Below are 131,781 nucleotides of genomic sequence, written 5' to 3' on the forward strand. Positions count from 1 at the left end.
ATGGAGCATCAAAGTCCCTAAATTTCTTTCGATTTGCACGAAATTTGGCAATGTACTGAATTAAGTGTAGAATGATGTGTGTTAAGTTTCGTGAAAATCGGTTCAGATTTAGATATAGCTCCTATATATAGTTTCGTCCGATTTTATGTAAATGGAGCATCAAAGTCCCTAAATTTCTTTCTATTTGCACGAAATTTGGCATATCGTACTGAATTAAGTGTACAATAATTGGCCTGTTCCCGTACTGCAAGAACGTACTGCGGAAACAGACTAAATGTGTGTTAAGTTTCGTGAAAATCGGTTCATATATAGTCAACGCCCGGCATAACGAATGATAGATATATTGTCAAGACCATTCGTTATAGCGAAAAATTCGTTATATAACGAATTTTTTTATTTTGAAATTTTATTTAAAAACAAAAAATTGTAATCCACTTTTCAATGGATTTCTAACAAAAATATATATTAATTAACGTAATAACAGTAATAATAACGTGTTTAAATATTTTTTTATAAGGCTAGACCATTAATTTTTGCGCCATTCGTTATGCCCAGAATATAAATTTTGAAAACGTTCGTTATATGCGATAGTCAACTATTTTGCTCATTTTTAATATCCCGAATTCGTTCGACTGAGTATTCGTTATACCGGACGTCGACTGTATATTTTTGTCCGATTTTATGTTAATGCAGCACAAAACAAAAGCCCTATTTTCGGATTTGAGCGAAATATGGCGTAGCGTACCTCATTAAGTTCTGAATGACGTGTGTTTAACTTCGTGGAAATCCATCCGAATGAAATTTAGCGTAGGTTGCCGAATGGCATATGTATGGATTGATGTTAGTCGGTTCACATATAGATAACGACCATATATTTAAGTTCGTTCAATTTCATGTCAATGTTGCTTCGAAAAGGCGAAAAATTGGAGGGTATTATATAGTTGGCCCAGTCCGACTTTACTACGTTCCTTACTAGTTTCTAATTGGAATCTATTTATTAATTAACATGATAATTTCAAACATAACCCCTTCAGGCCCAATGTCAATTCTAATTTTTCCGTAGTATTTGTAATAACTAATTTCATTATCCGTTTATTTATAATTTCCTTGTTTAAAGGGATAACAAAGCTATACTAAACCAATAAGAAGTAAGTAACAGACCCATACACTTGTTAATGCTAACTTCTATTAAAAATTGTCACAACTCATGACGTTGGGTCTGAAAAGGTTAATATACGGACACTTAATATGTTTTCCCTGTATTTTCCAAGACAGTTTTATTCTAAAGAGTGTCAAATTACTATTATTAGTTTCCAAATTGTAACTTAAAATTCAGCAAGAAAAATAATTGTACAATATTTACTTATTTATTTTTGTATATTATTTACTTATTTAATAAATAAAAAAGAAAATTATTTTGTTTTTGATAAATAATTCAGTTACTTTGCAGCATGACACGAACTATTATAGATTGAGCTATTAAAATCCCCTCTTAATTTCATTTCTCATGAGAGATGACAAATTATTGCAATATATGTAATACAGAAATTACTTTCCAGCAATTCACACTGGATCACTAGTGAGACTTATTCTGTAGAACACATTTGCTTAATGAATTCCATTCACCCGGCAGGTTCCCTTCAAAATTTCTCCGCCGATAGATAGGTGATAGCTATTAAAACAAATTACAGATGTTGTAGACATTACGGAAGCCTTTCCACGTAACTCAACTACTTTTATGACTAATATTTTTTTTATTTATTTTTTAACATTATTGTGACATCAACGAAAAAAGTCGGTTGCAAATGAAAGTAAACAAGCTGGAAATGTGGCGGAGAGGGAAGGGTGGGAGGTTCGTTGTATTCCATTTGAAATGTGTAGGATTATCCGCTAATTTATTCTATTGCATTTGTAATAACTACTTTACAAAATACTATAAAATAGATCATTTGAATAAATTAAATAAAAATAATAGTGAAATGAAAGTTAAGCAAGGAAGAGAGGCGTATTAGTCGAACTATTTAATACCCTTCACTAATAAGAAAACATAAACGTATAAACCCCACAGAGATCTTATGAATTAATACACCTTTCGGCCTAATCCTTTGAGACCAAAATTCCATGACTATTGTGTATGCTTTGTCGTAGTGTACATTGGCTGTTATTGTTTTTTTATTTATTAAACCAGTAAGGAAAGTAAGGAAAGAAGTCGGACAGGGCCGACTATATGGTACCCTTCACCACTTTGGGTTATGTGATCTTTATTTATATGAAAACCGACTAACATCAATCCCTACACATGCCATTCTGCAACCTATGCTAATTTTGTTAATATGAATAGGTCGAAATAATATATGGAACCTATGTTATATCTATATCTGAACCAATTTCAAGGTAACTTGCCCGAGATTAATTTATATTTATGTCAGTACGTTGTGTCAACCGGCCTAGCTATGGGTCTTTATTGCACCATTTACTTAAAATCGGATGAAAATATATATGGGAGTTATGTGTAAATCTGAATTGATTTCACACGTCATTCTAGACCTAAGTCAGTACGCACACATCATTTAAGACTTAATTCAGTACTCTATACCAAATTTCGTGCAAATCGAAAGATATATAGGGATTTTGGTGCACCATTTACATTAAATCAGACGAAAATATATATCGACGCCTCCGAACTATAGTATGCTAAGTCTGAAAAGTGAGTTTTTCAGTAGAAGCTTTCAAAGTATGGAAGTTTCTTTAATCGTAAGTGCCATGCTAAGTACATTTTTGCTTATAACTTTGGTTTGGATTGGCCGATGATTACCAAAATTTCAGTGAATTTAAATTAAGGACCGTAGTATCTAAAAACATAAAGAACTTTAAAACATGCTAAGTCGGCTTAGCATACTATGGTTCGGAAGCGTCGATATAGGAGCTATATCTAAATCTGAAACGATTTTGAACAATTTCATTAGGGTTCGTCATTGGGCCAAATAAATGAGCTGTACCAAATTTCATCCAAGTCAGATTATAAATGCGACGTGTACTTTGTTTACAATTTAACATCAACAGACAGTCGGACATACATAAATCGACTCAGAAAGTTATTCTATGCATATTCACAAAAGGAACCATGGGTCTATCTCGATTCCTTTTGCCTGTTACAACCATATGCAAAAAGACATAATAAAGAAAATAAAATGTACCACAGTGTGGTGAAGGGTATAAAAATAGTAATTTTCTTTGAATATTAAAACAACATATGAAAACCCATACTTTAATTCTAACATTAGGGTTATACTAGCATTCACACTACTCCGCAAATTTTTACATTACACCCAAGCTTAACCAACTCATTGTAAAAAAACTGCTTAAATTTCTTGATCCAGAACCGGATTCGCAGAAGAAAAGCAACAGATATATAACAACTGTCGTTCGGCAAACAGTGGTTGTTAATCATTTTAGTTTTACATTATTCAGCTGATTGGTGTATGTTCAGGTGTAATGTGGTTGCTGGCATTTTTGTTGTATTGCTAATAGTTTTATTCTATTTTATAATTATTTAGACTGTATTTTAATTTTGCGAAATATTTGCAAATAACTTCCTCGAGTGGAGTCGAACTGAATTTGAACAAAACTTCGTTCGGAACCCATATACATAAGTTTTAATATCCGACATTGTCTTTGCTTGTAAATGTACGTTTTCATATACAATGCCCAGAGATGATATAAAATATACAAGTATGTACAAATCGCTCACCTGCTGCAAAACCAACATAAATAAAAAACAAGCCGAACTTTGGATAACCTCCACCATAGAAATACTGACAAATTTTACCAATCGATTGTTGTAAACCAAATAGAAATTTCAGCAACTTCAATGGGGGTTTTCCCTAAAATCTGAAAATTCCAAACTGTTGACATATATTATTAACGCATGGTAGGGTGAAAAATGTGTATAAAATCCCCAAAATACTCCAATTTAAAGGGCAAATTTATATGAGACATACTAAAGCGGAACCAATATTAACATAGTGTAGAAATTAGCGAATACTTGGTGTTTTCATTATATAAGGGGTTATGCCTAATTAAGGGACGATATAGCTCAAGTTCCAAGCTAATATTTTAGTTTTGAATCCCAATACCGTGCATCACGCTAAATATTAAATATGTAGGATGTTTTATATAGGGCCTGGGCCTAAATGTTCAGTTCATAGTTCATTCTTAAACCTCACGTTACAACATATGGCTAAATCGACTAAATCGTTTTAGAATTCCATACTATGCAGGGTATGAACTGAAAATTTCGTCTACAGAATATCCCCCAATCTATGGTGGAATACAGCTATATGGGGATAACCCCAACACACGGAACAAATTAGCTAACTATTTTAATATAAACGGAACAAATTAGCAAACTATTTTAATATAAACAAAACTAATATACCCTCCATACTATGGTGGAGGGTATAAAAAGGGGGTTATATGAGGACTATCCCTATAATGGGGTGAATATTAATAATTTTGGTAGGGAGATTTATTCCCATATACGACTACAAAATACCAAATTACAGCAAATTCGAACCCCAAAATACCAATAATTAGGGTGACCCTTAAAAGGCTATAAGAAAAAGGTGACCGATGTTTCTAATTTTTAGTTTAGATATTTGGCAGCAAAAAAGAACCCAATGTACCAAAAAATGAAAAACCAATAATTAGGGTGTATATAATAATCCGAAAAAATGGAACTATATTTTAATTTTTATTGGGGAGATTTGCTGTCCAATAAGAACTCAAAGTACCAAATTTCAGCGAATTCGGTTGAAATACGCACTTAAAAAATTCAAAATACCGAAAATTTGAGGTTACCCTTATATGGGGGCTATCAAAAAAGTGGATCTATGTTTATAATTTTTGTGTAGATATTTGGCACTAAATATGAACCCAATGTACCAAATTTCAGCGAATTCGGTTGAAAACCGCTCTCAAGACCCCCAAAATACCGAAAATTGGGGGGTACGCTTATATGGGGGCTATCCAAAAGAATGAACCTATATTTATAATTTTTGGTGGGGAGATTTGCTACCCAATAAGAACTCAAATGATTTTGCAGAAAAAAAGATTTAAAGTAACTATAAGGAACAGAGGAGCTTGTACAGATTCTCATCCGAATTTTTTACACAATATGATGTCTGAGATATCGAGCAATTCTGCATCATTAACTCTGAAATAATAAATATAATCACATATAGTAAACAAGCCATAACCAGTAAGGAAAGTTCAAAAGCCGGACGGGATGGACTATATGATACCCTTCACCACTTCATATGTACAATATCCTGTAGATAGAATAGACATAGCACCGTTGGGGGACCATTGAAATGGAATTGGATGTAATTAACCTGTTCGAAGTACATTGAGTTTTGAACTGAATTAAAACAACATATACACCATGGTATAATTATACAAGGTAGTCTCATGCAGTCATATGTTTCCAATTTTTGCATAAATTTGCCTTTGACAGTATTCAGCTATCAAAATTTAAATCAAAATAACTTCTTTCGAAATGTACGCATATTACGTGGCAAAATTTGCTAAATAATTTATATTTATAAACATTTTTCAGTTCCCTGCCTCTAAAACTTATAAGATGTAACAACCATGGTTAAATCTTGAGAGCTATGTTCAGCTTCAGAAAATATATTTTGTTTCATTTATTGAAAATATGCCAATCGACATACATACAATTTTCTGAAATTTATTTTTCATATTATTTAAAATTGATAGATGAATTCCGAATTAAAAAGGTTTGCCATCATCAAATTCTCAAATGAGACTACCTTCTGTAATTATGCCATGCCTATGCACATACCATTCGGAAATTTATGAAAAATTGAATGTCAATCATGTGTATGAAATCGAGCAAAATATGTATGGAGCAAAATATGTATGGAGCAAAATATGTATGCTGCAGCACAGTGCGCTATCCAAAATGTAGCTCGACGCAAAACCCAATACACGTTAATTTAGGTTCCATTTGGTACGTTGTGCACTTATTTGTCCTAATCGGACAAACTTTAGTTATTTGATACAACATTTAGATGAAATCGGATGAAAATATATATGGAAGCTATATCTAAATCTGAACCGATTTCAACAAAACTTCAATCTGGACCTAAGTCAGTACCCTGTGCAAAATTTTGTCTCAATCGGACGAATATTGACAGTATGGTGCTCCATTTACATAAAATCGGACGAATTTATATATGGGAGTTATATATCTATCTGGACCTCATTTAGTACTCTGTGCAAAATTTTGTTTCAATCGGACCAATATTGGAAGTTTGGTGTACCATTTACATAAAATAAGACGAAACTGTATATGGGAGTTATATCTAAATCTAATCCGATTTTCTCCAATTTTCCAATAGGGTTCGTCCTTGAGCCAAATAAGTGACCTGTGCCAAATTTCATGAAAATCGGATCATAAATGCTAGCTGTACTTTGTCTCAGAAAGTGATTCTATGCACATTCTCAAAAGGTATCGATTCCTTTTGGCTGTTACAAACATATGCACAAAAACATAACACCCAGCACCACAGTATGGTGAAAATAAATACTATAAAACGCATATACATTAGAACTTTTTACCGGGTTAACCTACTTTATGAGGATTTATTTGACATATATGCAAAGGAATTGACAATTGAAACCAACTGGGTTAACGAAATCTGGTTAAATGTAAACGTTCTATAACCTCTAAAACAGTTAAATCCAAAACTGTATTAGAATGTATAAAAACCATAAATAATTTCCCGTTGCATGGTCTCCTACGAATTATATGGGTACCGAGTCACATATCGAGTCCTTTTGGCTGTTACAAACATATGCACAAAAACATAACACCCTGTACCACAGTATGGTGAAGGGTATAAATACTATAAAACGGCATATACATTAGAACTGTTTACCGGGTTAACCTACTTTATGAGGATTTATTTGACATATATGCAAAGGAATTGACAATTGAAACCCACTGGGTTATGGGCAATGTAAACCCACAAAATTCTTTGGAATAGCGAGGGGCTGGGATGAAGACAAACATTTTATGGGTAGACCCAAACAAAGACAAAGGAAACAAAGCAAATCTTAACACTAAACAAAAGGGAAATCTGCAGACTGACCGGTATTCTCACAGGAGATAACAGCGGTCCACTTTCAAAAGATTGGATGCAAGGGAAAAACCGGTGTAGAGTATGTAAATAGGGCAGCGAATTTTTCTGCGTCACTGCCCAGCTTTCTCAAGCTTCCTAACCCAATTCTTAGGAAAAAATACCATTCGTGAAATAACCGGCTTAAAAAAAACTGAAGATCTTCACTAACAAAACAGATGTTTACAACAATCATTTTAGACACCTGGTTTACAACATTCACTTTCCTTTAGAAAAATCATGTGTATAGGTCTACTTTTTGGTATATCCCTTATTATTCATTACATTAGAAGTGGCGACAGTATAACATAGTCACTCGTGGGATGGGAAAATTTCAATAAATGTCAATACCCTATGAAATTTGTCATCAAGATGTCATTGGAAAATATTGATGGTATTGGTCCACTTTTTTTGTAATATATATAAATATAGCGCCCGTTTTTTGCTTATGTTCGTTTTATCCACACTTTACGATTATACTACTAAACACACTCGATTTCAATTTACTATCGTATACGTCACCTTAATTCTGTTGCCAAATCCAGTGAATTATAATTGACGTATACGCTATGGAATTGACATTTGAGATCAAGTGGGTTTCGTAAATCTAAACGTATGTCATGGACAGTCTGGATGTTGAGTGGGTAGGTCTTTTGTGTAATATTATTAAAATAACATAATAGTTCCGCCCAGAACCTAAAACAATCTATTTATTTTACAATTTTTGCAACTTTTTACTCGATAACCGTTCCCTAACCCACAAAACTGTAAAACATTGAACCAAATTTAAGAGAACACAAAACAAAATGGCGTTCTCTTTGTAAACATTTTACTCGAAAAAATTGTCGAGTAAAAAGGGCTGTTATGTTGATTTTGAAGTATTGCCACCTAATTTTGACATATTTACTAGAATTGCGTTCCAGAACTTTTCAAATGATTTTTTTACCCTCCACCATAGTATGGAGGGTATATTAGTTTTGTTTTTCCGTTTGTAACGCATCGAAATATTCATTTCCGACCCTATAAAGTGTATATATTCTTGATCAGCGTAAAATTCTATGACGATTTATGCATGTCCGTCTGTCCGTCTGTTGTAATCACTCTAGCGTCTAAACGAATTGAGATAGATCGCCGAAATTTTGCATAGAGTCGTCTTTTGTCTGCAGGCAGGTCAAGTTCGAAGATGGGATATATCGGTCCACGTTTAGGCATAGCTCCCATATAAGGGTACCCCCCAATTTTCGGTATTTTGAGGTTCTTGATCTCGTTTTACAACCGAATTCGCTGAAATTTGGTACTTTGAGTTCTTATTGGGTAGCAAATGTCCCCACCAAAAATTTTAAATATAGGTTAATTTTTTCGGATAGCCCCCATATAAGGGTACCCCCAATTTTCGGTATTTTGGGGATCTTTGGGGCATCTTTCAACCGAATTCGCTGAAATTTGGTAGATTTGGTTTTTATTTAGTACCAAATATCTACGCAAAAAATTATAAACATAGGTCCACTTTTTCTGGTAGCCCCCATATAAGGGTACCCCCAAATTTTCGGTATTTTGAAGTTCTTGAGTGCGTTTTTCCACCGAATTCTCTGAAATTTGTTACTTTGAGTTCTTAATGGGTAGCAAATGTTCCCACCAAAAATTATAAATATAGGTTCATTTTTCCGGATATCCCCCATATAAGGGTACCCCCAATTTTCGGTATTTTGGGGATCTTGAGCGCGTTTTTCATCCGAATTCGCTGAATTTTGGTACATTTGGTTCTTATTTAGTACCAAATATCTACACAAAAAATTATAAACATAGGTCCACTTTTTCTGATAGCCATATAAGGGTACACCCAATTTTCGGTATTTTGGGGATCTTGAGCGCGTTTTTCAACCGAATTCGCTGAAATTTGGTACATTGGGTTCTTATTTGGTGCCAAATATCTAAACTAAAAATTATAAACATCGGCCCACTTTTTCTGATAGCCCCCATATAAGGGTACCCCCAATTTTCGGTATTTTGGGGTTTTTGAGCACGGTTTTCAACCGAATTCGCTGTAATTTGGTATTTTGTAGTCGTATATGGTAAAAAATCTCCCTACCAAAAAATATTAATATTCACCCCCTTTCAAAGGTAGTCCCCATATAACCCCCTTTTTTATTTTAAAATAGTTAGCTTATTTATTCCGTGTATTGGGGTTATCCCATATAGCTGTATTCCACCATAGTAGGGGGGATATTCGGTAGACGAAATTTTCATTTCATACCCCTCATAGTATGGAATTCTAAAACAATTTAGTCGATATAGCCATATGTTGTAATAATTTTTCTCTCGGAGGATATCGACATAAAATCTAAAACGTGAGGTTTGAGAATGAACTGTATCGACCCGCATTTAGGACCAGGTCCTATATAAAACATCCTACCTATTTAATATTTAGCGTGAATGACGTTATTGGGATTCAAAACTAAAATATTAGCTTGGAACTTGAGCTACATCGGCCCTTAATTAGGTCTAACCCCTTATATAATGAAAACACCAAGTAGTTGCTAATTCCTACATAATGTTGTCAATATTGGTCTCGCTTTAGTATGCCTCATATATAATATTGCCCTCTAAATTGGAGTTTTTTCAGCATTTTATACACATGTTTCACCGTACCATGCGTTAATAATAGGTTCGTTCGTTTACTTTCCCAGTTATATTTACTCAGTAAGAATTTGCAGAGAGTAAATACGAATTTTTCCTTCTCAAGAGAGAAAACTGCAAAAAGTAAACGAACAACATCCAGTAAAAAGATTGTTTCGACACAGCTGATTAAAACAACAAACAAATTGTTTGGATTTGGAACCTAAAAAATCGTTCGCCAATTACTCTTGTATTACCTTATTTTTAAATACTTGCGTTTTCTTCATCCATTTTGATATTTAATGATACAAAATCAAAATAAAATTCACAAAACAATCAATTTTCTTGAGAACAATTTTTTGTTTGTTTACAAAACATAACAAAACAGCTGATTAAATATCAGCTGATGGTACTAGAAAATTCTTACTGAGTAAATTTTCCTTGTAAGAATTTGCAAATACTCAGTAACACAACTGTCAAATCTGCTCTCTCAATTCACTCTCTTTTACTGGACTTTTGGGTAAACGAACAACATTTTGTAATAATTTGTACAAATTCGTACAAATTATTGAGTAAACGAACGAACCTAATATATGTCAACATGTTAGGGTTTTAAGATTTTAGGAAAACCCCCATTGAAATTGCTGAATTTTCTATTTGGTTTACAACAATCGATTGGAAGAATTGTAGTTATATGTATTTTCCCTATGTTTTCATTTCAAAAATTTGTCAATATTTCTATGGTGGAGGGTATCCAAAGTTCGGCCCGGCCGAACTTAACGCTTTTTCACTTGTTTACTCTGAGAGCGATTTTGAAATGTTTCCCTTTTACTAGCTTTACTATTAAAAAAGTACTGGAACAGACCAAATGTTTTTTGAATTAATAAACAAAGATAGACTATTTTAAGACACAAAACAAATAACTCATTTTTAATGTTCTTTTGCACGGAGCTTCGACGGACTTGTACAGACTCGCTTCCAACATCAACCAAAGAAAAAAGGGTAAGGAATCTAGAAATACCACGCCGTGTGTGACACGTATTTTTATTCTCTGTAGTAGAGTTCCACGTGGTGTTGGAAGCTTTATTACATATATGCCTATGGTGGGGGGTATCGGAAGTTCAGCCCGACTTGTCGTACTTAAAGTGCCTTTAGAAGATACTTACGATGTAAAATACACTTTTATTAAAATATGTTTAATGTGAACACAGTCATTATATCAATTACCAAACATGTTTAATCTAAAAGTTTTGAGATATGTGATTTTTGTGAAATATTAACTAGATTTCTTTTGAAAATGTATATAACCATTAACATAAAAATTCATTCTTAGAAGAATAAAAACTAAGTGATTTTTAAATAGAAATATTTATGAGGTGGTTTCTTGCTTTAACAAAAATCCCCCAAATGTAACCAATTCCCATAAAGAGTGCAACAATGAAACGTGCATTTCATTTCACAATTTTAAGTTTGTTAAATCTTTACTGTTGTTGGGGAGTTTTTACAAGCCATAAACGATTTACTTACTTGCAAAAAATAAAAAATGCAAATGTTCCATGACACCAGAAATTTCAAAGTTCCATACAATAACAAAAAAATGATTTCATTCTTTCGAAAGCATTTCATATCATCTGATGTTAACCGTCTTTCTTCACTTTGTCGCAGAAAGAGGACGGAGGCGGCGTATAAACCCAGACCTAATGACTCGTTTAATGGTGTTTACATTTATTTTTGGACTCCAACCAATATAAAATGCAAAATCAATATTTACAAATGTATGCCGACCCAAAATGACTTATCATAAATGTCAATAATTAAAAAAAAGAACCAACAAAAACCAATAAAATTATTTTTACAAGTACTTGTGACATGCAAAAAGAACAAATTAATTATTCATTAAAAAATAATAATACAAAAATAATACTTTACACAAATAATACTTTCATACACACTTAATTATGTTAATATGTTTTACAGAATGTGACAGAATTTAATACAAGGTCACAAACTGGTTTGCAGAGCATTAAGAATGAGGCTAAAAAGCTAAATTCCCTGTGGCAATATGTAAGGAATATTGAAAGAGAGTATAACACACAGCCATTATTACTTATTGACTCTATAATATTTAGTCCTGATTTATATTAGGCAAGTTTACTTGCGGCAATTATTATCGTTCCCTTTTGAACTTGCTCCATGCGTCTATACAAGGCAATTCGGTTTCGAAAATATTTCTTTTTTCATTTGATGTCAATAGTTTTAATACAAGGTCACAAACTGGTTTGCAGAGCATTAAGAATGAGGCTAAAAAGCTAAATTCCCTGTGGCAATATGTAAGGAATATTGAAAGAGAGTATAACACACAGCCATTATTACTTATTGACTCTATAATATTTAGTCCTGATTTATATTAGGCAAGTTTACTTGCGGCAATTATTATCGTTCCCTTTTGAACTTGCTCCATGCGTCTATACAAGGCAATTCGGTTTCGAAAATATTTCTTTTTTCATTTGATGTCAATAGTTTTTTCACATTTAAATAAATATAAAATGTCAACAAATACGAAATACACAAAACGAATTGCCAGAAAATTGTCGATACAAGCAATTTTTTCCATTTCTATTCCCTTTGCCCCTCTCTCCTACAGACAAAGAGTTGCCGCAAGTAAACTCGCCTAATATAAATTGGGACTTAGCAATATACAGGGTGAGATGAAAAAACTGCAACCATCTTCAGATTGCTGTCATTTCTAAGACACTCGTCCGACAGCTGTTAAATTGTTCCATGTAGCATAGCATTTTGGTGAGAATTTTCCACAAAAAAGTTATTCGTGATGGAATTCAAGCGTGATAGTCTGATTTCTTTATATTTGGCTGGAAAACCACAAGTGGCTGTTGTTAGAGCAATCCAGGGGACTAACCCCCCCCCCCCCCCCATTCTCGGTGTCAAAAATGTAATTTAGCTTTTCAAAACTACACTAATTCAAGAATGTTCCTACAGAATTTCAAGTGAAAATCTCAAAAACTCTTGAAGGTATAGCCGATTTATTGTGTCAGCAAGAGTGATTCTCAAACTTTAAACGCATTTTTCTCGAAGCAGTGTTTTTACGAATGGCGGACACGATAACTCAAAAACTAATAATCCAATCGGTTCCAAATTTTTACACGTTTCTCTGGGAGTGTGTAGCTCTCGTATGAACAAGGTGAAGAACTTCCTTATTTTTTTAACTTAGTTTGTGGTCAAAAATAGGCGAATTTAAAAAAAAAATTTTTTCGAAGGTCCAAAATTTTTTTTAATTTTTGATCCAAGTCAATAATCCGGATTCCGATGTTCCAAAAAGGAGTTATCATGCCCGCCATCAAAAATAAGGACTTTTCTTTAGTCACTAAAAACAACAACATAACAGCAACAACCAAATTATATATGTGTAAAGTTACAAACCTTAACATGCATTGGTGTTCATTTACCAGCCCAATGAAAATCTTGAAAATTTAAAATCGAGAATGGGAGAGGTCCCCTTAAATGTGAATAAATCTTTTGTGTCTCGTACCATCCTTCATTACAGTGATACTGGCAGCGTAGCCCGACTTCAAGAAAGTGAAAGAAAACAGCAACATCAGCAGAAATGGTTCAAAAAGTAAAGAAGCGATTTGATCGAAACCCGCGTCGCAGTGGCTGGAACATGATCGTGTTTACTTGCCAAAGAGGTTAGCTGAAAATGTGAACCTTCGGTTGGCCACCAGAATTCAAGCGCCGGCCATGGTGATGGCGGGGACCGCCATAACAGCCGATGGTCGCTCTCCACTCATATTAATTAACCGTGGCATCACCCTGTTTTCCATTTTTACTAGAGAATTGTTTCCTTACGCCGAAAATCAGCAAACATTTCAGAACAATTTTAGAGAGTCAAAACAAACACTTTCTTCAGGGCATTAACTATGCACCGAAGCTGTTAAAACATGGGTGTCCATTGAAAAATTTCTGAAAATATAATTTTTCACCTTCCGGACTAAAAGCTTCAAAATACAAAAAATAGGACGGAACCGTTTTGTGTGTATGTTATTCAATCAGTCAAGACCTTGACAATACTGTCTCTTTCAGTGATGCTTATTCCTTTTCCATTGGTGCACCACAGAACGTTGATGCCGCACGCGAGCACATCCAATTTGAAAGACCATTTTCCGCTATGTTGTCCTCTACTTGATCCTTCCATTGGATTCGTGGCCTTCCCCTTCTGCGTGAATCACCACTTGGCTCACTTTTATAAGCCTTTTGAGCTGGGGCATCTTCATCCATTCTCACAAGATGGCCTAGCCAACGTAGTCGCTGCAGGTCGAAATCGTTCACTACTTCGAAGCTGTAGTTTTCAAGTTTCACAGTTAGTCCGAGTCTACCGAGCGTTTTGCGCTTTGATACCATCAGTTTGGTCTTTTCTCCATATACTGCCAGTACCATTTTGGCAGACTCCTTTTAAATTCTTTCAATGGTGGCTGTTACCGCACGCAATGTTCGATCCAGTATGTTGATGTCGTCGGTGTGCTGTTTGGTGTACAGAGTGTCATTTCTGTTCACATTTGCATCTCGTATGACCTTCTCCAGCAGGATGTTGAACAGGTCACACGACAAAGTGTCACCTTGTTTGAGTCCTCGTTCGGTATTGAAGGGCTCCGAGAGGTCCATTCCTACTTTAACTGCTGACATTGCACCTGTTAAAGTTATCCTGCATAGCTGTATTAATTTTGCAGGAATGCCGAACGCAGACATGGCTTTAAACGCCTCTGAACGGATAGGGCTGTCGAATGCGGCTTTATAGTCAACGAATAGGTGGATTGTGTCGATGTGTTTTTCGTGCGTTTTTCCAGGATCTGGCGAAGAGTGAAAATCTGGTCAATGGTAGATTTGCCAAGCCTGAAGTCTGTAGTTGCGAATCAAATAAGAAGGAAGCGGCGTTTCTGCAGCGAGTTTCGGACAAAATGACTGTGTGCTTATGATTCTAAGATCATTGAGGCAACATTTTGGGCCGTTAATAACTACATTTCAGGACTCAGATCAGTTCCCATTTAAAGTGACCTGACACAAGTATCACCTCAATTTAATGGATAAAATTGGGGTTTTCGTCTTAGTCGAGGGAGTATCCCGAGAAGTAGAACGACGGTCTCCGAATAAGTGGGTGGAGATTTCCCATGACACAATAAATAGGTAGTCCATTTAGCGTAGCTGTCGATTCGATTAACTGTCAAAGTGTGTAGTTTCATGAATTAATATGAATTCGATGTACAATGTTGCCAACCACGTGAAATATTACTCGGAAAAAAATCGGTACCATGACAAAATAATAAGGTCGTCCGATAAGGCCAGATGATTTTATCCCAGCTGTAAATAGCTTTCAATTTTTACTTAAACGTGATTTTCTACCAAAATTGCCGATAATATTCGCTTCTTACATGTAGGTAGTCCATTTTGCGCAGCTGACGATTCGATTAACTGCCAAAGTGTGTAGTTTCTACTTAAATTCGAAATGCAGTGTTGCCAACCATGTGAAATATTACTAGAAAAAAATGTGACAGGTGGTCGGGACAAAAACAAAGGTTTTTGCTTTTATACATCACTTTATTATTGCATCATGATACCGGTCATGGCACAATAAATAGGTAGGTCATTTAACGCAGTTGATGTCTCGATTTACTGTCAAAGTGGGTAATTTCTTCTTGAATTCGATGAGTAGCGTTGCCAACCATGTGAAATATTATTAGAATAAAATTTGACAGATGACCGGGACCATGTCACAATAAATAGATAGTCCATTTAGCGCAGCTGATGACTCGATTAACTGTCAAAGTACCGGATTTTTTTTCAACCAGATATTGATATGCCCTTTTCTTTTCTAATAAAATTTACTACTTCCATATCCTTGCAGCTCTCAAACAACAACAATATTGACAGTAAAAATGGAAAGACTGAAAATACCGCCAGCGATGAAGATGAACGACCGAACTGGTCAAATGGTGTTGAATTTCTAATGTCCTGTATATCAATGTCTGTGGGTTTGGGTAATATTTGGCGTTTCCCATTTACAGCATATGAAAATGGAGGTGGAGCATTTTTAATTCCATATTTGGTGGTATTGTTTTTAATTGGTAAGAAGAATTGATTTTATGAAACAACTTAATTTGAAAATAATTGCGATTTTAACTTTCTTTTCCTCTATTTCAAAGGCAAACCGATGTACTATTTGGAAATGATTATGGGACAATTTACTAGTAAAGGTTCTGTGAAAATTTGGTCCATATGCCCATCATTTTTGGGTAAGAATACAAACACAGATAGAGAAATAAAAATTAAAAAATAATATGTATCTAAATATAAGAAGCAAAAACGTAGATTTTATCTATCATTACTATTTTTTATTCGTCGAAAGTTTGAAATAGAATTGGCGTAAATTGAATTGTTGTATGAAGAAAAAAGCAAAGCATACTTTAAGGCGTTAAACATTTAGCACATCTCCAGATAATTAAAATCACTTCCTCTTTTATTTACTTTGTAGGAGTTGGTTATGGTCAAGCTTTCGGAACAATATGTATCGTTACATATTATTCATCATTGATCGCATTGACTTTATACTATATGGTCGTATCGTGTCAAGCCGTTCTACCATGGACCTATTGCCGGGAAGGTTGGGAAAATTGTGTAGATTCTATGCCCAAAGAGGATAGCATAATACCAAACAACTCATCCTATAAATTGACCAGTAGTTCCGAGTTATATTTTACGTATGTTTTGAAAAGTTAAAACTTTGTCGATTTTTTCAATATTTATTTTTTTCTTTCCACAGTGAAATAGTAACCAAAGAAAAAAGTCAAATTGCCGATGGTATTGGTTGGCCAGATTTATATTTGACGGCGACACTATTTGTTTCCTGGATTGTTATATTCCTCGTTATACGCAAAGGTGTTAAAAGTTCCGGTAAGGCAGCATACTTTTTGGCGCTATTTCCATATGTCGTACTGGTGGCATTGCTAGCTCGTGCCGTTACATTGGAGGGTGCTGTCGATGGTATTCTGTTCTTTTTGGAACCGGATTGGGAGCAGCTGTTGAATTTAAAGGTAACGGAGATTGTAGGGTCAATGAATATATAAAAAAGTGAAAGTGGATATTTTTGAGAATTATCAGATGTATTCGCTTGGATTTTCTATTAAGACAAATTTTGAAAAGACTTTCGGAGATAAAAGTTTGGATTTTTAAAATAATGTTATCGGAAGGACTGACCGTGGAATATAATTGACTGTAAGAACCCTAGTGTGGATGTTTTAAATAATATATTTGAGACACCATCAGAACCCTAGACGTGGATTATTTAAAAAAATATTTGAAAGACTGTCAGAACAATAAGCGTGGATTATTTAAAAAAATATTTGAAAGACTGTCAGAATGCTAAGCGTGGATTTTTTAAAGAAAATATTTGAAAGACTGTCAGAACAATAAGCGTGGATTTTTTAAAGAAAGAATTTGAAAGGCTGTGTCCGTCTGTTGAAATCAGAGATCGCAGTATTTAAGATAGTGTTCTGAAAATTTGCAGAGACATTGCTGATACTCCTACGATGTTTGGTATTGCAAATGTCATATATCGGTCCACGTTTTGCTGTAACCCCCATATAACGGTACCTCCCAATATTTGATATTTTGGAGATTTTGATCACGTTTTTTCAACCGAACTGGCTGTTTTTCGGTATTTTGGGTTCTAATCGAGTAATACATATCCGTACCAAAATTTATTAATATTGACCCAAGTTTCAGAGTAGCCCATATAACGGTACCCCTTAATATCCGGTATTTTGGAGATTCCAGACACGTCTTTCAGCTGTTATTTGGTATTTGGGTTCTCATGGTATAGCACATCTCCGTAACAGAAATTATTAATATTGTCCTAAGTTTCAGGGTAGCCACCATATAACGGTACCCCCTAATATTAGGTATTTTGGGGATTTCGGACACGTTTTGCAACCGAATTGGCTGTAATTTGGTATTTTGGGTCCTCATTGGATAACACACATGACCCAAGAATCAGGGTAGCCACCATATCCACCATAAAATATAAATAATGATATCCTTTTTATTATAGCCCCATATATTATAGCCCCACCTTTACATATTTTGAGAATTTCAATCATATTTTTCGAACGTATTTTTTCGGGATGTGCAATGCCCTGTCATAAAATGAGTTTTCTACTAGGAGGCCTTCATTAATTTTAGATATTTTGATTGCCGTTCTCATGGTGGAGGATATAAAACATCGTTTGTATTTGTTTAAAAATGTTTTGAAAGACTATGTTTTTAAAGACTATCAAAAACAGACTATGTCAAATTTGGCGATTTATTTTTAATCATTTTCTGAAGCCCTTCAGAGCCATAATTGTGGTCTTAGGCGTTTATTTGATAAAAATATATTTTTCAGGGGCTATTGGAGTCGTTAATATTGGATTTTAAAGAATATCATTTCAAAGACTATCATCGACATAGTCGTGTATTTTTTGTATGATTATTAGGAAAACTGTCCAATGTATTAGCTTGGGATTAAAAATGTATTTTCGGAATGCCTTCGATATTCATAAACAATGATTTTTTTGGTTTTCTGGTGAAACCTAAGGTTTTTCGAGAAAGGTCTATCTTTTCTTCTTTGACATCCTAATAGAGAAAGTTTATTTTTCCAACATAAACATCCCTAGTTTTTTTTTATTTCAGGTTTGGAAGGAAGCTGTAGTCCAATGTTTCTTTTCCCTGGCAGTTGGTGTTGGACCGATTATAATGTTTTCATCCTATAATCGTTTCGATCACCCAATATATAGGTGAGTGTAAATTTGTTCTCTATAACTTCTGCCGATATTATAATTTATTTTGTTCCCATTTCAGAGATGCCATGATTGTAACCAGCTTGGATACAGTGACCAGCCTACTGGCTGGCATTACCATATTCGGCATCCTAGGCAATTTAGCACATAATCTAAATATTTCCGATATTAAAGAAGTTGTACAAAGTGGCACAGCTTTAGCGTTTATATCCTATCCAGATGCTATTGCTAAGTTTCAGGCGGTACCCCAGCTATTTGCTGTTCTATTCTTTTTTATGCTTTTCGTATTGGGCGTTGGGTCAATTGTGGCCCTACAGAGTACAATTGTGACCATAATATGCGATCAATTTAAATCATTTAAATATTGGGCTGTCGCCCTGATTACATCGATATGTGGATTTATATTGGGTTTGGTGTATGTGACACCGGTAAGTAGAGACAAATTTGTTGAGGAGTTTATAATTTATATTTGATGATTTTGAATAATCTATTTATTAGGGAGGCCAATGGATTTTGAATTTAGTTGATTTCTTTGGTGGAACTTATGTCATATTTGCCTTGGCAATTTTGGAAATTGTTGGTATTATTTGGATTTATGGTTAGTGTCAATTCTGTGGATTTTTTATAGTTTGTTTTAATATTCAGATGTTTAAATTCCTCACAGGCCTACAAAACTTCTGTGACGATGTCGAATTCATGACCCATCGAAAAGTTTCAATCTATTGGCGTTTATGTTGGTCTTTCCTGACACCGGTTATGATGTTGATCATATTTATCTATTCCATGGTAACCATTGAGCCGCTGACCTATAAGAAAATAGAATATCCCACGTCTGCCAATGGTAACTATCAATGACATGCATACATACATAAATACGACATAGTCAATAATAAAACATGTTCTTTGCAGCTGCTGGTTGGGCAATATTTGTAATTGGTGTCATACAATTCCCCCTTTGGGGATGGTGGTATATAAAGACCCATTACAAGGATGCATTTTGTAATGTAAGTAATGGAGAATTTCTTGCAAAATTTTCAAAATAATTAATTAATTTTTAATTATTGTTTTTTTTTAGACTTTCAAAACATCATTGAAATGTTCCGACGCATGGGGACCTAAAAATCCTGAAGTACGTGCCAAATGGTGGGCCTATAAGGAAGCACTTGCCGAAGAGCGACGAAAGAAACAGACGAGCAGTAAATTGGGTTTCTTTAAACAAAAAGTCTATAATCTAACAAGTTCGCCCAATTGAACATTTTGAATGAACATTTTTGAATTTGTTATATTGAGTATTATTAACTAAGTATTAGTGTGTGTATATATTTAACTAGAAATAAGTTAAAAATATTTTTGAATTTATATAAATAAAATGTTAATTATTTTATCTGAAAGATTCTCGGAATATTAGACGGCATTTAGATTAGAATTTTTTATCAGGTTAACCTACATCATGAGTATTTATTTGACATATATACAATGGAATTGACAATTTAAACCCTCTGTGTTAAAGAAATCCGGCACAATGTAAACGTACTATTATAAATACTAGTCCAATGTTTCTTTTCCCTGGCAGTTGGTGTAGGACCGATTATAATGTTTTCATCCTACAATCGTTTCGATCATCCAATATATAGGTGAGTGTAAATTTATTTTCTATAACCTCTGCCGATATTAAAATGTATTTTGTTTCCATTTCAGAGATGCCATGATAGTAACCAGCTTGGATACAGTGACCAGCCTACTGGCTGGTATTACCATATTCGGCATCCTAGGCAATTTAGCACATAATCTAAATATTTCCGATATTAAAGAAGTGGTACAAAGTGGCACAGCTTTAGCGTTTATATCCTATCCGGATGCTATTGCTAAATTTCAGGCGGTACCCCAGCTATTTGCTGTTCTATTCTTTTTCGTATTGGGCGTTGGGTCAATTGTGGCCCTACAGAGTACAATTGTGACCATAATATGCGATCAATTTAAATCATTTAAATATTGGGCTGTCGCCCTGATTACATCGATATGTGGATTTATATTGGGTTTGGTGTATGTGACACCGGTAAGCAGAGACAAATTTGTTGAGGAGTTTATAATTTATATTTGATGATTTTGAATAATCTATTTATTAGGGAGGCCAATGGATTTTGAATTTAGTTGATTTCTTTGGCGGAACTTATGTTATATTTGCCTTGGCAATTTTGGAAATTGTTGGTATTATTTGGATTTATGGTTAGTGTCAAATCTGTAGATTTTTTATAGTTTGTTTTAATATTTACATGTTTAAATTCCTCACAGGCCTACAAAACTTCTGTGACGATGTCGAATTCATGACCCATCGAAAAGTTTCAATCTATTGGCGTTTATGTTGGTCTTTCTTGACACCGGTTATGATGTTGATCATATTTATCTATTCCATGGTAACCATTGAGCCGCTGACCTATAAGAAAATAGAATATCCCACGTCTGCCAATGGTAACTATCAATGGCATACATACATACATAAATATGACATGGTCAATAATAAAACATGTTCTTTGCAGCTGCTGGTTGAGCAATATTTGTAATTGGTGTCATACAATTCCCCCTTTGGGGATGGTGGTATATCAAGACCCATTACAAGGATGCATTTTGTAATGTAAGTAATGGAGAATTTCTTGCAAAATTTTCAAAATAATTAATTAATTTTTAATTATTGTTTTTTTAGACTTTCAAAACATCATTGAAATGTTCCGACGCATGGGGACCCAAAAATCCTGAAGTACGTGCCAAATGGTGGGCCTATAAGGAAGCACTTGCCGAAGAGCGACGAAAGAAACAGACGAGCAGTAAATTGGGTTTCTTTAAACAAAAAGTCTATAATCTAACAAGTTCGCCCAATTGAACATTTTGAATGAACATTTTTGAATTTGTTATATTGAGTATTATTAACTAAGTATTAGTGTGTGTATATATTTAACTAGAAATAAGTTAAAAATATTTTTGAATTTATATAAATAAAATGTTAATTATTTTATCTGAAAGATTCTCGGAATATTAGACGGCATTTAGATTAGAATTTTTTATCAGGTTAACCTACATCATGAGTATTTATGGAATTTATGGAATTGACAATATAAACCCTCTGTGTTAACGAAATCCGGCACAATGTAAACGTACTATTATAAATACTATTTTTTAGAGCTATAGCATGATGCAATAATAAGGTGATGTATCAAAACAAAAACCTTTGTTTTTGTCTCGACCATCTGTCAATTTTTTTTTCCATACAATATTTCGCATGGTTGGCAACACTGCACATAGAATTCAAGTAGAAATTACCCACTTTGACAGTTAATCAAGATATCAGCTGCGCTAAATGGACTACCTATTCATTGTGCCATGAGCTATGGAGTGTATGTTGTTTAATGATCTCTTTCAAGGACAATCATATCAATAAACTTTTGAAGAATTTTTAATAATGTTTATATTTTGTAGGGGCTATCTTAAACGTCATGTACTTTCGAACTTATAACCGGGTTAACATTAGTCATATTTTGGCACATTAGTTATATTAGGATTTCAATAGACGCCATGAATTATGACATTCGGTCCTATGTTATGACCAGAGGGACTAGGGATAAGTAAATCGATTTTCTACTAATCGAATTTTTGTATTGAAAGGTCTTAAAGTCGAAATCGACTGTTGATCTTTGAGTAAATCGCAAAGTCGACTTTTCAAAATCAACTTTCGATTTTCTTCATAAATACTTGGTTTATTATCATGAAACCCAATTTGCTTTAAAATTACACATTTCAGACAACAATTCATATAAAAAATTAACTTTCTAGTTGATTTTTGATATTGTCGGAAAAGATGAAAATCGATTTTGAACAAATTTGACAAAATCGAAATATGGAAAAGTCGACTTTTAAGTCAAAGGCAAAATAGAAAAGTCTATAAAAGGACTATTTGGTCAGAGGCAAAAATCGAGTCTATAAGTCGAATTTTTCGCTGGACTACGCATCCCTAAGATGCTGGCCGAGCAACTATACAGCTCAACGTTTTGCATAGTGAAATAGGACATACCCAACTGGATAAGGGGAGCCGGACAGAGCTCACTGGACATTTCCATCGTGTCTCCAGGTCTGACGAACAACGTGGAATAGCAACCCGTCATTTCATTGTGGTCAGATCACCTCCATCATATCCATCAACATACCACCCGACTGCTAAACTGCCCAATCCTTCACATTCTCGGGTAGCAGAAAGCAATTTCCGGGTCGTACCCCCCAATTGAGACCTAACCCAGCAGTGGCAATGGAATTAGCAAATAAGCGTGATAAACTTCATCGTACTAAGCGTACTAACCCCAAAATCAGAGTACTGACCATGAAAGTGAACAGGTAAGTCGCACAAGCGGAAAAGTGATAAGAACGTCTTAAGTGTTGTAACATCAGTACCGGAGTGAGTAAATTGTGGGCAACGGTTAAGTCGCTCTCAAACCCAGGAAGGATGGATGAAATAAGATGAAGTGAAAGATCCGAAGTAGTGTGTGAGTTATTTTAACAGCCTTGAAAATTGGCAGATTGGCTCCGCTACTTAAGCCAGACAATGATGCCAGCAAATGTGAATCTAAAAGCCTGAACAACTATCTCGCGATTATATCAGATTTTTCCAGACTACGAATATGGAAATATTCGTCACTATATCAACGGCCACAATTCCCAAGGTTCTAAGTAGGGATACGTAGTCGAGCGCAAAAGTCGAATTTTAGACTTCTCGATTCGACGACTTTTGCGCTTTTCGATTCGACTCTGCGATTTTGTCAAACTTGTTCAAAATCGATTTTCGACTTTTACCAACTAAAGAAAATCGACTAAAAATTTAATTTTTTTTAAAAGAATTGTTGTGTAATTTTGGACAATTTCGGCTTTGTGATAATAAACCAAGAGAAGAAAATCGAAAGTCGATCTTGAAAAGTCGACTTTGCGGTTTTCTCAAAGGTCAAAAGTCAACTTCGACTTTTAGACTTTTCAATACAAAAAGTCGATTAATCGAAAGTCGACTTACTTATTCCTAGTTCTAAGGGTCATATTCGAATGCATTTGTAAGTCGTACTCGCATGCCACAGCTTTGCGATAAGATCATAAGCAAGAACAAGGTTCCCAAGTCACTAGAGTGCAGAACTGATTATGAAACCTTGTGGCAATAAACCGGTCACTGGTAGACTATGTGGATCCAGTATGGTCTTTCAAAGTTAGGGAAACGCAATGGAGAAACATTCAATCCTGCCGCTCTGAGGAGTGCAAAAGATTGTCAACACAACATCTGTTGGGGGGTTACAAAATCAGTCATCCATCTCATATGGATAGCCATTCACAACCACGATAAGACACGGTAATTACCTGTAGAGAGAGGCCCAGAGGTACAAAAGAGAGCATTTAGATAAACAGGTCTATCGTGCAGAATTTAATAATATTCACACTGATACATATTAGGAATATTAGGCACGAATTGATGGTACGGTTGACAATATTTGCTCGGCATTTGGTAATGATCCATATGACACGCTACAACTCAACAGTCCAGTGAAATCCACTATTTTAAATAAAAACCAGTAAGGAAAGTAGTATAGTCTGACGAGGTCGACTATATGATACCCTTCACCACTTTTGGTATATTTTACATAGTCTCCTAACACACGTCGCCTTTTCGAAAGAACGCTGAGATGAAATTGAAGGACATATATATATATATATATATATATATTTAATGTAAATGGTTCACCATTTACATTAAATCGGACGAACATATATATGAATCTAAACCGATTTTCACGAAACGTCATTATAAACTGAATTCAGTACGCTATGCTAAATTTCGTGCATATCGAAATATAATTGGGGACTTTGGCGCACCATATACCTTAAATCGGACGAAATTATATATGTGGAGCTATATCTAAATCTGAACCGATTTTCCCCAATCTCAATGGGGTTCGCCCCTGGGCCAAATAAATGAGCTTTGCCAAATTTCATCCAAATCGGATGATAAATGCGACCTGTACTTTGTTTACAATTTAACATCAACAGACGGACGCACATGCATAAATCGGCTCAGAAAGTGATTCTATGCATATTCTCAAAAGGAACCATGTGTCTATCTCGTTTCCTTTTGCCTGTTACAAACATATGCACAAAAACATAATACCCTGTATTTGTAAAACTGTTACGCAAAAAATTGGACATGAAAAAATTGAAAAAAACAACGACGCCTAAAATTCGTCTTAGAAATATTTGTAAAACTTCCCCGCATATCGAATATTAAAAAATATTTTTTGAAAAATCCATATCAAAAATTTACTTGAAAAACTTAATATAAATTCTCACCTAACGAAGTATTGAAAAAATATTTAAATAAAAAATCCGTGCCCACCAAGAACACGGAAATATAGTCACATTGATTGAAAAATTAATTTGGTGCCATTGATATACCTATTAGAGCTCCTGCACCTATATATACTCAAAGATAGGTAGATATTTAATTTTTTTGATACAGAGGTTCCTTTAAAAAATACCTTTATTTGTTACTTATAGGTGGTCTATCTATTAAAGAAACCCCTGAGTTGTACTGTTACCACCTGCTAGCGCCATAAATCATAAAGCACTGCGCACGCCATATTTTATAACCCTTAAGTGTACAAATATACAACCCGAACTTTATTCTATTGATCATACTTGATGGTGAGTGCGTTTAACATAAACGTGATCGCTTAATATAACTTTTTGATTATTATTAGCCATCTCCTTCAGTTTACTGCGCCCGCAAAAATAATTGTTATTTTTGTTTCAGCATTTTTCTTATCTGTCGACTCTGTCTGAACGGAGGTAATCGTCATAATCATAAATTAATTTTGTCCAAAATGTTTTTAAAACATTCCAAAAGAGAGATGTCTGCGATCGTTTAGCGGTAAATTGGCTAAGAAAGTGGGTAAATAATAAAAACAGTAAAGCAACGTTATGACGAAGGGTATTTAAATGAGTTTGAGTTTTTCATTGAGGGTATGGGTCCAAACTACCCATAATATCGAAATTTGGGAGGAACCTTTATGTGGGGACTACGTTGTAACTTGGGTCAATAATTATAATTTTTGGTACGGATATGTATTATTCAATGAGATCCCAGAATACCAAATAACAGCCAGTTGGGTTGGAAAATCTGTATAAAATCCACAAAATACCGATTATTGGGGGGTACCGTTATATGGTGGCTAAATTGAAAATTGGGTCAATATTAATAATACGGATATGTGTTTTTTAATTAGAAACCCGTAACCAAAGTTCCCAAATTTGGGGGTGCCGTAATATGGGAGCTACCCCGTACCAAAAATGATGATTTTTGGAAGAGAGATTTTTTACATAACGAGGACACAAAATATCAAATTACAGTCAATTCGGTTGAAAAATTCGCTCAATCTCCACAGATATCCAAAATTTCGGGGTACCGTTAAATAAGGGCTATCCCAAATCAAATCTTCCTACCAATTATCAACATTGAACTGATAATTGGTAGGAAGATTCTCAATCTAATGAGAACCAAAAATACAAAATATATGGCAATTGAAAAACGCGTCTAAAATACCGAATATTGAGATGTACCGTTTGTGGGGGCCCTATACAAAAACGTGGACCAATATATCCTATTTTCAATGCCAAACATCTTAGAAGTTGTAGCAATGTATGCGCAATCTCTATCTTAAATATTGCGAGCCTTATATTAAAAAGGGCATCGGTAGGTTCATAGCAACACCAGAAGAAAATTTTATTAAATCAAATTTTCCGGCATGTGGTACTTCTAAAAACTTCTAAAAATCCTTCCTTAACCCTCTAAGTACCCAAACATTATTATTTATACTTTAATTATTAAATACTAGCGAAGTGCCCGAATTTTCAACTGTAAACCTAATTCCAAATATCAGGATTCCAGCCCTATCTATTAAACGAAATCCAAATTGTATCAAATTTAGTGCAATTTAGTACTTTTCGTACTGATAAGTAAGAATTTCTAAAACTACATCAATCCTACAATCTAAAAGTAATCATAAGACCCCCAAAGTCCAAATTATACAAAATGTATTATTTTTCGTACTAATAAGTACGAATTTCCAAAACTACCCAATCCTGCTTTCCAATAATAATCGGAAGTCCAAATAGAAGAATTCCAGCTCTATCTGTTCAATTCAACATTCCGACAGAATATTACATGCAGCTTTTGGAATTCCCGTTCTACCGGTTCACCAAAGTCCAAAATGTACCAATTTTAGTATTTCTTGTATCTATAAGTACGAATTTCCAAAACTACCTCAGTCATACATTCCAATAATAATCTTAAGTCCAAATTTAAGGACTCTCCGTTCACCAGCATGCAAATTGTATCAAATTTAGTACTATACGATTTTCCAAAACTTGCTCAATTCCACACTCTAACAGTACTTTTAATCATAAATTTCAGGATCCCAGCCATTCACATACATCCAAATTGTACCATATTTAGAAACATTTAGTACTTTTCGAACTTATAAGTTCGAATTTCCAACACTACTGCACTACTCTAATAGTAATTTTTTTTCCATAATTTAAATAAAATAAAATAAATTTAGTAAAGTTTCGTACGAATTTCAGAATTTTGGCTCTTCTTACCCTTCTAGTTTGAATCTCGAAAAAAACAGTTTCTAGCTTCAGCTGTTTCGTCTGGACGATGAACAGTATTAAATATCGAATATATTCGGCAGATACTAAGGGTCTTAGTATTTGATCGCTTAGTTGCAGACTACCGATTTGTAAAAATGTCATCTGTAGATCCAAGTTTTCCGATCTACTTAATATACCTTCAACTAGACTACTATTATACACTATTTTCCTCTTGTGTATTTTAAAACAAGAACAACACTACGCGACGTGATCTGTCTTTAACACTAATTGTTGGCGGCGTCAACGCTGACGTTTACGATCACCGCCAGCAAGCAAGCGCTGCCAACAAAACTTTGTGATATCAGATTTGGATGCAAGTGAGTGAAAATGTGATTCCCTCTTCTGTAGTATTCATTGAGGAATCGTCCGTTGTCGACTGAAGAACCACCTTCACGGTCATCATTCACCATTCAAGATATAACAAAAATTACGGGTTGACACAAAGGGTTCGTTCTCGTCTGTAATCGGTTTGGCGTGTATGACGTGAACGTGAATAAGAAATTTTTTACAAGACAAAAAAAAATCACAAATCGAAAAAAGAAAGCAAATAATAAAAAAAACCAACGATGATGCGGAACCATTAAATAAAATTGAAAGTGATTGCATAGATATTGAAAATTCTATCTTTGGATTAAGTGTTTCTTTATATAAGTTTGAGATAAGAAAATAAAGGTTTAAAGGGTTCTTAGAACTCCCAATAAAAACTGTGATATATTTCCCTTACAATAATAAATAGCATAAAAAAACGCCTAACAACATGAATTCCATTGAGGAGGGCAGCAAACCAACTTCAATCAACAATGTCAACAACACGGCCGATACAAGTGATTCGAACTCCAATCATCAACCATCAGCAGCAGCAGCATCATCAGCCGCCAATAAAGAACGTGAAAATTGGGCCAGCGGTTTAGAATTTCTTATGTCCTGCATCTCAGTGTCTGTGGGCTTGGGCAATATCTGGCGTTTTCCATTTACCGCCTATGAGAATGGTGGCGGTGCATTCCTGATACCCTACATCGTGGTGTTGTTCTTAATTGGTATGTCGCTAAAATATTGATTGCAAATTGATTTGGTCAATTTGGTTAAATTGTATTTGAGTTTATTTGTTTTGTTCTGTTTTTTTTTTCATTATTTTTATTATTTGTTTTTGTTTGATTGTTTGCTTTTGGTTCCCTTTGGGTGTGCTATCCTTATTTAATAGACTGATGGGGTTAATTTGTGTTATTAGAAATTCAAAGTGTCATCATCAAATTTACTTTACTATGATGTTCGTATCATTGGTGTTTGATAAACAGCAGAGGGAAATTTACTTTTTTATGGCATAAATGGACTTTATGACCTACTTTTAAAATATTACAGTGAATTGGAATAAAAAATGTATTTGAAAATTTATCAACTGAATTCAATTAGGTGCCGATTAATGGAACCCTCCATTCACTATTTGAGACGATGATGTCGACAGATATATACACTGGTGGCCAAAACTAAAATAAATAAAATTTCAAAGTTAATAAATGCCGCATAACTTTTCAAAAATAGAGATGTCGTGGCGTTTTTTTTAATCGGGTACTCACTAAAAAAACTAAAGAATTAATCCAAGAATTCATTTTGAAATAAATAATAATTTATGGATAAGGGAATTGTCTCAATTTTTGCTTGGAGCAACTCTACAGTACAAACAGATGAGCTCTAAAATTTTAGTTATTTTTATTGTTATAAATACCATATTTTGGTTTCTTCACTTATTGTCATCCATTTATTTGATTTTTCTCATTTTCGAAAGCTTATTTTATTTTCTTCCCCGTAATATGATAAAACTTATGCGGCTTGATATCATAATTTCATCGTACAGTCCGAAGAAAAATACAGTTTGTCTTTTTATGCGTATTTTTCACATTTCAACCGCTGTAGCTCAGCCAATCCTCAACCGATTTACTAAATATATATATATATATATATATACTTTTTTTGAAAATTCTACTCTTCGAAAGAAAAAAAGAATAATATAAATCCGTTAGAAATAAAAGAAGTTATTCTCGTTTCAAATTGAAAATCTGTGAAACCACGTTTTTCTCTACATTTACCGCTTTTAAACCAGGTTGTTTTGTGTACTAAAAGTACTACATGCTACTATATTTGGTACAAATTTAATTCGGAGGTACAAATCGAGCTTGTGAAACAATAGAATAAAGAAATTTGGAGCAGGAAGTTTTAGAAATTTCTACTAATGTGTACTAAATTTGGTACAATTTAAATTGTGGGTGAAGCGATAGAGTTGGAATCATGAAACTTGGATTTAGGATCACTGTGGGAGTGTTGATTTGAGTAAAGTAGGAAGTTTTGGAAATTAGTACTACTGTGTACTAAATTTGGTACAATTTTAATTGTGGGTCAACCGATAGAGTTGAAATCCTGAATATTGGATTTAGTATCACTGTAGGGGTTTTTACATCGTTTTGGTATGAAGGAGGTTGTAAAAAATCGTACTACTGTGTACTAAATTTGGTGCAATTTGAATTGTGGGTGAACCGATAGAGTTTGTATACTGAAACATGGATTTAGGATCACTGTGGGAGTGTAGGTTTGGGTTAAGTAGAAAGTTTTAGAAATTCATACTACGGTATAGTAAATTTGGTAAAATTTGAATTGTGGGTTTTAGAAATTTCTACTAATGTGTACTAAATTTGGTACAATTTAAATTGTTGGTGAAGCGATAGAGTTGGAATCATGAAACTTGGATTTAGGATCACTGTGGAAGTGTTGGTTTGAGTAAAGTAGGAAGTTTTGGAAATTAGTGCTACTGTGTACTAAATTTGGTACAATTTCAATTGTGAGTCAACCGATAGGATTGAAATCCTGAAACTTGGATTTAGGATCACTGTAGGGGTTTCTACTTCGTTTTGGTATGAAGGAGGTTTTAAAAAATCGCACTACTGTGTACTAAATTTGGTACAATTTAAATTTTGGATGAAGCAATAGAGTTGGAATCCTGAAACTTAGATTTAGGATCACTGTGGGAGTGTAGGTTTGGGTTAAGTAGAAAGTTTTAGAAATTTAATTCGGAGGTACAAATCGAGAATAGAATCATGAAATTTGGAGCAGGAAGTTTTAGAAATTTGTACTAATGTGTACTAAATTTAGTACAATTTAAATTGTGGGTGAAGCGATAGAGTTAAAATCCTGAAACTTGGATTTAGGATCACTGTGGGGGTGTATGTTTGGGTTAAGTAGTAAGTTTTGTTTTGTAAGTTTTGGAAATTCGTACTACTGTGTACTAAATGTTACCAAATTTGGATTTGGGTGAACCGATAGAGCTGGAATTTTGAAATTTGAATCATTGAATCATCGATAAGTCTGGAATCCAGAAATTGGGGAAATAAGCTTTTCATTGTATTATATGAAGTATATAGTAGTGGAAAACAATGGAAATTAAATCGGTTATATGATTTCTGTTGGACGGTTGAGGTGGGTACTTATGGAATTTTCTATATATTAATGTGTGTCAAATGGACACTAAATGGTACTCAAATTTCATTTATGGTCGATATTAATCTGCAGATTGATTTGTTTTTCTGGCATGTGTAGTATTTTGTGAAAATAACATGTTAATACACGTTTAAATTATTCCCACATTCGCTAAGGAAGTAGCAGGCATATGTTATATGATGGCGGACCCGCCGCCAAATTTCGTGCAAATCGAAAGATATACTTTGGCGCACTATTTACATTAAATGGGAAGAAAATATATATGGGAGCTATATCTAAATCTAGACCGATATTAAGGAAACTTAACACACATTATTCTAGACCTAATTCATTACGCTAGGCTACATTTCGAATGTTATATAGGGACTTTCGTGCAAATCCCAAGGTTCGTCCTTGGGCCAAATAAGTGACCTATGACAAATTTCATCCAATTCGGATCATAAATGCGACCTGTAGGGGAGAGGGGGCACCCTTGAACGTGGGGCATCCTTTGAACAGCGCTCTTAAAATCTCGGTTTAGAATTTTTCCGACCCGCAACCAATTTTTTTTTATATGCCAATCTTGTTCTTTATCCGCGTAAACCATTTTGGCTAGCTTTTTCAGTTGTAGACAAAATTTACATGACTGCAATTGTAAACTTTTATTCTTTTGGTTGTAAGGGAGCAGGAAGAATTCAGTGATTGTTTTCTTTCGTTAAACAATTTTTTTCAGTTTTGAACACCTCCATTAAAACAGTAATAAAATATGTATATGAAGCTTAAATTATGTCATATATATATATATATATATATTCATTTTAAAGGTTACATATGTACCTATTAGTTAAAACTTATAAGAAACCAAAAAGTATAAAATAAAAAATTGTATGAGGCTTGAAATAAAAAAGTGTTCAAAGGTGTCCCCCTCTCCCCTACTTTGTTTACAATTTAACATGGACAGACAGGCGGACATGCATAAAGCTAGGGGATACTGGGGCACTTCCGGCATTGGGGCACATTTGGCAATCGCGCTTTCGATATGAAACTCTCATTGTACATCACTAGCTCTGATCCATAGGTATCCAATATCAAAATAATAAAAAATATTAAATTTCAGCATTGTCAATTAACTCTTTCCACATGATGTACATAAATGTTAATTTTATAGTACAATAATAATGTTATTGAATTTCACAATTTTAATATATTTGTATGGCCGTAGCCCTTGACATCTACCACACATTGTAGACGTTTTTCAATCGAGGATTGTTGTACCTCTCATCCAATATTGCAGTTTTCAATGCTTTTATATTTTTTGATTGCCTCTTAGCCACTTTTTTAAAAAGACCCACAAATGTTCTATAGGGTAAGGGTTTGTATAGAACCATAAGAATATATCCTTATATCCTCCCTATATATGGCTAATACATAGGAACATTATTCTGATAAAATTGAAATGTGGCTGTTGTGACAATCGCTCCTCTTTTATTGCAGCCATGCAATACTGCAAATAATTTGGCTAATTCGTGGCGGACAAATAATTTTTCAAAGAAAATATTTTGTTTGGTTCACCGTTTTCAGAAGCAAAAGAATACTTCGAGAGGTTAGCCTAAAAGTGTTTGGGACTTTTCAGTATTTGAATAACAATCTCCAGAGTTCCAAGATTTGGTATAGGCCCCCAATGTTCATTGCTTCCCTGGTATAGTTAGGATAGTTTTTGTGTAAACTTTATCTATTTGTCTACTTATTTTTTTATTTCCAATTATTTAGTGTTTTTCAATATGATTTTATTAAAAATTATTCAATTTATAAATAATATTTTCTTTAATTTTTAATGAAATTATTTCGACCTTCATTTAATTGTGCAAAAAAAAAGCACAACGAAAACAAACGTTTACGTTCGTAAATTGTTACTAGGCAGAGTTGTTTGTTGCCTTTTCCTCTTCGAGACGGAAATAAATGTCATCGTCAAATCCAAACGAAACGAAATGAAACAAATATTTAATAAAACCAATTAAAAACCAATTGAGCTGTTATTTTATTCATTCTTGATTGATGATCAACTTATCTGTAATGAACAAAGAAAGAAATTCTACTTAGACTTTTATATTTCTTTTTTAGGGCCTAGATATCGTACATATACAGATAAGATTTCTATCTAAGGTTCAGAGACTTTACCTAGGTAGTATAATGAATAAAATTTAGATTATTTGTGTCATAAAAAAACAGGTCCACGGTTTATCATTGCTGTAGGCATTGTTTGCTATTGACATTTAAATGCTAAGGGAAAATGTTTCAGTAATTAAATCTAGACAAGTCTAAGGCACCTTGTATATACAAATATATTTAGTTACAGATATTATTTTGAATACAACAACAAATCTGTCAATAATTGATATTAAGCGGACTAGAGAATTATTTCCACAAAATGTGGCATATAATTTAGCTAAACTTAAAAAGGGATTTTTGTGTTCCAAATGCAGGTACTTAATGGGTATTTTTTAACTTTATTTTGAATACAACAACAAATCTGTCCATAACAGATATTAAGTGGACTAGAGAAATATGTCCACAAAATGTGGCATATAATTCAGCTAAACTTAAAAAGGGATTTTTGTGTTCCAAATGCAGGTACTTAATGGGTTATTTAACATTTATGTTTATGTTGTTGGCAACAGTCTTGGGGTGATCATATGGTGATTAGTGTAGTTGAATTGGTTTCCGCATGAGGCTTTTGATTGTAATCGTAATCGTATTCTAAGAATCGCCATAAAATTAGGCGTGAAATAAATTACTGCTTGGATTTTACAGCTCTCACATGTTTATCGCTTGTTTTACAACTGAAGCATAATTGCTAAATAATAATTAATTTTCAATTAATAGCTTAATATGTTATATACAGTACGTCAATAATGAGTTCACACATGGATAATTATTAAACATTTTCAAATATAGAAGCTCTAAATAACACTAACTTAATACAGTTTAAGTCAACCAAATTAAAATTTAGTTTCGTGAAAATCGGTTCTGATTTAGATATAGCTCCCATTTTCGTCAGATTTTAGGTGAATGGTGCACCAAACTCCTAATGTTTGTCCGATTGACGTATCAAATTGAGTCTAGAATGACTAAATGCAGACATATCTTCCATATACATATATTGCACATGGATGTCGGATTGAGATTAAATTTTGAACGGTGAGGCATACCGAATAGCGTGTACACAAACAACTCTAAATCTGCCCAAATGAAATAAAACTTAGCGTAGGTTTCAGAATATATGTACGGATTGATGTTAGTCGGTTCACATATAAAGATCACATATTTAAGTTCGTTCAATTTCATGTCAATGTTCCTTCGAAAAAGGTGACGTCTATTATTTATATATATGCAGAATAAATCAAAGTGGTGAAGGGTATCATACAGTCGGCCCTGTCCGACTTTACTACTTTCCTTGCTGTTTTTTTTTTTTTGCTAAGAGAGGATTTCAGAAAACTAAAACAGAAGATTAGAAGAGGTGCCTGGAATGTGCATATATCTTACAAAATTGAAATTAAAAAATCGCAGGCTCGTAGTGAGTTCGATAAAGCATCACAGAAGAAAAAAAACATTAAGCTCTTTGATTCTGTCATCTGATCCAATTATCTAATATTTTTAAAACAAAGCCATTTCTTAGATCTCGAAAAAAAGAAATATTGGGGGATTAAGGCTATACTTACTTTTATTTCCTTTCATACAGGAAAATGTAGACTAATTTAAATAAATTATTATTATTTTAAATATATTAATATTCTTATGTTGTTTTGTATATTAGTGCAATATACCTATTCGAACCTAGTGGTGTATCAAGGGAGCATATTGTTGGTGAGGTCTCCATTGTTATATGTTAAATTAGAATGAAACTTTTTATTGAAAAGTTCGTAATTATTACAAACAATTTGTTATTTTTAACATGTTCATATATACATATCTTCAATTTTAAAATGAGGCGCCCGAAATGGATATCCGGCAGATCTACATTAATACGTTAATATTCGTTACATTTTCATAATTTAAACCAGTAAGGAAAGTAGTAAAGTCGGACTGGGCCGACTATATGATACCCTTCACCACTTTGGGTATATTTTACATATGTATCCAAACAGACGACGCGTTTTGTTATAAATCTATATCTGAACCGATTTCAGGGAAACTTGCCAGAGACTAATTTATATAACATCAGTATGTTGTGTCAATCGGCCTAGCTATGGATCTTTTCACGAAGCTTAGAAACATCATTCTAGACTTATATACCAAAATTCGTGCAAATCGAAAGATATATAGAGTCTTTGGTGCACCAATTACCTTAAATCGAATGAATATACATATGGGAGCTATATCTAAATCTGAACCGATTTTCACGAAACTTGGCAGACATCATTCTAGACCTTTTTCATTACGCTGTGCCAAATTTCGTGCAAGTCAAAAGATATCCAAGGACTTTGGTGGACTATTTACCTAACATCGGTCAAAGCTATATATGGGAGCTATATCTAAATCTGAACCGATTTTCTCAAAACTTTTCACACATCATTCTAGACTTAATTCAGTACACTATGCCAAAATTCATGCAAATCAAAAGATTTCCAGGGACTTTAGTCGACTATTTACCTAAAATCCGGCGAAGCTATATCTATATCTGAACCGATTTTCACGAAACTTTGCAAATATCATTCTAGACTTAGTTTAGTACGTTGTGTCAAATTTCGTGCAAATCGAAAGATATATAGGGACTTTGGTGCACCATTTACCTTAAATCGGACGAAGATATATATGGGAGTTATATCTAAATCTGAACCGATTTTCCCAATTTCAATAGAGTTCGTCCTTGGGCCAAACAAATGAGCTGTGCCAAAATTCATCGAATTCGGATCATAAATGCGACATGTACTTTGTTTACAATTTAACATGGACAGACGGACGGACATACATAAATCGACTTGAAAGTGATTCTATGCATATTCTCAAAAGGAACCATGGGTCTATCCCGATTATTTTTGCCTGTTACAAACATATGCACAAAGACATAATACCCTGTACCACAGTGTGGTGAAGGGTATAAAAAGTCATAAAAATTGTCACGACCATTTTACCTACAACGCCCATTTTTGGTACAAAGAATGCTTTTAATACATAAATCATACTTCCAGCAGCTTCCGAAGAAAATTTATGATTTTTTCACTTAGATTGGCCTCTTGGACCACTGTGCGTTTAAAATGCAACCAAAAATGGCGCACAGTGGTCTAACTGAAACAAATCATAAATTCTCTTCCGAAATATTATTATTACACTATAAACTTAATATTTACGTTATGTGAAAAGAGTTAATTGACAATGTTAAAATTTAATATTGTTCTTGAATTATACTGGTCAAATTTTGCAACGTTTCTCTGGGAGTGTATAGCTCTCGTATGAACTAGGATGAAGCCAATCGGTGAAGATCTTCCTTATTTTTTAACTTGGTTTTTGGTAAAAAATCCGCGATTTTCCAAAAATATTTTTTCAAAGGTCCACCATTTTGTTAATTTTAGAGCGAAGTCAATAATCCTAGTTCATACGAGAGCCAGACATGTACTCTTTCTAACACCGTTGGAATTTTCGGATTCCGATGTTCCAGTGAGGAGTTATCATGCCCGACCTTAAGTGAATTTTTTAACTTTTGAGTTTTGTATTTCAATTTTTTGTTAATTTTTATAAATATTTTTTGAAGTCTAGTTATTAAAGCAAAATCTTGTCCATTAGTATCTTTACTTTTAACATAAAGGCTGAATTTTGCCAATTTTAGGTTTGAATAGATTTTTTTATTTGTAAGTAAATTTGTTTGTCCGAAATTTTGAATTGAATTGCAGATTATAATGATTTGAAGATAACTATTTAAAATTCCGTATCGAAAAGTTAGAAATATGATTTTTTCAAAAAAAAAAAAAAAAAATGAATGAACCTAGTGCCAATCAGTGCCAGAGTATATTTTAATGGTTATATCAATAATCGACGCCTTGATATGTTCTCTTTTGCGACCTTTCATAAACTTAAGAGTTATTGTCGATAATATATAAATTTAATTTCGTAAAAGATTAAAATAGAAGTAGCTGAGAAGTAGCGAGTGGCCATAGCTCTTCAAACCCTTTTTCAAAAATAATTTGATTTGACCGCCGTGTTTTCGGTTCACCCTATTACAGTTTTACTTTTTTCTTTCAGAAACGTAATCCTCGAAACCTTTATATATGGTATTTCATAAACCTTCTGCTCTAAACTTGGGCAAAAAGGGATCTCTGGCCCATAGTACAGCGTGCCGAATTTTTTATAAAATAATTAGTGACAATATTTGTTGAAATTAGTTCAGTTTTACTAAGATGACCATACGTCCTTTTTTTAGAGGAAAATCGTCTATTTTAACTAGATGTCATCTATAAAAAATGTATGTCCTCTATCTGTCATCTATTTCTATAATCTTTCATCATTGTCATCTATATTTTTAAAATCTTGATAATGTTCCTTTTTGTAAAATAAAAAAATTAATAAATAAATTTTATGAAATTTCAGAGAAATATTTAGAAAAGGGGCCAGAATCTTAGCAGGAAAACCCATGTACCTGCCCAATATTCGGCATTTTCAGGACATTTTCCAACTTTATTGGATATTTTGGGTTCTATGTTTCTAGGTGTAGAAACGCAAGATTCAATTTTTATTTTAAATTTTACGAAAATGTACCTTCAAAAGTGGTTGCAATTTACTATTCCTTGTGGGGGTCCACTAGTTTTTATACCCTCCACCATAGTATGGAGGGTATATTAGTTTTATTTTTCCGTTTGTAACGCATCGAAATAATCATTTCCGACCCTATAAAGTATATATATTCTCGATCAGCATAAAATTCTAAGACGATTTAAGCATGTCCGTCTGTCTGTTGTAATCACTCTAGCGTCTAAACGAATTGAGATAGAGCCTCAAAATTTTGCATAGAGTCGTCTTTTTCTGCAGGCAGATCAAGTTCGAAGATGGGCTATATCGGTCCACGTTTAGACATAACTCCCATATAAGGGTACCCCCCAATTTTCGGTATTTTGGGGTTTTTGAGCGTGTTTTTCAAACGAATTCGCTGAAATTTGGTACTTTGAGTTCTTATTAGGTACCAAATCTCCCTACTAAAAATTATAAATATAGATCAATTCTGGTACCCCCCATATAACGGTACACCTCAATTTTCGGTATTTTGGCGTTCTTGATCGCGTTTTTCAACCGAATTCGCTGAAATTTGGTAGATTGGGTTCTTATTGGGTACTAAATGTCTCCACAAAAAATTATAAATATAGTTCCACTTTTTCTGGTAGCCCCCATATAACGGTACCTCCTAATTTTTAATATTTTGGGGATTTTGATCGTATTTTTCCCTCGAATTAGCTGTAATTTAGTATATTGAGTTCTTAATAGGTCCCAAATCTCTTCACAAAAAATTATGAATATAGGTCCATTTTTTCGGATAGCCCCCATATAAGGGTTCTTGAGCGCGTTATTCAACAGAATTTGCTGCAAATTGGTATTTTGTAGTCGTATATGGTACCAAATCTCCCTACCAAAAATTATTAATATTCGCCCCCATTTTGGGGTAGTCCCCATATAACCCCCTTTTTTATATTAAAAGGGTTATCTGATTTGTTCCGCGTTTTAAGTCTCTGATGTAATCATTTCACCTGCGGAGGATATCGAGATAAACTATTATAATGTAAGGTTCGATAATGAACTATAACCCGCATTTAGACCTAGCCCCTGTATAGAGGTTCCAGAAGAAATGGACCGATATTCCCCATTTTCGAATTTGAACTAAGATTGGAAGAAATAATAAGATGGACAAAGTTTGGATGAAACCTAAATTTTTTGAAACGGATTTGGTCCAAAGGAACATGGGGTTTAGAACCAATATTTTGATTAGCCACATTTTCACCGTGTTAAAGTGTATACACCCTCAGTAGCGATAAATCTGAAGGTATAATTATCCATTATAAATTTCTGAATTTTTTATTTTTCTTTACATAATCCTTTTTTAGAAATGTCGGTATAGGTCAACTTTTTGGTATGTTCCCTATATTTTAATTTCCAGTACCTGTCAGTATATCTATGGTGGAGGGTATCCAAAGCTCGGCCCGGCCGAGCTTAACGCTTTTCACTTGTTTTTATTAATATGTATTCATAATTCTATACGATTTGGTCCATAGAAATATATTTCATTCGTTTTATTTTTCAGGAAAACCAATGTACTATCTAGAAGTTCTTTTAGGACAATTTACCAGCAAAAGTTCCGTTAAAATATGGTCCATATGTCCCTCATTTGTAGGTAAGCTTTAGAAATCAATCAATAATTTTCCTCAAAAATAATTATACATTATCGAATTCCAGGTGTTGGCATTGGTCAGGCTTATGCCGGTGTTACAGTACTTACCTATTATTCCTCGCTGTTGGCCTTGACACTCTATTATTTTGTGGCCTCATTCTATAATCCTTTGCCGTGGTCCTACTGTCGTCAGGAGTGGGGTTCTAATTGTGTTGACTCCAATTCGAAAGCAACTAATGGGGAAAATTTCACAACATTCAATGACAAACCGACAAGTAGTTCGGAAATGTATTTTATGTAAGTTCGATGTTAGAAGGAGATTTTCGAATTCCTGTTTATTTTATTTTATCCGTTGATTTATAGCAAACAGGTAATTCGTGAATATGATGATATATCCGAGGGTATTGGCCTGCCAAGTTGGAGACTGACATTGGCCTTATTTGTGGCATGGCTAACAACATTTTTGGTAATAGTTCGTGGTGTAAAAACGGCCGGTAAGGCAGCATATTTCTTGGCCATATTTCCATATGTCATTTTGATAACACTGCTAATAAGAGCTGTTACTTTGGACGGGGCATTGGATGGTATTATATTTTTCTTGAAACCCAATTGGAGTGAATTGCTGAATTTGAAGGTAAGGAATTTAGAAGAAGAAAAAGCCTTCTGTCCTATAGAAGAAGAAGTCTTCTTATATCCTATAGAAGAAGAAGCATTCTTCTGTCCTATAGAAGAAGAAACCTTTTTCTGTCCTATAGAAGAAGAAGCCTTCTTCTGTCCTATAGAAGAAGAAAACTTTCTCTGTCCTATAGAAGAAGAGAGCTCCTTCCGCCCTATAGAAGAAGACTTCTTCTGTCCAAAAGAAAAAAAAACTTTTTCTTGTGAAAAAGTTTTTTTTTCTGTCTTTCAGAAGAAACCATCCTCTGACCTACAGAAGAAAAAGCCTTCTTCGGCCCTGTTGAACAAGCATTTCTATAGAATTTGACTATGCTATACTTAGAAGAAGTCTTATTCCTTCCTATTGAAAATTTTTTTATTTAAATTTTTAGGTTTGGAAAGAAGCTGTGGTCCAATGTTTCTTTTCGCTTGCCGTGGGACTGGGTCCAATTGTTATGTTCTCATCATATAATAAATTTAATCACAATTCACATAGGTATGTAAACCTATTAAAGAATATTATTCCGAATAATTTACAACTTCGACGATTCCAGAGATGCTATAATTGTTACCAGTTTGGATACTGTAACCAGTTTAATTGCGGGTATCACCATATTCGGCATCTTGGGTAATTTGGCACATAATCTAAATATAAGTAACATCGATGAGGTGGTGCGTAGTGGTACGGGTTTGGCATTTATATCCTATCCAGATGCTATTGCAAAATTTAATGGTGTACCACAGGTTTGATATTACCGTAACAACCTGTTCGGTGAAAATATCTTGACTAATGTTTCGTTGTTTTATTATCAGTTATTTGCTGTATTATTTTTTATTATGTTGTTCGTTTTGGGCATTGGAACATTGGTCGCCCAGGCCAATACACTGGTAGCAATATTATGTGATAATTTTAAATGGATGAAGGCGTGGATGGTGGCATTGGCAACATCAATTGGTGGTTTTCTATGTGGCATTATTTACGTTACACCGGTACTTATGAGCAATATTTAATGCATATTCATATATGGCAATGATCTATGGGGAGTATAAGTAATGTCAATACGTATACGAACCATTGGCCATAATCATTCTGATCATAAAATTAATTTATGATATTAAATTAATTTGATTTCTATACATTTCATTTGTTCAAAAAAACGCCAGTACTTAAGGGCAATATTTACCGCTTATCATATTTCTAAAACAACGATCCATGGGTAGTATAAGTAATATTAATACTTATACGAACCATTGGATTTTGATTAAATCAAGAGAGAAAATTTTCATATTCATAGACATATTTAATTCGATTCCCACACCTTTTCCAATATTGCTTTCTAATAGTAGCGCAACTATCGCAAAATAATGTCATGTAGAACTACGTTCTTGAATTAATTTAATTTCTATATAATTTCATGTATCCAAAAATAGGCCGGTCAATGGATCCTAAATTTAGTCGATTATTATGGTGCCACATTTGTTATTTTTGGTTTAGCTCTATTTCAGATCATTGGCGTGGCATGGATCTATGGTAAGTGGAAAATACCAGTTTCCAAACACTTAAAATAGATAATTTTTAATTAAAAGTTTGCCTTTTAGGTTTACAAAATTTCTGCGATGACGTTGAGTTTATGAGTCGAATGCGTGTCTCATTCTATTGGCGTATCTGCTGGGCAGTTATTACACCACTTTTACTATTATTTATTTTCGTTTATTCCATGGCCGAATTGAAAACATTAAAATATGCTGGCATGGACTACCCAGAATCGGCAAATAGTAAGTGATATGTGATATGTTTTTCACGAACACTTTATTTATGTCCTACACCTTACTGTCGTATAGGGTATTATATCTTTGTGCCTACTTATAGAACCACTTTCGAAGTCGATTTATGAAAATCCATCTACCCATAGATTATTCTAAAGTACAGGATGCATTTATTGTCCAAATGAAATGAAATTTTAAATTATTTAATTTATTTATTCTTTCATTTAGGGAGTAAATTTACTCCTTCAAGAATATATACGCCTTTGAATGCAAATTTTGTATTTTTTTTTGTTCACACAAAAATCTTGGTTCATCTGGCCCTATAAATTTTGGCCGATCTCCGTTCTGGCCAGATGGTTTTTGAAATCCTGCATCCAGGTTCAGTTGACTATCTGTTGCCCACTACCTCGAAGTATCTCAATCGGATTTTCCCAATAAAGTAGCCAATGGGAGAGTGGACGACTGTGAACCCTCTTGGCTATCTCACTTCCTTCTATGTTGCTATATTCTGAAACCCAATATAATTTAACAATCCGTCGTCATGCAATCACGAACCGCTTTTGAGTTAATAATGCACGACTTGGCTTAAGAGCCGCCTGACTATCGATACTCCGTTATGAGAGGGAGTATAATCACTGATTTTTGTAATTCTCTCCAAAAAGTCACAAACTGGCGTCGTGTTAGGTATACTAGCGTAACCAAAATGCAGCGACTTCCAGGCATCCGTTTCCCGGAGCCTCAGAACACATCTAGCAGCCTGGACGAATTGATAATTCTGCTTTCCAGCATTCTACCAACCCAATCCGTTAGGAGATAGATCGGAATGTATAGCCTCCAGCTTCACATTGTTGAAGGCTGCTTCGAATTCAAGGAATGCAACCAATGTGTAACCGGAGGTCTCCATATTTATCTCGATACGTCCAACCATTGCTATGTACGATAAAAGCAGACAAGCACTAAAAATGTCCTGCAGAGTAATCAATACTCGTTCATCGACGTGTTGCACGCCGCATAAATTTTTATGGTCCATACTTTTCGACTTTTACCTCTAACCAGAAAGTAGATTTATAGACTTTTCGATTAATGTCTCTGACTAAAAATTCGACTTTTCGATCTTTCGATTTCCTACAAATGCAAAATCGACTAAATTTTTTATATGGATTGTTGTCAGCAGACCAAATAATGCTCAGACATATGTATTTTTTGAGAAAATTTGATTTTTGTGACAATTAACCAAGTTTTAAAGAAGAAAATCTAAATTCGATCTTGAAAAATCAACTTTGCGATTCCCTCAAAGATCAAAAGTCGACTTCGACTTTTAGACATTTCAATACAAAAAGTCGATTAGTCGATTTACTTATCCGTAGACCAACCAGGGAAGTGGGTTGATGATCGATCAAGTGTATCTCCACATCCCGTCGCACTATGTCGCAAGTTCATATAAACAGCGGCCAAAAATAGAAGGAGTTATCGTAAGTTAATGAAATTTGGTACGTGTGCTTATTATTGGCCTAAAGAGCAACTGACAAAAAATTAGATAGATCGGACCAAGATTTGGTATACCTCCCATACATAGGGTCTTGAAAAATTCGCTTTTTGGACCTATAAATTGTTTATATTCATTCAAATTGCAAATTGTCTTCGCCCAAAGACGAAGACATGAACATTTCAGTAATAGGTGTTGCAATTTAGTTGTTGGCCCAAATTTCAGGTACCTACTATAAAATCGTTATATGCAGCTAAATTAAGCATAGTAGTTTTATTTTTGTTATTTTTATTATAATATAATAAATATTTGATATCCTTTAGTAACAAATAAATTACTTTTTTATCATTCACAAAATTTTCAAACACACACATCAGATAGATATATATATATATATATTGTCTTCCCAAATGTACGATTTAGTATCATCCACGTTATAATCTAGGGCCTTTACTTCATGACTGTTTAAGGATATTACAAGGTCGGATTATAATATAAAATTCTAATTAAAATCCTTATTTAACTCGGCTTTAACAAAAGTTCGGGCTGCTACTAATTATTTGTTAGCATCTTGTGAAAGTCGCTCAAAAGGTATTGTACTGCACTTTGCATATCACATGCCATGAACTAAAATTTTTCTATATGAGCTTTCCACAAAGATAATTCATGTGCGACCTCTAAATTCAGATTATAAGATTATGTCAAATGATCTGACAAATAAGTATAATCTTCAAACTGACTAAAAATTTATTTAAAAGCTATATATTAAAACCAATTCTCCTATATCTCCGCTTGGAATAACGTTTTTACCACTTAATTGCATATTTTATGTAAAATGTTGTATTATTAGTATGTTCTGAATCCATCTTCTCCTTCCTATTTGACCCTCAATAACTTATTTAATTGTATACATAACATATTTGACCATTCGCTTGTAACCATTTCATGAATATGCCATATTTTTTCATAAGGTGGTCACCAAAAAAGTTAAATAACTCTTAGGACCGCAGGACTCCGCAGCTAATTTTTTTATTCCTTAAATAGCACACTTTTCACCACTCAAATAAAAAAAGAGCTAAACTTTTTTCTGCTCCACTAATTTCAAAATTTGTTTCAAAAATTTGATGAACTAAGTACTACAAGTGTGGACGACAGTATGCACCTTATGATATCTATATACATACAAACTAAAGCGAATCCTAGTTTTTACATCCACAGCAACCAAAATAAACACTTTTATAATAACCGTTCATTTGAATATTCAAAAATTTGAGCATCAGAAAAACACACCTATTTTTCGAAAATATGGTAAAAACTGTTTATAAATAATTATCAGATTTGAACCTTTGTAGAGACAAAACTACTCGACATATCGATATAAAATTTCATATTTATTCTAATTGGAGTGTTTTCTATCAATCCTCATGAAAAAATTTGTCCTCCGTGGTACTTGGTTTTTACCATTTTTGGCCGCGGTCGTGACACTGTGCGTCGCTTCGCTTAATACTACTCATACTACCCAAGACTCACGTTTAGCCTTCTTGATTTCATTATTGTAGGATATAAACAATATTATCTTTATACATACGAAGTCGTCAAGAATTCTTCATCAACCCATTAATAATTCAATGGTACTTCTATTCTATTTTCAAGTATTCTATTCGTTTTTTTATTAGTTTAATTCATTGTGTGAATATAATAATGAAAATGGAAAAAATCGCTAGATAGTTAGGTGTTTTAAAATTGCAAAAATACGGTATTGAGACTTTCGTTTTATTACCGGTAATCGTTTTCTGCGTCCACAAATCGCCTAAAAAATATATTTGTTTACTGCTGGCCTTCAGGGTTTCTGAACCATTTTAGCTATGTCTGTATTTCATTTCCATAGTGTGGATACAAGCAATCCATTTGTTCTGAAATTTATAAATTAGTATTTAGTGGAATCAAATCAATTTAACATTTAATGCGAGCAAACACATTCACATACATATATATATATTTAATAATCAAATTTTTCTTACATCTTTTTTCCATAGTTGCTGGTTGGGTTCTATTGGCCATAGGTTTTGTACAATTCCCTTTGTGGTTCATATGGACAGCATCCTCAAATTGCAATGGCTCATTGTGGAATGTAAGTATATTATAGCGAAATATTAATGTATACCAACATATGCATCATCTTGAAATAATTTTCTAAAAATATTACAACGGAGGACAATTTCGTGCATTTTGGTGTGAATTAGATTGGGTTGTTGAATCATGTTTTTGAGTCAATGTATCTGTAAAAATAATTTGGTTTAAAACAGAAACCTTGTTCCTATTTTATTTCAGCGTTCTCCAATAATCCGGGGAGTTCGCAATATTATCTTCACATTCATCGTTGCTATTGTCTTGTGTATTAGCTACCTCGACACTTTCTTCTTGGTCTTCGCAGATTCTAGTCTTTCCGATCTTAAAGTAAACTGCATTTGAAACGTAGAATGCCATGCCCTTGGTCTTGGCCAGACTTGTTATAGATATTTTATCTATGCCTAACACAAGGAGCGTCCCATTCTTACGCTCCTCCCTGTGAAAGACCAGCCATTTCTTTGCACAAAGTGTTTTGTTTTGAAGTGCAAATATCTCGAGAATCCGTTCATTTGGGAATGTATTCCCCCAGCCTCTCAAAAACACCGTAGCTTTTGTTAGTCCATGAATATCAGTTTTTCGCACCAACTTTAAATTGGCACCCTCCCAAGGCGGCGTTATAGTGTCTATAAGGTTTTTGAGGACCTCTATTTTTGACGATGATGCAAAATTAATTATCAGCCGGTCCGCTCTGAACTTACAGTTAAGAATTTCTATGGGATCCCCTCCTTGAAGGAGGTGATCTAAGATTTTATTATTAACCAAATCTTCGGTGGTTTTCTGATGCTCTGCGGGAATTTTACCCGAAGTACTATTCATATCAATAACAGCATAGCAAAGCTCTTGCTTTTGGCGTTTCCTGGCAGCCTTTGCATAAGATGGCAAGGTCTTACACAATTCAGCAGACCGCTTCCTCCGGCGTATTATTCGGGTGTTCTTTTCCAGATGTCCAGGCTCTAAGGAACTCGGGCCGGCCTTGTAATCATAGTCTTCATGTGCATGTGGGTCTTGATACGATCTGTTGAATCCACTATATGACGGGAAACTTCTTTGTGCCGTGTTTTCTTCCTCATTAAACATCGTCATGGTACTTGGACCAAGCGAGCATGTCATGGAACTGCGTCCAGATTTGTCATAACAACTATCACCATAGGGAAGGGTTTGGTGTGATCTATTCATGGTACTATATGATGTGAAGTTTCTTTGCGCATTTGTTTGTTCGCCAGTGGACCATGTCATGGAATTTGTGCCAGATTTGTCAAAGGTTTGAAGTGATCTACTCATGGTACCATATGAAGGTAAGTTCCTTTGTGCATTGTTTTGTTCTCTTGTGGACCATGTCATGGAATTTGGGCCAGATTTATTGTCCCGACTATCATCAAAGTGAAGGCATGGATGTGATCTACTCATAGCATTATATGACGGTAAGCCCCTTTGTTCTCCAGTGGACCATGTCATGGAATTTGGACCAGATTTGTCATAACCACTATCATCATAGAGAAATTCGATTTGATGTGATCTACCCATGGTACTATATGATGGGAAGTTCCTTTGTACATTGTTTTGTTCTCCAGTGGACCGTGTCATGCAACTTCGTCCAGAATTGTCAAAATAATTGTCTTCATATCGAGGGGCTTGGTACGGCCTACTCAATCTACTATATGACGGATAGCTAATGTTTTTCTCATCAGGAGACCGCCTTATGACACTTGAGTCGGTATTGTTGTAGTCGTAACATTTTTTCTCAAAATGGGACGGTTGATCACATCTGTCCAATGTGCTATCAATCGGTAAGCTCATTTGCGTTGTAAAGCCAGTGTCCTCTTTTTCAGTGAAACTTATATTGGTTGTTAATTCCGAGGAAGTGGGTAAAGCCGGACTCTCCTTTGTGGCATCTGTCTGGATAACATTTAGTCCTTTCCGTCTCATTCTGGCCAATTTCCGTCGTTGTGCTCCAGACAACTGTTTATTTCTGGATCGGGTCTTAGCTATGTTATCCGTACTATTTCCATTGTTCTCGGCGTTTGCGCACTCACCAGTCTCTGAAGTACTACAGGGCGATGGACTCTTTTGTTCATTTTTTGTCGAGTTCTGCTTTTTAGATGATTCCAGATTCATAACATGTTCCGAATATGTTGATGCTAAATGCTCTCTTTCCGTTGGTTCATCTGGCTGACTAGCATTGTTGCCTCTGCGCTGCAATTTTTCATTTATTCGCTGTTCTGTTCCGCCTCTGGATTTTGAAAAGTGGTCTTTATCATTCGTTGTGCTTGTCGCATTACGTTCAGCTACAAATGCCAAGACACCCACATTCGTAGCAGATTGTTGCTCACGATCTCTGGATGACGACGGGTCGCGACTCGTAAGCAGATCAACGTCACCCGCCGGTACTGGGTTATTTAAGCCCTGCACCGTAACTTTATTTATATTTTTGACTTTAGGCATTTCAGTGTGTTTTTTGTTTTAGGGGAACATCCCCGTAGTCAGTTTTGGTCCGCGGGGAATACTAAATTCCCTGCAGCAGGTGGACACACTATGCTGTTGCAAAGAGGTCAAGTGAAAGAAGTCTTTCCCTTAAGTTACAAAAGAGTAGTATGAACACCTGCCTACCCCTATCCGCCACCTGGGGACGCGCCCGGTAGAAGACTGACAACTCCCTCGGGATAATATTTCGTACGTTTACTTGCCCAGTAACATTTACTCGGTTGGAATTTGCAGAGAGTAAATACGATTTTTTCTGTCTCAAGAGAGAAAATTGGAAAATGTAAATGAACAACATCCAGTAAAAAGATTGTATCGACACATCTGATTAAATATCATTAAATAATCTGAACTAACATTTTTATATCTAATTTAAAAATTTCATCATATTTGTACTTCACATTTCAGACCATACAAAAAGCATGTTCACCTAGTGATGAATGGGGTCCCAGTAATCCGGATATACGCAAACAATGGCTAATGTTCAAGACGGAAGCGCAGGAAAAACGAAATGCCAAATTAAAGTCTGACAATAGTTCGTCACTATTTTGGCAGAAACTGAAAAATACTTTCTTCAATACATAGTGAAATGGACATGGAAAGAATGCAGCATTTTCCAATAATTTTCGTTATTTTTCAATTTTTGTATATTCCGTGTGATGCCTTGTTGCGGAGCATTTATTCGTTATATTAAAAAAAAAACAATCAAGGGTAAATGCTAAAGTAGTACTTAAATTGTGTAAAAGTATGTGATGTATGTATGTATGACATATGTATGTAGTAAATAAGTAATTAGTACCATCATGTAGTCAATAAGAAAAATTAAATTCGAAATTATTTGAAAACTTCTAGTTTTTTTATTTTGTTTTGCTTTTATATATGTGAATAATGCGTTTCGATAGCCACGAATAAATGGAGAATTAAATTTCATTTGGGATTTTAAAAGGACTTTCTTGAATTAGTAGTTTCGAATTAAATAAAAAAGAAAACAAATTCAATTTTTGGAAACTATTAAAAAAAAAACAATGTAGGTATAGTAAATATTCATCTTAGCCTCTGAATGTTAGGAGCTAATATTATAAAAACCGAGTGTTGAGAGTTAGATCTAATAAAAATCAAACACTCTATCAGGCATGTTCTGGCATTTACTTCCACGATAGAAGTGTATCGAATACACGTCGAGCTGTTCTGTAGCACACCTTTAAAAAAGGCAAATGATGATATATTAATATGTTATTTTTGCGTATAATTTGTTTAAAATCACAAAATTAACATGAAACGCCATTAAAAATAAAAATTTAAATATATACTAAGGTTTGTGTTGCATTTTCTTCAACTGGATTGCTCGCTTGACACAAACACACACACACACACCGTGCAGTATAAGAACATACCCGTATGTTATTATACTGCATAACCATGAACATCCTATTTTGTTGTTGTAACAGTTTTACATACTGAAGTGCAGATGTTGATATTTGGATATTCAGGATCGCCTCCAAAGAGTATTATTTTGCGTAGTTTGTAACACCCGCTATTGAATGTCGCTGGGGGCAATATTATTAAGGAAATTGCCTCATACGGTGCCTGTGATGACTTTGAGTATACTGTTGCATTTGTAGAATTTTTTCTTCAGGATGGCTTAAATAATGTTAAAAGGCTATCGAAAGTGATTTCAAGTATTTTGAGAATCTGAAATCATATCTCCGAAGTTTATATTAGGATGTCGCTTTTTAGTACATGAAGTGAAAATTTGACTTACTTAACTGGCTGGAGACAGAACATTTGTTCCATAAGCCGAATTTAAAGAAGATTTCCAGGTGTGTCGATCTTGTGCGCAGTTATTCAAATTTGAAAGACCATGTTTTGATATGCCATCCTCCACTTGATCTTCCTTTTGAGCTTTTGAGCTTTTGAGGCATTCTCTTCCATTCGCACAACATGGCCTATGTCGATGTCCTTTTTTTTTTTTTTTGAAATATCGAAATGCTTGAATCTGCAGCTGCTAATTACTATGTGTTTGCTGCTGCGAAGTCAATCAACCTTATGCCGTTGTCGGGCGTTTTTTCGTGGAGGCTGAATTTTACGACGGTAAGGCCAAAAATATTTTCCCCCCGATTTTTGCATTAAAATCTCCTAGCAGAATTTTAAAGTCATGGCCATGACAGCGGTCATATGCAGTTTTATAGGCGCTCGTAAAAAATGTCTTTTGTCTGATGACTGATGTAGAAGAACTTCACTTTTATACGGATTATAACAATTCGCTCATCTACTGGAGTTTATCTAGAGACGAGGTCTTTTATTCTCCTGTTAACCATAAATCCGCAGCCAAATTAATGTCTCGTTTCATGGCAGCTATAATACAGTGCTTAATCGCATTTCCTGTAAGGCAATAATATCGGTTTTGTACTTCTTGAGTACATCCGCCAAAGCGAAAGCTGCGTCTGTTCTGCACAACGTGCGCAAATTCAAAGTGTAGATTCGCAGATCGTGGTCCTTTATACGTTTGCTGGGGTCTTCAACCTTAATGGGGTTTGTTTTTCTTTTTCGTGGTGGTGTTTTCCTAGTGTGGGCAAAAAACTCGACGCCTCAGCCCATTTTTGTATAGTTCTTATGGGTGAACATGGGACACATATAAGATCACTATTTCAATGGGTGTTGAAAGTAGCTACCTCAGGTGACACCGCGGTGAGGTCAATGTACAAAATAGAGATGAAAGAGGGGCCAAGATAAGCATGGGCTTTGCCATGTTAAAGCCAATCAGCGATCCTTCACGCACTATTTTTTATTTCTGACAAACTTTCACGGGAATCCCAATAATATTTTGTGGGATCCGAGATATCATATTACAAATTAGTTGCTGATTTATTTATTTATATTTTATTCATACCTCAATATTTTTAATTCCGCCAATATTATATGTCATCAGGAATGCTGGATTGCTTTCTTTGTTTGATAATGTTGCAATTATTAAACCATAAACTAACGATTACGATGGAATGAGACGTGCAGGATAATTATATATTTTGTTTCGATAGTCAAACTATAACTTCGAAACAACTCACAAATTCTAAACATTGCAAGGAAAGAGTCTATGTCGCATAGAAAAGAATACCACATTTGAAATATAAAGAAAAAACTAAGAGATTTATGTTCGTTTTGTAGAATAAATAGATTTTTATAACAGACACATATAAATACATACCTATTCTCATACACATCTAGATGTTACATAAAAACACAAAAAATATAAAAATTTTAAAAATGAAAACATTAAAAAAAATTCACAAATATGGGTCCCAGCCCGAAAACAACATAGCCAGATTTCGAGGATTAATGGCATCATTGATTAAACGTTCAACTTGTACCGGTACACTGGATGTTCCAAATATACCCGTTTGTTTTCCTTCCAATTTATCTTGGACAACAATTAAGGCACGTTGTGCTATGTGGTTTTTCTCTTCAGCTAAGTTAAAGAAAATACGAAAACAAATACAAATCGATAATCGACATTTTATAACAATACAATATTGCAATAAAACCTACTTGTATTATTATTATCGGCATCATTGATTTGTGGTACAACCTTCCAGATATATAATGGATCATAGAGTAAAACTTCCAATATTGTGGTTATAACATTTTGATGATTTCTTAAAATTGCCATTGTGGTTTCACAGGATTTTTTAAAAACACCATTTGGGCCACATATGCCCATGGGTGCCAACATATCACGGGTCAGGCGAAATGGCACAGTTTCGGGTGTTGGCATAATTTTACCCTGTTCAAATGCAATACCTTTAAAAGAGATTTAATTTTATATGAAAGTGGCCCACCCACAACTTCTTTAAAACATACCAAAATCAATGTGTATAACTTCAGCTGTGTTTTGATCGATTAATATATTTTGAGTGTGGCGATCACCCAAACCCAATATATAGCCCACCATAGATGTTGTGGCGACACTACAGATTAAAATATAAAATGATTACTATTAAATTAATTACTGTCATAACTTGACCTCACCTATTAATGTAAGCCAAACGACGTTCAAACCATATTCCAGGTTTTGAAAATTTTTCATAGAAGAAATAATGAAATACTGGTTGAATATTTTTGGTAATATGCGTATACGTTTCGTAGCGTTTTTCTGGATTGGATTTCAATTGTCCCTGGAAATTCATCGCAATAATAAACATACAGAGAAGAGATACGGAGAGTTCTAATGAAATACTTACATGCGATAATTGCCTGCACCGCATTACCGTATAATCATTGGGTCGATATTTTTTATGAGCTTCAACCAAATACATACCAATTGGCATGGTATTTTGACACCATTCCAGCAGTCCGCTACGTGTTGAAAGTGGTATTACTTTATATGTGCGAATGAGTAACTTACGCTGGACAGCTTTCGGTTCTTGTTGCAGTAGATTGTTAATCATAGAAAATACTTGTTGCATTACCGCATCCTGTCGCAAATCATCTTTCCCTTTTAATAATTGTGGCCGTGTGATGCCGTCCGAACAAAGACATGCTAATTTTTTGGGAGCATTTATACCGCCAACTAAACCAACTTGGGATTCCCACTTCATAATGCCTGAAAACATGATGTTGTTTTATTGAAGTTTAGGAATTGAATTCTGGGAGTTTTCTATATAATATCATTATTGGCAATATATATTAATTATAACTTTATGTAAATATATTATAAAAGATCTTTGTGGGCGTTGGCGGTTTTTTGGAATACCATTTTTACTTTGTTTTTATTTAAAACAGTTTCTGGGGATAATATTCATAACAAAAAACTCAGGAAACTGATGAGAATCAGTGGCGAGATCCGAAACCATTATTTCCACTAATAAGTCATTGATTTATTTAACAAAATATTTGTCGTTGCATCTGGAATATATGAAGTGGATTCAGAAATCAAATTCAGAGATTTACAGCCTGTATAGGCTGCTTAAGTATTAACATAGAAACTCTGTGGGAGCGTTCTTGATGCGGCTACTTCCTTCGCAAATTTTGTTGGTACCTCCTCGTATACGAGGTTTCTTATACGAAGTGGAACACTCCTCTTGACACCCGAATCTCTTACGTAATTAAATTTGACCGCTGTCCTTCTTTCCAGTGCTCGAGAGTGGCTTAACGTTGCCCACAATTTATTTTCCCGTTGCCTTTAATGCCCGAAGACTAACCTGCTGACTTCAAAAGTGAGCTCTCTCATGCTTGGGTCTTTAGGGGTTTTACGAAGAATCTCGTTTGGTCTTGCTTCGGCCATTCGTCCAGCAGCCACGAGCGACAGAAGTAGGATCTAAAATCGAGAAGGTACGGTGTTCCGTCTATTAACGAAGACGTTGAAAGGGACGTGGTCAGAACCGAGGGATTTGGCGGTTTGCCATGTTACATATTTTATCAGACCTAAGACGCCTAACTTGTCGCCGCATTATAGTTATCTCGCGGGTCCACCATTTGACCCTACTTGGCTTGGCCCGACGGCGTCTACCAAGGAGTACGTTTGGTGGTTTGTCAGGTTACGTATTTTATCAGACCTAAGACGCCAAACTTGCCGCCGCATTGTAGCTAGCTTGCAGGTCTACAATTTGACCTTACTTGGCTTGGGCCAACGGCGTCTACCAAGGAGTACGTCATTGACGCTGCTCATTTACTCATTCAACATGCTGGCCTGGTTATCTATGGTCCGTGCCGTAAAGTCCTCGAGTGGTAAAGCCAACTCCATGACACAGTGCGTATAATGGTTCCTTTCAACCTCTGAAACGCTCAGTATCCTGCGTACGTCCCCTCGGAGTGACCACGTCCCCTTGGAGTGACCACGTCCCCTCGGAGTGACCTTCAAAAACACTCTAAATAAACTGGAAAGCTGTCGTTGCTGTCCCATTTACAGCCCGCACGTCTATGTCGCTCACTCCGGAGGGAATATCAAAGGTATACAGATCCGATGGCTCATTTAACCCCTCACTAACACCCTCGGGTCTTACCCTAGAATTAGTGGTCAAAAACCTTAAATATGACTCCAACGACCAGCTATATTGACAGTAGATGCTAGCCGACCATGTTTCAGGCAATGAAACCACAGTGGGCGGACATTAAAAGCTTGTCCCACATTCATCAGAAAACTATCTACAATCGCATAACTTTTCTATGTTTTTGCCTCGACTCTAATATTATTTTGCAGCGAATATAAAACTTTTTTTATAACGTTTATATTTTTTAATTATATTTAAAAATAAAATTATAGATAAATATGCTTGCTTACTCACTTGTGATTTTATAATTCATATCGATTCGCACGGGCAAATCAATTGTGGGACAATGAATGGCATCAAGATTTTTCATACGCTTCAGTTTATCACTCAGGGATATTGATGTGCATTTGTTATCCTTCATTTCGGTATTGGCAAATTCAACTAGGGCTGGCAATTAAAAACAGTGGCAATGTATTAAATCCCACTTTAAGTTAATTTTTTAAACCCCTACAATAGTACATTTACATTGTACTGGATTATCTATCTAGCATACCTGGTATAACATTTTCCAATTGCTTAACAATATTGACATTTATTTTCGCCTTGCCTTTGGCAATGATTTCCTGGGCAATCTTCGAACGATAATCGGCTTTATGTTGTGTCCCATCAATATAGCCGTACACAATGGGATACAATTGATACAGCGTTTGGTGTGGATGCTCTTGGACGCAACGAATCATGATGTTCTTGAGAATTTTTATAAATTCATCATGTTTGGAATTTAGACGAGCTGTCATTTGATTGAGGGCACATATAAATTTATAACTTGGTACAGCATCGATGTGCTTTTGTATTGTGGCACGTAGCGTATCATTCTGTTTGTTGGCAAACCATAAACCAATTATACGATATATAACAGGACTTGAAATGGCTGTATCTAAACATGAATATTTCATATAATTTTCAACGGCTGTACAAAGATTGGAGGTGACTTTTGTCTCAATTTGAGCGATTTCCTGTTCATCGATGTGCGACGTTCTCTTCATGAAATTGACAGCAACGCGTTTATCATGATCCATGACACGAGGATTGACAGTTGATGCTGTTTCACGATTTAATTTCATTGCTTGCCGTTTAATTGCAAATTGATCGGAATTGGCGTAATTATTTAACTTGAATAAAATAGTGAGTTAAAATAAATAAAAAACTGCGCATTCGAAAACACTTGTTATTATTTGCTTACCTGAGTATATTCCCTGTCTGCATATTTGGCAATAATTTCATAGGCACTTTTCTTACTATCCGCTTGGCACTCCTGGAACTCTTCCAATGTAAATAAGTTGGGAAACTTTTGTAAAATGATATCCTTTGAGTGATTATACTTTTCCAACACATCTAGCGAGCCTTGGAAATATTTTCTCAATACATTTTCAAATGTTTCTGCATTGGTATCCATTAAATATTGGCCTTGTAATTGCATGGCTTTCACACGTTGCAAACAATATTGAAATTCACGATTTTTGAATACATGATGTAAAATGGATTTAGTTATTTCCGATTTATCAGTTTTCATGCATATATCGACATCCTCAAGCAATGCACTTATCTGGGAATATAAATTGAGCAAATATGCTATTAGTTTGTAAAATTATTATTTCTTACGACTTACCTTGAGCGAGGCACTACTATTATTACATCTGTTATTAAGCATCGCCACATAACGTTTTGCAAGATTTAATTCCCCAGCTGCTTTGCAATCTCGAATGCACTTTAGCAAGCATTTTTCAATGGGATCGTCCTGAAAAAAATGTCACAAACAATAAGATAGTATCAGTAAAATAACGAGTCCTACATTACATCAGTTATATTAGTCAATTTGTCGTTAGTCGCCCAAATTGTTTTTGAAGTCAGGAAAGTAGGCAAGTTGGCCCATATTCCGATGTAATTGGAATATGTTTTTAATTACAGCTATAAGCATTAAAATAAACTCTCAAATTTCCCAAAGACAAATTATGCCATAAAATACAACCCAAATCTGTGTCTTAAGTAAGTCCTATGTTTATACTTTACAAACCTTGTAAAATTCTTTAATTTTTCTGCTGGCTCTTATACCGGCCGTTTGAAACAGTGATATTTGATGAGACAATATCATCTCTTTGCTAGAAAAGAGGCCATAATCCAAGTCGTTTGATTCCAATTGCCACTTCTTGAAGATATTATCAACGTCCGATGACTTGGAGAATTGTATCTAGAAAAGACAATGTTTTAATTAGTAAATATAAATTAAAAGAAATTTATTTTCAAAACACACAAATTACCAAACAAAAGTCTTCACATTGTTGTAATAATTGCAGCCATGTCAAATATTTGTAAACACTCTGTAAACATTCGACGCTAATTTCTTTGAGAATATTCAAAAGACAATGACGTGATTTTTTAATGGCAGCCAGTGTGTTATTCTCTTCCTTATTGTTTAGACATTTAAGGGCATTAAAATGATGCTTCTCAAATTCATATTCCATATCGTTTAGGGTATCAACTTTGGAATGTCCCTCAACGACAGTATCCCAACGACACAAACGCCAACATATTTCATAATCAACATTTTGTTTTAGATTATCGCCGGAAGAGCAGGCCAAATTTAGCATGCCATTGCGTTTGAGTACCGAATTACACATTTCCGATGTCTCAGTGGTTTCGATTAATATATCTGACCAGTTATTTGTTAAATTTAAATACTCCATGCGTGATGCTAATGGATTAATGAAGCCCGAAATGGCATCATTACAACCAATGGAATCATAGGCCTAAAATGATTTAAAATTTATTATACATATGTATCTGAAAATATCCATTGAAATAAAACTTACCTTTCTGGCAAGTTCTTGAAATGTTTCATTTGAAATTATTTCCAAATTTGTTTTATCGCCGTTGGATATTTGATTTAATGCCCACATTTCCAAATATATAATGGACAAAAAATACGCTTGGCAATAATTACAGGCCTCAACAACATTCAATAGTTGTAATGGTAAATCCCTGAAAAATGAAATAAAATTTGTAAATTGGTTTTGATTTTAAAATTGTATTACGTAACACAGTCTTATAGTCGAAAGACATAGCATTTTATAATTGAAACAAATAAAATGTTGTGAATGTATAATGACTATATTAACATATACGATCCCAAAATCCATATATCAAATACTCATATATATATACTTACCATGAATTATTAACACGAATACATTCACATATATTCAATATTAAATTCACTATACGTTTCTCCTTGTAAATCATTTTTAATTCTCCATTGCCATCAGATTTATGAACTTCTTGAAATGTTTCAAAAAAATACTCTAACATAGTAATAATAGCATTTTTGTGCTCTTCGCCTATTTCACATTGTAACAGTAGTTTTATAAATGGTATTATAGAATTTTCAGCAAAATAAAGATCATTATTTGCTAAATCATGAAATTGTTGCCAATTACAATGCTTATAGATTTTGGCAACAAATTGACGTATAAACTTGTCATAATCCATTTGTTCACATGCTTTAAGTATATCACACCAGTTGGCGGGTGTTATACTCTCATATAGATCCAAATAATTTTGATTGAGATTAGCACGAAATACTATAAATTGGGGATATTTTTCTGCAATTAAATTAAGAAAGTTAAATCAGTAATCAATAAAAGTGAAAGTACTAATACAAAGTACAGAAGATATATTTCATTAAATGTTTCAAGAAAACTTACCAATTAAATCTTGACCATATTTTGAATTCACTAGATATTGTGCCACATCAAGAACATATAAATGTGTTGTGGCATTAAATTTATTCTGCAAATGTTCCAGTATTAAAAAAATACTATTATAAAACTTTTCAATATCTTTGGCACTATCATTCTTCTGGAAAAAAAAAACAACAGATTATATTTCAAACGAGATAATTAACAACAAATAAATCAATAGGACAAATCCAAACCTCATTTAAAGAATTTTCAACTTCAAAATAGTAAGACATTTGATATAGATTTAATGGTCCAATTTCTCCCAAACATTTCAGTACTTCCAGATTTATGGCTTCATTTTGATTTTGGCGTAAAATTTGCAATAAATGACGTATAAGACGATACAATAGATTTTTCTCAGTTTGAACAATGTGTTTATTGGCGGAAATCTGAAAATTAATAGATGATGAACATGTTATTGTTTTCAATATGAAAATAGGCTAATCGGTAATTAGACTTTATAGCTATGAAATCTGTAGGAAAAAATACGCTCGTACAACTGGCCCTAGAAATCTAAATGGTTAAAAAGTGTTATTTCCGATATCTAACGCAACCCTTATATCCATAGTTCAGAGTTCATAAACCGAATTGGCTTACATCCGTCCGGAGGCTCCATATTCAAAAATCATTGGCATAGTGAAATGAATGAGAATTAAATCGATTATAAGCTCCCCGCATTACATATTGAGGAATTTATATCAATGGAGTGGACTACTGCCGCTTAAGTAGATCTTATGAAATTTATAGTTTGCCAAAAATCAGTCATGCCTAAGCTATAATAATTAATTTCATCCTTTATTCTCCTTCTTTTTTTCTCTTCTATATTTTCTTTTCAGGAACTACATCTTATAACATAACCTAGCTTAATTAGATTAAAACTAATTTTGCACCTAGGTTTTTTTATTTCTCTTTTATACTTTTCGAAATTGTCTTTATGTCCGGCTCAGATTTCTTCGCAGAACATGGGAAAGGAATATTTATATTATTTATTTGGAGGAAAGTACATATTTTGGAGAAAGAAATTCCGATAAAATGTTTAAGGGCACTTCAAAATGAGCTGTAAAGTAGTCCAGGAAAACAGAGATACTAGTCATTAAGGCTAACAATAATTTTTCTACAATCGAGCACTTCTCCTGAGCATCGAACAGTTCTCTAGAGCATCAATCAGTTCACCTGAGCATCGAATGTAAATAAGATTCCATGTAACAACACTCGATGAAGATCAGATACCGCCCTAGTTCTTACCATAAACGATGCCAGATAGCAATTGGGCTTTTATGGCTCTCTCAGTCGATTCCCGGGAAACCGAAGCTTTTGGGATCCGGAATTGACGAAAGGCCAGCACCAGGAGTGAAGCCTGTGGATTAATTTGGCTCTACACGGGAAACCGTACCAGGTCCGAACATAAGTGTGTAAGACAAATTGATACCACTTTCTAGAATCTATGGATGGTTGTGCATAGCCGTAGTTCGTGCAGTGATTTGTCTGGTTAATTCCGACAACGAACGAGACTCAAATATATTAAATTGATGGTTTTAGGATTATGGTTTTGAAGCGACCGCAGAAAAATGTGTTAACGTTTGAATTTGTTTGTAAAAGTGATGCCGTACATGTTGGTTTGTCACATTGCGTCTAGCAATAATGATCTTTTTATTTTTTATATTTTTTTTTTTTTTATCGTACGTTCCCACGCCTCACTTTCCCACCCCTGCCGACCGAGGGGGCGACCTCCCCTTTCGTAGGGATCGCGTACGCATCATAATCCGCATTATGATGGAATATGAGAAGGGATAGAAAACCAGCTACAGCCAGTTTGTTATTAAGTTGTATTATTCATTTAAAAATATGATTATATTAGATTTTATTAGGTCTATATTCATGCAAAAGTCTACGTTAGAATACACAGAATTGAAATCAATACACATTTTACTAAGTGGATCTCCCATAGAATAATTTGTGCGATGAAAATCTACGTATAATGGTTGATAATATCTACTTGATCGAAAAGGAACATTTATTCTAATGGATGAAATTAGGAAGTCTGAGGGTATATTACCGCTTAGTATGTTAATTACTATCATAGTGTTCAACATAATACGTCTACTTTTTAATGTTGGCAATCGAATTAATTTTAACCTGCTAGTGTAGGAAGGCAACACAAAGTCACTATTCCAATGTAAACCTCTCAGCGCAAAAATTAGAAATTGTTTCTGCACTGATTCAATTTTATCGGAATAAATTGTATATTGGGGATCCCATACAACAGAACCATATTCTAATATGGGTCGCACAAGAGATGTAAAAAGTTGTTTTGTAATGTAGGGATCAGAGAATTCTTTAGCCCATCGTTTTATAAATCCTAAGACACCGTGGGCTTTGTTTACCATAGAAATAACATGATTATTAAAATTTAATTTTGGATCCATTAAAATACCAAGATCAACAAATGAATCAACAGTTGATAAAACAGTACCATTAATATTGTATTGCCTTGTTAAAGTAGAAGATCTGGAAAAACACATATGCTTACATTTGTTTAGGTTTAAATCCATACAGTTTAATTCGCACCATTGAAAAAGGTTATTTAAATCATTTTGAAGTAAATCAGCTTGCTTCATGGAGTTATGGGTGATAAACAACTTGACATCGTCAGCATACATTAGCAATTTGGAGTGGATTATTGCATTTGGTAAATCATTTATAAATAGAAGAAAGAGGAGTGGACCTAAATGACTTCCTTGGGGAACGCCGGAAGGAACATTAATGGATTTGGAGAGACAATCATCAAACAAAACTACCTGTGATCTATTTCTCAAATAAGATGATATCCATTTAACTAAATTTATACTGAAACCAATTTGATTTAATTTATATATTAAAAGTTCATGGTTAACCCTGTCAAAAGCTTTACTGAAGTCAGTGTAAATCGTGTCGGTTTGATTACGCTGAATAAAACCTTTTATGACGGTTGAGGAAAATTGAATAAGATTGGTAATGGTTGAGAGGCCACTACGAAAACCATGTTGATATGGGCTTAAGATTGGCTGAACTTTATGAGAAATTACATCAGTAATCAGTTTTTCGAATAATTTTGGAATTGCACTTAATTTAGCAATTCCTCTATAATTCGAGACATTAGTTAAGCTACCAGATTTGTGTAAAGGAACTATATAGGATTTCTTCCAGAAGGTCGGAAAATGACTATATTTCAGGGAATAATTAAACAATAGCGTTAAAGGGATAGCTAATGTATCTGAACAGTACTTTAGAATTATGCTAGGAATGCCATCCGGACCTGGACTTTTAATTGATCTTAAATTACGTAGATTTTTAGAAACATATTGACTTTGTAAAAAAGGCATAGATATTTGATCTATCGTCGATAATTTATAACTATATGTATCTTTATTTGGACAGGGTGAATATGAATATGTTGTAGCGAAAAAATTTGCAAAGCACTCTGAAATTTCAGAGTTTTTCTCAAATGTCTGATTATTGAATTTCAAGATGGTGGGCTTTCTTTCCCGACCTTGCCCTTAAATTCTAATTTTATTTCTTTTAATTGTTTTATATACTTACGTGTTGTTGCAACAGTTTAAATGAATCCGATGTATAATTAGTATTCTCTATAAACATATCCAAATATTTTTTCCAACAATCAGCAGCATCACCATTCTCATCTGCAATATTTTCACTTAGTGTCTCCAAAAATGTATTAATATCGACAAACTTCTCATTATTTGCAAAAATATTCAACACATATTGTTTATCCAATATTGCCTTTTTATAATTGTTTACCAAATCTTCACAAATTTTTGTAATTTTCTCTTGTTCATCTGGACAATTGCTACGTTTATGGGTGTAGACCAAAGATTTACATATAAAATTTAAATGTTTCTCCATAAACGAATTAATATTTTCAATATTAAGTATTTTTGTTGTGATTTTTTCCAATGCATTTAACGCAATTTTTCGTAAACTCTCGTTACATCCTGCCGACATTTCAATGCAATGTAAACAATAATAAATTATATCTTGTAGAAAATAAAAACTCAAATGTTGTGGTAAAGCTTTGCCATATTGACTCGTAAGGGTATCTATAACCATATCCGATAATTTATAGAATTTATAAAATTGCCGTAAAGAATCAATGGGATAAATACATTGACTGCAATTCTTTTTCAAAGCGCCAAAAGTTTTAACCAAACGTAACGAATGTTTACTTATGTAATTTAAAAGTAATTCAGGTTTAGCATCGCCGGTATTGCTGTTCTGCAAATTGCAAAAATAATCGTTTTAGAATCCTTAGAATATAATTACAGTATATACTTTCTTACAATATAAACATTTAAAGCTGATCGTAGACAATTGCTGTTGATATTATACCATTTTGGTGTCTGTAAAAACATTGGAAATCCAGCCAACTGTTTGGAATCACCATCATCGTGCAATGCCTCGAATAATGTAAATACCACTTTCCATGTGTTGGTATCACTTTTTGCCTTGCTAAAATCTAATTTTAATTTTAACATATTTTGTACATATTTGTTAAGTTCATTATTTTCACTGGCCGGACATTGAGCGACTAATATGAAATAGTTAATAATTGGCATCGCCATCTAAAAATGGACGTTGTTTACAATAATTGTTTTTATAAATTATGTTTAATAAAAAAATACCTTCAAAAGATCTTGCATTTCACCAAAATTTTCCAAATTTTTTATTTCTTCCGATTTATTATGGAGTAATAGACATGTTGTAATTAAATCAATATTATCCTTGAGAAATTCCTGTTTACTTTTATAACAAAGATAAAAGGGGAATCTGTAAAACAATAGAACTTTATTTATGATAAAAATATAGTATATTAGTGTGGTAATATTACTTTAGTATAGGATAACCTTTTGATATCCATGTATGTATAGCACTGGGAATGTTCGGTCTCAATAACACAGTTGTAGTTGTTTTATAAAACATAGAAATGTGATGATATTCAATGAAATCAGCTGAAAATATGAAACGAAACTAACTTCTTAAGGTATTGTCAACGTTTTTGTATCATTTAAAATAGAAACATTTGATTCCTTCTTATAAAAATATAAAATATGGCTTTGTTACTAAACATAATACATTAAAATTAAATTTAGAAATACATTACCTTCAGTAAATTTATAAAATGCACAAACATGTGACAATTCTTGTAATGCATTGACACGATGATAACAACTGAATGCCAAAATACCGACCAACAATTGAACATTCAACGATTTGGCATTTTGTAATTGGTCTGCACTGTCCGCTTGCGTTGGCGCCACTTGAAGTTTCTTCCATTTTATCGATTCATAAATATTATCACAAAAATCATAATATAAATCAATATCACATTTTGTATTCCGCAACCAGTTGATATTCATTAAAGCCGTAATGGTATTTATGGCAGCATATTGTATATCCAACGAAGGAAATGGTAGGAAATTAACAATCGAAAAGCATAAATTACGAAAATTATCCTGTACATAGATATTACGACAATCCCGAGCAATAAAACAAATACTGTTAATGATTTTTGCTGTCATTTTCGTTGAGTACGATTTGCGAAAGGCAATTTTAAATAACGAATACATGGCCAAGAGCATATCATCTAAACAATCTTCGTATAGTTGTATATAAACAAAAATTGCTATCACATATATAAAAATGGAGAGAAAGGAATAGAGATATAAATTATTTTTATAGTAGAGAAGTATTTGTTTAATGATTACAGAATTACCTGGTATAATTTCTAATATGGTATTCATTATTTCTATATTGGAATAGTACAATTTAAATATTGTTTTCAATTTGTTAACAAACCATGATCCAATATTGAGATAGTGTGATTTTTGCATACAGAATATCTGAAATGATAAAATAACGATTTCGTTTCAATATATGTAAATGGTTGTAACGATAATCTTGGTATTGCATACCCTTATCAATTTCAAAATTATTGTAGTTTGAGTTTTTGTATTGAAATTGTATTTAGCCACATGCTCAAAAGCTTCTTTCCAATGTGTGCAACTGCCACACAATTTAGCCAACAAACATAAAATTTTCTCAGCAATTGAGGAGTAGTCATCAAATTCTGATTGATCCCTGGTATTTTTTGCTAAAAACAAAAATATACGTTTTTCTTATTTATAATAACAATAATAAAATCAAAGGACATTGAGAAATCCTACCACATGTTTTCAAAGATGTACCCAAAAATTGTATCATCTCCTCAATTGGCTGTTTTTCTAAATATTGTAACAATGTGGCATTGCTGGTAAAACATTCAATAATATATTCCAATAAATTAAGAATTTCACTTAATGTACAACGTTCTATATTTGTTGAGGAATTATTTTTAAATTGTAGCTAAAAGAAAATGATTTTATAATGAATATATAATAATACAAAGGAAAAATTGTTAAGAAATTACCTCTAAATGACTTAAAAAGAAACCAATGCGTTTAATAAGTGGACACTGCATAAAAGAGTTCTCGTCAAAAACTCCATATTCCAATAGTGATTTCATAAGCATAGCTATTTTTTGTAATGATGTCAAATCCTCTTGAATATCTTTACTGGTTGTTCCCTGTGTAGTTTCAAAATTAACCGTACGCATTAAAAGTTCATAATTACTTTGAAAAAGGCAATTTGTTGGCGTTTGTAGACTTTTACTTTGGGCATCTTCTTCTAGCATTGCTAAAGCTTTGGCATGTCGTTCTAAACATAAAAATTTACGTATATATTTGAATTGTAGATTTTCTAAGTTATCGTTGACACTTGTTTTGTGGTCATCGACATTTGGCTTTATTGAAGTTTCATTAAGAAAATTTATCACAGCTATGGCACATGTTTCAGCTATCAATTGAGGTTTTATTGGTTCTATGTGCAACAAAATGCTCTTGGCTTCATTTCTATCTTTATCACCATACAGCCATGTTATACACTGACCAACTAGATTCGAAGTTTTATCTAAACCAATATGATCGGCATTTTTGAATATCTCCTGCAGTGTTTGTACACATTCGCTGCGTCGTAAGGCGGCATTTGTTATAAAGGAATTCATAAGTGTTGTACAACCATCCACCGATAATTTACGTTGTGAAATAAGTTTTTGTAATAGCTTTTGTTTTTCAACAATAACGTCTGAACACGATGAGGTATCATTTATTAATGTTTGTATTATTTTATGCCATTCCGCTTGACAATAATTATCTGGAATAGATTTGGTGGCCATTAATTGTTTTTCCTCGATCATAAGTTTTGTTAACAATAAACGTATGCAATGCATATTTTTTCCATTCGAATAATCCTCAAGGATATTCAAAGTACACTTTAGCAATTGTTGATAATTTGCCACATTTATAATATTATCAATTTCATTTATCATCTCGGACACTATTGACAACCTACAGTTATTATGGATTAATTTCGTTGTAATATTAAAACTTTTTTTAACACATACCATATTTCATTGTATTTTAATTTTTGAGGCTGTACTAAATCCAACATGATTTCCAACTTATCCAATGGCTTGGCAATTTTTGATTTTTGTTCACTTGGCTCCTTATCGGAATTATCATTGTTATTATTATCAATGTGCCACAAAATCTTGGCAAAGAGAAAATTTAAATTCATATATGTATATTTTTGTCTTAAAGTTATTTTATGTGTTTTATATATTTACCAAATACATTGCGAGAGCAGACATTTTTACAAATGCTTCTAAACTTTTATCATTATGCTGATTACGACTTAATTGATAATGGCTACTTTTACGTTCTTTTATTTCAATTTCAATTAAGGTTTTAAGTTTTTTCAATGTTTTTGTCCAGGTGTTGTGAACGGTGATATTTATGGTATTTGTATCACCTTGATAAATATAAGGATATAATGTCTGCAGTGATATAAGTATGGATTTAAATAATAATTCCTAAAAGTAAAAACAATTCAATTATAGATATATTTAGGTATTCGAGTATGTAAAATATTCCAAAACATACCTTTGTTTCAGGCTTCATATTGTATTGATAAAATCCAATAATAATGGATAAGACTACTTGCAAATCATTGCAAATTAAATTGTGATAATCAACCGAATGCTAAAAATAAAAATGGTATGTTTAATTATTAGAAATTTATTATTCATTTCGAATTTATGTGTTTAGATCGTTCAATTTGTTGAAAAGAAAATTAAAAATCAACTTAAACATGAAATTTGTAATTAGCACACACACAATTATAATCATTTACAAACAAAATGATTTAAGATTTAACAGTTGTTTGTAGTCTGTCACCTAAGCACTATCCTGTAGATGCGTCCGATAGCATTTCGCCAAGCTTCTCCTCACAGACGAGTATAGTCCTAATAGCACACCAGTGAGGTAATGGTTCTATTATATTCCCTATAATTCACTTTTACTGATTTTTTGATGAGTTAAAATACAAAATATACTACATGTACATGTCATACTTAGAATCACGCACCCTATCGAATTTTATACCACCATCATAAATCTACATATTAAATAAAGAGTAAAGAGAACTTTGAAATACCTGTGAAACCATCAAATAGTACAATTTAATAACATCAGCCCGTTGACCATCTTTTATTGACCTGCTGGCAAATTCATGGATCTCGGGAAAATATGCAATAACATCAGCGCTCATTTGGACATATTCATGGGAGAGCTCAATAGCTTTTGTTATGGCTCTCAGGGATCCAAAGCGAAAAAGGTCATCTGTACCCTTGTTCGTTTCAAAAAGATACGAAAGTATGACTGCAATTACAAATAACATATCCGAATAAAATTTCTTGAGTTCTTTAAAAATGACATAGCATATACTTACGACTAAATTCATTGACTTTCATTTCCCGTATATATACATCCGACTTGAATAGACCCTGATTCAAAATACCTAGGAACATATCATTGAAATAGAGAACAGCAACACGACTTTTAAAACCTTCTTGGAAGCCATTGAATAATGTGGACTTATTAAACAAATGCTCCGGATCTTTAAAGGAAAAAAATCAGGGATTAGTTATACAATTTTAGACTTTCTGGAATTCAATTCAATCAATACCTTCCAAATTATAATTTATCAATTTGTTAACAATGGCACTGTAAATATAGTTTTTATTCAGCAACGTCGACTGGCTCTTAGTATCCTTGGTCTCATCCACCTTAATGGCATGTTTAATGGTTGCATCTATGACACTATTGAATATTGTTGTCCACGACACATTGTTTTCATCCCGCTTCGGCAATTTGGCAAACAGTTCATTTTTGGAGGAACTCAAATGATTCTCCAATTGTTCGGCAGCTTTATTGCGTGTAGTCACCTTGTCCGAACGCAATTCAGCACACAATTGATTAATTAAAGACACAATACTGGACATAATGGTCACACAACATTTACAAATTGTCAACGGACAGAAAAGTACACAAAATTATTAAAAAAATTGGCGAATATCTCGGAATATCAAATTCCAAATGGTACGTGATAGTTGAGGGAAGCCTCTTTGCGCGCCCCTTTTGTAATTTAAAATAGTTTGCATGCAACAAATAGAGGGAGAAATGAGCGAACGAGTGATAAAAAAAGGACCGTATTGTTTACGAAAGAGGAATAAAGCAAATAGTTGACCGTACAACTTACAATATATGACGCCTTCAAAAAGCATTAACTGGCAATGAGGTACGAATTTCAAATTATTGCCGGCTTCGTTGTTTGTGGGAGACTCAAATATTTTTTTAATTTCTTTCGATATGAAACGGTCGTATAACTTTTGTTCCAGTGATGTGCTTAAAAGAATTAGATATTTGAGAATAATTATGCAATGATCCGAAGAGGGGTGGCTAGTGAACATAAGAAATTTATGAAATTAAATGGAGTGAGGATAAATAACGCTGCAGTAAAAAAGTGAAAATTCTGAATCTATAGGTAAGTTTGTGTCCAAATTCATGAACAAACTTGCAAATGTTTTGATTTGTCAAGTTTTTTATTTAAGTTTAGCCATTTTTAAATTGGAACAAATGTACTTTACGGACACTTTCAGAGCAGTTAGAAATGTTTACCATAGATAGGCCTCCTGATACTGATTACAGTACTTCCCGAAATAAGGGGCTCCAAAGTTCCAAAAATACCACCACCGAAACGTTTGAAATTTTTAGTGCATATAGTCTTATATTTAATAATAATACATTTTTATTATTTAATTCACGGCTGGAGATAGAATCTTGAAATTTGGGGTGAGAGTCACTCTTGGTCCAAAGGGGTCAGATAAGGCTGGGTTTTTGAGAATTCATTCTGGAAAGACATGTAAAGAACTAAAATGTACTTAATGTGGTACCATTTTTATTCGACGAACCTGTATATCCTGTCGATTTGCAATTTCTGAAATGTCTTCGGACTTTGGAATTGTTAAATAAAAATAAATAAATTTGGTACAATTTGAATTTTGGGTGAACTGATAGAGCTGGGATCCTGAAACTTGGTATTAAGATTATTGTTGTTTTGTAGGATTGGGTATGTAGGAAGTTTTAGAAATTCGCACTAAATGGTACCAAATTTGGATTTGAGTGAACCGATAGACCTAGAATTTGGAAATTTGAAATTATAATCACTGTTGGGGGTGTAAGATCGTGCTATGTAGAAAGTTTTGAAAATTCGTACTAATGTGTACTAAATGGTATCAAATGGTGGTTAGGATCACTGTTGGGGTGTTGGATTGGGGTAGTTTAGGGTGGGAAGTTTTAGAAATATCTACTACTGGGAAGTGTTGGAAATTCGTACTTATGACTGTTAATATGTACTAACTGGTACTTAATAGGTATGTGAGCTATATTTGAAATTTGTTTTCTAAGCGATTTGTTTTCAGAGCGATCCCAGTTCAGCTCCTATATTTAACTAATGCTACATTCTGTTATTTATTGGATTTTATTGTAAAAAGTCTCCAAAAATAATTCATACTTTTAATTCAATAAACGTTTTTGTTTCAGCATATCCAAAGTTTCACAGAGACCAGTATTTTCATCATAAACGGGATGGGTTAAACTTTCATCTATATCGTATATATGTAATTTTCCATCTATATCACCAATGGCAATATGTTTACCGCTGTACAGCCATGATATACGATTAAGAGCTGGCTGGCCATTCAGCATTGTAGATATAATAGGTTCTTCGGTATCCATATTCATATTCCATAAATCTAGATGACCACTTTCATTAACTGTACCAAATAAAGCAGGATTTGTTGGAGACCATGCAATATCCATTACATACTCATAGTTGTTATTAATTGTATGTAATGGCTTTTCATCGTCTAATGACCATAATTTAATGGTCGAGTCAATGTATGAGGTTAAAAATAAATTATTAAATTTCGATTCTGGAGTTGAGAATTTAGATATACCAGTTATTGGAGCATCATGTTGTTCGTATATGCATTTAATACCAGCACGTACTTCCAAACGATTACCTGCAAATAAAAAAAAATATAATTGTAGTTTAATGTTTGAATAGTTGAATAGCAAAATTAAATAACATATGAGGGCACACATTATTCTCGGTTTTTCATAGTCAAGGTGCAGGCAGACTCAGTATCGAAAACTTCGATTCTATATGGGTTTTTTATACATTCAGACTTTTATATATTTATAAAATAGTTATTCTATTAGGAGTGTTATGTCGATTACCTTTATAGATGTAACCATCTTCACCGCCCACAAGGAATCCATTATATTCATTATCATCAAAGGTCATACAAGTAACCGCAATGGGACGTTTCTCTTTGGTTTGTAAGGGGAAAACATCAGTCGGTTTAGATAGCATATCCATGCTCCATGTACATAAGCGACCATCTGATGAAATGGAAAAAATACTATCAAAGTACATGTGCAGACTTCGAATGGGTTGCACATGTGCACCACAATTCAATTTGGTCGATTGTACTGGTATTGGTTTTGGAGAACGAATATCCCACATAACAATTTGTCCTGAATAAGTACCGCCAAAAATTAAATGTTCATTTGTGGCATCAAAACAAATTGACAAAACAGGACTGGAACAATGTAGTACGTATTCTGGAGATGTTTTTCCAAATGTTGAATTCCACACCAGAGCTATACCCGCTGGAGCTAGAGGATCTTCCTGAAATATTTAAACATATGTAATTAATTGTGAGACATACATAATTAAAATTGATTCCAGATATATTTTATTATACCACATTTGAATGATATGAAGCTACAATTCGATCAGCTACAAACGATGACCAATCCATATCTGTTATACAACGATTTGTTGCCAATTCATAATCGAATATGCAACTTAACGAAACTTGAGAACGTGACTTTTCATCGACCGCATCTATGGTGCTATGTTGCCTGGAATAGTCCTTTGTTACATCCACATTTTTGGCTGCTACATTTTCCACTACACTACCAATGCGTTTTAGTGCATTTTGAAAATGTGGATTAGAAAGAAATGCTACCTTTTGCTCTTCAGATAATTCCGTGGCTGAAAAAATATTCAGATTTAGTGTATCATCCGTTTTTAGACTTAATGAAATTGGTACTTACGTCCACTGCGTTCTTCAATAATACTTTCCAGTCGCGTTATAGCAGGCATAACAAATTCAACTTTTGGCAAACCAGGTGACATACATCCAGGTGGTAATTTTGAATCGAATCCACCCTCTAATGGGTCGTCATCTTGTTTATCATCAATATCTTTAATAACTAATATTCAAAATGTTTAAAACAAAAATTTAACTGAACTCAGCATGGAAAATGAAAAGAAATACCTAAACGTTGTAGAAAAGCATTGCTATTTTTAGTTTGTGTTGATTTGGTAGATGTGAATATTTTTCTTGGTTGAATATCCGTAATTTCAGTATGGAATACTGTTAACTTGGACAACTTTTCAGATATATCGATACTGGAAAAAAAATTCAAAGATAGTAATTATAGAAAAACCAAATCATTTCATAATTTTTTTTTTGAAGCATACACATTGGTTGTTATAACATGATCTACAGGAGAAGTCTGTATACTTTCCATTTCTTCCGACTGCGGCTTGGATATTGAAGACTTTGGATACATTCTTAATGTTTCTTCACATATTTTATCAATATCACTACAATAATAGAATTGAAACAAATGATATCAGATATATTAATATTGAATTGTTCATAATACTAACACCTGAGAATGCATTTTTTCAAAACTTTGTTTTCTCTCCTTATCGGCATTGCGGGCAATTTTTAAATCTTCTAGGTGTTTTCTTTCTTGACGTACTTCTTCCAATTTCGCCAATTTACGTTTTAATTTTACATCGAAATTATTTCCCGACATTTTGAAATCAAGTATTTTTTCTGATTTTACTGTTGAATTAGTTTGAAATGCGCGAATACGACTAGTCACTTTTTCTTTGAAAACTTTGTAAATAAATCGAAATGAAATAAATTTAAAACCGCAATTATACCAGTCGTAGTGTTCTAAATATAAAGTTAAAAATGGCTTTCAATATAACATAAACCGTAGTGATTAAATTGACACCCTACACCTTAAAGATATATATTATTTGCATCACACAAGGTTATCCATTTCGTGGTTTGAAAAGTAAACGTAAATAAAACTAATATAAAATATGTTTTTCATGATATTTTCTTTTTATTATGTTTGAACCATGGTTAGAATGTTGGCAACAAAGTTGGGTTTTTAGGTTTTTTATGGCACACTTTTTATAATCATACGTTAAAGTATAGTCCCACTTGGGATTGGAACTTTATTTCAGGTATACCTATAGTGAAGGGTATAAAGGTTCGATCCGATTGATTTATTATAAATTGCATAGTGGAAAATTGTCAATATGGATCCACTTTATGATACATGCCGCTCTCAAACAACTACACGTTAGATATTCAGATATTTTGAATGCAAAATTACAAGGCTTCAACTGTTATAGCCGTAGATATTCACAGTGAATAAATAATAGAATCTCTACAGATGCATACATATTGAACCTGTATTGAGAGCCTGCTTTCCTGTAGATAACATATTAAAACAGCAGCTTCCTTCAAATGATTTCTCTCCTTTTTTTGTATTTTTTTTTCAAAATATTTTATTTTGAAATTCATTAATAGAATTTAATGTATTGTACATGAAATATACGTAAAACTAGTACATTATAAGCTAAGACCATGGTTTGTACTTTTCTATTAGTCTCTCATTTCACCCTCCTCATCTTCATCATCAACACCTTTGATATATAAAACGTTGTTGCATCGTATCAGAACTTCTCCCAGGTTTCCTATGAAGAACAAAAACACGAACTTAGTTTTCAGAGAACAATAATTTGTATTTAACTGTGGTCTACAATACCTGTAACTTGTCCATCAATGTGTTCCTCTGTATTGGCCAACTGCATGTTCATGTATCCATCCACAGACACCAAATAACCTTTATATTCATGCCCCCATTTAAGTTTGATTATTACAGCTTTACCCGTTAAACCATTAAGGAATGGTTTGGGATTAATTGGCATAGCAGCAGACATTTTGATGGAATTTTTATTTTATTTTATTAAAAGAATAAAAAAGTGATTTAGCAGCGCCGTGGGAAAACGTTTTGCAAACAAATCTACAAAGATGTCAAGCTAAAGCGGCAGTGATGTATAAATTAGTAGTAGTAAACACAACATGTCAGTTGACGCAAGGTAGATATACAAGGTAGCCGCATCGGCGAATTTCTACAACAAACATCGGTTGTTGTATTTTGATATGTCAAAAATATTTTGCAAAAACAAACAGATTGACAAGATTTTTTTACAAAAATTCTTGTAGAAAATGTTAATAAAAGTAGTGCCAAAAAAGCTTTTCGAAATTCGGAGATTTTCATTTATAATTTTGTTTTTTAATTTTTTGGTTCAACACTACAACAACATTTTTGACATTTATTTGCCCAACAGCTGGGCCGATGCGGCTACCTTATTAAATATACCTTGAGTTGACGTTTGTGTGTGTTTCTTTATTTGACCACTGACTGAAAAGTTGCCACCTGGCTGTATGATTAAATTGGTATATTTCGTAGAAATTGTCGGCGGACAATGTATTAAATAATAATAAAACAATTCTAAAATGAAAGAAGATATTTACATTTAAATGTTGAAAGACGAATGCTGCCAAAGGTAAATTTAAGAAAAAATTGGAGACTGAGACTACCTTGTATAATTATGTCTTGTTCAATGAAAAATACATGGTACAATAATATAAGGAAGGATATATTGAGTTAAGCATAAAAAGGCATCTCTGTGTGTAGTAGCTTGTTCCGTCAGATATAAAATAAATAAATGCGAAAAATGAATGAAACATCATGAAATTTTGCCAATATTGACTAAGAAATTGGAATTTATTCGTAATCATTTGGCATAGCATTCAAAACAATACAAATTGGTCCGTTAACCCTTTGTAGCCCAAGGTTGCCCACAGGCAACAAAGTGTCTTAGAGCTTTTGGATTACATATGTTAAGATCTGATTATGGACACATATCAAAAGAAAAATATAAAAAATCTAATTTTTATCAAGTTATATGTTTTTCAATACGTAGATGAGTGCAAAAATATGTATAGTACCAATTTGTGTATACAGTCCAAATTATTTAAATCGCTTCGTATTCGAAATGTATGCTCCAAATTGTAATTGAGTCTTGTAAAAGAACCTAAAGAATAATTAAAAGTAATTTTTTCGTCGATATTGCATTTGCTTTTGTTGATATTGGACTTTTATTTTTCGGAAAGAAGGTACTGTATCTCCCGAATGCTGCAGGGATGTAGCGACGCCAAATTTTGGTCATATCCTATTTAGGATAGTGAAATTAAATCTGTGCACAGAAAATAGTTCTATTATCACGCAACAAAAAATCGGGGCTCAAAGGGTTCTTTGTTACAATTTTTATGTGTACAAAATTTCGTGGTGCGTCATTCTTTTTAAATAACATTTGTCATATTCATATTGACCCGAATATTACGCTGGAATCAAATCTGTTGGGTTTTGCAGTTACCTTTTATAATTGTATCATGTATCCTACCTTGTAATAATTATACTGGGGGTATAATAAATATTGTAATTTCTAAAGAATATATGTTAAAGAAGTCGTGATCATGGGATTTTTAGACATCATAACCAGTACTGAGATTATAAATTAGGAGTTCACTCAAAGAGTTAACTATAGGTGGGAACGAATTACATAGTAATAATTATTCTCTTGGATTTATATTATATCCAAATCTAATACATCCAAATGAGAAAGGGAATAAATATATTGCTCAACTAGGTTTACTTAATTTACGCTCAATTGTTGAAAACGGAATTTTTAATAGGCACTAATACATATCAAAAGACAAATAAATATATTTTACTTCATCCACTTTGTCTAAATAAAATTTATTATTATTCTGTTATATATCTACACATATTTTCTTTGCATTATTTAAAATTTGCATTATATAAAATTAATATATACAATTTTTACATAACAATTTCCTGTGATACTTGTGACATATTAATACTTGCAGTCATAGGCTTTTTCGCTCTAGCGGCAGCCCATTCCACAGGATGAGCCTTTTTACGATGATGATGCATATTCGAACTGACTTTAAATGTTTTCGGACAATGGGGACAGGTGTAGAGATCTTCACCAGTATGGCTGGCCATATGCTCACGTAAAACCAAATTAGTTTTGAATGCTTTGTCACAAATTGTACATTTATATTTTCGCTGTGCTTGATGGACATATTTCTTGTGACTAAGTAAAGCAATTGAGGACGGTGCAACCTTTCCACATTCGCTACACCGATAAACGGTCGTTCCATCGTTGTGAGCCACCAATTTATGTCGCTTTAAACTTGCATGTGTATTCAGCTTTGCACTACATTGATCGCAGGGCCACTTTCGCCTCTCTATGCCGGCATGCTCTTGCAAATGTGTGCGCAGCGAATAGATACCACGAAAAGTTTTCCCACATTGATCACATACTCGTTCCACATTATGCACCATCCGTTGGTGTACAATACGTCGTTGTTCGGTGGGGAATCCTTTGCCGCATTCACTACAGACATAATCTTTATTCGGTTCATGTATCTCCATGTGACGTTTCCAAACTGGCTTTTTGGCAAAACATTTATGACATGTTGGACATTCAAATGAACGTTCCTGTCCCTGTTCGGTGTGTTGTTCGTACATATGGTTGCTTAATGTCCGTTTATTTGTACAACATTTGCCACAAAGTTTGCATTGGAAGGCGCCGGGATCTATGTGAACGCGAATGTGTTCTTCGAGCTGATAACGGCGACTCAACTTTCGCTGACAACACAGGACATAGCATCTTTGTTTGGGATGTTGTTTGCGGAAATGAACTCGAAGTGCCCCCATATTGGGCGCCGTTGCATTGCACAGATAACAATCTAGATCCTGCTTCCATTTTGCTATAAATTCATCTATTTCTTTGGATGTCCTTTTGTTGGGGGCCGACGTATTGTTCAAGTTTGTTGTATTACCTTCATCATTTGTGTCGTTTGCTATATCTTCTTCCTTCAATGAAACATCCAAACTGCCAGAATCTAAACCTTTGTCATTCGTGACTTCTAGATTCTTTGCTTTTGGTTTTCTCCCACGTTTCTTTGGAATTTTTACTACATTATTTTTCTCCTTAGGTTCCGTCTTTTTCTTACCCCTTGATCGTGTTTTTATGCATTCCAACAGAGGCTTTTCATCATCAGAACTAAAGTATATGTCACGTGCATCATCAACTTCTGGAAAACCTATGAAATCTTTTTCATCACATTCATTATCTACATTGCTTTCTGTGCTACAAATATTCGTCTCGATATTTTCCTTTAACTCTAATATAGGTTCTTCAATATTTTGATCTTCTGTCTTCACTATCGTTTCCAGTTCTATGTGTTGTTGGCTAGTGTATTCAGTCAATTTAGATTGGGCCAATACTACAGACATCTGGAAATTATGGAAATCGTCTATGTGCCGCCAGCAACCGATACATATTACTGGTTGTTTTTCTTCGTCCAAGTTTAAGAGCTGAAAATATACAAGACAATTAGAAGGAGTTAAGGATCCAAACATGATTCACTTACAATTGGATCGAAATATTTGACTGTGGTCTCATAAATTGCATTGCTTTCACCATTTTCATCGCACAGAGTTTTATATTGATTACAAACTTCCACACAAAGTCGACATAGTGTGGTTTGAGCCATCATTCCAGGGTGGTTCAGTCGAGATTTCAATTGATAGATTTTTTACATTTAGAAATGGGAAACGTAGGAAAGTTACGGTGGCTTATTCCAATCCAATGTCCAATTCGGTGGAACGTTAGTTGAGTATCCTCTTTGCGAGTCTTTTACTGAATGAATCCACCGAAGTGAAAAACGTTCCACAAGCATTTTAATAAGGGAGGGATGAGGGAACGGGTGATAAATCAGGAACATTGCTCTGTTTACGAATGAGGATGATGCATAATGCCGATATTACATTTGTTTAGAATAAAAGGAATGAGGAAATACGTGCACATATGTATTTAAAATATTAGTTGTGTTCGATTAACTCTCCAGTAAAAATTACCTCCCTGAAAAATCTGGCATGGCATTTTATGATAGATTGGGCTTAAATGCGTTTATTTTAAAATTTATTAAATGCAATCATTTTAAAATTTATACCCATCTGATTACAACAACATAAATTTTCTCGGCGGGAAATCAGTACCTTCCGAGATATGGGGTTCCAAAGTTAAAAAAAAAAACACCCCAAAATGTTATTAAATATCTTTAGGAATGCCACTCCGAAGTTTGCAATTTTTTTCTACCGAATTTGTTTGCGGAGAACATCGAACTTCCGGAAATTTCAAATAATCAGAGAGGTATCCGTAAAGTGCATTTGTTCTATAGCTTGGCATCTGAAGTTCGGAAATCGACGAAGGTAATATGAGCGGTTATTTAAAGAAACGTGTAAATGAAAATAATTTTTGATTGCGTTTCCAAATTTTCAACCTATTCATATAATACGTTTTATAACATCCATATATCTTCAATTGGTTGAAAATAATATGCTAAAAATTAAAGTCAAACTTTGGAATTTAGTATATATTATATATAATTTAATAGTGATCCATTGACATACGAATTTCAAACAGTGATTTTATTATGTCCTTTCCAATTGGAAAGAATTTATTTCAACAATAAATGACTTCATTGAAGTACTAGGGTCGTATGCTGTTAAAAGACAAAGTCGTGAACAAATGCATAACTACCAATCATGTTTTTTAGAAATATTTTATTATATATTTTTATGTATATATTTTTTATAATAGCTAATTATTCTATTTACAATACTACTTCATTTGATACTTGATTAATATCAACCTTAGCTATGGTCGGCCGATTCAGCCTACCCTCCGCCCATTCTTTGGGATGGGCCTTTTTGCGATGATGATGCATATTCGAGCTAACTTTAAACGTTTTCGGACAATGCGGACAAGTATACAAATCTTCACCGGTATGTGTAGCCATGTGTTCGCGTAAAACCACCGCCACCTTAAAGGCTTTATCGCATATCGTACATTTGTGTTTGCGTTCAGCTTGATGGACATATTTTTTATGGCTACGTAATGCGGTTTCTGTTGCAGCAATTTTCCCACATTCTCCACACACGTATACGGTGCTGCCGTCATTGTGAGCCACCTGTTTGTGACGTTTCAGACTGGAATGTGAATACAATTGGGCATTACATATGTCGCAAGGCCATTTAGGTTTCTTAATACCCTGATGTTCCAACAGATGCTGTTTCAGAGCATATATACCATGAATAGTCTTGCCACATTGATCACAGACCCTATCGACATTGTGTACGGTTCGTTCGTGAACCTTTCGACGCTGTTCCGTTGCGAAGCCTTTGCCACATTGGCTGCAAACATAATCCGTTCCGGTTTTATGAGTTTCAATATGACATTTTAGAACGGTTTTCTTTGCAAACCGTTTCTGACATATCGGACATTCAAATATGCGTTCCCGGCCTTCTGCCGTGTGTTTTTCAAGTTTATGGCTATTTAGACTTCTACTCGTTGTGCAGCATTTACCACAAATATCACACTTGAAGGCATTAGGATCGAGATGTATGCGAATGTGTTCTTCGATATGGAAACGATGTCGTAACTTTCGTTGGCAGCATGTTATGTAGCATTTCTGGTTGGGATGATGTTCTCGGAAATGTTTTCGCAGCGATGTAAGATTCGGATAAAGTTGGCCACAAACAACGCATTCCAAATCTTGTTTCCACTGGGCTATGAATTCGTCTATTTCTTGTGTTCTGCGTTTTCCTGCTTTGGTGCCATTTTTCGAGGGAGCTTTACCGCCGACAGAATTGTCATCGGTGTCACCACCAACTGAGGAGGACAAATGACCATCTTGGGAATTATCACCATATGATGGGAAATCTATATTATTTTCGGAGTTTTTGATGACATTTTCAGTGGACTTATCGTGGACCTCGGTATTTTTGGGCTTTCTGCCACGCTTTTTTGGAACTTTGGCATTATCTTCCTTTCTTATATCAATTTTAGTTTTAGTACGTTTCTTTCTTGTCTTCTTTAGGCATTCGAGTAATGGTTTTTCATCGTCCGAACTGAACTCTATTGAATTCTGATGTACATCATCATACAAATCGTCGGGTAAAGATATTTCATATTTATCATCACCCTCCTCTAGGTCAGCGTTAACATCAGCAAGCAACAGACTATCATCCATTGGATCTTCTTTTACAATATCCAGTGGTATGTCATGGTCCTGCAGCAGCAGCAAATCATTTTCGGTCTTAATATCTTCGGTTTGCTTGATGTCAAACGTCAATTTTGTTTGGGCATTGTACACCGCCTGCTGGAATTCATGGAAATCGCTAATGTGACGCCAACATTGCATACAAATAACTGTAAATCTCTGGTCCACCTCCAAATTCAATAGCTATAAAAGAAACAAGAATATCTATGTGCTGCGAGTTCTCTTCTTCCATAGTGTGGGCCACAGTCTTACCATGCGTGGTTTTATATTTGTCGGGATCGGGATCGGCGTTGAGAGTTTCTCTCTCTTGAGAGAGTAATTAGAGTTGCGCTATTTTTAATTTTGTAACAAGCGTACTTTTTGTTCACAAAAGGTACGAATTGACATAAACGTACCAAAACAAAAATTATATTTTTTATTATTCGTGAATACATTTACGCTTAAATTATAACATATATTATTTATGCAAATAACTGGTATAAATATTGGCCAATATTTCTCGATAATTATGATTTATTATCATTTGAAGTAGAATTTTAGGTACCTTTTCGTACTTTTTTGTTTCTACCTGTGGTAATGTTTTCCAACACAATTCACAATTTACCACTGAGAGAGAGAGAAACTCTCAACACCGATCCCGATCCCGACAAATATAAAACCACGCCATGGGATCGAAATATTTCACAGTAGTTTCGTACACTTGTGTACAGCTACCATCTTCATCGTAAAGATTCTTACAATCGCTGCAAATCTCAACACATAATCGGCACAAAGTGGATTTATCCATAATTAATTTTGGGAAATTTTGTTTACAAAAATATTGTATATATATAATCGACCATCTAGCCAAAATGTAAATCGCAAACTGACATTTGTATTGTACTTGTATTTAAATCCTCGAAAATTGAAAAACGTTCCACCTGTTACGAATGGGATAAGACAAAATGCCCGGTAAAGAAGAAATCAAAAAAGAAGACGGAAAGTTACGAATGAGTGGGATGGAGACTTGGATTGTTTACGAATGAGGTTTAGGATAATATTGATTAGGGATCTAGAAGTCGAGGGGGATTTTTTATAACAATAAAACAATTTTATAACATACTAGCGGGCCCGGCAAACGTTGTCATGCCTAGCAATATTGTTTATATCTAATTGTCGGAATTTTAGGTTAGTTTTTACACCCTCCAACATACATTTCTACTTCTTATAAGATATTTGATATTGAAAATGTTCAACAGAATTGCTTCTAATTTAATATTAGGAATACTTATTGAACAGAAAATCTCCCTAAATAATAATATCAATATTGACCCAAGTATTCGGTAGCTCCCATATAACGGTATCCCTTAATATTCGGTATTTGGGTGTAATTTTATATTCGCCCAAGCTTCCAAATATCCCCCATCTAATAGTACCCCACATTTTTTGATGCTGTGGGGGATTTGGACACGTTTTCAAATCTAATCGACTGTAATTTTGCATTTGGTTCTTATTTGGTAGAATGAATCGCACTAAAATTATCTCTTTGAGGTAGCTCTCATATAACGGTGTCTCAACCATAGTGGTTGTAATGTTTTATTTTGGATGATCAAAACCTCTTTACCAAAAATTAGCAATATTGGTACAATTTTCCGTGTAGCCCCATATAATAGTATCCCCCATTATTTGGTATTTTCTCATGTGGTGTTTAATTTTCCTATAATATACCATAACGGGATATTGAGGAAACATTTCTATTTTGGCCCATGCTCCTACATATAGGTCCCATTCCATTTTCCGAATTGTAAAGACTTTGACCGAATTTTCTCATAGGGTATGCTATACATATTTCCCGTTTAATATTCGGTACGTTGATGTTCTTTCCCCCTTTTCCAACCTGAGTGTCTATAATTTTGAACATTATTGTTAAAGATCATGGACAACCTACTACCTAATAGTGTTGTAACATTGTACCAATATAAATGTCCGGATAGATTTAAGGAATATACATATGAGAAGGTATGAACAGTTCAATCTTAACAAAATTTTTACATGTTATTAGATCTCCTGACATATTGAGGTATTTGTAATTTTATAGTCACAGGTTCAATACGAATAGGTAACATCACTTTTTTTGATATGAACTTAATGATAAAATTTTGGACAGAAAATATCACGAGCATATCGCTCATTTGCTGCAAGACAGGCATAACTCAAAAAAGCGATTTTGCAGAAAATGCGGTTTAAGTTTTCAATTTACTCACACTTTATATGGGATGGAGGAACTTCTACAGCTGACAACACAGGACATAGCATCTTTGTTTGGGATGTTGTTTGCGGAAATGAACTCGAAGTGCCCCCATATTGGGCGCCGTTGCATTGCACAGATAACAATCTAGATCCTGCTTCCATTTTGCTATAAATTCATCTATTTCTTTGGATGTCCTTTTGTTGGAGGACGACGTATTGTTCAAGTTTGTTGCATCACCTTCATCATTTGTGTCGTTTGCTTTATCTTCTTCCTTTAATGAAACATCCAAGCTGCCAGCATCTAAACCTTTGTCATTTGTGACTTCGAGATTCTTTGCTTTTGGTTTTCTTCCACGTTTCTTTGGAATTTTTAGTACATTAGTTTTCTCCTTAGGTTCCGTCTTTTTCTTACCCCTTGATCGTGTTTTTATGCATTCCAACAGAGGCTTTTCATCATCAGAACTAAAGTATATGTCACGTGCATCATCAACTTCTGGAAAACCTATAAAATCTTTTTCATCACATTCATTATCTACATTGCTTTCTGTGCTATAAATATTCGTCTCGATATTTTCCTTTAACTCTAATATAGGTACTTCAATGTTTTCATCTTCTGTCTTCACTACCGTTTCCAGTTCTATGTGTTGTTGGCTAGTGTATTCAGTCAATTTAGATTGGGCCAATATTACAGACATCTGGAAACTATGGAAATCGTCTATGTGCCGCCAGCAACCGATACAAATTACTGGTTGTTTTTCTTCGTCCAAGTTTAAGAGCTGAAAATATACAAGACAATTAAAGTAGGCCTAAAAAGAGTTTAAGGATCCAAACATGATGATTCACTTACAATTGGATCGAAATATTTGACTGTGGTCTCATAAATTGCATTGCTTTCACCATTTTCATCGCACAGAGTTTTATATTGATTACAAACTTCCACACAAAGTCGACATAGTGTGGTTTGAGCCATCATTCCAGGGTGGTTCAGTCGAGATTTCAATTGATAGATTTTTTACATTTAGAAATGGGAAACGTAGGAAAGTTACGGTGGCTTATTCCAATCCAATGTCCAATTCGGTGGAACGTTAGTTGAGTATCCTCTTTGCGAGTCTTTTACTGAATGAATCCACCGAAGTGAAAAACGTTCCACAAGCATTTTAATAAGGGAGGGATGAGGGAACGGGTGATAAATCAGGAACATTGCTCTGTTTACGAATGAGGATGATGCATAATGCCGATATTACATTTGTTTAGAATAAAAGGAATGAGGAAATACGTGCACATATGTATTTAAAATATTAGTTGTGTTCGATTAACTCTCCAGTAAAAATTACCTCCCTGAAAAATCTGGCATGGCATATTATGATAGATTGGGCTTAAATGCGTTTATTTTAAAATTTATTAAATGCAATCATTTTAAAATTTATACCCATCTGATGCTGATTACAACAGCATAAATTTTCTCGGCGGGAAATCAGTACCTTCCGAGATATGGGGTTCCAAAGTTAAAAAAAAAAACACCCCAAAATGTTATTAAATATCTTTAGGAATGCCACTCCGAAGTTTGCAATTTTTTTCTACCGAATTTGTTTGCGGAGAACATCGAACTTCCGGAAATTTCAAATAATCAGAGAGGTATCCGTAAAGTGCATTTGTTCTATAGCTTGGCATCTGAAGTTCGGAAATCGACGAAGGTAATATGAGCGGTTATTTAAAGAAACGTGTAAATGAAAATAATTTTTGATTGCGTTTCCAAATTTTCAACCTATTCATATAATAAGTTTTATAACATCCATATATCTTCAATTGGTTGACAATTATATGCTAAAAATTAAAGTGAAACTTTGGAATTTAGTATATATTATATATAATTTAATAGTGATCCATTGACATACGAATTTCAAACAGTGATTTTATTATGTCCTTTCCAATTGGAAAGAATTTATTTCAACAATAAATGACTTCATTGAAGTACTAGGGTCGTATGCTGTTAAAAGACAAAGTCGTGAACAAATGCATAACTACCAATCATGTTTTTTAGAAATATTTTATTATATATTTTTATGTATATATTTTTTATAATAGCTAATTATTCTATTTACAATACTACTTCATTTGATACTTGATTAATATCAACCTTAGCTATGGTCGGCCGATTCAGCCTACCCTCCGCCCATTCTTTGGGATGGGCCTTTTTGCGATGATGATGCATATTCGAGCTAACTTTAAACGTTTTCGGACAATGCGGACAAGTATACAAATCTTCACCGGTATGTGTAGCCATGTGTTCGCGTAAAACCACCGCCACCTTAAAGGCTTTATCGCATATCGTACATTTGTGTTTGCGTTCAGCTTGATGGACATATTTTTTATGGCTACGTAATGCGGTTTCTGTTGCAGCAATTTTCCCACATTCTCCACACACGTATACGGTGCTGCCGTCATTGTGAGCCACCTGTTTGTGACGTTTCAGACTGGAATGTGAATACAATTGGGCATTACATATGTCGCAAGGCCATTTAGGTTTCTTAATACCCTGATGTTCCAACAGATGCTGTTTCAGAGCATATATACCATGAATAGTCTTGCCACATTGATCACAGACCCTATCGACATTGTGTACGGTTCGTTCGTGAACCTTTCGACGCTGTTCCGTTGCGAAGCCTTTGCCACATTGGCTGCAAACATAATCCGTTCCGGTTTTATGAGTTTCAATATGACATTTTAGAACGGTTTTCTTTGCAAACCGTTTCTGACATATCGGACATTCAAATATGCGTTCCCGGCCTTCTGCCGTGTGTTTTTCAAGTTTATGGCTATTTAGACTTCTACTCGTTGTGCAGCATTTACCACAAATATCACACTTGAAGGCATTAGGATCGAGATGTATGCGAATGTGTTCTTCGATATGGAAACGATGTCGTAACTTTCGTTGGCAGCATGTTATGTAGCATTTCTGGTTGGGATGATGTTCTCGGAAATGTTTTCGCAGCGATGTAAGATTCGGATAAAGTTGGCCACAAACAACGCATTCCAAATCTTGTTTCCACTGGGCTATGAATTCGTCTATTTCTTGTGTTCTGCGTTTTCCTGCTTTGGTGCCATTTTTCGAGGGAGCTTTACCGCCGACAGAATTGTCATCGGTGTCACCACCAACTGAGGAGGACAAATGACCATCTTGGGAATTATCACCATATGATGGGAAATCTATATTATTTTCGGAGTTTTTGATGACATTTTCAGTGGACTTATCGTGGACCTCGGTATTTTTGGGCTTTCTGCCACGCTTTTTTGGAACTTTGGCATTATCTTCCTTTCTTATATCAATTTTAGTTTTAGTACGTTTCTTTCTTGTCTTCTTTAGGCATTCGAGTAATGGTTTTTCATCGTCCGAACTGAACTCTATTGAATTCTGATGTACATCATCATACAAATCGTCGGGTAAAGATATTTCATATTTATCATCACCCTCCTCTAGGTCAGCGTTAACATCAGCAAGCAACAGACTATCATCCATTGGATCTTCTTTTACAATATCCAGTGGTATGTCATGGTCCTGCAGCAGCAGCAAATCATTTTCGGTCTTAATATCTTCGGTTTGCTTGATGTCAAACGTCAATTTTGTTTGGGCATTGTACACCTCCTGCTGGAATTCATGGAAATCGCTAATGTGACGCCAACATTGCAGACAAATAACTGTAAATCTCTGGTCCACCTCCAAATTCAATAGCTATAAAAGAAACAAGAATATCTATGTGCTGCGAGTTCTCTTCTTCCATAGTGTGGGCCACAGTCTTACCATGGGATCGAAATATTTCACAGTAGTTTCGTACACTTGTGTACAGCTACCATCTTCATCGTAAAGATTCTTACAATCGCTGCAAATCTCAACACATAATCGGCACAAAGTGGATTTATCCATAATTAATTTTGGGAAATTTTGTTTACAAAAATATTGTATATATATAATCGACCATCTAGCCAAAATGTAAATCGCAAACTGACATTTGTATTGTACTTGTATTTAAATCCTCGAAAATTGAAAAACGTTCCACCTGTTACGAATGGGATAAGACAAAATGCCCGGTAAAGAAGAAATCAAAAAAGAAGACGGAAAGTTACGAATGAGGTGGGATGGAGACTTGGATTGTTTACGAATGAGGTTTAGGATAATATTGATTAGGGATCTAGAAGTCGAGGGGAATTTTTTATAACAATAAAACAATTTTATAACAAACTAGCGGGCCCGCAAACGTTGTCATGCCTAGCAATATTGTTTATACACCCTCCAACATACATTTCTACTTATAAGATATTTGATATTGAAAATGTTCAACAGAATTGCTTCTAATTTAATATTAGGAATACTTATTGAACAGAAAATCTCCCTAAATAATAATATCAATATTGACCCAAGTATTCGGTAGCTCCCATATAACGGTATCCCTTAATATTCGGTATTTGGGTGTAATTTTTTATTCGCCCAAGCTTCCAAATATCCCACATCTAATAGTACCCCACATTTTTTGATGCTGTGGGGGATTTGGACACGTTTTCAAATCTAATCGACTGTAATTTTGCATTTGGTTCTTATTTGGTAGAATGAATCGCACTAAAATTATCTCTTTGAGGTAGCTCTCATATAACGGTGTCTCAACCATAGTGGTTGTAATGTTTTATTTTGGATGATCAAAACCTCTTTACCAAAAATTAGCAATATTGGTACAATTTTCCGTGTAGCCCCATATAATAGTATCCCCCATTATTTGGTATTTTCTCATGTGGTGTTTAATTTTCCTATAATATACCATAACGGGATATTGAGGAAACATTTCTATTTTGGCCCATGCTCCTACATATAGGTCCCATTCCATTTTCCGAATTGTAAAGACTTTGACCGAATTTTCTCATAGGGTATGCTATACATATTTCCCGTTTAATATTCGGTACGTTGATGTTCTTTCCCCCTTTTCCAACCTGAGTGTCTATAATTTTGAACATTATTGTTAAAGATCATGGACAACCTACTACCTAATAGTGTTGTAACATTGTACCAATATAAATGTCCGGATAGATTTAAGGAATATACATATGAGAAGGTATGAACAGTTCAATCTTAACAAAATTTTTACATGTTATTAGATCTCCTGACATATTGAGGTATTTGTAATTTTATAGTCACAGGTTCAATACGAATAGGTAACATCACTTTTTTTGATATGAACTTAATGATAAAATTTTGGACAGAAAATATTACGAGCATATCGCTCATTTGCTGCAAGACAGGCATAACTCAAAAAAAAAAAAAAAATAAATAAATAAAAAACGATTTTGCAGAAAATGCGGTTTAAGTTTTCAATTTACTCACACTTTATATGGGATGGAGGAACTTCTACAGCTTCTCAATTAGAGTGTGTAAGAGAGATTCATATGATATTTCTACACAACATGAGATCTATTATAGCGAACATTCGTCATTAATTCGAAAATCAGGTTTTTTGAGTTATGCCTGTCTTGCAGCAAATGAGTGGTATATCAGTTTTCTCTGCGATACACATTATTAGTATCGGAAATATGCGTTATTGAGTTTATAAGTTCAAAGATACTAAACAACGATTAGGCAAATACCACCATATAATGGTGCCATCTGATTTCCCGTTGCATAGCAACATTTAAGGCACTTTAAGAAATAAAATGTCCCTATGGAACTATTATTATTATTTTAAGAAAATAATCTTGGGCATGGATCTTACAATCAGAAATCTATTCCGCATGTCTTCTGATTTTCATCCTTGCATTTGTCCCAAATATACGGGTATTCTATGGCAAACGTGTACATTCAATGATATTTCTCAATTATTTTTAAAATTCTTACAAAAAATGTTCAATACAATGTCAATCCAATTGAAAAAAAAAATATATTTTCAAAATTTTCAATGATTGACAAATGAAAGCTTAAATGAATGATACGCTACCAATCTCAAAATAACAACTACGACCTGGTGCAATAAAAATAGCTCGATAATAAATTCGTGGAAATGCAAATATGCTTCAAGATATTTTTTTTTTTTTTTTTTTGATTTTGATTTTTTTTTCATAAATACTCCGTACTGCAAGAATCTAATATTTTATCACTTTGCAACATTTTTTCTTGCTTTTTTTAATGGTGAAAACTTTTTTCATTGATTTTGATGAATTTTATTCTTATTGAATGTTTGTAGATTCTTGATCAATATACTCAATCAGAATGTTCCTGTTAAAATGTTTCAAATATTCGAATATTAGACAAAATGTGCTAATAAGAATCAGATTAGGTTTCTATTACCATATTCTGACGAAGATTCAACGTAGTTCGCTCTTAGAATAACCTACATGAATTAACCCTGAATTAAGAATAGTGTTGTATGAACACACTATTCTTAATTCATGTCATCAGAGATTGTTATTTTAAATAAATATCTATTAATTTAAATTAAAAAATTAATCTCTTTGTTCAGAATATATGTCTCTTCCTTCAGAATGGTGTTTTTAATACATTTGTATATTTTTCATATGTCACAGTATTTTTCAGTATTTTTATATCCCACATTTCATTTTTGTTTTATACGCTAAACATATCACCCAACGTTTTAAGTGTACCAAGATGTAGAACACTACGAATTTTGTTGTGCCCCGGAACAGTAACACTAAAATATTTTTTAATGTTTGTGTTCCTGCTACGGTACATTACGATAGTGTACCGTTTATTTGCGAACACTGATTAACAGCTGATAAGTAGAGATGCCGATATTGGAATTAAAAATATCATTAAAATGTAGTTATGTTTACATCTGCGAATTTCGAAAAATAAGATTGTCCCGCTTATTGATATTACTAACTATAGTTATACTTCGGCTGAATTTTAAAAAAAATTACCTCACTTATTACATATAAGATATTTTTTTTTTATTAAAGAAGTCGTTTTTACACGGAAGATGAAAATCAGTAACTCCATTCTGGATTCCAAATTCTTTGTTGTTGTTTTTATTATTGGTTGGATTCGATTTTTTCTATTTGCTTCAATAATATCGAACATTTTTGTGATGAATTTTGCTTTGCGTAAAAAATTAAAATTGACACAATTACACTGATAGTCTAGTTTTCATGCTACTTTCCGTGTACCAATGCAAAATCTAAAACTATTCGTAATATCTACAAAATGCTAAAAGTAATTGAAAATTTTTAAACCTCTCAATGAAATTTTTTTGACTTTTTTTAAAGTGAGAATTTTGAATTGAATCAACCCATGGTATAATTATTACAAAGTAGGGCACAGCTACCAACTGAAATGTGTAGATTTCGTTAGAGAAACTATGATAAATACAACTCTGTAATGATGTTCTATTATATCATTGAAATATGTTCCGATTTTACACAAATTAATTAAAAAAAAAAACCAAATTCGAAATTACATTACTTTTACAATATACTGTTTATTGTTTTACAAAAAAAAAAAAAAAAAAAAATATATTTTATCTCTTACATCATCTACATATTTTATACTCTTACATAATAATTTCATTGGATACCAAAGCTATATCTACTTTCTTCGTTACCGGTTTATTTATTCTAGCTTCTGCCCATTCTTTCGGATGAACTTTTTTTCGATGATGATGCATGTTGGCGCTAACTTTAAACGTTTTCGGACAATGTGGACACTGATAGAGATCTTCACCGGTATGTGAGGCCATATGTTCGCGTAAAATTTTCGGAAACTTAAAGGCCTTCTCACATATGTTACACTTGAATTTACGCTCTATTAAGTGAACAATTCTTTTGTGACTACGCAGAGCGTTCTCCGATGTAAAAACTTTTCCACATTCACTACATATATAGACCGTACTGCCATCGTGATGTGCGATTAGCTTGTGTCTTTTCAGACTTGAATGGGAATTGAGTTGGGCGTTGCATTCATCACAGGGCCATTTGGGTTTCTTATAGCCAGCATGTTCCATCAAATGCAATTTGAGGGCATAAATGCCATGTATGGTCTTGCCGCATTGATCACAAACACGATCGGCTTGATGTACCATACGTTCGTGTATTTTTCGTCGATTTTCCGATGGAAAGCCTTTGCCACATTCGCTGCAAACATAATCACGACCAGCTTCGTGGACTTCCATGTGTGTTCGCAGGATGGTTTTGTTTGCGAACTTTTTATGACACACATCACATTCAAATGGCCTCTGTTTGCCCTCTTCCGTATGCATTTCCCGTTTATGTTTCGCCAAGTTACGACTGTTGGTACTACATCGACCGCATTCGTCACATCTAAAGGCATTCGGATCAATATGCAGGCGTATATGTTCCACAATGTGAAAACGATGATAGAATTTTCGCTGACAACATATAACATAGCATTTTTCTGTTGGATGCATTTGACGAAAATGTTTGCGTAGCAATGTGAAATTTGAGACCGTTGCTGGACAGCATACACATTCCAATTCCTGTTTCCATTGTGCAATGAACTCATCACATTCCTTAGTTTTGTCTTTAACCGACTTTTTGTCGCCATTAGAACCGTCATCAAATGTTTCATCCTCCATTTCATTGGCGGATGCATCGGGATCTAAGGGTTCTGGTTTTTCTTCTAGATTATCAAGATGTTGCAACTTCCTTGGCCTTCCTTTCCGATTTGTCTTTGTTCCATTTGTTGTTGTAGACGTCGTTGTGTCCTTTTGTTTTTTGTTAGGGCCTCGAGGTTTTCTTTGCCTTTTACCAGCCACTCTTTCTGTGTCATATATCTCAGTATTTTCTTCGTTTAACTTATTTGCCATGTTTTTTCTTTTGTTGATTCTATTAATATGTTCGATAAGTGGTTTTTCATCCTCATCACTTGAAAATGGATTATCATCTCCAAAGCCACAATCATCATATTCGTTTTCAAATTCATCTGTGACAACGTTGTTTTTTTCATCCTTAAGGCTATCATTGCCATTATCGACAATCGGTGCAGCTTCATCTCGATCCTGCAGCAATTCCTCTTCTAACTTGACCTCTGGTAAATGCTCTTTAACATCGTTCTCCAACTGTGCCTGCAGTATTGCTTGAGCCTGAAGTACAGACTGTTGGAAACCATAGAATTCACTGATGTGACACCAACATTCCATGCATATAACTTTTGAATCCTGTTCATTAGCCGGGCTTAGCAACTTTAAAAGAATAGAAATAATTAAAATAACAACAATAACCTCTCCCAGCAAGTGTATCCCAAACTTACTATTGGGTCGAAATACTTTAGTGTAATTTCATAGACTTCATTGCCCTGACCATTGTCGTCATACAGGCTTTTGTATTCCGATCGCGAGGATACACATAAGCGACACAAAGTTTTATCGTACATTTTTTGTTTTTGCTTTATGAATTACATTAAATAAATTAAAAATAAAGAATAACAACATCAGTATTTATTTTTTCATTACTTATTGGTTCAAAGCAACGATTCCGTGTAATGAACGCACCGAACGTGCTATTCACTTCGAAATGATTACTCGACGTGATAGGAGACAAGAAGATTGGTCGATAAAGACCGAACACAAAACAAAATAGTTGATTTACATCTGTGTTTACGAATGAGTGTGATGGATAACGGCAAATTGTTTAGAAATGGGGCATTGCAAATATTGAGAATCAGTAGTTAAAGGGAATTTTCATTTCGCGTGACCGAATTTTCCACCTGTCCATGGTAAACAAATTTAAAAACGATTCCATTGTCGCCTAATACAGCCGGTAGAAGACCTGAAGCATATAATACTTAAATGAATATATAAGTTCCGTTCTAGAACCTAAAAGATTCTACTAATTTTACAAGCTTTGCAACTTTTTACTCGTAAACCGTTCCTCAGGTGAAACATTGACTCAAATTTAAAACAAAATAGCGTTCTCTTTGAAGACCTTTTACTCGAGAAATTTGGTCGAGTAAAAATGGTAAACAGGAATGCCTATTTCTGATTGGCTGTTATGTTGATTTTGAAGTATTGCCATCTAATTTTGGTATATTTACCAGATTTGCGTTCCTGAACTGTTGAAATTATTTTGTACTCTGAGAGCGATTTTGAAATGTTTCCCTTTTACTAGCTTTAGTCCAAATTTAGATTAGGCGAGTTTACTTGCGGCAAGTCTTTGTTTGCTTGAGAGAGAAAATATATGTTTGCAACCGAATTGCCTTGTATAGACGCATGAAGCAAGTTCAAAAGTGAACGATAAGAAATGCCGCAAGTAAATTCGCCTAATCTAAATCAGGACTTACTATTAAAAAGGTACTGGAATAGACCAATACTAATGAGATTTAGGTTCGTTCGTTTACTCAATCCTTTATATAGAAATTATTACAAAATATTGTTCGTTTATCCAAAAGTCCAGTAAAAGAGAGTGAATAGAGAGAGGGGGAGAGAGATTTGACAGTTGTGTTCCTGAGTATTTGCAAATTATTACAAGAAAATTTAATCCATAAGAATTCTTCTTGTACCATCAGCCGTTTTGTTGTTCGTTTACTTTCTGTAATTTTCTCTCTTGAGAACAAAAAATTCATATTTGCTCTCTGCAAATTTTTACTGAGTAAACGAACGAACCTAATGTTATAATAACGGCCAAAAGACCGGCGAAATTGGTCGCTATAAGGGATAGTCATGGTATTCGACATTAAGTTCTGTTAAATCATACTGTTTTGCATAATGTATTACATTTATTGGCCTAAAGGATTCGTTATACATGTTAAGATTGAAATAAATAAAGTTCGTTCCTTTACTTTCCCAGTAACATTTACTCAGTAAGAATTTGCAGAGAGTAAATACGAACTTTTCGTTCTCAAAACAATCAAAACAATAGTCTTCAGAACATTTTTGTTGTTTGTTTACAAAACATCACAAAACAGCTGATTATATATCCGCAGATGTTACAAGAAAATTCTTACTGAGTAAATTTTCCTTGTAAAAATTTGTAAATATTCAGTAACACAACTGTCAAATCTGCAGTACTAATTTGTTTATACAGTCCAAATTATTTAAATCGCTTCGTATTCAAATTGTACGAATTCTACCATCAGAATTAATTTTGATTCTTGTAAAAATGAATATAAAGATTAATTTAATTAATTAATTTTTCTGTCGATTTTGCATTTGGGTTTTTTGATATTGGACTTTAATTTTTCAGAAAGAATGTACTGTATCTCTCGAATGCAAGGATGTAGCGATCTCAATTTTAGGATAGTTGCATTAAATCTGTGAACAGAAATTTGTTCTAAGATTGCGGAAAAAATTCGGGTAAGAAGTTTCCGTATGCACAGACTGAGCAAATGTTATAGCAGCAAGAATCAGCAATATGACTACGACGTTACAAATTTACATTGTATAATTTCACAACAAGCCTTATTTCCAAAAAATAATACAGTAGTTTCAATTTAGCTGCACCTAGTTGTATTTATAAAATATTATATAAGTTTTTTTACGGTGCGGTTGTGAAAACGTTTCATTTTTTTTAGTAGTCTAACAATTAAAAACTGCATACTATTATATTTTAGGATTATCATATCTTTCTAAGATATAGTCCTTAAGATTTTGCTGTTATATTGTAGTATTATGGTTTGTAATTTAAGTTAAATCGACTTTAAAGGCTTCAGTTTGCATTTTTTTTTTTTTTTGAAATAAATAAAATCGAAAACAATTTCAATTAATAGACGATTTTTACTGAAAAGCAATAAAGCAATAACATTTTGTTTTATATATGCTATTTTATTACTTTATCTACACAGATATACTAGTCTAGATTGTTACAAAGTATACAGGTACATATTTAAATTTGAAATAGATACGTACTTTAGATTCATCATTAGAAATAATTAAGTTATTAAAGTTATACAAAAAGTGAAATTCTACATAAAAACTAATATAACAAATTTTCTCTATATAAATTTTCACTATTATCCATATTAATAAGTTAAAACCAAAGTTTTTATAACGATAATGTAATGTAGTCATTAATCTCGGTTCGTAATAACGGCCGTAATTCACATAACAATTTCTGTTTGTATAAGGCCAACGTTGAGTTTATTTTTAACAGGTTTATTCTTGCGAGTTTTATCAAATTCTTCAGGATGTGCCTTTTTACGATGATTATGTAGATTGGAACTCATTCGATATGTTTTTGGACAATGTGGACATTGATATAGATTAATGCCTTTATGCGATGCCATGTGTTCTCTTAAACCTTTGGGAAATTTAAATGATTTTTCACACATACTGCATTTGTGTTTACGCTCCAGTGTATGAACTAATCGCTTATGACTATATAAAGCACTTTCAGATGGATAACGTTTACCACAATCGGCGCATTTATATACAGTGGTGCCATCATGATGTTTTATTTGTTTATGACGCTTTAAACTTGAATGGGAATAAAGTTGCACATCACATTGATCACACGGCCATTTAGGTTTCTCTACACCTTGATGTTCCAATAGATGTTTTTTGAGGGCATATATACCGTGTATGACCTTACCACATTGATCACAAACCCTATCGACATCATGCACCAGATTTTCATGTACTTTCCTACGTTGTTCCGTTGAAAATCCTTTGCCACATTTACTACATGCAAACAGATATTCCGTTTTATGTATATCCTTGTGTGTACGCAACTTGGTTTGATTTTTGAAACGTCTTTGGCAAATGTCGCATTCAAATGGACGAATTTGTCCCTCTTTCGTATGTAAGTCCTTCATATGTTTGGCTAAGTTGCGTCTATTCGTGCTACACTTGCCACAAACGTTACATTTAAATGTATTGGGATCAAGATGGAGTTGTATGTGTTCATAAATGTCACATCGTTTGGAAAATTTAAGCTCGCAACAGGTAATGTAGCATTTCTGATCGGGGTGGTGTATTCGGAAGTGTGTCCGAAGTAAACCGAAAGTCGTTGTCTTAATGGAGCATACTACGCATTCCAGTGATGGCTTCCATTGGGCAATAATTTCATCTGTGTTTAAAGGTTCCTTTAGCTGTACGTCTTTTGGGGTTGGGGTTTTAATATTCTTTCTTATATTTGTAATATTCTCTTTTGCGCTTGATAAGTCTAAATTCAGTGATTTGTCATCTTCATCAAGTTCAATGCTAGATTCTATTTCAAAATCAGAATAATCCGAATTTTCGTTACTGCTTACTCCATTCTGCACTTCAGTATTTAGATTTTCCAAATGACATCTTTCCAAACTATTTTCAACGTCAACGCTCAAAGCTTCCTTTGCAATCTCCCTTAAACTTTCCTGTAAATCTTGATGGGCATTTTGTATGACCTTTTGAAATTCATAGAAGTCGTCTATGGTATTCCAACATTTAAGACAAACTACATTGGAATCTTTGTCGTCTTCAGCGTTCAGCAACTGGACGTAAATAAACCCAAATTCAATTTATTATAAGATATGTATTTTATTTTACATGTTTGGAATACTCACCACTGGATCAAAGTATTTGAATGTTATTTCATAGTAAGCAGTTGCCTCCCCCTGCTCATTGAACAAATCTTTATATGATGAACATAAACTAACACATAGACAACAAAATTTTCTTTCCGACATATTTTTAAACAATATTTTTTAAATTAATTGACCTTTCTTATGGACTACGGGTTTTGGTTAGGATTTTATTGTAAAAAATAAGAAAACTAGGTTGAGCAAAGATGACAAATGCGCATGATTAGTATTACATTGATGGGGTGGGTATTTTATTGTAAAATGCAAGCAAATAATGCTAAACATCAGAATGTAGGTCAAAAATAAACACAACTTACGTTCACCTACTTTGACTTTACTATAAACTATCAAGTATCCCGTAGTAGACTTCGGAGCTAGTTTACCACAAAATGCCGGAAATTTTTTATAATTCCGGTAATTAAAAATTAAAATAATTTGGTAGTTTTATGAAATTATATTTTTAAATATCGTTTTTTTTTTGCATTTTGGATTCTTTTATTTTTGATAAATGAATGTATTACAAAAATAAATTAAAACATTTTTCCATCTAATTGGCAAGTGGAAGTTAAACATCAAATTCAAGATTTGAGAAGCTTTATCAGCAATTATGTACTAAAATAACCCATAATTGCAAACGAAACCACCGATGTATCTATAATTAAATTTGAAAGTTATACAAGATAAATATTAGATAACATGGCAAACACGATCCTCCATATCCTGCTCCTATTAACCCTGCGGTCAATAACCAAAAGATCAATAATTGTGGTACATTTGTGCCCATCCAAAGATAGCGCTGTAATTCATTAAAAAAGTTGGACTATCGTGCGGGTTTTGTTTTAAATTAGTCTATACGGATCTGATCTAGATTTAGGAACTCAACATTATATACATTAAAATAATATATTTTTATATATATTAAATTCGTTATAGCTTTTAGTTAAATTAGATGTTCCCGAATCCCTCTGCAATTTTTTGTGTCCCTAGACAACATGGGGCCAGGGGGACTCGTAAAAAATTGTAAAAATTATATATATGGAAAATATTTATAATTATGTATGAAAATACCTCAAAATGATCCCTCAAAATTTGATCCAAATATCTCCATTATAGAAAATTTTACAGCATTTTTATTCAAAAAAAGTTACAAAGGGTTAATTGTACAGTTATTGGTTTTATAGCTGCCTATTCTCAATTTTATAATGGACGTAGAAATTTACAGTTTTTAGGACTTTAATCATCCTATCCATATAAGCCTAATAATTATCTCGACTTCGCGAGTTGTAAAATAACTCGACAGCAAATATCGCCTTAGAAATATGTTCTTACTTTGCCCCTGATTATGACGGTATACCGTTTTCTTTCGGAAATCCGTTATTCCGGAGATATTGGCCTCCTTAATATCGTTCAGATAAGGGTTTTCTCATGATTTTTAAAAATCGCTAAGGTAATATGTTTAGTAATCTGAAACGAGCCCCTAAACTCAACTTGTTCCTAAAGCGGTTGTAATCCTATTTAGTACCCAGCTAGTATGGATTTCTTTGACAACAAAATTACGATTTAATAAAATACTCATATTGTCTTTGTACATTTTAAGTCATGAAAAAATACAAGCGCAAATTTAATGGTCCATATCTCCGAAAATATGGATTTTCGCAAGAAATAATTTATAACGTTGTAATCAGGGCCTTAAGGACTACATATAGTAAAAAGATCAGTGATTGGGCCTTAAGCTATACTTGTAAGTATCCCCGGCCAACAAGAACTACTTTTAGAAGCGATCTGGTAATATTGGTGACAAAATCCCCTAATCTGAAAACCAATTTAATGGTCCATATCTCCGAAAATATGGATTTTCGCAAGAAATAATTTATAACGTTGTAATCAGGGCCTTAAGGACTACATATAGTAAAAAGATCAGTGATTGGGCCTTAAGCTATACTTGTAAGTTTCGATTTATACCAATAAAAAAACTCATAAATTTTACAAAATAATTTTGTAGATTTTTATTTTAAGAAAATAATATTTAATAAAATATTAGTCTACAAATTAGTTTTCACCGACAGTACGGATAATATCGGAATCTCCAGGATCGGTGATGGACATGGTGCACACACGGAAGTATTTACCGCAGGCGGTACCCAAATCAATATTGGTACCACTGTAGTGTTGAACTTCAGTCTTGGCCAACATGGCGTAGTATTCAATTTCAGATTTTCTATAAAATAGAAACAAATAATATTCATTAGTTTCAAAACAAAGCCAGTTTTTTTTGCAAAGAAAAAACTTTTCTGTTTTCATCAGAAAGAGTCTCTAGTAAAATATGTTTCAACATAACATTGTCTGCATAATACATTCATCATAAAAAAACGATTTTTCAGTCTTGGTTTGAACCTCTTACTACAAAAAACTTACTTGTATACAATACATGCAGCAGGAACCCGATGAAGTCTTGTTACACACACGCACACATGGAAGATTCTCATATCCATTTTTTGCGAGTAGTATTTTTGATCATAAATCTGCACATGCATTAAGAGAGTGCCGCAGCAACAACAATATTCAAATGCATTTGCTTATTGAGGAATCATACTTCTCAGTCTCGCAAGACTCCATATGGTTCCCGCAGCACAATTGCACTTAGGTAAGTGATTTGATTTTGTTCCAAGTTTTAATTAAAACATCGTCCATTATACACCGATTCATTCTCACCTCAAGGCAGGAGTGTTGGTGGCAATGAGCACCAATTTGGCTTTGCCTTGACGCAAAGTCTTCAAGGTTTGTTTGTAACCCAAGCAGTATTTGCCAGATTTCATCACCAAAGCCAATTTGGAGTTGATGGAATCCAAAGCCTTTTTCTGTAATCATAAAGAGGAAAAAATACAGGTTAGTGCTGAACCAAATAGGAAAAACACGTGTAAAAATAACTTACAGTCTTCTTGACGGCAACCATGTTGATTAGCTTTTATTTGTTTTGAATTGATTTAAAATCAATGACAGTTCTAAAAAGATAAAGAATGATTTCATTATTTCGAACTTATAAAACAAAAAAAAATAAATTTATTTATGAATATTCTGTGTTGGAAAAAGCACCCACCTCCAACGACGGATACTGGGAAAAGAAAGAAATAGTGGTCTCGGCAGCGGAAGTATAAAATTTTGACATTTCCATACCCAGACTTGATATTCACTTGACAGTTCATTCGGTTTTGTTTAATCAGGAGCGCAACGTACGTTGTACGACTTGTATGGCGTATATACGCTTCGTATTTATGCGCTAAAATGCTAGGTTTACATAAAATGTATTAAAAAACGAGTAATTTTAATTGTATTTTCTTTTAATTTGCTTAGATATTTATAAAGATTTAAATTAAAACATATTTAATTTATTATCAATACCATGGTATAATTATAAAAGGTAACAGCAAATCCCAGCTGATTTGATTCCAACGTAATACTAGTGCCAATATTAATTATTCCCTGAAATATAGTCATTTTCCGACCTTCTGGAAGAAATCCTATATAGTTCCTTTACACAAATCTGGTAGCTTAACTAATGTCTCGAATTATAGAGGAATTGCTAAATTAAGTGCAATTCCAAAATCATAAAAGGTTTTATTCAGCGTAATCAAACCGACACGATTTACACTGACTTCAGTAAAGCTTTTGACAGGGTTAACCATGAACTTTTAATATATAAATTAAATCAAATTGGTTTCAGTATAAATTTAGTTAAATGGATATCATCTTATTTGAGAAATAGATCACAGGTAGTTTTGTTTGATGATTGTCTCTCCAAATCCATTAATGTTCCTTCCGGCGTTCCCCAAGGAAGTCATTTAGGTCCACTCCTCTTTCTTCTATTTATAAATGATTTACCAAATGCAATAATCCACTCCAAATTGCTAATGTATGCTGACGGTGTCAAGTTGTTTATCACCCATAACTCCATGAAGCAAGCTGATTTACTTCAAAATGATTTAAATAACCTTTTTCAATGGTGCGAATTAAACTGTATGGATTTAAACCTAAACAAATGTAAGCATATGTGTTTTTCCAGATCTTCTACTTTAATAAGGCAATACAATATTAATGGTACTGTTTTATCAACTGTTGATTCATTTGTTGATCTTGGTATTTTTAATGGATCCAAAATTAAATTTTAATAATCATGTTATTTCTATGGTAAACAAAGCCCACGGTGTCTTAGGATTTATAAAACGATGGGCTAAAGAATTCTCTGATCCCTACATTACAAAACAACTTTTTACATCTCTTGTGCGACCCATATTAGAATATGGTTCTGTTGTATGGGATCCCCAATATACAATTTATTCCGATAAAATTGAATCAGTGCAGAAACAATTTCTAATTTTTGCGCTGAGAGGTTTACATTGGAATAGTGACTTTGTGTTGCCTTCTTACACTAGCAGGTTAAAATTAATTCGATTGCCAACATTAAAAAGTAGACGTATTATGTTGAACACTATGATAGTAATTAAAATACTAAGCGGTAATATACCCTCAGACTTCCTAATTTCATCCATTAGAATAAATGTTCCTTTTCGATCAAGTAGATATTATCAACCATTATACGTAGATTTTCATCGCACAAATTATTCTATGGGAGATCCACTTAGTAAAATGTGTATTGATTTCAATTCTGTGTATTCTAACGTAGACTTTTGCATGAATATAGACCTAATAAAATCTAATATAATCATATTTTTAAATGAATAATACAACTTAATAACAAACTGGCTGTTGAAGTAGATTTCTGTAGCTGGTTTTCTATCCCTTCTCATATTCCATCATAATGCGGATTATGATGCGTACGCGATCCCTACGAAAGGGGAGGTCGCCCCCTCGGTCGGCAGGGGTGGGAAAGTGAGGCGTGGGAAAGTACGATTAAAGAAAAAAAAAAAAAAAAAATATGAATTTGACAAATTATGTTTTTAAAAATCACCCAACAGGAAAATTGGGAACGCATACAATTTGAAATTGTTCTTTATTAAATGTGCTCCCGTATTCAATTTACTCAATCTGCCTGCTGGGCAAGTTTCAGGAAGCAAATCTTTCTTCAAGGAATAACTCGCTATTCCCAGCATTTTCATATGTGTTATACATATATGTGGCAATGGCACAATTAAAGGAAAGATGTGGACGCGATAGAAATATAAATTTGAAAGATTTTCATTCATGTTTTTCAATTTTTATTTTGAGGATTCGAAAATATTTAATTTTCAAAATAAAAATAATTTGATGATAATTTGTTTGTTTGTTTACATTTTTCTGTCAAATGAGTTGACACTAGTAGAACTTACAACAACAAATTTCCATGTGGTTGTTGTATCGTTTTTTGTACAACACTTGCTGTTACCTTCTATTATTATACCATGTATCAATACAAAGAAAGCTTACTAAACCCATTATAAATTTATTGTTAGATAATCGCTACGTGTTTAAATAATAATGGCATACCCATTTGGGTCTATCATATATAATATTTCTTCATTTAGGTTTGTTTCTGTCAAAACAAAATATATATTTTGTGTGCGTGTCAAATAAAAGAATCACTTTCTGAGTCGATTTATGCATGTCCGTCCGTCCGTCTGTCTGTCCATGTTAAATTGTAAACAAAGTACAGGTCGCATTTATAATCCAAATTGGATGAAATTTGGCACAGGTCACTTATTCGGCCCAAGGACGAACACTATTGAAATTGGGAAAAATCGGCTCAGATTTAGATATAGCTCCCATATATATTTTCGTCCGATTTAAGGTAAACGGTGTACCAAAGCCCCTATATATCTTTCGATTTGCACGAAATTTGGCATAGCGTACTCAATTAAGTCTAGAATGATGTGTGCAAAGTTTTGTGAAAATTGGTTCAGATTTAGATATAGCTCCCATATATAGTTACGTCCGATTTTAGGTAAATAGTCCACTAAAGTCCCTGGAAATCTTTTGATTTGCACGAATTTTGGCATAGCGTACTGAATTAAGTCTAGAATGTTGTGTGCAAAGTATCGTGAAAATCGGTTCAGATTTAGATATTGCTGTCATATATAGTTACGTCCGATTTTAGGTAAATAGTCCATTAAAGTCCCTTGAAATCTTTTGATTTGGACAAATTTTGGCATAGCGTATTGAATAAAGCCTAGAATGGTTTCGTGAAAATCGGTTCATATTTAGTTATAGCTCCCATATATATTTTCATCCGATTTAAGGTAATTGGTGCACCAAAGATCCTATATATCTTTCGATTTGCACGAAATTTGGCATAGCGTACTGAATTGAGTCTATAATAATGTGTGTTAAGTTTCATGAAAATTGGTTTCGATTTCATGTAAATAGTGCACCAAAGTCCACATACATCTTTCGATTTGCACGGAATTTGGCAAAGCGTACAGAATTGATGCTGGAATGATTTGTGCTGAATTTCGTGAAAATCGGTCCAGATTTATATATAGGTTCCATATATAGTTTCCTCCGATTTCATGTAAATGGATTTGCACGAAATTTGTCATAGCGTACTGAATTGATACTGGGATATATATATGTATATATATATATATATATGTGTGCAAAGTTTCGTGAAAATCGGTTCTGATTTAGATATAGCTCCCATATATATTTTCATCCGATTTAAGGTAATTGGTGCACCAAAGGTCCTATATTTATTTATTTATTTTTATTTATTTATTTATTCCATTCAATAATACATAAGCCTCCAAGGCCAAAAATAGTATTAACAATGACATAATGTCCTAATAACTAATAATAATACATAAATATCAAAAAAATGCTTACTTATATAATTGGCTCCCCAGCCTTAACTATCACACGAATGAAAAATTTGCAAAGATTGACCAGAAGAGCAAACAATGTATACAAAAGAAAGGTAATAAATTCCATTACACGCAAATGAAATACGTAGCAAACAAGCCATCCAAACAAAAAATATTTAATGTGTCAGAAAATTCTACAAATACCTCCATTAATGCTCAGGTTCATAATAGCTCAACAGCTTTAAACGAAAAGCATTATTCGAGTGCGAGAAAATTCTAAGTTCAACCGGTAAATAATTCCACAATCTAGCTACACGTATTAAAAAGGATTTTTCAAATGTGGAGTTGTATATCCTGGGTATGAAAATTTGCGTACTTCTCGACGACATATTAAAACAGAACATGTTATTCAATAAAATTGGTACACCATCAAAACATAGCTCGACACGTGTTCGCATCTCCTCAAGAAAAAAAAAAAGAATATATCTTTCGATTTGCACGAAATTTGGCATAGCGTACTGAATTGCGTCTATAATAATGTGTGCTAAGTTTCATGAAAATTGGTTGATTTAGATATAGCTCCCATATATAGTTTCCCCCAATTTTAGGTAAATGGTGTACCAAAGTCCCTGGAAATCTTTTCATTTGCACGAATTTCGGCAAAGCGTACTGAACTAAGTCTAGAATGATGTGTGCAAAGTTTCGTGAAAATCGGTTCAGATTTAGATATAGCTCCTATATATAGTTTCGCCCGAGTTTAGGTAAATGGTGCACCAAAGTCCCTGGAAATCTTTTCATTTGCAGGAATTTTGGCATAGCTTAGGATACATATGTAGAATATATCCAAAGGGGTGAAGGGTATCATATAGTCGGCCCAGTTCGACTTTACTTCTTTCCTTACTGGTTTTCCATTTCTATTCCCCTTGCCCCTCTCTCCTACAAACAAAAACTTGCCGCAAGTAAACACGCCTAATCTAAATTAGGACAAAAATAAGCAAAGCGGTGAACTACCACTCAATAATAAATTGTTTTCTATGTCATCCTTCTATACTTTTCCAGTAAAATTTACTCAGTAAGTCCTATTTAATCCGTTTTTATTTTCTGGATGGTATAATTATTACAAAGTAGGGCACTGCTACCAACTGATTACAATTTCAATCAATGTGGCTTGTTCCATCGGCATAGGTTCCTTGTAACGGTACTCCCTTTAATCGATTAGTACACTTTCGTACTATAACAGTCAGTTAGTTTTTATTTTTCGATCGTAGTAAAAATTTGTACATACGTACATTTGGTTCTTGATATAGTCCCCATATAAAAGTTCCGGTCGTTTTTAGGTGTTTTGAATGTCCATATCATGGTGGAGGGCATACGAATATACTTGACTATATTTCTTGAAGAAGTATCATCTGTTCTTGTTTGTTCAGAAACTGCTTAATAATAATGGTTCTCTTTAAAGCATAAAATATAGAATAAAAAGTAATATATTAATGGATAAAAAAATTCTCATTAAATTATTTAAAAATGCAAGAAACAACTTGCGGTCGTAGTGAATATTTTAGCCTACATTGCAAATATTTATTATTACCATAATAGAATTGTTCCCCGTCCATTTGAATTTCCATAAATGAATGTGCCAAACAACAAATACTTACAGTCCATATACACATAGATATTTATGCAAACACACCGAAAGAGTTATCTTATTAAACTACCATTTAATACCTTCATTGTCTAAAGCCTTTAGTAAATCTTTAATATTTCGATAACCATGAGTTGGTTGAGTTTTTTCGAGATCTTCTTCGTTGGATGTAATAAGAATGCTGCTCCAGCCAGCATTACGGGCCCCTTCATAATCCATAGCATACATATTTCCTATATGTAGTGCTTCATTTGACTGTACATTGCACTTTTTTAAGCAGGCGTCATAAATCTCTTTGTGAGGTTTTTCAAAACCCACATCATATGACGTGAGTATAAAATCAAATTTATCAGCTAATTTTACTTCTTCCAGAACTTGCCTGAGACTGGGATCAAAGTTTGATATCACACCAATTTTCTTGCCACTATTTCGTACCTTATCAACTAATTCAACTCCACCATCCATGTGGCAATAACATTCCTTGGTACGATAGATACGTACTAAAGTTTCCGCTACCTCTTGTAGTTTCTTAGGATCAATGTCGGGTTTTACACAAAGGAAAATATTTTTTACAAGCGATGTCCACCATTCCTGCCAGGTAAAGTTCGGTGTGTGGTAACCCCAGTTGGGATGTTGTTTCTTCATTGCTTTGAATTCCTTTTTGAAACATGCCTCCAATGTACTTTGATCGATGTCAGTGACTCCAAGTTGGGCAGCGGTTTTGGCATATTGTATTGCAGGTGGTTTACTAAAACGTACCAATGTATCGGTTATATCAAATGTCACCAACCGGAAGCGTTTTAAATTGTTTATTAGTCGTGTATTGGACATTATTTGCCGTATTATGAAATCCGTTTCTTCTTCATATGTTTGATGGTCAATTGACTCAATTAGTTTGTGTTTGTGGTGTTTTGTTTACTTTTGTTTTTGTGGACAACGTAACTGTGGCCGTTTTTACATAGTTTACTCATGTGTGTGGTTTGTATACGAACAGCTGATGGGGTGTAGTACCGCAATTGACTTTTTGTTTACCAACACAATAGGTGTGCTTGTTAATTAAATATTCAGATGCTATTATTAAAGTAAACATCTTTTAAGAAAGACCATACAAATAGAGTACACAAATTTACCACTCCGTCAATACTACTGCTGCTATCATCCATCCACCACTGACCAATGGATGCAGAAGAGATTCCTTGTAAAAAATCCAAGTCTAGCAATGGAACTGTACCACCAACAAAGGATGATGAGCCATCTGACGATAAGGACAATAAAACAAACGATGTGAATAATACCAACACCACCGCATCAGATGCACCCTCACCAATCACAGCTCCAACAGTAAAACAACGACCGAAAATCACATGTAAAAATCCCAAATATAGTTACATTGAAACTGGTGGTAAGAAGTTTGTTTGGAAATCCCTAAAACAAATAGTTACCCAAGAGAGAGCATTACCATGGCCGGAAGATGTAGTTTTGTGTAAGTCTTAAAATGTATATATTATGTTGGAATACTAAAAAATCGTTTGTATCATTGCAGATAATTCTCTTAATGCACCTCCGTCGTTAAAACCGGCCAAAAAATATTCTGATATTTCCGGATTGGAAGCACCATATACAGATCCACAGACAAAACTACATTATCACAATGCCGAAGAATTTCGCATCATAAGAACACTACCTTCCGATATTATACAAGGATATTTAGCACTGAGAGGTGCAACTAATATTGTAGGTTAGAAATATGATTTATGACTGAAATAAAGTATAGATTTTATGAACATTAAATGCATTTTTATTAACATGTACCATATAATAAATAAGCCATAAGTTTTGAAATGTCTGTAGGATGTCGTTCCGTATTACGAATATCATCATCCTGAAGAATATGTTAAGATAGCGAAAGAGTACTGACATTCCATTTAGAAATTTCAAAGATAAAAACTACATCGATCTTTGCTAAATACATTTTAAGATTTTATGAGTGTCAGTCGGGGATCCAAATATTTTCAATCGATATCACTTATAGTCACATTCGAGAACCTAATTATATTTTCCAAACCAAGTAGGTGAAAAAAGCGCTGGAAGCCACTTTAGTTAGGACATTAGTTCTGGAACAATAAATTTCTCCTTACAAAAATATCATTTGTTCGTTACTCAAATAATATGAACCGATTTGTCCACATTTTTTTAAACTCTAATCCGTTATATGTGTCCTGTTGATTATAATTTTTAATTTATTTCAGGTTTTTGCATCAAAGCCAAAACGCCATTGATAGTTACACAATACAAAATTTATTTAAATTCCTCTTATACCTAGCATAAACTTAAATTATAATGAAAAAAGCATAAACATAATTTAACGATTGCAAATATACGCAATTGATCCTTGGTGATCCTGTTATCAGTAAACCATTTTATCAAGTATCTGGGTCAATGCTTCAGAATTTCTCATCAAAAAATTTGTCCATTTTTATAAATTTGAAAAATATTTCTGAGACAAATTCTTTACCTGATTTACGTAAAAAATATTAACATACCCGCTCTATCTCTTAGTTTTTACATCTTCTTTATATTTACAGGATTACCCAATAAAGTTAACAAAAATAATAAGTAATTCGATTTTTCTTTTATTTCGTATTAAATGATAAAAGTATTAAACTATATTTATGAAACAAAAAATTACAAATAACATATTTAGTTGATTTAGAAAATTGTAATTAAAGCAAAGACTCCATACAGTAGGGCACATGGATAGGCAATCAAAACCTGTTGGTGATCCATTGAATATGCCGTTACAAACAGCTTGGATGCTGACAAAGAACACCAAAATATGCATACACCAGCAACAATTAATCCGAGTGTTCCCCTGGAAGAAAAAGATGAACAAATATTAATTTTTTATTAGATTTGTTAATAAATGCATAATAATAATATTGTCAAAAGTAAAAATAAGACTACATAATTATTAACAGTCAGTTTCTCTAGTAATATAACTGAATCAAATGTGTTCATTCATTTTAATTTTGTGCAATTCCAGCTGAATAAGCAATTGATTCAAATTTCATTAAAAAAATAATAATAATACAAATAATAATAACAGAAAAAATAAAAATTTAGTCTAAAATAAAATTGAATTTCTCACTAATATTTGTAGTGAACAGCTATTTGAATTACTTTAATTACATTTTTTAATTCATTTTAATATCATTTACTTACTGTATTGTTATCAAAACATTAACCCCAGATAACACCACCATGGGTAATAAACAATAACCCAAAACCGAGACAACAGCACCAAATGTAACATTTGCTTGTGATGCCATAAGGCTGAGTAAACAATAGAATGCAATGCTACCCATAACTCCAATACCATAAATATAAGAGAATGTCACCTTGCCGCTCTGAAAAAAGAATACATTTAAGTTGTGATTATTATTCATGTAACAAACAAATAGACGCAATGTTAATATTTACCAAAAGTAAAAATCCACCTAATGCCAAACAGAAGACCAATGGACCAGCCATATCGGTGTCTTGGAGTATTTGTTGATCGGCTCCACGCATAGGATTCAAAACAGCCAAGGTCTGTTAATTAAAAATTTATGACTTAAATGTGCAATATATATAAATATATGAATAATTTTTAAATTGTCAACTTGTAAAAGTTATTTATAACTAACTCCACAGGGTCTACCATTATAGAATTATACAGCTAGAGGAAAATTATTGAAGACCATTTTCTTTCCAACAAATGGATAATTTTTCCAATTTTAAGAATTACATTATGTGTTCCAGAGCCTCTCTTAAGGATTAATAGTTTAATACCGAATACAAACATTTTTCTCTAGATCTGTTTCAATTCCACAGTATAATATCAGTAATTTGGAATGCAAGCATTGGTACAGACTTGTATTTAGTTATAGGGAATGACTCAACATTTCCCCTGTACGTTTTTCTCTTTCAATTCAATCCAAATAGATTACCTTTTGGAAAATATGATTAGGATTAATACCCAACTCTTCCAATAATGGTGGTTCATCTTCAAATTCATTTCCGGTATTGCCACCGACACCACCAGCCTTATAGCCGCCTTTATCATTTTGATCATATGGATTTGGAGCATAGGCAGTGGGGTCATAAAATGAACTCATGCCACTGTTGTTGGTGTTTGGGTAATTCATATCATAATTGGGTGGCACGTTTGTTGGAGTATTTTCAAAATTCTGAAAATTTCTGTAATAAAGAAAACAACATTATAATCGTATCTTCATTTTTTCCGTGAGAACATCGCCCACAAACTTACAATTCTTGTTCGAACTCCGGCATATCAAAATTATAGGAATTATCTCCACCGGTGTAAAAGTCATTGGGTCCACCAAAATTAGCCATATTGAGATTATTTGTGTGATATCGACTTAAACTAAGGCCAGCAAATTGAAACAATTCTTATTTATTTTTCTCGTTTTCAATCTAAAATCCACGAAAGCAAACAAGATTTCCAGGGCAATTTGATGACAGGCAGATGACAAAGTTTGTGCAGTTATGTTTAGCGGCGGCATATTATTGACGTAACTTTTATTTTATATGGGGAGTTCGCACTTTGAAATTCATTCAACGATATTTAGACAAGGACATATAAACAATTAATAAATTTAAATAGTAATCCATAATACGTATTGCTTTGTTCCAGAACCTACAATCCATTAACAGACCCGACTTCATAACCTCTGAACGTCATACTTTTCTTAACCATGAGAAAGTTAATTCACAAGAGTTCAGAGATGTTTAGGTAGGATAAATGAATTTCAAGGCAACTCCCTCGCTATATAGCAGCAGAGGTAGCGGAATTCGTAAAAAAGCGTGATGAGCTTCGTCGTACGAACTCTACTGATTCCAGAATTAGAGATCTGACACTTTAAGTCAAATCAAAAAGCGAGTATAAACGATAAAAGTGCATAGGGATCAACGTTGTAACATCGGAACTCATTCCAGTATATTTTGGGCAAGTAAGTATGGTTAAGTATGGTTACCATTCGTAGGACAATCATCTATTTTAACTGGCTGTCATCTATGAAATGTATGTACTGTATCTGTCATCTATAATTTCTATAACCTGTCATCTTTAGTCATATATATTTTTAAACCTCGATCAATATCAATAAGATCTGCAGGGTGCCGAATTCATGCCTTAAACTGAATATACCATGGCATAATTCCAGAAGGTAATCTCATTTGAGAAATTTGGGATGACAACCCTTTTTAATTTGGAACTCATCTATCAATTTTAAATAATATGAAAAATGAATTCCATAAAATTGTATGTATGTTGATTGACATATTTTCAATAAATTAAACAAAACATATTTTTTAATGCTGAACATTGTTCTCAAGATTTAACCATGGTAATATTTATAAGTTTTAGAAGCAGAAAACATTAAAATATTTATAAATATACATTATTTGCCAATAAACACTGATATGCGTACATTTCGATGGAATGTTTTTTTCCATTTATATTTTGAAAACTGAATACTGTCAAAGGCAAATTTATGAAAAAATTGGGAACATATGACTGCATGAGACTACCTTGTATAATTTTGCCAAGGGCATATACATTATAACTTTTTACCGGGTTAACCTACTTTATCTGACATATATGCAAAGGAATTGACAATTTAAACCCACTGGGTTAACGAAATCCGGTTAAATGTAAACTTATTAACCCTTTGTGGCCCAATGTTGCCCACAGGAAACAAACTGTTTTAGAGCTTATATTTCATATGTAGCTTGTAGATATATATTCTTTGGATTTCATACGTTAAGACCTGATTATGGACACATCAAAAGAAAACTCAAAAAATTCAAATTTTTGGTAAAGTTATGAGCTTTTCAATGTAGAGAAGGGGGCAAAATGTGTACAGTACTAATTTGTGTATACAGTCCAAATTATTTAAATCGCTTCGCATTCGAAATGTACGAATTCTGCCATCACAATTATTTTTGATTCTTGTAAAAATTAATATAGAGAATAATTTAAAATGATTTTTTCGTCGATTTTCCATGTGGTTTTCTTGATATTGGGCTTTTATTTTTCAGAAAGAATGTACTGTATCTCCCGAATGCAAGGATGTAGAGATCTCAAATTTTGTCCATATCCTATCTAGGATAGATGCATTAAATCTGTTAGCATTAAATCTGTGTTCTATGATTACGGAAAAAATCGGGGCTCAAAGGGTTAATAAACATTGAGTAAATTTAAGCATTCAATATTTTCTGTCAAATTTATAGAAAAATTATCTTCTCATTGTCAACTTTATGACTGCAAGGTTGTTATATTGGATACATTTAGATTTTGAGACAGGTTGTTAGTCGAAATCACGAATTGTAAGGGTCGTAACTAAATTCAAAGCCATTTTGTTTTGTGCTATCTTAAATTTGATTCAATGTTTTACCAGTTTTGTGGGTTGAGGAACGGTTTTCGAGTAAAAAGTAGCAAAACATGTAAAATGAGTAGATTCTTTTAGGTTCTGGAACGGAACTATGTATTTCAATGAATGTTACCCAAATACGTCCTGATTTATATTAGGCGAGTTTACATGCGGCAATTCTTATCGTTCTCTTTTGAACTTACTTCATGCGTCTATACAAGGCAATTCGGTTGCAAATATTGGCCTGTTCCCGTACTGCAAGAATCTACAATTTTTTACTAGGATAACGAATTTTCCTTTATGATATCGAAGAAAATAGTAAAAACGAAGAAAATAGTAAAAATACACAAATCGAATTGCCAGAAAATTGTCGGTACGAGCAATTTTTTCCATTTCTATTCCCCTTTGCCCCTCTCTCCTGCAAACAAAGACTTGCGGCAAGTAAACTCGCCTAATCTAAATTGGGACTACGCATTGCGTATCAAAATATAAAGTTGAAAATTGTCAACATTTACAATGCGTATTTTGATTTTTTTGTTTTCTGAAAATAGAACTTCAGAGTGTGTTTCTATAAAAGTAAATATTTTTCGATCAATGAAAAAAAATGTTTTCATCCATTTTCGCCGTTTTCAATTGAGGTGAATAACAAAAAAGCAAGCTCTTCTGCCAAAAATAAAATAAATATACGAAACAAGTGTTTGTGTTTATTTGACATTTTTTAACACAAAACTAAAAACGCGAAAAATGAATGTAAGGTTATGATTTCTTCCCAAAATCCAGTAGGGATTACCATAAAATGTTTGTTTCGTCCATAACAAAGTAATTACTTCCAGACGAACGTGTTAAAAACTTTATTTTAATAAATTAGGTACGACCCTAATTAATTTTTTTCGTGATGTCATCTATTCCAATTTCCAAAATCTGGTCGCCTTATGTTAAGGCGCTATAGAATCCAGGAAGTATGGTCGGACTTATTAGTCGTCGTTGAGATGACAGATCCAAAGAGTTACACAAGTTATTTTAACTCAGGATTTTTAAAGCACCGCTGGAGCAGCAGATTAGTGTGTCGGAAGGCGGATCCCATCGGTCCACCGAAGGCTGATCGCATCGGTCCACTCCTTCTAGTACCTCCCACCCAAAGGTTTAACATTTTGAATTTTTTAATCAATAACAAACATATGGAATATTCCATTTGAGGGTCGTACCTAAATTCATGCGTATGCGTACGAATTTATTCACCTCAAAAGTTTAATACATGTATTTCAATGAAAGATACCCAAGTACGCATTGCGTATAAGAGCACTACCTAAAATTCAACTAGGGCGTTCGACGTTATTCATCTCAAAAGTAAAACACATGTATTTATATGAAAGTTACCGAAATACGTCAACGTTCGAATTTTAAAAATTGAACAAATTCAACTATAACAGAACATAGTTTTGTTTTTTTCTTTTGTTGAAAATAGAAACGAAACAAAAATAAAAAATGAACATTTCAATAAGAATGTTAAATATTTGAATACATTTTAATGTTATATATTGTTTTTTAATATTGTTTGGCGATTTTTTTTAGTTTTGTACGAGATATCGATTCGACGTATTTGGGTAATACGGTCGTACTAAACATTTTGCTATAGTGGGGAAGTTGAATATTTTTGTACGCCTCGTTGGATTTTAGGTAACGTTATAAAAATATAAAGTTGAAAATTTTCAACATTGACAATGCATATTTTCAGTCATTGAAAAATTTGTGTTTCTATGAAAATAAACATTTTTCGATCAATTAAGAAAATGTTTTCATTCACTTTCGCCGTTTTAAATTGGCGTATTTGGGTAATACGGACGTCTTACAAACCCTATAAAGGTGAGAAGGTGAGTATTTTTGTACGGAGCGCATTAAATTAGGTACGACCCTGATACAAAAAAATAAAGTTCGAAGTTGGGATCCATCGTGCCTTCCAAATAAAATAGTAAAAATTTTTATGAAAATTAATTTTATATCGGTACACTAATTAAACCCATAATAAAACATGTGTATAATTTCGTAGACCTCCGCAAACCATAGGCTGTGGGTATATATATATATTGGGATCCATCGTGCCTTCCAAATAAAATAGTAAAAATTTTTATGAAAATTAATTTTATATCGGTACACTAATTAAACCCATAATAAAACATGTGTATAATTTCGTAGACCTCCGCATACCATAGGCTGTGGGTATATATACATATATATATATATATATATATATGTCGACAACACTGACACTTTTTTACTTATTTCTATCAAAGTATTTATTTTATGGAGTCTATTCCGGGGAGAGTATCAAGCTCATATCTACCAAATAATCAATACCTTTTTTCGACATTTACATAGAAGATGCTCAATTGTTTCCAGTAGTCCACTCCATTGATATTCCAATAGTATGTGAGGGACCAAGGGGGTTACTCTGTATTGCGTTGCGAAAGCCAGTGCGATGCGAAAGCTAAATGCGTTAAGAGTGCAATTTGGTACTCTGTATCGCTCACGCAAACGCATTCGCAAAATAAATCGAAAATAGGGCAACACTAGCACCACAAAGTAAACAATAACGAAGAATGACAAAAGGAAACGTCAAAAAATTGTTAATAAAAACATATTTTTATGTGGTACGAGTGTTTTTTTAAAAACAAAAATTATGAACTAACTAAAAAAAGAATTTTAAGAGATCGATCAAATATACTCTACCTAAGTGAACACGGGTATGAAAATAGAAGTACGAATAATGTGACAAACGTTTTCAAATATTTAATTTTTATAAATTTGTACAAAATGTTCGTCTCAATAAAGATGCGTTTATGTTTTTAATAAACGCTATTAAAAATGACCTCGTCGTTCCAAATGGATCCACAGCAATTCCAACTCCAATAAAAGTGGCCGCTGCTTTGAAATTGCTTGGACAAGGTGGTTATCAACACCAACCTGTAAATATGCACACATAGTTTCACATTTTATATATAAAATATAAAACATTACTTTTTTCCAACCAGCGACATCTCTTACAGGAGGTCCATCTGAATTAAGGTCATCATCCTGTTTTCTCTACAATTTTTTGGCATGTCGTTTCGCATTTGAACTCTACAACTGGCCCCTTGCCAAATCGCTGTGTTGCACCATAAAATCTACTAAAGTTTGGAACTGACGGTGCTGAGTCGTCAACTGTAACTTTTTTTGGCTTTCACCCAAAATAATTATCAATTTAGATGTAAATAAAAACTTTAATTGTACTTATTTACATGTTTCGCTTCATTTGCGTTTGCTATTTTGTTAACGCAAGATATTTGCGTTTAACGAACGAGTTTGAGATGCGTTTTCGTATTACAGATTGCGGTGATGCCACATTTGCGTAAAGTAGATGCGAAAGGAGATACGAAAACGAATTAGAGAGTACCAATTACGCGATGCGATACAATTTTTCTTACGCATCGCAATACAGAGTAACCCCCCTGATCACTAAAGCAAGTGTCTTCATATTCTACCTTTAAATCGAATTGTAGTTAGCATTTTATTTAAAAGACTACTACCGACACCATCTAAACTTCTCGATGCCAAGAAATTTCATCCGTAAATCCATCTATAACTCCTTTTTATTTTGTAAACGATAATCCTTTCTTCTGAAAATTTGTTCTTGAGCCACTGTAGATATTTTTAGCACAAGTCACACGTGAGATAGGAAGTCATTAAGACAAACAAGGAGACGTGAAATGCACAACCCAAATAAACAATGGATTGCCGTGTTAGAAACAAGAAGACGACAACAAATTTGTATTTGAACATTTTCCAGGAAATAATATTTGTGCACTTTTTTGGTTAAAATAAACAAAAAGGCAAAGGATTTAATTTCATACACGGAACGGCATGTAGCGCACACACACACATGTGCACACATTTTTATTATTTTTAAGATAGTACAAATGAAAACCGTTTTCATATCTTTCCAACAATTAAATGCATTGAATATATTTCTTGAAACTATCATAATTTATGACTAGCAACAACCTTACAACATTACCTGCCAGTGATTAAGTATTGATATCGAAGGTTAGCTAGAATACGAATTTCTACCTGCTTATCCTTGAAATGTGTGTATGGGAGTGTTTTAAAGGGATAGAGAAATTTTGTGTAAACTCATTGAAAACATACATACAGCTCATTTTATGTGGTCAGTTAATGAATGTCAACAATGACTTTGAAAATTAAAGTATATTGAGAATATTGAGAATAATAGTATGAGAATCATATGTGGATATGTATGTGTGTCTGTTTCAGTATTGTAAATTAGTGATTTATGATCTGACAAGAATTGAAAATAATATGCATCATAAAATCAGTAAACATGATGATCAAACAATCATTTAAGTGTGTATGTAGTTATTATTTGCTGGGAATTCCAAAAGATAATCGATTTTATGGGCCTGTTGTTATATATAATTGTTGTAAGTATGCAATTTAATGAAAATATCAATGTTTCCACAGAAATTGATAATCCATTAAGCTGTAACAATTACAATAAAGTTCAGAAATGACTTTATAAGGTTAAATTAAAAGCTTACCCTTACATACCGCCTTGTTTGAGACCTTAATAATATTCTTAAAAAAATCCACGCCTTGTTTGAGACCTTAAAAATATTCTTTAAAAAGTCCACGCCTCGTTTGACACCTTAATATTATTCTTTAAAAAGTCCACGCCTTATTTAAAACCTAAAAAATATTCTTTATTTCTTAATAATATTCATTAAAAAATCCATGCCTTGTTTGACACCTTAATAATATTCTTTAAAAAGTCCAAGCCTTTTTGGTCATCTTAATAATATTCTTTAAAAGGGCCACGCCTTGTTTGACACCTTAATAATATTCTTTAAAAAGTCCACGCCTTATTTAAAACCTTAAAAATATTCTTTAAAAAGTCCAGGACTTGTTAGAAAACTTAAAAATATTCTTTAAAAAGTCCAGGCCTTATAATAGACCCCAAAAAATATTCTTTAAAAAGTCCAGGCCTTATAATAGACCCCAAAAAATATTCTTTAAAAAGTCCACGCCTTGTTTGAGACCTTAAAAATATTTTTTAAATGTCCACGCCTTGTTTGAGACCTTAAGAACATCAAAGCCTTGCTTGAGACTTTCAAAAAACATTCCTTAAAAGTCTTCGGTTTGTGTATATCTATATGTTAGTTCGTTTACTCAATAATTTGTACCAATTATTACAAAATGTTGTTCTTTTACCAAAGTAAAAGAAACAACATTCAGTAAAAAGATTGTGTCAACACAGCTAATATTTTTTTCTTAAATTCCTTTTTAATGCATATCTTATCAGGAAAGATTGTCCATTAGGGCATTGGTTGAGTGTTATTAAATAATTAAAAAAATATTTTCTACCAGAATTGGCCAGTACCGTAACACGGTACTAATACCAAAACCTGGACCAATGCACCCCATATGCAATACCAAGTATCCGAGGAGTAATAGCTATGTCAGTGCAAAATTTTTCTATTTTAAGACGGTATATAAATTTATTCTGTTCACAAATATATGTTTACACTTTTTGGGATCTCTGGAGAATACTTCCAGTTTTTGCAAACGGAATGACAAAATTTAATATTTATATACTTCTCCTTATTTTGTAGGAGAATGTAAACGAAATTGTGACTGCATATTAGAACTGTATTTTTCCTTTATTGTCAAAATTCCTGTTAAATGAGGATGTAAAGTGTGCCATGCACTCCATGGTTTAGGAAATAGTTTTAAGGATTATATTGGTATTTAATGGGTTAGCATTTCCTCAACGACGACCATAACGAGAATACCGAGAAAAATAGGTACATTTATTTTTCCGGAATTACTATATGACCATATGTAACCATTATTCAAAATTTCAACAAGCTAACAACGATGCTACTCTGTCATCGAAGGGAGAGTGTGAAACAATCATAAAATAATGACACGACCAGACATGAACATTTCTAATAATATCACGTTACAATTTATAAGTGCATTGTCACTCTGCAGCATTTCATTGCCGATACATACTGTCTGTGTGTGTGTTTCTAACTGTACGGCAACAAACATACCCACATGTGTACGTGATCTTGGGGGACAGTAATTGTGGAAATGTCAGTTGAGTTCAACACGACAACATTTCAATTGATTTTCAAAGAAAAGCCACTTGAAAATTGGAACAAGTATAACTTTTACAATTATTTTTTTGGGAGAACGGGAGAAATATTTGTGACCACCGAACGACAGACCATTGGCCACAGTGCTACATGTGTACACAGTACATGCTCTGTTTGTACATACAGAAAGTGTTGTGTACAATTACATACATGCAATACGATACCTAGTTTTTGTGATTAGAAAAACTGACAAGCAACAGCACCAAGGGCACTCACTCGCTTGCACTCTCTCGTGTTTCAAAATCACCACAAGTACTTAACACAAATTTTCCACATCAACTCTGGCATGGATGGATGGATGATAACAATTCCCAAAGTTTCTGGTGCAAACCCGCACAACCAATGCTCACTGCATGTGTGCTTATGTGTGTGTGTGAATTGGGTACCTGCGGCCTGCCATCAAGTCGTTAATCTTTATATTTGTTGTATAGTTAGTTAGCTAAGTTGGGACAAGGGAAGCGTCCGTTACTAGACGTTGTGAATGAGGAGTCACCTTTAACAAGCAAAAGCAACAGCACACGAACGGCGAACAGAGCCCAACAAAAACAAAGTCATAAATTAAAAGCAATGGCCTATTGTATGGAAACATAGTTGGACCATGTTGTGTGTTTTGGCTGCTGCATTCTCCTGATGTCATGAGGTGATGCTGCAGAATTGTTTTTTGTGACCATTTCAATTTGAAATAAAGGTTTGCAGGGGAAAAAAGTTTTCTAAAAAAAGAAAAATCGTGTAACGTATATTGTAATTTATTCGGACATATACGATTTAAGAATAATAAAGGGAGAAACACATACGAGAATTCAGGCCTGGCATGTTAAGTTGGCTTTGTTTGAAAGGTCGATTTATAAAGGAATATCAGAGTCAAACTTGATTTTCGACACGGTTCTCCATTATTCTTTTACAATAAAATAAGCCAACTTAACATGCCAATCATGAAGTCCTATTATGTGTTTCCCCCTTAATGATATAGTAAGCTTGTATGGTTTGAGATATTAAAAATGTTTAAATCAATAATTCACATGTCTATGGACCAGTATTCTGATAGTAGATCAAAATAAAAACTTTGGTTTTTGTCGCGACCATCTGTAGGTTCAATAGGTTCGTTAATTTACACAATAATTTTAATTTGTACGAATTTGTACAAATTATTACAAAATGTTGTTCGTTTACCCAAATATCCAGTAAAAGAGAGTGAATTGAGAGAGCAGATTTGACAGTTGTGTTACTGAGTATTTGCAAATTCTTACAAGGAAAATTTACTCAGTAAGAATTTTCTTGCATCATCAGCTGATATTTAATCAGCTATTTTGTAAACAAACAACAAAATTGTTCTCAAGCAAATTTATTGTTTTGTGAATTTTGTATTGATTTGTATCATTAAACATTAAAATGGGTGAAGAAAATGAAAGTATTTATAATCAACATACATTTTCCGCTTGTTTATCATTTTTCTAATAAAAATGCTGCTTTTTTGTATGCGCCAAATTGTTTGTTGTTTTAATCAGCTGTGTCGATACAACCTTTTTACTGAATGCTGTTCGTTTACTTTTTGCAATTTTCTCTCTTGAGAACGAAAAATTCATATTTTACTCTCTGCAAATTCTTACTGAGTAAATGTTACTGGAAAAGTAACCAAACACACCTAATATTGCACATCGAATTCAAGTACAAATTAAGGACTTTGACAGTTAATCAAGTCAAGTGCCATGGATTATGCTATATTGGGCCTAACGTCAAAATACCTTAAATCATCGGAATATTGACACGGGAACTATGTTATTGAAAATTCTGAGCTTGCTTATGCTCTGAAAAAAGTACCAAATTATATAAACGGCATATACATTGGAACTTTTTACCGGGTTAACCTACTTTATTTGACATATATGCAAAGGAATTGACAATTGAAACCCACTGCGTTAACGTAATCCGGTTAAATATAAACGTACTATTACATTTGAGTTTTTAACTTTATAAGGATTTATTTGACATATATACGATGGAATTGACAATTTAAACCCACTGGATTAACAAAATTAGGTACTATATTAACGTACTATTACACTCTTTTTAACAAATTGAGCTAGGACCTTGAAAATGCCGAAAATGGCGGTGACCTTTGTATGAATAAATAGTTTATCCTTCAACGTCCCGGTATGAGAAATTACTTCACTTTGTAATGCTTCGTTTGGAAAATGTACTTAGCTCTAAAATACGGAATATTGGAGGCTATCATTATATGAGGGCCAAACCAAAACCTCCTAGTAGTAAAACCAATACATATGCAATATTTCCGTAATTTTACACAACTAATGAAGGACCTGTCCTTTCGGTATTTTGGGAGCAAAGCTTAATGCTCGTCCACAGGTTACGAATAGTTGAATGACCAATAAAATTAGTTGTGTAGATGGATAGCAGGTTTTGTGGGAGAGTTAAGGATGACTGTAGGTCTTTAATTCCAAGATCGGTGAGGTCATTTCGTCAGTAAAGTTCAATGAATGACATACCGAATATTCGAAGAGCGCCGACCATATAATTTGATTAAAATTCTTTCTCAATTCTTGCTTTTTGTTATTCATCTCAAGTTGTCGTACAATGTGTTATTGCTCCATGATAATACCCAACTGTAATTAAATTTATTATAGTGTCAAAGGGTTTGGTCTCATGAAAGAATTTCATGAATTTTAAAGATTAAAGATTCAGAACTTCCAATTTCATAATAATCGACGAGATCTTTGAAGGTTTTAATGCACCTTATATTCTTTATATTTATTTGACAATACCAGAATATGTAGATCCATATTATTTAAGTATAACTCCCACATACGAGTACATAAATCAATATAATTCGTATCAATTTAAATATCAACCACTCTTCTTGGATATAGATTGCAAAATTTTGTAATTTGCACGCAAAAATGTTGGCCCGTTTGCATATTCTTTAGCCTGATCTACATCACCTCATAAAATTGCGTCATTTCCAGGTCATAATTATGATCCCATAACCGCACTTACAGAATTTCCGGCCTGTACTTTGATTACAATTTATAATCGTCAGAAGAACCATTCCCCATTATTAATCCTTAGTAATGTTTATTTCCAACCGAATTCTATCCTCATGTCATTGTTCTGTGGTTCATACATATATTATATTTTTTGGGATTCTGGGGCTCCACAGTCCTGGTAATAACATCATATACATATTTATATAGTGTAGGGAATAATAATGTATTACAAAATGAAAGACCATTTCCGATTTGAGTTCCACAAACGTATTTCACATACCTATCCGCCAAGTAAAATCCCATAATCTTTTTTAGGACCAAAATAAAAAATCCATCTAACCTTCAAAGCCACTATCTCTACAAATCTTTTCTAAGATGGTTTTTGTCTCTTATGTCATATGCCTATTTGGCCTTCAATTGTGCTAGGATTATCAAGGATATGCCAACCAAACAATATACAACACAATATCAAGTGACACTAATGTAAGAGGAAACTAAATTCTAAATCCTACATTTTATCAGTTTTCTCACGTAACACGTTTTGCAGAAATTGTTCCTATTTTCAGAGGGTTTTTGTTCGCCGTGCACAACTAACTTGTAAGGCCACAAAAGTAAGGTCAAGTCCGTTTCTTTTCTACGGTTTATCGGAAAAATGGAAAATTAAAATTTCAAAACAATACAAACCAATTAAAGATTTTCCATTTCTCTTTCCTATACAAAGGTATAAACGGCGATAACAATACCATACCGTGGTAGGCGTGCTGACTTGATCACGTCGAAGATTAGATCCAACGGTTTTTATTTGTATACATCACGTCGAGAGGAGGGCGAGAGAGTGAAAAGTAGCATGAAACCGGTAACTCGACATGGAGCCAAACAGTCAGACAACCAGCCAGCAAGCCATCCAGCTACATAAGCTAGGCAAACATACAAACACCTACAATTGTTTTGTCCCATTATTGTTGTGTGTTCTTCATTCGTTCTGAACACTGAAGCGATCAAATCAAATCTCTACGTACTTCCATACCTGTTTATGGTGGCGGTGGACAAACATTGTTTATCGCTGTTAATATTGTATACAAACACAAGTGTCGCTGTGTGAGTGTGTGCGAGTTTTGGGATAGAATATACCTGCAAACCCAAATACCCTTCTGAGAATGTTAAGAACCCAAAAAACATATCCACACTGTTTAGTGAAAGAGAGTAAACCAAAATCTCCACACCCTACTGTGCACTTAAAGCCTGGATTTCCTTTCAATGGAGTTGAGAGATGTTTAGGTAGAGAGATTCATTCGGTTGTCTTTGCCACCAGCTCAAATCATTCCATTTGCCAGCCGTTGGTAATCAGTTTAATTTTAAAGATTGTACGGTACGGTTGTATGGAGCGGACAAGCCACAGAAAATAAATGTGAATGTAGGAAAACAAAATGAATGTCGAAAGTATGAAGACCACCACCTCCTCGTCATCATCATCAAATTCTTCTCATGATATGGATATAAGTGCTCAGTTTGCCCGAAAAACACTACAAGACTATGAGGTTATATCGGTAATTGGCAATGGTGCCTTTGGAACGTGTTTTAAGGTGCGTGATAAAGAAACGGGAGAACTATTTGCCTGGAAAGGCATGGATTACGATGAGCTAAGTGAATCGCAAAAGGAATCACTGGTTTCGGAAATACGTGTTCTACGCCAGCTGCAACACCCTAACATTGTCCAATACTATCATCATTTGGTGAACCATGAGGCGAAATCGATTTTCATAGTTATGGAATGTTGTGAAGGTGGCGATCTATCTCAACTGATCGCCAAAGCAAAGGCGGAGAACAAACGTTTTGAAGAGCGTTACATATGGAGAGTACTATTTCAGCTATGCCGTGCTCTCCAGGTGTGCCACAATAAAATCAAAGATGGTACAATTCTGCACCGCGACATAAAACCAGCCAATATTTTCCTTGATATGGAGGGTAATGTTAAACTCGGTGACTTTGGATTAGCCCGCATGCTGAAGCGTAATGAATCATTTGCGGAGACCTTTGTCGGAACTCCCTACTACATGAGTCCGGAAATGGTAAAAGGTTCAAAATATGATCGGAAATCGGATGTTTGGGCTGTCGGCTGTTTAATTTACGAAATGTGTGCCCTTCGTCCGCCATTCAAAGGCAAAGAATTTACCCAACTGTCTGCAAATATTTCCAATGGAAAGTTTAATAAAATTCCCGAAACCTATTCTAAAGACTTACAAGAAATCATTGCCTTTATGTTGGAAGTGGAATATGAGCAGCGACCGAGCATAGAAGTTATATCGCGCCATCCAATATTGGTGCGTAACATCAATGATTTGGGAAACCAATTTCCTCGCTTGGTCGATATTGAAAGTGTGGAACAAGATTTTTATGTGACCACCGAGGAACGTGATACTCGCTGCAAATTTGAATACAGTCCATTCCAAGATTTCTCCGTGTACTCAGAGCAAAATAGTTTTCACGAGGGTTATGGTCAACGACGTATGAGTATAACGGGCGTGTTTACACCTGACCTAAGGGCGGAGTTATTCTACTCGGCTAAGCGCAGAATATTTCCCATAAATCCCAAACTACAACTATCCGATCCCGAATTATATGAAACTATACGGCGTGAAGAATATGCCACAATTGATGAAACCATCAAACCGGGACCTAGACATTTTTCTCACGAAGACCACGACGAAGAACTATCCCCTGATTTACTAACAAGAGATATTTTCGACGAAGTTCTACAAGAACGGTTACATGCTATACGTGCCCAGGAATCACTGCTCCAACAAAGAGAAGAAGTTCTTAATGCCAGAGAACAACAACTTAATGAGAAGGAGAAACGTCTAATAGCCTTTGAACAAAGCCTAATGGCGAAATATAAGGCACTAAACGAAGAACAAATTGCAAAATCAAATTCCAATTCCAGTCGACCATCAAGTGTCAATGAAAGATCTCGGATATCATTGCCAGATATGCGACCAGCCTCGGAGATACCACCACCAATCCCGCCTCGAAAACCTGTTAATCCTGATGAAACATATTGTACAATAGAGCCCACCGATACCACCTTACTGCATGAACCCACAGTGGCCAAATTGAACCTGGCCACATTACCAGCACCAAAAGCATTTCCCGCCCTACGTAAAGTTACATTTCAATCTCCCAAGAAGTTCATAACCTATGATATTGAGTCGAAACCATGTAAGATCAACGCTCCCACCAATACAAATCCAATGCAAACAAGTGTATCGAGTAAGGGAAGCGATGATTCCAATGAAAGTTCCAGTACCACAAATTCTACTTCCTCATCAACAACAAATCGACGTAAATCCATACTTTCAATATTTGGATTAAGCCGCAACAACAAGGAAACAACGTCCAGTAATAACCCAACAAACAAATCGATTCCTTCATCATCATCATCCTCCTCATCATCATCGGTGCCAGTAATCAGCAATCCAGTAACAGCAACAACAACAGCTCAAGAACGTCTTACTTCCTATCCAAAGAAAGAGGAACGCATTCTTTCGAAATGTGAAACTGCTGATCTGACAAATATCTGGACCAAAGAACATAAAAAGGCAGCTTTTGAAATGTTGGCTGCAATGAATGCTGCAAGTGGTGATGGCAGCATGGCTCCTCGCCATAAAATACGTCAATCGGTTCGTGAACGAAACACCCTACAGCGTAATCGTATGCGACGCTCGTTAATGGCTCCACCAATGGCTCATTATCCCCATCATGTTCCAAATGGAATGCGCGAACAGATTGTACTTTGAATTGGTGGTGGTATGAAAACTCTCTCTTGACAGGGGTATATGTTCTTCGAAAGGAATTAAAATACAACAATAATTATATTTTGTGATTTGGAATTTATTCCAATTAATTTTTAAGAAATATAAATAAGGGTTAGATTTTAAGTAAATCAATTAAGAAAATTGTTAATGTACGATTATTAGACGACAAGCAATTAATGTAAATAAATTGTTTTGAAAAATTAAACATAAAATCGCTTACACATTCTTAAACAAACATGAGATTGTTTTAATAATATAAAAAAAAATTGCATCCGAACAACGTAGTTCGCTCTCAGAATTACGTACATGAATTAACCCGTTCATACAACACTATTCATAATTCATATCAAGTTTTTTATTTCAAACTTTTTGTTTCTTGTTTTACACCAAATATGTAACATATTTTAGTGAATTACATAGGGATCCAAATAGAAAAAATAATTCTCTTTCTCCTGACTATGATAACATTTACTTTTCATTCATGTTTTCCATTTTTTCTGAAAATGTTGTTGTTTTTAATACATTTTTATATTTTCTCAATTCAAATGTCACATACTGTCACAAATAAAATTTTGGAGAATTTTTTGTTTGAGTTGCCCCACCGGACATATATAATTTTGCATTATGGAAAACAAAATTTACAGCTGTCTGTTTTTCAAATCGGAGGTTCAGAAATTTCTAAAGCTTTCTTTTTTTGTCATTATAATATCCTATTGATCTGTTCCCGTACTCAAGAATCTACTAATTTTACTAATTTTTACTATTCTTTCCGATATCATAAAGAAAAAATGTTATCGTAGTAAATAATTTTACATTTTTGTAAGTTCTGGAACAGACCATATATGAATAGGTGTTATTTTTAATTACATGGTATTTCGCTGTCACTTTTGAATATTTTTTTTTTTTTGAAATTTTACACGTAGAAACTACGTCAATATTTAAAATAAAACGAACATTTATCTCAAATTATCTTCGAAAATATTTAATTTTATACCAAACACATTTGTACAAGTCTGGTAACATTGGTTTAAAAATAGAACATGGCATCAACAATTTTTTGATGTATCGATAATTACTCATCCTTTTCAGTTTGGACACCCCTTCTTTTTGTTGTTATTTTACTATATAATATCATGGCCGTGCCATTGTTATTATGACGCCGGTAAAATCAAAATATTTTGTAAAGTCTACTACCATTAGGAAATATGCCAATTCTTTAATTAATGTTACAAAATTTAAATATATATTTTTAATTTTTGTCAATTTTTGCCGTTATTAAGATGAAACCCTAAACACATCAAACGGCCAGCATATGATACTATCGCCTTTATCGATTTTTACTAATCGATTTTTTCAATTGCAATCCTATTTTTTTGACGCCGCTGCATATTTTTCTACACCTCCTCAGTTCTCCATACATTCAGACGACAAGAGCAATTTGCAATTTTTTTGTTAGATCACCTGCGTTTTTCTTCAATAAATTGCATTAGGAAAAAACGGAAGCAGATATCAGCGTTATTACCAGTTAAAAACGAAAGAAAGTTTATTTGCTTTGCATACAAAAGTACTATGAGCGATTGGGCCAAATCACAGAAGAACCAGACGAATAAAAACATTGAAAAAATGTCCGATGACGCATCTAAGTTTTTGGGTGGTATCTTGGGAGACATCAGTTCCAGATCCGCGTATGCACAAATTGGCATTGGAGCAGCTGCTGGTTGGGCAACTGGTTTTGCCACAATGAAAGTTGGTAAATTTGCCGCTTTTGCTATTGGCGGCGGTATCATACTCATGGAAATTGCTCACCAAGAGGGTGTAATCGAGATTGATTGGTCAAAGATTTGCCGAAAGTTGGACAAAGTTACCGACAAGGTAGAAGAAGCTGTTACCGGTCAAGAGAAGTCCTGGGTTGACAAGGCCGAAAGGTCATTGGATCGCAAATTAGATCGCGCCGAAGAGCTAATCAAGAACAAAACAAAGAAGGCCAAGAAGTGGTACAGCACTCTCATCGGTGATGAGAATGGTCCAAAAATAAATGATTTGCACATCTTCCTTACTGCCTTCATAGGCGGTGTTGCATTGGGTATAGCGAGCTCTTAAAGAATGAACTCTTGGCAATTGCCTAATTGTGGATGTTTTTAAGTCGTTTATTTTTCTCTCCTTAATTTTGATATTTTGTTTGTTTCTCCCCCAAACTCCCTTTTTTGCGAACACTTATTTAATAATTACAAAGGATATTTATAATTTATATACGTATGTAATATTTCTAATGTATGTTTTAAACTAGTATTAACGAAATGCGTTCAATCGAATAAAAAAAACAACAACAACAACAAAAAAAAAGATGTCTATATAATTAATGATAATTTTTTCGATTTGGTAAAAATCAAAGAAACACATTTTCCCCACAAAATTTTAACAATGTTTAGTCGCATTTATATAACGCATTTTTATTATTTTTTAGTATGTAGACATAAGACAAAAATGCGCATCAATATGTAGAGCAGCAAATGTAGTATACGTACATTGTCACATGTATGTGAGTGCCATATAAAAAGAATGTGTGCATAAAATTTCCTCAAAAAAATAGATAACAGATGAAATGTAAACAAAACTTTTTTTTGCAAAAGATAACTGGTGGGTGGTTATATATCACGGGAGGGGAGATTTTAGTGGAATTATTGCACATTTCATGAAGATGGATTTGTGTTTGGTTGACTTTTATCATTATGTATGGGAAATTGATCACTTACATAGGGCAATTCGCATTGTTTCAAATATATACTAGAGTTTATAGTTTAAAAGAAGTAATACTAGTAGTGCTATATATACCAGGAAGAACCTAGGAGTTCAAATATGATTACTGACATGTTGAACAAGGATATCATTGTAATAGAGGAAATATCGTCTTAAACTATAAACAGTATCAATAATAATTTTACCAATTTTAATAGATCTTGAAAAGTCTGTAAAACTATTAGGTTTGGTTAAAGAGTTGCTAAAGCGAAGTTCTGGATCCCAATTAAGCATAAGAATGGGTATACTGTTTTGTTTCAAAAATGTCTCTACTATCGAAATTTATTTCCTAGCTGCAACTAATGGATCTAAAATGGTCATGGACTGCTGAATAAATACAGAGTGTTGTAGTAGTCAGCGACTACGATGGCTAGGTCATGTTTTGAAGATGGATGAGGATGTCCCAGCACAAAAGGCATATAAAAGCGAGCCAACGGGAATAGGGAAGGCCACGAATTAGATGAAAAGATCAAGTGGAAGAAAACATTTCGAAAAATGGTATTTCAAATTGGAAGAAATGCGCGCAAGACTGACGCTCGCCTTATAGAACAAATGTTCTGACACAAGTCGGTTATGTAAGTAAAGTTGTAGTAGTCAAGATAGACAGTGTCTATTAGACACCCTTGGTGTGCACACAATTTGGCTCATAAAACAATTATTGGAGTATATAATGTCACTCCCTATAGGGGATGTGTTGAAGTTTTGGAGACTTGTGTCGTACATGCGGATTTCTCTGTTTGTCTCATTTATAGGATCCCCATTATAGGCCGGTATCCCTTATATAGAAGTAAAAAATCCAAGAAAAAAAGAGGAAAATATTTTGACTCGCCGATAATAAAAAATGCAGTATAACTGAAGAGTATTTAGCGGTATTACAGTAGTGTCTCGATATAGTGAACCCCTATATAGTTAGGTTAAAGGATGTCCATCCATCAGTTGTCTAGAAGCTGCTTTCAAGCGGATACATTTTGTCCATTGAGCTCATCCTAGATACCTGAACAAATAGAGCAAATAAAAAGAGGGGAAGAGGAAGGATATGAAAAAGTGATGGAGGGGATATTTTGTTAATGTATTTAGCCTTGTCAAAGGGTTGATAAAGGTAAACATGTTTAGTATCAATATCGGACAAACAGTAGATGTATTCGGCTAGCTTGTGATGGACATCTACAGAATACATGTCCTATTGTTTCTAGCTCTTCCTAATCCTCACAAAAATGACAAACACTCGATTGATGTCCCATTTAGATTCTCGCAGTGAGTTTAATCTTTCTTGTCCTTTGTGGCAGAAGCGGAGTAGTTCTGTGTTGTGGAATTTCGGGCCAGATGCAACCAGGTTGTCAGACCATCTGCTACCGATTTTTCTGCAGTAGCTCTTGTTTATTTCACCAATGAATTAGTAGAGAAACTTTATGGGCTTAAGAGGCAAACATCTATTCGTGATTCCTATGAACATATTTTCGATACATATTAACAATATGAAGCTCTAGATGAATGAGTCTAATTATACCTATGCAAGACTTTTTTATTTGTTCTTTATTTTGTATTGAAAAGCCATTCGGCCAAAATCTAATACAATATGCTCCAATGACAAATTATATGCAAATAAATTAAATCTAATTGAACTAAATTAAACGTATGAAAAAAATATAGCTAAACATATTATAAAAATATTTATAATAAACCAATTTTTTTATTCCATTCGAAATAGCACTGACCTAAATTCTTGAACTTTGATATGGGAATTTGGATGTAGAGTTGAGATAAGTAGGATTAAATTTCGAAATTTCGTAAGGATATTTATGTTTTTTTTTAGAAATTAATTATGGAGATTGTTTCAAAATTTGTACTTTATAATTAAGAACAATTATAAATGACACTAAAATCAACAAAATTGATGTTTGGTGAGGGACACAACTATAAACAACAACTATAAATGTACGAAAAATATCCAATTTGGTTCCCAAAGTTGATGTGTAAGATTTAGAAAGTGATTGAAGTGTGAGATTTGTTATGTGGGTTCAGAAAATTTAAAAGAATCCTTGGTTTCATCATTATAACATCATTTTCCAAATAATTCATTAACTATTCCATTAGCAAACGCTAATTCTTTATATGCTAGAGAATCATTTTATATATTTTAGAATCCACATAAAATCAGCAGTGGACAATCATATGAAGAGAAAAGCCGTTTATATCATTTTAAATATAATCTAGTTATTGCAAAAGTCAATTCGATACAATTAAAGGGATTGTTTAGGGATTCCCTAGAATTATGCATACATGAAAACGGAAATACACAAGCAAAATTAGAACCAGTCTAGAATTATTTTTAAGTGGAAAATATTTCGAACTCCATTTAATTTTATTAGGAATCATCACGTCTCCTCATTTGGTATGTTGTCAAAAATTTTTTTACGTTTTTATATTGACCAATAAGAACTAGTTTTCCATTATAAGATTATAATGGTATACTTTCATTGGACTAACCCCAGTTTGGGATTATGGTACAACCTCCACGAAATACCAATTACCATTAACTTCAATGTCTATATGCAAATATCGAATCTAAATACCATATTTTAGTAGCTTTCTAAGCGTTATTTATTTTACATTTGTTTTTCGTTTACTTCGTATAAATTTACAATTTAAACTATAAATCTTCTACCATGATGGCTGTGCCCGACCCTCTGGACGACCATACAAAGCACTTTTGTCTCTGAATCTGGTCATACGTTCAGTTTCCTTCTGATCGAGGAAATGACCAATGGCAAAGCCAAGCAAGGGAAGTACACCCCAGACGTAACGTTTGTCAAGACCCAAAACCATTTTGATCTATTGATGTTTTAGTAGCTCTTGGATTTTAGCGATTTCTTTTTGTTCACGCTTCCAATTCTGGGTGTGAGACCAGTCGGCGTAGATCGTTGAGACAGTGACAGTGGGGAAGAATATAACAGCTCCGTACTTTCTTGCCAGACGTGCAACAACACTACCGGCCATGAAGTGCTGCAAAAGAAAAGGAGAACAACAAAAAAGTTACGTAAGTTCCAGAAAATTTTAACAAAAATATGCTGAGTAATAACAACAGAATTTGTTATTGAAATAGTACACAATTATTGGCTACTGTTTTCGAAATTGTTTCAGTATTTAATTACAATTTTTTTAGTATTTTCTATAAATTAACAACAATCAGCTAACCAACCTTCAGGAATTTTGCGTGTTTTTTATATTATTTTCTTTTTCTTTCTGTCTTTGTTTTGACGTTTATTTGACAGTTTTAGGGAATTGCCAGAATTTTTTTTAACAGATTATCCAGTAGAAGTGATTTTTGCACAGACAAAAATGCCATAAATTGTTCAAGAATACACAGAATTCGGCTCATTTGTCACCTTATAAATATGCCCTGGAACGATATATGATCTTCCCACAGGGACACACAATTTGTTCTTGACGTAAACAAAAATATACAAAGTTTTTGATTTTTTTACATTGGAAATTAAAGCATACTTTTAGGCCGTATACATGAACATAGATGCAATCAACCGTGATTTAGATTACAAGGATGTAAATGGCATTATTGAGGAAATAAAATTGTACTCATTTGTAGCATTAAAACATTACCGAAAGTCCAAGCACTTGTGGAGCTCTAAAGACAATTCTTAAGGTGTTTCCACCTTAAGAAAGGACTTCAGGATTGGCATGTTAAGGGAACCCCCCCATTCTCGATTTTAATTTTTCAAGATTTTCAATGGGCTGGTAAATCAATACCAATGCTTGTTAAGGTTTGTAACTTTGCACATATATAATTGAAGATTTAAAAGAGAAGAAAAATAATTTTCAAAAAATTTTTGTTATTGTTTTGTTGTTGTTTTTTGCAATTAAAGAAAAGTCCTTATTTTTGATGGCGGGCATGATAACTCCTCACTGGAACATCGGAATCCGAAAATTCCAACGGTGTTAGAAAGAGTACATGTCTGGCTCTCGTATGAACTAGGATTATAGACTTCGCTCTAAAATTAACAAAATGGTGGACCTTAGAAAAAATATTTTTGGAAAATCGCCGATTTTTTACCAAAAACGAAGTTAAAAAATAAGGAAGATCTTCACCGATTGGCTTTATCCTAGTTCATACGAGAGCTACACACTCCCAGAGGAACGTTGCAAAATTTGGAACCGATTGGATTATTAGTTTTTGAGTTATCGTGCCCGCCATTCGCAAAAAAATGTTTAGAGAAAAACTCGTTTAAAGTTTGAGAAGCCCTTCAGCCGTCACTTGATGCTGACACAATAAATCGGCTATATCTTCAAAAGTTCTTGAGATTTTCACTTGAAATTTTGTAGGGACATTCTTTAATTAGTGTAGATTCGAATTATATCAAGAAATTTTGACCCCGAGAATGGGGGGGGGGTCCCCTTAAGTTGGCTTATTTTATTGTAAAAGAATAAAGGAGAACGACGTTTAAAATTCATGTTTTACTCTTATATTCCTTTATAAATTGACATTTCATACAAAGCCAACTTAACATACATGTATGTCCTGAATCCTCGTATGTGTTTCTCCCTTTATTTATCTAATATTCGGATGAATAATTAGAATATTACGGTGTGAAAAGTTTGGATTTAACTGGACACTCAATTTGATTGATATACAAAATTTCAAAATTTGTAATAGTACATTCTTGCTTGTTCTGAAATTGGAGTTTATTGTGTACACATGTACAGTTTGCGGATTATAAAAAACGAAACGAAAAAGTCCTGTTTTCAGGATATACTCCCAATCCATGTATAATTTGTGAAATTTCATTTGACTGTCAAAAGGTAGTATACATTGCATTTGCATGCAAAAAAAAAAAAAACTCGTAAAACGCGGACTATTTCCATAAAGTTCATACGTTTTCAACGCGCATCCGATTTCGGTGTACACCCTAAAAACGGTACCGTATAATGGTACTGTTCAATTTTTGGCATTCTGAAGGTTTTAGGCACATTTTCCCACCGAAAGGTTTGTAATGTAACATACCTTCACCACACTGTGGTACAGGGTCATTGTGCATATGCTTGTAACAGACAAAAGGAAACGATATAGACACGTGGTTCCTTTTGAGAATATGCATAAAATCACTTTCTAAGTCGATTTATGCATGTCCGTCCGTCAGTCTGTCCGTGTTGAATTGTAAACAAAGTACAGGTCGGATTTATGATCCGAATTTGCATAGGTCATTTATTTGGCCTAAGGACGAACTCTATTGAAATTGGGGAAAATCGGTTCAGATTTAGGTATAGCTCCCATATATATTTTCGTCCGATTTAATGTAAATAGTACACCAAAGTCCCTATATATAGATTTGCACGAAATTTGGCACAGCATAATGAATTAGGTCTAGAATGAGGGTGTTAAGTTTCGTGAAAATCGGTTAAGATTTAGATATAGTTCCCATATATATTTTCGTCCGATTTTAGGTAAAAGGTGTACCAAAGTTAGGCCGTTTGCTACAAAATATTGCATAACTTACTGAAATTAGTATTGCCTAACGTTTGCTAAGTTTTTAGGAATCGGTTCGGATTTAGATATAACTCCCATATATAAACTCGTCCGCTTTTAAGTAAATAGTCGCACCAAAGACCCAATGTTAGTATAACCTAACCTGTGACAAGTTTCGATGAAATCGGTTTACTTTTCGATATAGCTTTTATATTTATTTTAGTCCGGTTTTAAATAAATGGTGCATCCAACTCCTCATGTTTATCAGATATTTACCCAAATAATCAACTGATTTACATAATTTTGTCCCATTGTAAGAAGCAACACTATATCTGACCAAATGAAAAATTTCGTATAGGTCCTTAATGGTCCTTCAAAAATGCAAAATGAATATACTCAAAGTGGTGAAGGATATCATATAGACGGTCCCGTCCGACTTTACTACTTTCCTTACTGGTTTTTTAATGTTTTAAAAAACCATTTTTTAAATAATATTTTTTAAGGCGTGGATTTTTTGAAGAACTTTGTATCAAGATTTTGATACAGACATGTTCAAGAACTAAAAATACATATATATTGTTTTCCTGCTACATCAATGATTTTTCATACATAGGTTTGGAAAAATGTGCGCGCAAAATTTTTGGTGGTTATATGTATTTTTCAAAAAATTTGAAATTTTTTAGTTTGAAGAACAATCATCTCCTTGAATGATGTTGATTTCAGCCTTTCGTATTTGGCACTTTATTGGACGTTTTCTTTTTCCCCAGCAAATGTTTCATGATGGTTGAGTTATGAAAATTGTTTTGTTTTTGGCCATGCCTCAAGGTGATTATTCCAGCAATTACAACGAAGTCCAATATTCCGAAGATTCAAGTGCTGGTGAACGTACAAACGAAAGGCAGATGTCTGAAAATTCTATAGAAGTAGAAGAATAACTCGTTTTCTAAGAAACCTATTCGATTATTTAACGGACTTCAATGCAGAAAGAATGCATAACAATGTCAAAGAAAACTTTGAATATATTTTCAACAGAGAATATACAGAGAAAGGGTTTATTTTCAGTGGAAAAAAAAATTGGAAAATCGTAACCACTCCTCCTAACTCGAAGATGTTGACGTCAAAAGTGAGTCTTCCGATTAAAAGAAGTGAAATTTCTGCATGGAAATTTAAATGAGAATATATACAGGGCTCTGCCAGATGGTGTAAATTACAAGAGGGGTCTTTGCTGCAAGCTTAAGAAATCTCTTTATGGTCTAAAGCAAGCACCCAAAAGTTCAACGATTTTATTACATTTCTGGGTTTTCGATGTTCGAAACAGGTCTAGTGCCTCTATTAGAAGATTTACAAGAAGAAAAATTGCGTACTTTATTTAATATTGTATGTAGATGATCTTCTTATAGTTGAAATTAAAGCGGAAAGCATCGACCAGCTAAAAGAAAGTCTTAGCACAAATTTTGAAATGTCAGATCAGACAACAGT

General features: G+C 33.7%; 20 protein-coding genes and 1 long non-coding RNA gene across 21 annotated transcripts; 7 read left to right on the plus strand and 14 right to left on the minus strand.

The window, feature by feature from the left end:
- Positions 1-12,505: 12,505 nt before the first annotated feature.
- LOC133324926 (uncharacterized) lies at positions 12,506-13,491 on the plus strand. The gene is made up of 2 exons (XR_009754142.1): positions 12,506-12,708; positions 13,326-13,491. It is a non-coding gene; the product is annotated as an uncharacterized LOC133324926 (long non-coding RNA).
- Positions 13,492-14,320: 829 nt separating this feature from the next.
- Positions 14,321-19,913, plus strand: LOC133324898 (sodium-dependent nutrient amino acid transporter 1-like). The gene is made up of 11 exons (XM_061533722.1): positions 14,321-14,332; positions 15,733-15,952; positions 16,031-16,120; positions 16,360-16,585; positions 16,648-16,918; positions 18,555-18,658; positions 18,723-19,089; positions 19,160-19,259; positions 19,326-19,502; positions 19,571-19,665; positions 19,737-19,913. The coding sequence occupies exons 1-11, from the start codon at positions 14,321-14,323 to the stop codon at positions 19,911-19,913; spliced, it is 1,839 nt and encodes a 612-aa protein (XP_061389706.1).
- A 198-nt stretch (positions 19,914-20,111) lies between these two features.
- Positions 20,112-21,209, plus strand: LOC133324907 (sodium-dependent nutrient amino acid transporter 1-like). The gene is made up of 6 exons (XM_061533731.1): positions 20,112-20,115; positions 20,211-20,295; positions 20,360-20,717; positions 20,788-20,887; positions 20,954-21,130; positions 21,199-21,209. Exons 1-6 carry the CDS (start codon positions 20,112-20,114, stop codon positions 21,207-21,209), a joined length of 735 nt encoding a protein of 244 aa, XP_061389715.1.
- A 6,936-nt stretch (positions 21,210-28,145) lies between these two features.
- LOC133324908 (sodium-dependent nutrient amino acid transporter 1-like) lies at positions 28,146-45,274 on the plus strand. Its single transcript, XM_061533732.1, has 9 exons — positions 28,146-28,425; positions 39,287-39,518; positions 39,585-39,855; positions 40,268-40,371; positions 40,430-40,619; positions 40,689-40,865; positions 41,307-41,406; positions 41,475-41,651; positions 45,165-45,274. The coding sequence occupies exons 1-9, from the start codon at positions 28,146-28,148 to the stop codon at positions 45,272-45,274; spliced, it is 1,641 nt and encodes a 546-aa protein (XP_061389716.1).
- Positions 45,275-51,018: 5,744 nt separating this feature from the next.
- Positions 51,019-66,970, minus strand: LOC133324909 (serine/threonine-protein kinase ATM). Its single transcript, XM_061533733.1, has 30 exons — positions 66,638-66,970; positions 66,401-66,568; positions 66,107-66,330; positions 65,554-65,652; positions 65,016-65,161; positions 63,984-64,959; positions 63,745-63,919; positions 63,490-63,668; positions 63,291-63,417; positions 62,679-63,200; positions 62,406-62,526; positions 62,200-62,344; positions 61,858-62,139; positions 61,573-61,792; positions 61,100-61,512; positions 57,715-57,909; positions 57,485-57,638; positions 56,950-57,382; positions 56,594-56,762; positions 56,042-56,530; positions 55,798-55,971; positions 55,410-55,521; positions 54,967-55,355; positions 54,277-54,895; positions 54,018-54,170; positions 51,975-52,336; positions 51,763-51,908; positions 51,595-51,701; positions 51,283-51,534; positions 51,019-51,202 (listed from the first exon to the last, which is right to left on the minus strand). Exons 1-30 carry the CDS (start codon positions 66,951-66,953, stop codon positions 51,021-51,023), a joined length of 8,049 nt encoding a protein of 2,682 aa, XP_061389717.1. The 5' UTR covers positions 66,954-66,970; the 3' UTR covers positions 51,019-51,020.
- Positions 66,971-68,526: 1,556 nt separating this feature from the next.
- Positions 68,527-69,394, minus strand: LOC133324910 (cytoplasmic dynein 1 intermediate chain-like). The gene is made up of 2 exons (XM_061533734.1): positions 69,253-69,394; positions 68,527-69,035 (listed from the first exon to the last, which is right to left on the minus strand). The coding sequence occupies exons 1-2, from the start codon at positions 69,392-69,394 to the stop codon at positions 68,527-68,529; spliced, it is 651 nt and encodes a 216-aa protein (XP_061389718.1).
- A 2,346-nt stretch (positions 69,395-71,740) lies between these two features.
- LOC133324905 (small nuclear ribonucleoprotein F) lies at positions 71,741-72,149 on the minus strand. Its single transcript, XM_061533729.1, has 2 exons — positions 71,941-72,149; positions 71,741-71,869 (listed from the first exon to the last, which is right to left on the minus strand). Exons 1-2 carry the CDS (start codon positions 72,113-72,115, stop codon positions 71,778-71,780), a joined length of 267 nt encoding a protein of 88 aa, XP_061389713.1. The 5' UTR covers positions 72,116-72,149; the 3' UTR covers positions 71,741-71,777.
- Positions 72,150-74,073: 1,924 nt separating this feature from the next.
- On the minus strand, positions 74,074-75,830 carry LOC133324911 (gastrula zinc finger protein XlCGF26.1-like). The gene is made up of 2 exons (XM_061533735.1): positions 75,708-75,830; positions 74,074-75,651 (listed from the first exon to the last, which is right to left on the minus strand). The coding sequence occupies exons 1-2, from the start codon at positions 75,828-75,830 to the stop codon at positions 74,086-74,088; spliced, it is 1,689 nt and encodes a 562-aa protein (XP_061389719.1). The 3' UTR covers positions 74,074-74,085.
- A 1,122-nt stretch (positions 75,831-76,952) lies between these two features.
- Positions 76,953-78,542, minus strand: LOC133324913 (transcription factor grauzone-like). The gene has a single exon (XM_061533736.1). It carries the CDS (start codon positions 78,540-78,542, stop codon positions 76,953-76,955), a length of 1,590 nt encoding a protein of 529 aa, XP_061389720.1.
- Positions 78,543-80,668: 2,126 nt separating this feature from the next.
- On the minus strand, positions 80,669-81,600 carry LOC133324914 (transcription factor grauzone-like). Its single transcript, XM_061533737.1, has 2 exons — positions 81,478-81,600; positions 80,669-81,406 (listed from the first exon to the last, which is right to left on the minus strand). The coding sequence occupies exons 1-2, from the start codon at positions 81,598-81,600 to the stop codon at positions 80,669-80,671; spliced, it is 861 nt and encodes a 286-aa protein (XP_061389721.1).
- A 1,128-nt stretch (positions 81,601-82,728) lies between these two features.
- LOC133324915 (transcription factor grauzone-like) lies at positions 82,729-84,552 on the minus strand. Its single transcript, XM_061533738.1, has 2 exons — positions 84,430-84,552; positions 82,729-84,360 (listed from the first exon to the last, which is right to left on the minus strand). Exons 1-2 carry the CDS (start codon positions 84,550-84,552, stop codon positions 82,729-82,731), a joined length of 1,755 nt encoding a protein of 584 aa, XP_061389722.1.
- A 3,622-nt stretch (positions 84,553-88,174) lies between these two features.
- On the minus strand, positions 88,175-90,012 carry LOC133324916 (zinc finger protein 718-like). The gene is made up of 2 exons (XM_061533740.1): positions 89,890-90,012; positions 88,175-89,821 (listed from the first exon to the last, which is right to left on the minus strand). Exons 1-2 carry the CDS (start codon positions 90,010-90,012, stop codon positions 88,175-88,177), a joined length of 1,770 nt encoding a protein of 589 aa, XP_061389724.1.
- Positions 90,013-92,673: 2,661 nt separating this feature from the next.
- On the minus strand, positions 92,674-94,239 carry LOC133324917 (gastrula zinc finger protein XlCGF26.1-like). Its single transcript, XM_061533741.1, has 2 exons — positions 94,117-94,239; positions 92,674-94,044 (listed from the first exon to the last, which is right to left on the minus strand). The coding sequence occupies exons 1-2, from the start codon at positions 94,237-94,239 to the stop codon at positions 92,674-92,676; spliced, it is 1,494 nt and encodes a 497-aa protein (XP_061389725.1).
- Positions 94,240-96,159: 1,920 nt separating this feature from the next.
- On the minus strand, positions 96,160-97,271 carry LOC133324902 (large ribosomal subunit protein eL30-like). The gene is made up of 4 exons (XM_061533725.1): positions 97,232-97,271; positions 97,067-97,136; positions 96,847-96,992; positions 96,160-96,352 (listed from the first exon to the last, which is right to left on the minus strand). Exons 2-4 carry the CDS (start codon positions 97,085-97,087, stop codon positions 96,184-96,186), a joined length of 336 nt encoding a protein of 111 aa, XP_061389709.1. The 5' UTR covers positions 97,088-97,136; positions 97,232-97,271; the 3' UTR covers positions 96,160-96,183.
- A 5,349-nt stretch (positions 97,272-102,620) lies between these two features.
- Positions 102,621-103,398, minus strand: LOC133324906 (rhythmically expressed gene 2 protein-like). The gene has a single exon (XM_061533730.1). The coding sequence runs from the start codon at positions 103,396-103,398 to the stop codon at positions 102,637-102,639; it is 762 nt and encodes a 253-aa protein (XP_061389714.1). The 3' UTR covers positions 102,621-102,636.
- Positions 103,399-103,743: 345 nt separating this feature from the next.
- On the plus strand, positions 103,744-104,323 carry LOC133324918 (INO80 complex subunit C). The gene is made up of 2 exons (XM_061533742.1): positions 103,744-104,050; positions 104,111-104,323. Exons 1-2 carry the CDS (start codon positions 103,744-103,746, stop codon positions 104,308-104,310), a joined length of 507 nt encoding a protein of 168 aa, XP_061389726.1. The 3' UTR covers positions 104,311-104,323.
- Positions 104,324-105,271: 948 nt separating this feature from the next.
- Positions 105,272-107,001, minus strand: LOC133324903 (protein YIPF5 homolog). Its single transcript, XM_061533726.1, has 5 exons — positions 106,877-107,001; positions 106,557-106,806; positions 106,048-106,158; positions 105,790-105,974; positions 105,272-105,439 (listed from the first exon to the last, which is right to left on the minus strand). The coding sequence occupies exons 1-5, from the start codon at positions 106,960-106,962 to the stop codon at positions 105,277-105,279; spliced, it is 795 nt and encodes a 264-aa protein (XP_061389710.1). The 5' UTR covers positions 106,963-107,001; the 3' UTR covers positions 105,272-105,276.
- A 12,683-nt stretch (positions 107,002-119,684) lies between these two features.
- On the plus strand, positions 119,685-122,009 carry LOC133324919 (uncharacterized). The gene is made up of 2 exons (XM_061533743.1): positions 119,685-121,155; positions 121,213-122,009. Exons 1-2 carry the CDS (start codon positions 119,706-119,708, stop codon positions 122,007-122,009), a joined length of 2,247 nt encoding a protein of 748 aa, XP_061389727.1. The 5' UTR covers positions 119,685-119,705.
- A 1,524-nt stretch (positions 122,010-123,533) lies between these two features.
- On the plus strand, positions 123,534-124,128 carry LOC133324896 (FUN14 domain-containing protein 1). Its single transcript, XM_061533721.1, has one exon. The coding sequence runs from the start codon at positions 123,597-123,599 to the stop codon at positions 124,125-124,127; it is 531 nt and encodes a 176-aa protein (XP_061389705.1). The 5' UTR covers positions 123,534-123,596; the 3' UTR covers position 124,128.
- A 3,354-nt stretch (positions 124,129-127,482) lies between these two features.
- LOC133324900 (NADH dehydrogenase [ubiquinone] 1 beta subcomplex subunit 1) lies at positions 127,483-127,649 on the minus strand. The gene has a single exon (XM_061533724.1). It carries the CDS (start codon positions 127,647-127,649, stop codon positions 127,485-127,487), a length of 165 nt encoding a protein of 54 aa, XP_061389708.1. The 3' UTR covers positions 127,483-127,484.
- Positions 127,483-127,854, minus strand: LOC133324899 (uncharacterized). The gene has a single exon (XM_061533723.1). The coding sequence runs from the start codon at positions 127,818-127,820 to the stop codon at positions 127,656-127,658; it is 165 nt and encodes a 54-aa protein (XP_061389707.1). The 5' UTR covers positions 127,821-127,854; the 3' UTR covers positions 127,483-127,655.
- Between the last annotated feature and the right edge of the window lie 3,927 nt (positions 127,855-131,781).

The sequence above is a fragment of the Musca vetustissima genome, unplaced genomic scaffold, assembly GCF_032173495.1.
Source record: "Musca vetustissima isolate MV318-11 ecotype Yass unplaced genomic scaffold, APGP_CSIRO_Mvet_v1 utg14306, whole genome shotgun sequence".
Classification (NCBI taxonomy): Eukaryota; Metazoa; Arthropoda; class Insecta; order Diptera; family Muscidae; genus Musca; species Musca vetustissima.

Bases quoted from the DNA above. Each gene is read 5' to 3' on its own strand.
- LOC133324902 (XM_061533725.1), bottom strand. From the start codon at position 97,087: ATGGTTGCCGTCAAGAAGACT. The intron at 96,993-97,066 runs GTAAGTTATTTT...TTATGATTACAG, and splicing joins TGGTTGCCGTCAAGAAGACT to AAAAAGGCTTTGGATTCCAT. The intron at 96,353-96,846 runs GTGAGAATGAAT...TCTATTTTATAG, and splicing joins ACCAACACTCCTGCCTTGAG to AAAATCTGAAATTGAATACT.
- LOC133324907 (XM_061533731.1), top strand. The intron at 20,718-20,787 runs GTAAGCAGAGAC...TCTATTTATTAG, and splicing joins GTTTGGTGTATGTGACACCG to GGAGGCCAATGGATTTTGAA. The intron at 20,888-20,953 runs GTTAGTGTCAAA...AATTCCTCACAG, and splicing joins TGGTATTATTTGGATTTATG to GCCTACAAAACTTCTGTGAC.
- LOC133324900 (XM_061533724.1), bottom strand. From the start codon at position 127,649: ATGGTTTTGGGTCTTGACAAACGTTACGTCTGGGGTGTACTTCCCTTG.
- LOC133324914 (XM_061533737.1), bottom strand. From the start codon at position 81,600: ATGGCTCAAACCACACTATGTCGACTTTGTGTGGAAGTTTGTAATCAA. The intron at 81,407-81,477 runs GTAAGTGAATCA...GTATATTTTCAG, and splicing joins TCAAATATTTCGATCCAATT to CTCTTAAACTTGGACGAAGA.
- LOC133324903 (XM_061533726.1), bottom strand. From the start codon at position 106,962: ATGGCTAATTTTGGTGGACCCAATGACTTTTACACCGGTGGAGATAAT. The intron at 106,807-106,876 runs GTAAGTTTGTGG...TCTTTATTACAG, and splicing joins CCGGAGTTCGAACAAGAATT to AAATTTTCAGAATTTTGAAA. The intron at 106,159-106,556 runs GTAATCTATTTG...TTTAATTAACAG, and splicing joins CTAATCATATTTTCCAAAAG to ACCTTGGCTGTTTTGAATCC.
- LOC133324917 (XM_061533741.1), bottom strand. From the start codon at position 94,239: ATGTCGGAAAGAAAATTTTGTTGTCTATGTGTTAGTTTATGTTCATCA. The intron at 94,045-94,116 runs GTGAGTATTCCA...ATTTACGTCCAG, and splicing joins TCAAATACTTTGATCCAGTG to TTGCTGAACGCTGAAGACGA.
- LOC133324909 (XM_061533733.1), bottom strand. From the start codon at position 66,953: ATGTCCAGTATTGTGTCTTTAATTAATCAATTGTGTGCTGAATTGCGT. The intron at 61,513-61,572 runs GTTTTTATTTTC...AAATGTCGGCAG, and splicing joins AGCTTTACCACAACATTTGA to GATGTAACGAGAGTTTACGA. The intron at 55,356-55,409 runs GTAGTGCCTCGC...ACAAACTAATAG, and splicing joins TAATAACAGATGTAATAATA to CATATTTGCTCAATTTATAT.
- LOC133324910 (XM_061533734.1), bottom strand. From the start codon at position 69,394: ATGGATATGCTATCTAAACCGACTGATGTTTTCCCCTTACAAACCAAA. The intron at 69,036-69,252 runs GTAATCGACATA...TTTTATTTGCAG, and splicing joins AGATGGTTACATCTATAAAG to GTAATCGTTTGGAAGTACGT.
- LOC133324913 (XM_061533736.1), bottom strand. From the start codon at position 78,542: ATGCAATGTTGGCGTCACATTAGCGATTTCCATGAATTCCAGCAGGCG.
- LOC133324898 (XM_061533722.1), top strand. The intron at 16,919-18,554 runs GTAACGGAGATT...TTTTTATTTCAG, and splicing joins AGCAGCTGTTGAATTTAAAG to GTTTGGAAGGAAGCTGTAGT. The intron at 19,260-19,325 runs GTTAGTGTCAAT...AATTCCTCACAG, and splicing joins TGGTATTATTTGGATTTATG to GCCTACAAAACTTCTGTGAC.
- LOC133324916 (XM_061533740.1), bottom strand. From the start codon at position 90,012: ATGTACGATAAAACTTTGTGTCGCTTATGTGTATCCTCGCGATCGGAA. The intron at 89,822-89,889 runs GTAAGTTTGGGA...ATTCTTTTAAAG, and splicing joins TAAAGTATTTCGACCCAATA to TTGCTAAGCCCGGCTAATGA.
- LOC133324896 (XM_061533721.1), top strand. From the start codon at position 123,597: ATGAGCGATTGGGCCAAATCACAGAAGAACCAGACGAATAAAAACATT.
- LOC133324911 (XM_061533735.1), bottom strand. From the start codon at position 75,830: ATGGCTCAAACCACACTATGTCGACTTTGTGTGGAAGTTTGTAATCAA. The intron at 75,652-75,707 runs GTAAGTGAATCA...GTATATTTTCAG, and splicing joins TCAAATATTTCGATCCAATT to CTCTTAAACTTGGACGAAGA.
- LOC133324918 (XM_061533742.1), top strand. From the start codon at position 103,744: ATGGATGCAGAAGAGATTCCTTGTAAAAAATCCAAGTCTAGCAATGGA. The intron at 104,051-104,110 runs GTAAGTCTTAAA...GTATCATTGCAG, and splicing joins GCCGGAAGATGTAGTTTTGT to ATAATTCTCTTAATGCACCT.
- LOC133324905 (XM_061533729.1), bottom strand. From the start codon at position 72,115: ATGTCTGCTGCTATGCCAATTAATCCCAAACCATTCCTTAATGGTTTA. The intron at 71,870-71,940 runs GTATTGTAGACC...TGTTCTTCATAG, and splicing joins CATTGATGGACAAGTTACAG to GAAACCTGGGAGAAGTTCTG.
- LOC133324908 (XM_061533732.1), top strand. From the start codon at position 28,146: ATGAATTCCATTGAGGAGGGCAGCAAACCAACTTCAATCAACAATGTC. The intron at 28,426-39,286 runs GTATGTCGCTAA...ATCGAATTCCAG, and splicing joins CGTGGTGTTGTTCTTAATTG to GTGTTGGCATTGGTCAGGCT. The intron at 40,866-41,306 runs GTACTTATGAGC...ATCCAAAAATAG, and splicing joins GCATTATTTACGTTACACCG to GCCGGTCAATGGATCCTAAA.
- LOC133324915 (XM_061533738.1), bottom strand. From the start codon at position 84,552: ATGGATAAATCCACTTTGTGCCGATTATGTGTTGAGATTTGCAGCGAT. The intron at 84,361-84,429 runs GTAAGACTGTGG...TTTCTTTTATAG, and splicing joins TGAAATATTTCGATCCCATG to CTATTGAATTTGGAGGTGGA.
- LOC133324906 (XM_061533730.1), bottom strand. From the start codon at position 103,398: ATGTCCAATACACGACTAATAAACAATTTAAAACGCTTCCGGTTGGTG.
- LOC133324899 (XM_061533723.1), bottom strand. From the start codon at position 127,820: ATGGCCGGTAGTGTTGTTGCACGTCTGGCAAGAAAGTACGGAGCTGTT.
- LOC133324919 (XM_061533743.1), top strand. From the start codon at position 119,706: ATGGATATAAGTGCTCAGTTTGCCCGAAAAACACTACAAGACTATGAG. The intron at 121,156-121,212 runs GTCGACCATCAA...ATATGCGACCAG, and splicing joins AAAATCAAATTCCAATTCCA to CCTCGGAGATACCACCACCA.